This window comes from Drosophila innubila, chromosome X (genome assembly GCF_004354385.1).
Source record: "Drosophila innubila isolate TH190305 chromosome X, UK_Dinn_1.0, whole genome shotgun sequence".
Lineage (NCBI taxonomy): Eukaryota > Metazoa > Arthropoda > Insecta > Diptera > Drosophilidae > Drosophila > Drosophila innubila.
In genome coordinates this window covers 28,139,968-28,277,917 of record NC_047626.1, presented here as the reverse complement: position 1 = coordinate 28,277,917, position 137,950 = coordinate 28,139,968, and the positions used below count along the sequence as shown (strand labels likewise).

Below are 137,950 nucleotides of genomic sequence, written 5' to 3'. Positions count from 1 at the left end.
TGTTAAATAACCATCCTTTTGGGATTAACTCACAGTTATGTCGGATTTTTTGAGTTTTTGACCGATTCCCCAAATAGATCGTCGATGCGCGACCTCAGGATGATCTACAAAAAATTAATTTTTTACAGATATTGCCTATAAATCGTATCGTAAAATAAAAAAATTCCAAATTCACTCCACCCTAATGTACATACAAACATACATGAATTTGTACACAGCGTGTATTTAATTCGGATTCCAACTGTGGTTCATAATTCATTTTCAATTGACTGCTGATAAAAGCCTTTAAGCCAACGGGATAATTATGTATTTAAGCAAACACTTGAATTGATTACCAGCCGCAAATATTTGATAAGTTTATGTCGCACTGTTGACACACTGTGCAGACGAAATGGAGGCGAAGTTTTTGGTAGCAACAGCTGCTGGTAAAACTCAAATAGAAAAACGCAACGCAACACAACTAACAAACAACAACAAACACCAAAAACGAAAACAAAAACAAAAGCACAACAACAACAACAGCAATATCAACACAAAAAAAGCTAACAATTTATCTTCGTTTGTAACGGAAGTTGCAGTGCAATAAACAACACGGCAACGGGAGGCGTAGACCAAGAGGCGTGGCACGGCATGTGCTAGGGAACATAGGGTGCATTACACAAAGAATTTTGGGTAGAAATAATACAGAAAATTACAGCTAACTGCGTCTCGAGACGAAAGACGAAAGCCAAAAGTAACGGGATTGTAAAGGGTAAGAGGATATGAATGGGGAAGGGGATGGGACAGGGGAATGGAAACGGGATAAACTGAAATGAAGCGCATGAAAGGATTCTAAAAAATGATGGCAATTAATTGATGCTGCTGTTCTCTGCTCTTGATGTTGCTGTGGGCGTGGAAATACACAAAGCTCTAGAAGTGGGTGGGGCAGTGGGAGGGGCGAACGGATCGGGTGTAGATGCTTTAGACGCTAGTTGCCAGCAATTAGTGCACTTGCATTTCACAGAAAGCGCAAATTTGCATTTATCACAGCTGAGCCACAGCCCGATGTTTAAGTGGTGTCGGTGGTGCATGTGGTACCGACCAAGTGGATTGCTGGCTACCAAAAACAAAGATACTTTAGCCAACTGCCTGCAACATCTATATTAAAAGACATGTTCTACCAATCTAAAATAACCCAAAAGTAACGTTAAATCAATTGTCAATGTGTCTGAATCCAGCTTTGGTTACTTTCCAAATTTAACAGATGTTGTAAGGATATCTCACACACATTTCAACTGAAATTGTAATATTTGAGTCTACTTGCTTTAATTGTATATCATTTACATATTTCTATAATATCTCTTATTTGATATGATTTAAAATTTATTTAATTAAACCAGGGACAGTAAATATTGATTATTTTGTTTTGTTTCACTTCTAGTAAGTGTAAACAAACGTGAAATATTAAAAAAAAATTCTTTATGGGTAATCTATGCAATTTCACCATGAGATTAAAACTTTTTATATTTATTATTTTACTCATGAAAATCATTATTTTTGAGTTAAACTAGTGGGCTGGTGCTACAGTCGAGCATACTAGACTGTCGGAGACCCCGTACTTACTATGGCAAAAACTAAGAATGGAAAAAATCAAAAAATATTTAGATAATTGCATATTCTATAAGATTGCTTACGATATCTCATTAAACAAAAAAGGTTTTTCATACTAAAACTTAATTTCACCCGATCAGTCCTATGACAGCTATATAATATACCGCTCCGATTACAACCAACTTCGGTAAGGATGTAAAGCACTAACTTAAAAGCATATTCTATAAATTTGGTTACAATATCTTATAAAACTAAAAAGTTTTTCATACTAAGACTTGATTTTCGCCTGATCGGTCCTATGAAAGCTGTATGATATAGGGGTCCGATTAGAACCAGCTTTTGACAGTCTATATAAGACTAAGTCATATGATAATTGTTCCTATGGGCGCTGTATGATAAAGTGGTCCGATTCAAAAAAGAAACAAACTTGACCTTCTCTGCAATATAGAGGAATCTACATACCAAATTTGGTGTCACTAGCTTTTAAATTGTTCCTATAATTTATATATGAAATGTTTTTTTTCGATTTGTGGGCGATAAAGGGGGCGTAGCCGAATTTTGAAACAAATTTGATCTGCTTGCAAAATAGAGGAACCTACATACCAAGTTTGGTGTCTCTATCTCTTATAGTCTCTGAGATCTAGGCGCTCATGCAGACGGACAGACAGGCGGACATTGCTAGATAAATTATAAAATTTGTATTTGATTTTTAAATTAATTGAAAGTCATCACACCTCGATTCTAACCTAAAACATTTGTCGGATTTGCTCGACAACTAATTTTCGAAAGTATTTGTGAAAATAAATGGGTAATTTAGTAGGGCTGCCCTTGTATGTGCAGAATCGAATAAATTTTTCAGTACATATTTTGAACAACAATTTGATTGCTTTCAGAATAGCGTAATACAAAATGAAGCAATTCTACATTTTTTTTAAAGACTAATTGGGACAAAATTGGGTTTAGTTAAATGGAAACAAAACATATCAGTTTTGTAATCAAACATTGTAACGAAGCTGACAACTCTGTAAAAAAAATTCTCAACCCTAAAATTATTGTTTGCCATTCGAGGCTTAAAAATCAATGCTAACTCTTCAAAAACAGTTTTAAATTTTTCTTATACTGGAAAAAACGGTTTTAAAATTCTATCTGTACAATCGGCTCATTTTCCTTGAAATTTTTTCAGCAATGTTTTGCCGAAAAGTATGCAGCACTAAATCGAAGAAGGGAAATACAATAGGAAATTCGTAGAAAATTTCAGGGAAATTTATGGGATTTCGGATCAAATTATCGGATTGAAATTCGTTAAATATAAGTGAAAACCGGAACAGGCCTGATAGAAATTATTGTCATATTTGAAAAAATCTCTTTGATAAAATTCAAGGAGAAATTGAAAAACCATCCCGAAATTAATTTAACGATTTATAAAATGGCATTTAAAAAATGTATTTATTTTATAAATTATTCGATTTATTAATAGTATCATTAAAATTTGCAATAAACCTATGACATCCGATTACTGTTATTTCGATAACATGCCTGAAAATAAGAGTCTGACATTTTATAAATACCGACAAAATTTCAAGGAATTACAAAAAATTTATACATGCCAGTTCCGGTTGTCACTTTCGGCAAGATTTAGCGGATATGAAAATCTTGAAACTGTTCTAATTTCATTTCAGAAACATTTTGCAAATTGACCTAATTGTGAGTTGGTGAGTTTAAGTCTTTTAAAGTGAAATAATATACTTTTTAAATACATAGCCTAAATGCACAGTGGAAAAACACATTTTATAAAATTTTAAAACAAAATCTTTAAATGTGCCTTCGAAATCTCAATCACTTTGTTTTGTTAATCCACTTTGCTGATCAAGAAAATACCAACTTTTAGTGGAGAAAGGTTTATAAAAAACAGCAAAAACAAATTATACTATATTTAGGACAAATAGTGATATTAGAGTTTTTAAAACACATCTCCTGTGACAAATGCTGACATGCTGACTGAAGTTAATAAATTTCCAACTTAACGTAAACTTATCCTTTTATGTTCTGTTCTCTAACTTAATATAAATTATGTTATATTTTATTTTTATACATTTTCTAGTTTGAAGTTCAATTAAAGTCTCGAATAAAGAACGTATTTTGCAACACTGTTGCTGCTGTGGCGCCCAACGTGTGTGCAGTGGTACAGTTGTGCCACGTACTTGGCTTTGGGTAATGTCATAATTTTAATGCTCAACTTGCAACTTAATTGGCATGAAGCATGAAGTTTGCCATTTCCCTTGGCCATTCCCTTTTGCCAAATGCCCAACCATTTCGGAAGTACGGCCAACTAATTGCAGCTGCCAATAAATTGCAACTGTTTAGCCAACGTCGGCATCGGCGTCGGCGTCGGCGTCGTCGTCGATGACGAGGTCGACGTCGACGTCGACGTCAACGTCGCCATTTGCCAATTGCTTTTTCAACGTTTCCGTTTCCGTTTTTGCAGTGTGCGTGTGATGCTATTTAGACAATGTTGATGATGATTACAAGTTAGATGATGATCATTTTGCAAATGAGCTTGTTGTATTGTTACGCACACAACAGCTGCCAGTTTGCAATTGAGTGTGTGTTGTGTGCGTGTGTGTGTGTGTGTGTGTGTGTGTGTGTGCGTGTGTGTTTGGTAACTGTAACCGTATTAGTAAGTATCTGTGTGCACTTCAATGCAAATATTTCATTTTCATAATCAGACGCTGCATGAGCGGCAAATTGAAGCGTGTGCCTGAATCCTATTATATTAATATGCGTGTGTCTGTATGTGTGAGCTTGTGGGTGTGTGCTTATGATTTACAATGCCCACACATACTAGCACATACCTCACATGCATAGAGAGAGGTCCTTTAAACATGATTCGTAAGTTCTCTGGTTTAATAACAAAAGCACAAACTGTGCGCAATTAATTAACTACAAATATGTATAAACTAAGCTCTCTTACACACACAGTCACACACGCAACTTAACCTGCCATTGTTGTATTTAATTAATGGAGACTTCACTCTATTTTTTCATGGCTTTGACAATTAAATTTAATTGTAATAGGTATATACAGAAATTGACGATCATTGACATGATAATTAGAGAGGTGTGCTCCAGACTGTAACTGATTGTTGCTCCTGTGGGAGCTGGAAGCTGAGAGCGGCTTTGATGATACCTCTTATCGCTGTTCAAATGGCAGCTGAAACAGTTGAAATCCATTAAGAAACGCATGGCAATTAAATTGAATGCAGACCGCAAACACAAATTCCAAATAGCAAATGGCAAATGGCAAATGCGGCAAATGGATTGAAAATTTGTTTGGCTATCCGCAACCAATTGTCGCATATAAATTCAGACAGTTGGGGAGAGGGAAAGGGAGCGGAAGAAGAGCTGAGCCTGTGGCTGGGGCTAGAATTGCATTTGCAGTTGTTGTTGTTGCGTTGCTGTTGTTGTTGTTGCTTTTGTTGCCTCGAGCATTTGCAGCAAAACAAAAACAATGTGGAAAGAAGTGCAATAACTAAAACCGAAACCGCAACTAACTTTTTGTCACAAAACTAAACATTTTTTAAGATAACTGAGACAACTAACAGTTACCCTGCATTCACATAAATATGGATGCTTTAAGTTCGAATTAGATACTAATCTTTTCATTGTAGTAAACTAAAACTGGGGAGTTGAGTGTGACAATTCAAGCAGTGAAGACGCATCACAAAAATCAAGCGCTTATCAATCATTTCATTCCGAAGTTTCTCTCATAATTTAAAATGTGTGTGTGCTTAATATAATCACTACCGGAACCTTGGGATAGCCGTCGTTCATTATGAGTGGGCATAACGCTCACGACGATATGGACGTCAATAAAAGCAATCTAGACCCAGAAACAACTTTAAATAACGCTAGAAAAAGAAAAACCATGGACTCTCCCACAAAGTGTGATAAAAAAGCTCCACGCAAAAACAATAATTACTATGAGATTCTTGATAATGACATAGATCAATGTGACAAAGAAGTGCTTGAAAGGCTTACACAGCACGTGCAATCGCAAGAAGTAATTAATAAACAAAGAAGTGTGCAAAGCAAGACCTCCGACAACACAACAACAAAAACATCAACAAGCAAAGCTGCTGCGTTATCAGCACCTTCATCAGCATCAGCAACGGCACAATCGGCCTCAACTGTATCAGCAGATACTGATCTCAACACAGAAAATGTACAAAAGACAAACAAAAACAACAACAAGCATATACCCCCAAAAAATGTGTTTAACATCGAAGCAAAGCAAATAATAAAACTAATAAAGACGGTATTAAAAATAAATCAGTTCAATATCAGAGAACTGAACCAAAACAAAATTGTTTTTGGACATTCTTAACGATTACAAAAAAGTACGCGGTCACCTAGGAAAAGGCAAGGCTAAATTTTTTTTCCCATACACCCAGGAGCCTTAAAACCAAAAAATGTTTAATGAAATTGAGGAAATTTTGACTGATCTCAAAGACTTCGAAACTGAAAATTTGAAATTTCTACAAGTAAGACCCCTCAATACAAAATCCTCTCTGGAGTGCAACATATCTTTGCCTATGTTTATGGTCCAAATAAGCGCGGAAGGCACTGTTAATGATTTAAATTTTAAAAGCAATTAAAGGAACTGCCAAGCCTTTTCTCACAGATCAGCTATCTGTCACCTTGATCCAAGGTGTGTCAAATGCAGTGAAAATCACCGCAGCGAATCCTGCTCTATTCCGAAGGACTCAGAATGTAATAAGGAAAAGCTATTTTATGTACTTTGCAAGAAGACTGGCCACCCGGCCTCTTATAAGGGATCTTCAGAAAAAAATTAGAGCTCAAAAACGAAATGTACCAAAAACCCAAATTTACTGCCCAAACTTAATTAACCCTCATGTAAGATAAGCCGATGTATGTAAAGATCCTGCTATAGGTAATCCAATTGTAGAAACCCAAAATGACTCCACTCTCATCAATATTCAAAAGTCTATATTAGCTTTGAGTAAACAAATCGAGAATCTCCAAAAGCAATTCGAATTTCATACTGCCCGTGTGGATACAATTTTTAACATTATAGACTCAATATGAATTCTAGTCGAGCACCGTCCACAACTTTAAAAGGCACATTAAAAATCATATAAATTAACGTAAATTCGCAAGTCAGCACATCCAAAAAAAATCGAGCTTAATCAGTTTATTCTGGACAACAGGCCCGACATTGTAATGTTAAACGAAACCAAGCTTAATCGCAAGCACAAAATTGATATAAATGGCTACGTTATAATTAGAAAGGATAGAATCACCGGTCTCAGAGGGGAAGGCGTGGCAATATTTATGAAAGAAAGTATAAAGTTCCAAAAATATTATAACCGCATTTTAAACTCGTTTTCTCACATTGAAACATGTGCCTACGATCGAATAAATTCATATTTCTGGTAGCAGTGTATTGCTGATCGGGAAATGACAATGGTTTATTCCAAACCGAACTTAAGGTTTTATTCGAAACACTAAATCTCGACCATACTCATCATCATTATATTTCAGCTGGTGATATGAACTGTAAGCATACAAGCTGGGGTAATAGCTATAACAATCCAAAAGGTAACGCACTAAAAAACTTTTTAATCAACAATGAAATCAAATACCAATGTAATCTGTATGCTTCGGAATCACCGTCATTCGAAAGCTCAAACTCCTTTCTTTCCTTTCTTTTTGCATAGCTGATCACAACCTACGTATACACTGAGCCTATAAACTGTCTAAAATGCTTTGATTTGCAATTGTAATAGATGTGTCTTGCCATGATAGAGTCGATTATTTTCTAATCCCAGAAGCCCCACAACATCTAAAAGGCGATTACAAAAAAACTAACTGGGTTTTATTTAAGAATAAATGTTCTTCTTTGTTTCAAAGAGAAATGCCAACTCCCAATAATCGTAACCAATATTGAAATAGACTACCATTTACTTAAATTAGAAAAAATCCTTTTAACCGCAATCAATGAAAGCGTGCCCGAACACAAATACACACGCTCAATAGATGCTCTCACAAAGAATATCAAAAAACTTCAGAAAGAAAAGAGCAAAGTGTTAACACTAACAAAAAAACACAATAGACTTAAACAGATTGTTCCTCTTTTGCTCTACGATTAGCAAAAACAAATTTAAAACTCATTAAAAAACATATACAAGAAAATATAAAACTCCCCTCCTATCCATTCAAATTTACAACAATTCAAAAATGTTTCCTTAAAAGTAGTTACAACACTCTAATAATTTCTTTTAAAAGGCTGATTTACACACAAATGATTTGGATAAAGAACCAATCACAAACAACTTTATATTAGAAGACGAACAATCTATCCTCAACTTAGTTGGACACTTTTTTGAATTAGTTCACTCTGAGAAACGGAGCGCAATATTTAATACTGTTCATAATCATGTAGATCTCTACTCCAATCAATTTTTGGAGATTAAAAATAGAATGCCAATAGACATTATTTTACTTTTTAAATTGCAATAACGCCCGCGACAAGTGTGAATTAAGACCCATGGGCTTTATTACACTTTTGGATGTGCAATAACGCCCATTAGTTGGAATTTTTTTTCAAAATCGACCCAATCTTCGACGCAATCTTAGATCAGAACAGTGTCTCATCAACAAAAAATATAATTTCTTGAAATGGAACACTTAACTTGAAGCTTTCGATTCGGACTCCGATTGTGGTCAAGATGATGATGAGACTGATGATCCTCAGTTCCAATTTAGTCAAATGGTGGACGTTCTTTCATGCATTATATGCTCCGATTTGCCACGCGATGTGATATTAATGTCCTGTAGCCACTTTAAGATTTGCGAAAATTGTTTTGAAAAGTTGGCTGAGAAAGCTAAGAATAATAATTCTCTATTACTCTGCCCGTATTGCCGACAAATAGTTAAAAGTCATAATAAAATAAACCAATAAAAAAAATGAAAAAATATTTAATTTGTGCTAAAAAGTTAGCAGCAGGCAAAAATTTAAATCTCCATTGCCAGAAGCGGTTTGGTTTCAAATATGGCCACCCAACCCTTCATGCTTTGAATCTGTTAAAATCTGAAATTACTTGAACTGGAACAAAAAGCACGTTGTTGGCGCTTGCTTTATTGACCTAGAATAAGCATTTGACACGGTCTGGATTAAAGGCCTAATTGCAAAGCTAATCAGCTATTAATTTCCTCTACACCTGTTGATCTCAATCTTCAATATGATCTCATCTCGCAAGTTCGTGGTTCATATAATCGGCTCGACAAGTACCTCTGAGTTTCTTGAAATCAATGGTCTCCAGCAAGGCACTGTAAATTCACCAGCTTTATTTAACCTTTTTATCCACGACCTACTTTCAAAAACTGAGAATATTATAGCTTATGCTGATGATATCGTGATTTATAATTCAGACAGCAAGAAAACCGGTATTAACAGAAACCTACAAAAAAGTTTTAATACTTTGGAAGAATTTGTTTCACAATCACAATGTCATGAATAACTGGAGAGGATTCAAAATATTTTCCAACATTTCCAACGTTTCCATACCCCTTACTGAGGAGGTCAAATACTTGGGAGTACATTTCGATAAACTCCTGCACTTCAATGACCACATAAATTTAAAAATTTCCAAGAAGATTTACAAAAAAGCATTCAGCTCTAAAATCTTAAATAACAAAGTCAAAGTCCTATTATACCAATCGGTCATTAGACCAATAATTATATATGGCTGCCCAATCTGGTCATACATGGAAAGAAGGATTCTAAGAGCCTGCACTTCCTTAATTTTAGTAATTTTGTAAAAGTCTATTCCAACAGCAAACTTTACAATACAGCAAATATAATAAGGATAGATAACCACATCATAAATCTAATCAGAAGGCATATTTGCCGATGCCTAGATAATCAAAATAATCTAATTAGGGCCACATTTTATGCAAGCGATCTTTACTTCGAAGGAGCAATTAGTAACGGATTTGTGCCCCACGAATCATTTCTCCATTTAGATAAAAGAGGTTTCATTTAAGACCCCAATGGCACTCCAATTTTATACCACATTTTGAGGAGAGCCAATAAAAAGTTGAAACAGTCAAATACATTGACTGTAGAAAACAAAAGATTTGATACCTCGGTCTCAAACAGAGATCAAAAAGCTTAAATAGCAACAAGAAAGAATTTCTGGTGGCTTAATAAAATTGATAATTGGTCTCAGACTGATTAACCCTGTTGTCCTGTTCCTCTTACCTTTCCCAACCCTTTTTTCCATCCCCGTCTTTTTTTCTCTCTTTTTCTAATTTTTATTATATATATATAATTATAATTTAAATTTACTACGGAAGCAAATTTTTGCTAACTTTTTTCTTGCGAATTAACTTCTCGCCACTATACTTAGTTATTAGTACATAATTAAACTTTTTTTTGAAAAGAAAGATAACACAAAAGATTAATTATTGCCCAAGAGCTCGATCAGATACTAGCATAAGATTAAAACTGAATTGTACTTGTATATATTGAGTCCACCATCCGAAATATAAAAAAAAAAAAAAAATAAAAAAAAAGCTGAAACTAAAATATGCAACTAAAGTCTGAAAAATTTAAACTTGATTATTTTTGTACTCAATGTTTTTTTATGGTCCATGCTTCCATTATTTTCCATTCATATTTCGGTATCTTAAAATCATATTCTGAATTGTTCTGATATTAGGGATTTAGCTTAATAACTACTCTTATTCTGCCAGCTGTAAGTGTTGGGAGCGAAGTCAATGCTGCTACCCGTCTGGCCTACCCGATCTTTACCGATATATTGAGTATTTTGGGTACATAAAAAAAGAAATGCAAATTCACAATACGAACTCGAGTGCTGACAGTACCGAGCATGATTGAGAGTCGTGGCTGTGTATAGTATAGGTCAACTGGTCGAGGCATTGTGCCAACGATATGTTAGTGTGCGTGACACGAATAGGGATCAAAATCAGAATCAATAAATTGACGAACATTGTGTCATTCAGCAGCCCCCAAACAACATTGAAAAACAATTGCATTTCACTGTCACATGGGCAGCAACAACTTGAAAGTGCTTGCAACACTAGTGTTTCATGACCTCGCGCCTGCTCCTGCTCCTTGCTCCTTGCTCCCTGCTCCTTGCTCCTTTCTCCTTGCTCCCTGCCTGTGTGTACATACATGTCCTTGTTCCTGTCCATGTCCTTGGCGAAGTTTTCGTGTTCGTGTAGATGTGAATGCAGCTTGCAACAATGGCAACAATGGCAGCGCGCGTGTCAAACGCCATACAACTTGATATCTGTCAAATTGCATGGATTTTTCGCTGATGCAGTTTCCCAGCACCCACAAAACGAAAACAACAACAATAGCAAATGCTGTGAAAATGGCAAAAACAATAACAGTGCTGCTGCAGTCAATGGCAATCATTATAGCAACGCCTTCGTCACTTTGATGTCCATGGACAACATTTGTGTCGCCGCCGGCGGATCATCATCGATGTGGCAAGCACATTGATTCAGTTGCTTACACAATGTTTACAATTTGGTGACCCGTCGAGAGGTGTCAAGCACAAACACATTGGCCCAATCGATGATTATAATGCTGACTCTCATGTTGTTTCTCTGCTTGCAGGTTGCTGTTGCTGTTGTAGTTGCTGTCGATGCTCACAGCGCACAGTGGGGCCATTTATTATTTCACGTTACAAAAATCATTTGTTTTGAACCAGTAAAGATATTATATCAAAGATATTATATCAAAGATGAAAAATATTTTCTGTGCATATTTTACATGTAAAATTAAAAAAAAAAAAAACAATCGTCTTTTTTTTCCGAAATATACATTTTAATCTTTTTTCTTCTTTTAAACAACATTGTTTAATAAATATATTAAAAAAATTTCTATAACGGTAAATACAAACGAAAACATTTTGTATGTAATTGCACTGCGATCTTCCTCTTCTATCACCATTTTATTACCAAATTACATCAGATTTTGTACTACAGATTCCGTAGAAGCTGCTGGACGAAAGAAAAATCCGGGTAATTTATTTAAAAAATTGATTACCAAAGAGTCCTTGGGTATTGGAATAGTTACCAAATGTGGCATTTGTTAGTTATCTTGCATCGATGTTAAAAAATACCATAATTTCAGTGCTTTTTTTAAACATTGCTAGTAAACAGTAAACATTTTAATCATTAAAAGTAAAAAAGTAAAAATAACATATTTGTCCAGTATTTCATTATAAATGAGCCAACTTTTCATATGAAATCATAAACATAAAGATCGGTTGCATAACTTTTCTACAATTCAGTTTCAAGGATTGCATTTTTTGTAAAATTTGCACGCACTGAAAAATGGATCAACTTTGAGAGGCTGTCACGCCCACAATTTTAACCCGATTTCAATAACATTTTGGATTCGTAATCTTTGAAAATTTTTCTATCGAATCCAAATATTACTTTTTACGAACACTTTTATCAAAAAGATGATTTTTGCCACGATTTTCGGCCTGCGTCCTTTCGTCCAGTGTGCAGCGTTGCAATTTTGTGTGGCAACACAAACATTTAGCTCAACCTGCACTTCCTGTTTTGTTCCATCAACATTTACGGCATTGATTTGTGCATCGACCCGTCATAAGTACATCAGTCTAGGGCCTAGACTCTAGGCGAACATTTTGGCTTTGTGTAGCCCGAAAGTATGCAACGTCAATCACACAGGCACTTTTTGGCTGTGATGTGCCAAATATCCCTGATTGGAGAGTGGAGATCAGTTTTTGAACAACAGTTTTATGAGCTATCAGTTTCTGAGATAATGATAACTAAAGAGCATATTCAAACTTTGTCAAAGAGATTAAGACTGTGGAATTTGTATTTTAATTATAGTTTTAACAAATCCTGAAAATATCAACAGTGATTTGTGGAGTGGTGCATGAAGATTAAGATTAAGATTCAGACATCGATGAAGATGTAGAAGAACTGTTAACCTACTACCAATTGTAAGGAAAGTCAATAGTTACAGAAACTTCTGCAATGAGCACCGTTTGTTTCTGAGCTGTCGAAATCTGTAGAGTTTGGTCAAAAGTTTATACATGATAATATAGAAGTCGGTGCCTTTGCAAAATGTTAATTCGGAACAATAAAAAATTGTTTTGGCTTCTGCCAACATGCCAAAATATTAATGAATGTCAACCTGAATGCCTTTTCTGCTCTGGCGTTAACTATATTGTAATTTATTATTATTCATTTCGAAGATACAAATATAAAATTTAAATAATAAATGTGAACATTATATGCTGCACTTGTAGTGGCAATTACTGACTCGAATAACTTGTGTATATCTCTTGACCAATAGTCTAAAAATATTTTGAACTCTAGGTATAAACTTACTGAGTGAAATCTCCAATTGCCATCTTGCAACATTAACAAATGCATTATAAGCTCGTCATGAGCAATATTATTTAGCCTTTGTGTTTTGAGGGTCATAAATCAAGTTTTAAAACGCTTTGTTTGAAATAGTATTAAAAGTTAACATTAAACATTTTGAACCCATTTCAATGCCAATCGTTTGAATGGCCGCACAGATAAAGTCAAATTATATGTGCGTTTTAAAGTCATAGCCCTAAAAATCAGTCAGATGTGAATTAAAACGTTCACAGAACCTGAAACACATGCAGAAACAGAAACAGATAGAGAGTGAGAATGAGAAAGAAAAACAAGTCACCTTTTTATGGCTCACAGGGATCGCAAGGGTTCAAGTCCTGACAGTCGATGGTTTCGATATGATACGTTTGTAAAGGTACGATTTTATTCATATGTATGTATATGTGTGAATCTGTGTGGAAGTGTGTATGAATAAGCATGTATATGTGAATATGTGGAATATATATATATGTACTCTGACATCAAAGAAGGCCCGCAGAGTGGGCAAATGAATTCGCATGTTTTGCATTGGACTCACTGTAGCTCATGTCAATATTCACATCAATTTTCCCATTCAAATAAGAGGCCAACTAATGAGAAAATTGACATTGCGAATGGAAATGGGATACGATTTGACAAATTAATGACAGTTTGAATTTTTTGAAAGTATTAAAAGTATAGTAATGCAATAAATATAATTTTGCAATTTTGATGCAGAATAAAATTATGAAAAAATTTACATTCCGCATGTCAATCGGATAAAATTTGACGACATAATGAAAATTTAAGTTTTTGAAAAAAGAGTCTAGGGTAAAGTATAGAAAAAATGTACAGTGATTGCAAAAAAAATTAATCTTTCAATTTTGTTGCAGAATCAAATTAGAGTTGAGTGGTCGATTTTTCATGATTGAATTAACTCGAATATTTGTCAAAAAATGATTCGAGTTTAAGTAGTTCAAAATCGCTTCTGAGAAAATCAAATTGTCGATTTATTAATGTATTTTTACATCAGTAATTTTAAAATAGTGCATTGAATAATTGAAATTGAAAAGCAAATATATAATATCTGTGAATTTGCCTACAAAATAAAATTTAGAATAAAGTAATTAGACCTAAAATAAAAGCAATAAAGCAAAGATTTTAAAAAAGAACGCGTAATCTTCATCATCGTCCTCATTTTCTTTTTGTTTATTCCCTTGAGTTTTTCATGTTGATTGGGCTTGAATATCCGGTCGTGGGCCCTCGACGACCATGAGAAATGTATGCAGCTCACTGACTTGCTATTCATCGGCCATTCTTTTCTGCTCTGCTTTTATTTTTACTTCGGAACTCAATGAATTTGAGGAATACACAAATCTGAAGAGTGATGCCATCTGCGTCTTTGACACAGTCAAGCCAGCAAGCAGAGTGGTGGCTAGGGGAATGTCGAAGAAAGAAAGCATGATATCGTATGGTATGGTATGGTATGGTAGAGCTTGGTGTATGAGCAACCCAAAGTCGTGCAAACATGTTTGCATTTCAAATTCAAGCGCGCCAGTTCTTTTCATTTTATCCAAGCCCGGTATACAAAATTGCATGGGCGCATACACAGATATATGGTACATGTGTATATGTGTATGTATGTGCATATAGAGTGAAAAGGACCAAAAGAAAGGCAGTCAGATACCCGTCGAGTAACTGACTCACTGACTCGGTGAGTGTCTGGCACAGCCTGCCATCATGTTTGCTCCTGTAAATTGAGCACCCCTCTCAGTGGGCGGGCGACGTGAGTTTATTAACGTTTGGTTTGGTATCCAGCCAACATTTTCGACTCAATGACAGCAAACATTTACATTCCGCATGTTGTCAGCGCTCGGTATCCCCACCCCCCCCCTCACGCTTACTACCCGCTTTACTACCCCCTCTCTTTGCCCTTTCGCTTTCGAATGGGTTACGCGGCTTTGTAGTTCTGGATTTTGATTTGCTTGCCATCAATTCCTTTGTTGCTTTTGCACCTTTTTCCCCCTTTTTTTCGTTGTTGCCTGTCAATTGATAAGATTTTCTTGTTAAGCGGCTCTTGGCCATAATCTAGGCAATTTTTATTTAAGAACCAGTCAAGCGGGAAGCTGAGCAAATCTCATTCACATCAGCAACTAATTCAAAAAACGCTTTCAAGCTAACTCTTAATTTCAGTTAGTTAGTCAAAGATGAAATGTGTCTAAAAAGAGCCCAGCTTAAGAGAGTTTTCGGAGTACACTCATAAATTTGAGTGTTTTCGGAGCGCATTGAGTGCTTTCTAAGCATGGGCTCATAAGACGCACTTTAATCTGAGCATTTTCGGAGCTGAAGTAGGCAGATAATCGAAAATAACGGTGCTGCTAATAACGGAAGATCTGGAATAAAGCGATATGCAAGACGACGGAGAATTCACACATTCATTTAGTTGTGCAAGAAAAAGTGAAAGGCAAACACGTGTTTGGTGACTAGTATATATACGCACAAATACAAATAAAAGAAATCACACGCACACATGTAACGACAAGTTTTTTTGTTTCAATGTGTACACTGAAAAAATTAGGATTATGTTTCTTCATTTAAAAAATTTATTAGATTTCAAATTAAAAAATGCGAATAAAATACATCGTTTTTCAGTGTACACGACGGTAAGGCAACAACAAATTACATTCGGATTGTTGTTGCTGAGCTCATCGGCATGACAGAAAATGATTACAAAGAGAGCGAATGCGTAAAATTGTTTTTGTTTTGAACAACAAAAACAAATGTGCGTCGTGTGCATAGGCACGGAGCACCCCTGTTTTGGACTTTTATTTAGTGCTTTTTTTTGTAATGAAAACTGCACTTCAATATGTTTCAGAAAAGAACCTTTAACGAGTCAATTCAAGTGCCTGGAGAAGTAACTTTTATGAATCTTTTGGAAGGTTTTTATATGCTTTATTGCAGGCATGCTCAGCCCTATGCCCACATGGTATGTTTTGTTTTTGTATTTGCCCACAATATAGGAAAACGACAATCGTATACATGAACGGCACCAAGCATCCCAGTAAACCAAGATCGGAGGGCTCCAAATTATGTGTCTAATAAGAGCTCAGACTAAGAGCGTATTTGGAGTACACACATTAATTTGTGCTTTCTAAGCACAGGCTCATAAAAATCACTTTTATCTGCTTCATTGGAAGTGTAAATGCATTTATATCTGTGTCAGGAAAGAATCAGATTAGACTCAGAAATATTCCACATTTAGTGCGACCGTTTTCATAGAAAAAACGATCATTGCGGAATCGTTTTTGAGCACATTGTGACGGTGAATGCTGATAAAAAAGTGTCAGAAAAGTGTCAGAAAACGCACGTGTTGCTTGCTGGGTATGTATATCTTAACGATATCACAAAAAATATCCATAGCATACTTTTTAGTGCTGAAAAGTTTATTATTATTATTATATATAGCAAGGTTACAGTTACAACTTATAACCTAACTTAGATTAAGCATGGCATACAAGCCTTCAGCTAGCCGAAGCAAGTGCTTAAAAGTATTATAAACCAGTGCTTTGAAAACTGTAACAGGGAGCCATGACACAAACCTCTGATCAAAGCATGGTATTGATTTCAGAGATCTTCGAGTTTGTTACATTTGAGCACAGAGCATCTAAAACTGTATCTGGTGACGCACAACTCCGCATTGTGAGTTATTATTAAATAATTGTTAATATCTTTTTTAATTATCTTAAATTGCTTACACAATAATTGTGACACGTTCGTTGCCTCAACTCAATCATACAATCTGTTGTTTAATTACTTTTGTTAATAAAGTATTCAAAACCTAACTATATTCAACCAGCTGTCACATCATCAACATATGATGACGCAAACTGATGTAGGTTAGTTGTTAAAACTGAACTAATAAATGCCCTGCGGGTGCTAAGAATCGTGCGCACGCTATTAATTGATGATCTCACATAAAAAATATCTATATATTTTTATTACTCTATTTACAATTATCAAAGTCTAAGGTGCACTGAAACCCAATACTGAATCATTATGGAGCTTATTAGAATTTGTAACAAAATGTGTATGCAATTCATTAAACCCGATTTACTTGAAATTTAACAAAATAAACACGAGTAAAATAACAAAAGTAATTATAACAATTAAGCAGCTGTTTAATCAGTTTTCAATCTACTCGGTTATTGTGATCGCGTCCTTACTTTTAGCACTGACTGATAGGAATACAGGTGCCAGCAGCGTTGCGAGCGAATCCTTCATCGCAGTAACAATCATCGGGGCAGCGAAAGTGGCGGATTAAACAAGGTTTACCCAACGTGGCGCATTCGGTCTGACAGCTGGGTCCGCAGGTCAGATACGTCTCATGACTTGAGCAATTGCGAGGTGCTGTGAAAGAATGAGATATATATTTATATTCAAATACATATGATATTTTTTAATACGCACTTAAATAGGGCTGTGCGGCAGCCAATGCCAAGAGACAGCCGAGCAGCAAGCACACATTCAGCAGCTTATTAGAAGACATCTTCAGTTGTTGTGTCAGTTGTAGAGCCTGTCGAGAACTAAATAATTTAACATGAATCAAACGTGTTTTTATATTCAATCTGAGCGAACAGTCGAGGGCAAAGTTATCACCATCTCGGGGGAAGCACCAACACACCGAACGATCACTTTAAGTTCACAAACAGCCGCAAAGTATACAACAGAATATTAGAAGAAGCATCACATGCAGTTTTACATTCCTTCTTTGTTATTAGAAAATTATATGTATTAAAAATAAAAATAAGCTACATAAAGCTTACACGTTTTCAATTGTTAAAAATAATATTGCAAATATATATGTTTTACATATTTTAATATATTTTTTTGAAATATGTTTATTATAGGTGAAAGTTAACTGAGTCATTTGAGTTGGCCACCACTGTCATCAGGTTTAAAGTATTAGAAGGAAACTATTACAAATTAAAAAATGTACATTACAAATAAATTTTGAAACACTATTATTTACAAAAAATCAATTCTGCTTATTGAACTTTTAAAAGCAATGTCGTTATCGTTATCGATTTTCGTAGATTTTGGTCAGCCAGCAGTCTGGCCACACTGCACATTGCCAGATCAGTTGAATATTTCGCGCATCTGGCAGCACAAATAGAGCAGTTCAAACAGGTAAACGGGTTGCAATACTTGTTATAGTTGTGTACCTGTTTTTTTCTTTTTTTTTTGGTTTTCGGTATGCTGCGCTCTGCGCTCAACGCGTTTCAATCGCGCTCTCACTCACTTTGCAGGTCTCCATCTCCTTCTGCTTCTTCATGTTTGTCTTAGTTGAGTTTTGCATGCGGCGCGTTCAACAACGAAGCAAAAAACGCAACGCGACTCGGTCGAAAGTTTTATTCTTTTTCATTCATTTTTTTTTTTTGTGTGATTTTCTTTTGTTTTGTTATTTTACAAATTCTGCAATAACAGCAACAACTACGACGGGTGACTGTGTTTATTTTTTTGCAAGTGAGTGATTGGCGCTTTGTTCTAGCCAAGTTGTGGCATTGTGAAGTGGCAAATTGTGTAAACGAAATGATCAACTGGCCACGGCCTTTGAACTCTGCTAGTTTTTGACATCTGTTCGAATTTAGTCGACCACCTCTCTTCATCTCGCTCTGCCTTTGCTCTGCTCATTCACACGCTCCCTCAACAACATCTCACTCCCTCTCTCAATCGCTCTTTCTCTCTCTCTCTCTATCTCTCGCTTCCCCTCTCGAATGCTAACCAGGCCATGCATTTTTCTGTTTTCGCAACAAGACGTCAATGGCCAAAGGCGCTGCCAACATCGTCGTCGTCATTTTTCGAAACGTTCTCGCTTTGTTGCATTCCAAAGTAAATGCTACTAATAACAAAAAGCCAGCAACAACAACAATATAGTGGTAGTAGTTGTAGTAAAGAGAAAAAGGAAGGCAATCCAAAGCGGCGGCCGCTTCCAATAAAATGAGGAAAAAAATAAAAAGTTGCCTGACTTGTTTCAGCCACACTTTTGAATGTGTGTGTATAGGAAAGAGAGAAAGAATATATATGCATGTGTGTGTGTGTGTCTGTGTGTGAGTGTGTGCATTGCTTTAAGGCGGCTGGCTCTGGGCATGCCCAAATGACTTCTTGGCCAACTCAAAGACTGCTGCAGTGGACAGAGAATTCTGCATAAAAAAATTGCCAACTGAAATGAGAACTGTAAACCATTTTTAATTTATGCATTAAGCATTATTAATAACAAACAACATATAGCTTGGCGAATTTATGCATTGAAAACTGCTAAAAGAAACAGTGATTTGACATTTCTCAAACAAATGTCTGAAATGGGTCTAAATTATTTTTGTGGCTATTAAGAGCGTCTCTGTATGACGGAATGTCGGTGTGTGATGTATACAACAAGTTCGTTGTCTAAGTTATTTGTATGATAAAAAGCCAAGTGGCAGGCAACGATTGCAGTTAATCAAAGCTCATTCCAAACTGATTTTTCTGTATAATACAAAAGAGAAGCAGATATAGAAGCTGTAAATTGAGTGGACGATTAAGAGGTCATCAGTAAGGCAACTATATAAGAAATATAAAGCACTTCCCCATCCCCCCTCTTGAGCGCTTCTTATCTCCGACTTGTGTTATTTACTTATAAATAGTTTTACAATTTCAATATAAAGTCAATAAACAAACGTAAATCTCACGTGCAGATCGAGACCATAAAAAAAAATAACATAAACCTGAACAAAATTGAATACATAGAAATGCGCTAGCAAACATACATACACATATGTATAGTATATGCACAACTGGAAGGCACAACAGCACCAACAGTAACAACAACTTACGACGACTTCGAGGCGTCGGCGACTCCAATTCGGACGCTGTCGCCACATTCCATGGTAAGTGGAGGCCATAAATTTTCAGTGAAAATTCAGCCCGAAAATGCTTAAACATGAACTTTATTAGACAAAGCTGCTATACAGCTCGCAAAGAAATTAAAAATTTAAATAAATATGTATGTGTATGTGTGCGGCACACATAAATGTACACGGTATTGGAGAGCGTACAAAATAACTGAGAAAAACCTTGAACCTTGAAAAACCTTTTGAGTTTGCGTCAAATGGTAGACACTGAAATACTCTGCACAAAATTCTTATATATTCCATATACTATCTGTAAAGCTCTTAAATAATAATATCTAAATAAAAGAACAATTATAAAGTAGACCAATAGATAGTTTATCGATATAACGATAATAAACTTCAGTGTCTAATATGCGATCATTCTATAGATATCAGAATATTTATAAAAATAATATTTTTCAATACATTGGTTAAAGATTTAGGGCAAAAATTTCTGAATATTTTAAAAAAAATTCCATCTAAATAAAGGATTCATTAACTTTGATATTACAATTTATAAAATTATAAGGTCATAGCAATTACTTATTTGTATTTATTATACCCAATTTGGGCACATGAGCTGGCTACAGGGTATAATACAAAAGAAAACCAATTCACAGCACCAATAATAAAATATTCATAATGTATTTTTCTTTTGTTCTCTAACAATTTGCATAGATTAAAAAGGGTTTCTGTCAGTAGCATGTTTGGTTTATTTGTTGGTATTGGAATACTAAATTGGGGCTTACAGGAAACTGAGAGATGATTGCTCCTTCCACTGGATGACGACTGCTCGATGTGGTGGGTCATTGCCATGGTTGGGGTATACGTATGGGTATGGGGAACGGGAACAGTTAATGTTGATAACGGGTCTCTAGCAGGCCACTTTCTAGCGCTCCTTTTGGTCGACTTGGTCGCTGCTCGCGCTTTAGTCTAATGATGTCAATTACATCGTGCCACTCGCATTGTGGGCAACAAATGCATGCCAGCTTATAAGGCAGCAACAATGTGGCTAACAGCATCAGCGGCAACAGCAGCAGCAACTGCAACAAGTGTCTTGGACTCGACTACAACTTCGACTTTGGCTTCATTAAAATTGCTTTTCATTTGGGTCCATGTCTTTCATATACGTTTTGGCTTTTCGTGCACGGTTTGTTGGCTTTTCCTCTGCAACAACAACAACAGCAACAATAGCAACAGCAGCAAAAACGACATCAACAATGGCCCAACAAAATTTTAATGAGTTTTTATGAAATTGTACCAGTATTTCATAGCCAAGTTTCGAAGTAAAAACTACAAAAACCAATCAAAAAACAAACAAAAACAACAACCGCAACACATTTCATTAAGACTTACTCACTTGTTATACCCTGCAATTTTGGTAAATGAGTTTAACTGCTAAAAGGCGGCTTCTTTGACCCAATTATGTTTTTTTTTTCAGATCAGCCCAGCTGACTGTCCCAGATTCTGAGATTAAAGGAGTTAACGATTCGATACAGTTATCTGTATCTGTATCTCTTCAAGCTAAAAAAAATATAATTTATAAATAATTTTATCTTAATAATAATAATTTTAGCGTAATAATAATGAACATGAGTTTTTAAGTAGCAAAATGCAAAAGCAAGAGTGCATCGATGTGTATGTGCCAAAAAATTGACAAATGGTAATCCAAGGTCGTAATCTACGGTCAATTCTAAGATATTTTCCCCAAGAAACCATTGTTTTAAAGTCAATTTCTTGTCCCCGCTTTTTGAGTTGAAAAACGTGTTTTTTTTAATATTTTTAGCATGAACTATTGGCATATTTTTAGTATTTTAAGTTCGGTCCTGACAAGATTGGTATCAAAACTCGTGTTAGATCCAGGAAAATTTAAACATAATTTTCGTCCTTGCAAGGTGTAAAAACGCAAAATTTTTCAACTCAAAAAGCGGGGACTAGGAATCGATTTGAGAATTATGGCTTCTTGGTTAAAAGCATCTTACAACTAACCGTAAATTACAAATATGAGTTACCATTTTTTTTTCGAAAAAATCGATGCACCCTAATGTTTTGATATTTCCATTTTGAAATATATCCTTAAAATGTAATAGGTAGCAGCGCTAAGGTACACACTTCTGCCACTACAGGGTATCTTATTGTGAAGCACTCCCGTTTAACCACACACCAACCATTTATGTCAGCATGTACATTTAAACCTACTCCAGGGTGTCTTGTAGTCTCACACACCCGACTCACACAAACAATAGACTTAGGCAACGAACTTGAACAAACCAATTGCCATTAAATGACGATTAAGAGCAAAACAAACGCTGTTCGAAAGCCATTTAAAATTAACCATACTCGTACAATTCTCAGTTGCCTCTGGGGTTGATCTACAAATTGATTGTAGTTTTTGTCTTGCAGATTCTTCAAGTCAAGTGCACGATAAATAAAGCTTTTGATATTACTTAGGATAAATATGCTGATAAAAAAAATAATTTTGGTTGCCTGCGCTTTTTTCGCCAACTTGCGTTGCATGTTAATAAACTTCAAATTTATGGCTCAATTTTTGATACATTTTTTTTTTTGCTCCAAAAGAGAGAAAAAAAAGTAAAAGATCGTTTGTCGCATGCAGAAAAAAAAATCGTAATAAAACCGCGGTTCGTCACGCCCACGTTGCCGTCTCAATGAGGCAGAATTGATGGGGCAAGGGTGGCTCCAAACTTAGGAGGGAGGCAGGGACACCCTTTTCACATCGGCTGTTTACGCCCAATTTGTCACACATTTCAACAGGTTGCAAGGAGTCATCATCAAAAAGCGAACGATGCGACGCAACGACGAGATGACGATCAACAAGCCTCCTCTACTGCCCCTTCCTGTCCTCTGAACCAGAGTCTAAGCCTCACCTCGATCTTGGACCTGGGTTTGAATCTGATGGCTCTCTGTTCTCTCTGATGGTTGTACTCTGGGTCGGGGTAGGCGTTGTCGTTGCGGAATTTTCGGGCATGCCTTGAGGGTGTTGTGAAGCGTGAGGAATTTCTTTAATTTTCTCTGCTTCTTTTTCATTGTTGTTGTGCGAGCCACGGCAATGTTGTTGTCCTTTCTAAGTGAAAAATTATGCAAAAGTGTTTTATTTTAATAGCGGAAATCATTTATAGATGTTGTAATAAAGACTCAGCTCTTGTGCCATGTTTTGGGCTCTCGTTGTTGCCTTCTTGTTGTTGTTGTTGCTGTTGTTGCTGTTGTCGCTGTCATTGCCCAGAGCTGTGTTTTGTACTCGTTAAACGACCCCCAACGAAGCTGCCAATGCACAACACTGTTGCCACAATCGAAGCTTAAGCTCAGGTAAAGGATAGCAGTTAAACGGCATCTCAAACTCAAAACCCAAACCCAAACCCAAAATCATCATTGACACTAATGAGCTTCAAGCAATTTTTGGAAGATCTTTGACGTTCCTTTGGGTGCCATTGAAATTATTGGTAGGACAATAAAGTCGAATAATTAGTTGGGTATCGTGAGTTATTGGGAACGTGTTTTTTGTCAGAAGAAAGTAACTTTTGGATCAGTTTTACAATTATATTGATCACTTGCTATATGCAATAATTCCTTAACACCAGTCAGTGATCACTGTTATAATCAAGGCTGCCAACCGGTTCTGAACCAAACCTCGTAGAACCGGTTCGGTTCGGGTTTTTAAGCAGCCTGAACCGGATCATGAACCGAACCCTTGAAATTATTTACTTTGCGAACCCGAACCTAAACCGAACCGCTTTCTAAAATAAGAGGTTCGATTCGAAAAAAAAAATAGTTACATACATTTTATTGTTTTTTACTACACAATTATTTAAGACTTCGGAAATAAATCTTGAAATAAATTTAAATTATCATCAAAATTTGATTTATTTTTAAAAACAAAATTTTATTAGCTCAAAATGTAGAGAAAAATGTATGACAATACAAATATTTTTTTGTATGAGATTGTACCAAGGTTCGAACCCAAGGGTTCAGGGGGTATATAAACCAATTCGTGAACCGAACCGATGTCTTGTTCTTTGGTTCGAGCCGCCGAACCAAACCTTTAACAAAATTTTGAAGGCTTTCAGCCTTGTCTATAATATTTCCCGAATCAGTGCAAAATGAAACCCCTTATATGTAATAATTTTTGATACTGCCTACATTGACAACGAAAAAGACAAGTGTGGAAAGTGAGATTTACGAGCATTACAAAGGGAACTCATTTCCTGTATGACTTCATTTCGACGCAGACAAACACCAGAAATATATAGCAAAAAACTAAATCAACAAATATCAGCATAAAACGGAAAGAGAAAAAAATACACAATCAAAGCGTTGGTCAATAATTTCAGTTCCCCTTTTCGTTCGACGCTTCACCTTTTTCACTTTTTGCACCGATAAAGTGCGACTCTTTAATATCGGATCGAGTAAGAGACCGGGCAAAGTACAATTATAAAACCATTAATGCGGCTAAATTAGCTCATTTGTAATGAAACCGGGTTTCATAATCGTTAAAAAATTATTACAAAAAAAAATAAAAAAAAAAGTAAATAAGTTAAAGAAGCGAAGCAAATGATAATCAAGCGAAGAGATACGACGAGTAAAAAGAGAGAGAATATAAAACGAAATTCGAAGTAATAAAAGCAGATGGGATTGCAATTGATAAGCATTTTACGGCATTCCCATAAAAGTCGAATTAACATAAACAAAAACAAGAAGATTACTTTATGGTATATGCATGTTTTAATGCATTGGCACTTATTCAAATCGGATTCTTTAACGGAAATGTAATCTATTAGAAAACGCTAAAGAAAAACAGACTCTTCAGGAAAATGTAACTTAATACTGACTAGGATTAGCCGGCTTTGCCCGTGACAGAAAAACTGTCTCGTTAGTGATCTAACTATTGGAATGTGCACTTATGACCTTGACCCTTTATTTCAACTGATCAGATACATTTTCAGATGTAGATGTAAAAGTTATTGCTTAACGTTTTATTTTGAGCTTTGCAAATAAGTGTCTGATCGATAAGATTGAAATTAACCTTTAGCCAAACTTGTCTCAATTAATCTTTCGACTAACTATCAATACTTTTCCAAAGTGCCATCTCAGTTTTCACTTGCATCATATTATAAATAGCTTGGGCAACACATTCAATGCCAATCAGTCAGTCCGTCAATCAATCAGTCACTCTTTCAGTCTATCAAACAGCACGCATAATTTTAAAATATTTGATTGATGGCAGCTCTAGAAATGTCCCGTCACATGTCGATCGTCAACTGATTGAGCCTCATTTTGAAACTGTGCATATCATTAAGCAGTAACCGCAGCAAGTTTGTGTTCTAAGTCTTCAGTGAGTATGCATGCATGAGGTTTGTCGCCTAAGTCTTTCGTCATTGTCCGCAACATTTCAATTAATGTCATACTTGGCATACATTGAAGAATATTGAGGTAAGTGTAACTATGGCTTCAGCGACCAAGAGCCGAAACAAATTCCATTCTCTCTACACATCTTACGAGATTGTGTTATTTTTGTGCCATTTCTCAAGGTGCAACAACAATTTTCGCTGCTTATGAAAAAGATTTAATTAATTTTGTTAATTTTACACTGCGAGCATTTGGCTTTTAATTAAATTTGTTAATACGAACTTTCTCTAAAAACGTCGACAGCTACCGCTCTTCGCATTTCAGGCAAACTCAATTAAATGATAACAAATTAAATATACAATGTGTTTTTCTTCACAAGCAGCTCAGCTGCTGTTATTGAGAACAAAATGAGGGACTGAGAATGAGTCTGGGGCTGGGTCTGAGCTGGTGCTGGGGCCGATCCCGATACCCAGGCGCCGCTGGCAACTTAGCGGCAGAATTCGCACACAGTTGAGGCCACTGTGCTGGCCGATGGCCGCTGGCCGCTGGCTGCGGACGACACGTCTGCTGACCAACAATTTATGGCCACATTCAATTGTCAAGTTTATGTGACTGCGACCGGGTCTAAATTTGCATAAGAGCCGCTGTCCGAGCTGGTCAACAGCAGGCGAACTTCTCTAGAATTCTCTCGTCCGCAGCATTTGAAAGTCTTATTGTCCAGCTCCAGACATAACTGCAGTACTAGGTATATATGTCTTTCAACTCTCAATACGCATTCACATTGGCATTCTCTCCTAAATCTTCTTCATCTTCTCCATTTTTGTCTACGAGTATTTCTCTCATTCTCTTTCACATTCGTTTTATTTTATTTTACAGAGACCGGCATGCTAAAGGCGCCTTGATGGTTTTTGCATACAAATGACGAATTATGAGAATCTTATAAATTTGCCATTAAATTTTAATGCAAATAATCATGCAAATAATAATGAGAACAATGGCAAAATTGCTGTTGCCGAGCAGCTATTGAATAAGATGTCGCAGCGGGACTTTTCCGAGGTAAGTCTGGGAATGGGAATGGAAATGGGAATAGGAATGGGCATATACATCATAGTCGTCATCGTTATGGGGCATGTGAAATGTGAAAAGGGCATGCCAATTAAGTGGGAATGAAAATTAAAATAAAATTGACTGAATCTCATGGTGGCAAAGATTTGTAGCTTTAAATGTGCAATAGAACACATATATATGGACTAATACGGATAAATTCGGATAAATAAAATGTTAGTTCGTAAATATTTGCAATTTAATTGAACACAACTAAATAAAGATTTTTTAGCATTTTATAAATTTTGACAAAAGTGGATAACAATGGATAAGGGCGGAAATATGTGTGTAGGCACAATGCAAAAAAAAAAATAATATACTCAAATAATTTGGATTTGATATTTTTATAATGTTGTTGTCTCATCAGCTTTGATTTGGCATCAACTAAATGTTTGCCTTGATCTCAAAAAATATCGCTAGTTGCTGTCCACTGTGCTCATATTTCCATGTATATCAAGCTCCCAATTTATTCAGCATGACAATTATTTATGGCCTTCACAGAAACTTAATCATCCATTGCGCTTGGAAATTAAGACGGATAACAACTACAAGAATAATAATGAAAAAAAAATGAATACAAAAAACAAGAAACTTAAAGACAAAAATAAGCAATCAAAGAAGCCAGCGCTAATAATCAAAAAGATGGCAAAATGATTTTAATGTTGATTAACTGAGCGGCGAGACTACAAAAGGGCTAAGCAACAACAACAAGAACAACAATGAAACACACGCCAAATTAAACAAAGAGCAGAGATAAAAACGCCAAACAGACACACACATACACACACTCACACACACACACACACACAGATGCAGATACACACACAGAAAAGCATTCCCAGCTCCGACTACACCCTAGGCCCTTTCATCATATTCCGCGCTGTCATGTCACGGGCAACAACGACGACGACGACAACGACAACGACAACAACGATGAGCATGGGGACGACAACGTCAACGTTGTTGGATAAGTTCTTGGCGCATGTTTAGAAGCTTCCCTGCTGTCTCTCTATCTGTCCATCTGTCCATCTGACTGGCTGACTGACTGACTGACTGATCCGTCTGGATTTAAGTTTTGGGTTTGCTTTCCTCAACTAGATGACTGCAAATTGGTTCTGTATTTTTTGTTGAAGATTGCGGACGGATAATAAGTATCTACCTGACGGATAAGAGCAAACTACCGTTAACCCATTGAGCAGCAGCTCTAGGTAAATGGATAAACAACGACAACAATAAGAACGGAAAGAAGAATGAGAACGGATACGAGGCCGTGAACGAAAGCAACAGCTAATTATTTTATTACGCGTTAAATTTCAACAAAATTCTTGACTTAAGCGCAAAACATGCCAATGTGCGCCACAAGCAATCGTGAAATTGTTGGCATTCCGATGCGGCGACTTTATCGATGGGCCGTCGGGACGAGACGGTACTCAATGCCCGGTGCCCGATGCCCGATGCCGTCTGGCTCACATATGGCTAGAGCCCCACTTGGCAGCTAACTCCACTCCACTCGACTCGACTCCACTTCACTCCACACACAAACATCAACTTCAGCTGTACTCAGGCAGCGGAGGAACTGTGGGGGATGGGGGGAATTGCCTCTTGGTTGCATCTTTGGGTGCCACTTTTTTTTCTTCTTTCAGTTTCGCGTAGATGTCCGCCCAAGTCAAGCGACCAGTTCTCAAATCGCAGGTTTTTTTTTCCTTAAACATTCCGATCTCTTCGCGCTCGCTCTCTCCCTCTTTCTGGCTCTTTTGCAGCTTCTTTCTGCAAATTTCTTGACTATTTTGTAAAATGCTTTAGTTGGAAATTGTTGGAGCGAGATGGCAGGCGTATCATTTTACATGACTGCTCTATGTGGCATTTGGGCGCCAATCCCTAAATTGATGCACAGCACGACGAAGCATGCAACGCGTCGCAAAAGGGTCGCAACTGCCACTCAAAACAGGATAACCTATCCGTTGACTGCCCAAGCATTACCTAATCTAAACTATTTAAAGGCCTGCATAAACGCTTATGTGGTTCAATAATGGTATAAAGGTTGTAGACTATTTATCCGTTGTTATCCGCAAGTTGCGATTCAAAGTCATATTAAAAAAAAAAAAAACTCAAGCTAATCGGAATCTTTGGATTAAGTTCGAACATATTTATGAAAACTTCGTAAACAGTTGACAAAAAACAAATTTGACAGGAGAGAGTTTTTTTGAATTGTCGTGTGTCGCCAATATCTCCGTAGATATATAATATTAAAATGTAATATAATATTTTTGGTGCAGATACAGTTGGTGTTTATGAACACATATAAAAAAAAATAAATTTCGAAAAAATGTTGCTTGCGGAATTTTTGCAAATGGGGCTTGATATGACATCTTTCAATAAATCGTTCTCCTCTTAGCAGTTTATTTTATTAAGACACACATACCACTTACTATTCAAGAAGACATTTTTAGTTGCCTAAATCATAAAATAAAAGTTTAGTGATTATCCAGACTTATCCGTGGCACTGCTTTAAATTACATTGAATATATTCTGATTGGAACTTGGTTAACATAAATCTACAAAGTATCGTTAAATATTTCGCTTATCCATTAGTAGCTTATCCGAGCTTATCCGTTGCTAAGCCCTTAGCGCGGATAAGAGCTAAAGCTCAGCTGCTCACAATTTCGGTACTTTGAAATGAGCCTGTGGTCTCGTAGGGTCTGCTGGTTGTTATTATTATTATTTTTGAGTCGAAATGATAATATCTGCTAATATGAAATGACGGCGCTCCCTTCCGCTCTTGGCGTGGCCTTCGAAGTGAGATCTGTCTGTGTATGTATGTCTGCCTGTCTCTGGGTTAGCCTGGGCATGTTGTTGTGCGTGTTTATTTGACTTTGACCATTCGCTGGATAACTTTTAAGCTTGGGTCTCGGTCCCCAATCAGTTCACTAAGATCAGCGCTAGCAACGCCAACGCTGTGCAAAAATTTCATTTTTTGCTAAGTTATGCGAGTAGATTTTAAAGTTGTCCGACGGTCTCTCTCTCCCAGTGTGCGTGTGTATTTGCTTTTGTTTTTATTTTTGATTGTTTTGTTATTTTTCTCTCTTTGTAACGCCCACTTCATTTGGCTTATCTCAAAGACTGAACGCTAGACGGCCGGCAAATATGAGGGCGATGAGGGTCGAGAGGTGGTTAGGGGAGGGGTCTTAGCTTTAATGGTTGCATAAAACATAAATTTCTGTTCTGCATCTGTCAGATACATTGTGGCTTATGCATGTATCTATGTGAACGCTCATGCATGCATCGACGGGCTGATTTATTCGCAAGAAAAAAGAAAAAAAAAATAAATAAAGACGAGGCTAATCTAAGCACGTTATCCGTAACCCACGCCCCAAAAAACAGCACCCCTCTGTCCAGGTATCTTACTACCCCTTACTCCTTATCCGCTACCCCTTTACCACTGACAACGGCATTTGGCACTTGGCACTTGGCACTTGCTGTGTGCACGTTTTCTAGGAACGAGCTCATCGCATTGGTCTTGCTTTCGTATTGAGTTTTGGTTTTGGATTCTTTTGCTTTGGCTTTGTGTCTTAAAGCCGGGCTAATGCATTTGCATACTCATTCCATTTAATTGCTTCAAAAATATGTAAAAAAAAAAAATGAACAAAAAAAAAAGAACTGTACGCTCTTGTCATGGCCTCGTCCTCGTCCTCGCCCTCATCGTCAATCCTCGTCTTATGTTCGTTCACGTCTGTGGCTTATGCCAAAAAAGGCTCCATCGGCAACACCTCTTTCTGTGACCACCGGTTGCTCTGTTCGTGGCTCAGTTCTTGGGCCACGAATTCGTGGAATTGCTTCCGCATTTGCCTGAACCAGGAGCAGCAATCGGTGACTGCCAGTTGCAAGTTGGCAGTTGGACGGGAAACGTGACTCAGTGGCCGCATACCTACCTGTAAGTTGGACTCTGACTGTGACTGGGATTGGGATTTCGACTGTGACTCGCACTGCAGTCGGCGGCAATTTAACATAATTACAGCGCATCAGCGCTGACTACACAGTGGGAAAAGCGCTTCAAAAAGCCAGCACAAAATAGTCTTTTGAAACGTATTCCTCCATTTTTTTTTAATTTCAATAATCATGTCCAAATTGAGGATTTCACTTTCGAATTCACCTCAAAAGCGCTCTAAAGATACAAATTGCACTGAAAATAAAACGACAGTAGAATCGGGAACAGGGTCTGGATAATCTTACTAAGTATTTGATGACTAAAAGCTTTTCTCATTTTTTAATCCTCGTGTGCACTTTTCAGTCATGCGAAATCGCTTTCTCATTTCTATAGTAAAAAGAGACACCAAACTCGGTATGTAGGTTCCCCTGTATTGCAAGCAGATCAAGTTATGTAGGTTCCTTTATATAGCAAGCAGATCAAGTTTATTTCAGAATTCGGCCACACCCCTTTTACCGCCCAAAAACCGACACATAAAATTCCATATCCAAATTATAAAAACAATTTAAAAGCTAGAGACTCCAAACTTGGTATGTAGGTTCCTCTATGTTGCAGGCAGATCAAGTTTGTTTCGTTATTGGATCGGACAACTATATCATATAGCTCCCATAGGACCGATCTGTCGAAAATCAAGCTTTAGTATGAAAATTTTGTTTGTTCTTTGAGATATCTTAACAAAACTGATGGAATATGCATATAAATTAGTGTTATATAATTTAGTGTTTAGTTGGTCAGGAAATATAAAACCAAGCTAAATGCATATTGTATTAGTTTGGTTGATATATCTCATAAAACCAAAAAGTTTTGTATGCTAAAACTTGATTTTCGACCGATTGTTCCTGTGGGCGCTATATGATACAGTGGTCCTATCCAAGAAAAGAAGCAAACTTGATCTGCCTGCAATGTAAAGTAACCTACATACTACGTTTAGTTTCTCTAGCTTTTATGGTCTGTGAGATCTAGGTGTTCATACAGACGGACGGACAGACAGACAGACAGACGGACATATAGTGATATAGTGAGCCGATTTGAAGCAACTTCGGTAAGGATGCATAAGACCAACTTATTTGCATATTCTATCAGTTTAGTTGAGATATCTCAAAAAACCAAAAAGTTTTTCTTACTAAAACTGGATTTTAGACCGATCAGTCCTATGGCAACTATATGATATTGTGGACAGATTTGAACCAAAATTGGTGAAGATGTAAAAAACCACATAGAATACACAGTTTGTGATTTTGATTGAAATATCTTAATAAATAAAAAAGACTTTTATACTAAAGTTGGTTTTTCGACTGATCGTTCCTATGGCAGCTATATTGAAAAGTCAACCGATTTGAACCAAATTCGGTAGGGATACATAACACATTACTAGATACTCAACCTGCGAGATCTCTCCTATGGCAGCTATATGATATAGTAGACCGATTTGAACCAAATATGGTCATAATGTGTAAAATAGCAACAAATTGATATTGTGTGAGATTGGTTAAGATATCTTAAAAATCACAAAAAATTTTCATACTAAAGGTCATGCCGCTCCACAAGGAAGTCATTAAAGTCGACAAAAACGTGCATAGACACAAAATAATATTATATCGCCGTCTTTCCATGAATTTTAATGAGTCATATCTTTAACGACATGTAATTAATGCAGCTGTTCAAATGAAATAGAAAATGTAACACATTTTTTTCGACTTTTCTTGATTTTTAAAGCAAAAAAAAGGTAAAAAAAAAAAAGTTTAAAAAACTCATAATTTTCTTAGTTCAAAATGTGATGTCTCTTAAACTACCTGTTTAAACCTTAAACTTTGTATAAATGAATTATAGATATATTCATTAGCTTTCAGAAAAAATAAAACTTTTGAAAATCGGTTTTGGCATTATCAAAAAAAGGGGGTTTGGTTTTTGTAATAGCCAAAAAGTTCAAATTTTTTGCCTAGTGTTGTTGGTGAGCTCACCAATTACCATTCACCACCAATGGTTACCGGACCAATTACCGCCCATACAAATCAATAGGGAATTTAACATGGGGATGTCCTTGGCGGTAACCACTCGACACCTATTGCATTACCGATCACTATTGAATTCACCAACATCCACAACATACCAGTAACCAGTGAATTCAACACTATTCACAACATACCAATCACCAACTAATTCACCAAACCAAATCACCATTAAAAACTCTTTTTTTTTTTAAATTTATTTAATATACTTAAAATAGTTAAGGGTTAGGAGCAGATTGTTATCTCCGAATTGTTTTTGTAGGTGCATGACATTTCTTAGATTACTGGAACTACTTCTGAAAGAATTAGAATTTGCGAATTAGTTATGTTACAAATTTACTTACCTATTTGTATCAATGCCATACAAGTTGTCTCCTGTCTCAATCCACCACGTTCTTGCACAGCTACAATCGGACTTCCCGCACGCCTAAATTTTCCTTATAACCATTTTACGTATTCTTTATATTGCAAGCGCGTTTTATAACGCTTCCTATTCATTTATCAAATTGTTATGCTTCTAACACCAATTTTAATTAACAATTATCACTCGATTACCACGCATCTGTCAGATGCTTTGCTTTGTGGAATGCAATGAAAAGACGAAGCACCAAAAGAAGAGGAGAAGAGAACATAGAAAATAAATTTTGCACGAATGCTTTGTTTTTTATTCTACTATACGAATCGTCGCTGCATTACTTTCGTTATAAATTTGCATTACCTAGCGTTGGTGAATTCACTGCTTGGTTTTCAATGGTGAACTCACCAACAAAATTTAGCGACCGCTACCAGCAGTATTAGAGGAAACAGACAGGACGCGTGCAAAAAAAAAAATAAAAAATAAATATGCATGCATTAGTGACAACCGCAGCGTAATACGCTATACAAGTGAAGCAACGCTGAGGCAGAGAAAATTTAATTAACCCCAATGTCACATTCTCATAAACATGATCATTATTTTCTCCATCTCTTGTTTAACTTCATATTCACTGTTATATAAACTAATCCTGATTAATCATTTTGAATATTTTCTTAATTTTCTTTTTTCGAATATTTAACTTAGAAATCATATGGCTTTAGATTTAACAATCAGAAAAAACATATTTCGCGGTAACAAGCGAATTTCAATCTAAGTGAGGCAGAGAAAATTTGTTTAGCCCCAAGTCACATTCTCATAAACGTGATTATTATTTTCTCCATCTCTTGTTTAACTTAATATTCACTGTTATATAAACTAATCCTGATAAATCATTTTGAATTTTTACTTAATTTTATTTTTTTGAATATTTAACTTAGAAATCATATGGCTTTAGATTTAACAATCAGAAAAAACATATTTGGCGGTAACAAGCGAATTTCAATCAAAGTGATAAGGCTACTTTGTTGCATGCCACACCAGATGCAACTTATCTTTAATTAATTTGTCCTCTTCTCTGTTTACAGAACGAGCCGGAATGCACACCGGAATTGCCCGCCGCGAATCGCGCTCTCTTTCTGGAAAAGGTGCGTCAATCGAATGCCGCATGCCAGAGTGGCGACTTTGCCACCGCGGTGCTGCTCTACACCGACGCACTGCAGCTCGATCCGGGCAATCACATCCTGTACAGCAATCGCTCAGCTGCCCGCCTCAAGCAGGGACAATTCGCGTCGGCTCTCCAGGATGCGACCCAGGCACGCGAGCTGTGTCCACAGTGGCCCAAGGCGTACTTCCGCCAAGGCGTTGCCTTGCAGTGTCTGGGCAGATACGGCGAAGCATTGGCCTCGTTTGCAGCTGGATTGGCACAGGAACCAAGTCACAAGCAGCTGCTGGCGGGACTTGTGGAGGCATCGCTGAAAAGTCCGCTGCGTGCGGCCCTGGAGCCGACGTTGCAGCAGCTGCGTGCGATGCAGTTGCATGAGTCGCCGTTTGTGGTCAGCTCTGTGGTGGGTCAGGAGCTGCTCCAAGCATCACAGTATCAGGCCGCAGTCGCCGTCCTTGAGGCTGCGTTGCGCATCGGCAGCTGCTCGCTGAAGCTGCGTGGTTCCGTCTTCAGTGCCTTAAGCTCGGCGCACTGGGCTCTAAATCAGTTGGATCAGGCGATTGGTTACATGCAACAGGATCTGGCTGTGGCCAAATCTCTGGGTGACACGGCTGGCGAGTGTCGAGCACATGGTAATCTCGGCTCCGCCTATTTTAGTCAAGGTGCCTACAAGGAGGCGCTTACAGCCCATCGCTATCAACTCGTCCTGGCCATGAAGTGTAAGGACACGCAGGCAGCTGCCTCGGCCTTGACATCCCTGGGGCATGTATACACCGCTAGCGGTGACTATCCCAATGCACTCGCCTCCCACAAACAGTGTGTACAACTCTTCAAGCAGCTCGGCGATCGCCTGCAAGAGGCGAGGGAGATCGGGAATGTGGGCGCTGTTTACCTGGCACTGGGAGAGTGCGAGGCAGCCTTGGATTGCCACACACAACATCTGCGATTGGCCCGCAAGTTGCACGATCAGGTGGAGGAGGCAAGAGCCTACTCCAATTTGGGCTCGGCTCATCATCAGCGTCGACAGTTCCCCCAGGCAGCCGCCTGTCATGAACAAGTGCTGCGCATTGCCCAGTCTCTAGGGGATCGCAGCATTGAGGCGCGCGCCTATGCGGGATTGGGGCATGCAGCACGCTGTGCCGGCGATGCAGCTGCCTCCAAACGTTGGCACGAACGACAACTGGCCATGGCGCTGGCAGCACGAGATAAATTGGGAGAAGGACGCGCTTGCTCTAATCTGGGCATTGTCTATCAGCTGCTTGGAGCCCACGATGCCGCCTTGAAGCTCCACCAAGCGCATCTGGGCATTGCTCGCGCCTTGGGTGACCGGGCGGGCATGGGACGCGCCTATGGCAACATGGGTAATGCCCATGCCGCCGCTGGAGCCTACGAGGCGGCTGTGAAGTACCACAAACAAGAGTTGGCCATCAGTCAGGCGGTCAACGATCGCAGTGCCGAGGCAGCCACCCATGGAAATCTGGCGGTAGCCTACCAGGCTCTAGGTGCCCACGATGCCGCCCTGGCGCACTATCGTGCTCATCTGGCAACGGCAAGATCACTCAAAGATGCAGCGGGAGAAGCTTGCGCTCTGCTGAATCTGGGCAATTGCCTCAGCGCCAGACAGCTCTATGGGGAGGCTGTTCCTCACTACGAAAGTTATCTGATGCTCGCTCAGGAACTGGGCGATGTCGCCGCCGAGGGCAAGGCCTGTCATCTCCTGGGTTATGCCCATTATTGCCTTGGCAACTATCGTGCTGCGGTTCGATACTACGATCAGGATCTGGCCTTGGCCAAGGATGCTCAGCATCGTCCGCATATGGGACGCGCCTATTGCAATCTGGGATTGGCTCATCTTGCATTGGGACACACTGCCGCCGCCTTGGAGTGTCAACAACTCTTTCTGGCTGTTGCCCATGCGACGGGTCAGTTGCCGGCCAAGTTTCGTGCCTTGGGAAATATTGGGGACATCCTGATCCGCACGGGTGCCCATGAAGAAGCCATCAAGCTGTATCAGCGTCAGCTGGCGCTGGCCAGATCCGCCGGCGAGCGTGCCATGGAAGCAGCTGCCTGTGGCGCTCTGGGATTGGCCCATCGTCTGCTTCGTCGCTGGGATAAGGCCTTGGGACATCACACACAGGAGTTGACCCTTCGACAGGAGCTGGGCGATCTAGCAGGCGAGTGTCGGGCTCATGGACATCTGGGTGCCGTTCACATGGCTCTTTGCAGTTGGACGCATGCGGTCAAGTGCTATCAGGAGCAACTGGAGCGGGCGCAGGAGCAGAGGGATGCGGCAGTTGAGGCTCAGGCACATGGTAATCTTGGCATTGCCCGTCTCAATATGTCACACTACGAGGCAGCCATTGGCTGTCTGGAAGCGCAACTGGGCACCTTGGAGCGTGTCTCCCTGCCCTCCACCCAAGCGGATCGAGCGAGAGCTCTTGGACATCTGGGTGATTGTTATGCCGCCCTGGGGGACTATGAAGAGGCCTTAAAGTGCCACGATCGGCAGTTGCAGCTTGCTTTAGGTCTGGCCAGTCATCGGGATCAAGAACGTGCCTATCGAGGATTGGGTCAGGCCCGTCGTGCTCTGGGACAGCTGGCCACGGCTTTGGTATGCCTGGAGAAGCGTTTGGTGGTGGCCCATGAGCTGCACAGCGCCGAGGTCAAAGCCTTGGCTTACGGAGATCTGGGACATGTCCATGCTGCGTTGGGTAATCATGCCCAGGCCCTGAACTGCTTGGAGCATCAGCGAGAGTTGGCACGTGGTCTGCAGGATCGTGCCTTAGAATCGGATGCCATGTGTGCGTTGGGGCAGGTGCAACAGCGCATGGGACAACTTGTGGAGGCCCTGCAACTTCACGAACAGGATCTCCAGCTCTGCACGGAGCTGGCGGCGCCATCACTTCAGGCACGTGCCTTGGGCAATCTTGGTGCCGTCCACGAGGCATTGGGACAGCAGGATGAAGCCTTAAAATGCTACGAAAGACAGCTCGGACTCAGCTCGGATAGACTCGGCAAAGCTCTGGCCTGTGGTGCATTGGGACGTGTGCATCATCAACTGGAGCAGCATGGGCAGGCGGTGGAATACTTGCGTCAAGGTTTGGCCAGCGCCCAGTCCATTGGCAAGTCAGAGGAGGAAGCTAAAATAAGACATCAATTGGGTAAGTCTAATAAACCTTTCATCGTTTCTCCCATTATTTACCCGATAGCCGAAGGATACTCGAGTTGAATTACTAATTGGCAATGTAGACTGACAGAAGGAGATGGCTTCTTCTCTGTAAAGTATTTTTACTATTGATCGGTGCGCACAGCCGATCCGATTAGCCATATTCACCCGCCTGTATAGACGCTCCAGATCAAAGACTTGGTTTCTCCAAGCGCAGATAAAATATATATCTCCTACAATGACGAACAACAGGAACAATATTGGGTCTATGGTCTTGAAATGATCTTTTCAGTTCTATCTAACAAGCCACGTACTCTTTTCAGGTCTTGCTTTACGCTCCTCTGGCGACCCTGAGGGCGCTCGCATTCAACTGGAAACAGCTGCGCAGCTGCTGGAGTCTGTGCGTCAGGAACAGCGCAGTCCGGAGGCACGACTGGCTCTGTACGAGCTGCAAACAAGTTGCTACCATTTGTTGCAACAACTTCTGGTGGCCTTGCAACGGAATGAGGATGCACTTGTTGCCGCCGAGCGCTGCAAGGCGAGAAATGGCGCCGATGCCAAGATGCCTCTTTCAACAACAACCACGACGACAACAACAACATCGACAACAGTTCTAGCCGACATTGAGGCCATTTTGGAGGCCGTGAATCGTGGCAGGATGCCCGTGTTGTACTACAGTCTGGCGGGAGAGCAGCTCTATGCTTGGTTGTTGCAACCTCAGACAGGTATTGTGCGCTTCCATGCGGCACGTATCGATCCGCAGACGTTGCAGTTGCCCCTCTCACTTAACGAGTGCCACGAAGAGGATGAGGACGAGCAGCAGCCGCATCGGGAGGGTGAACCCTCCGAGACCGATGGTCAATTACTGTTGGAACGTTATATAAACATGGTGCGTGATAATCTCGGTGTAAACTCACAGAGTCTCCTCCATGAAGGAGATGGCAGCGGCTGGCGTGCAAGCAGCGAGCAGTTGCTCGAGGATTTACCCGGTGCTGGAGCTGGCGGCGGGGGATTCCTTCGCATGGTCAGTCGCAATCACATGTTGAACTCATCCAACTACTCGTTGAGTTCGCTCTTCTCGTTGGGCTCCGTTGCGAGCTTGCAGGGATCAACCCGCTCGGTCGGAAGTCGCAGCTCTCGGAGAGCTCCTGCTCCCCCCGCCTGGCGTGGGCCCGCCTGCCTGCACACTCTGTACAATCTACTTCTGGCTCCATTTGATGATCTTCTGCCAAGTGGCGCCAGCGTGTCCCGACAGGGAAGACGTGAACTCATTCTTGTGTTGGACAGCGCACTCTACCTGGTGCCATTTGCCATCCTACGCGCCGCTGGCGATGATGGCGAATATCTTTCGGAACGTTGTGCCTTGTTGACGGCGCCGTCACTGCAATCCCTTCGTGGTCGCTCTCGAAGTCGTCGGGATCGTGGTCGTCCTCCCACAGCTCTGGTTGTTGGTGGACCACGAGTTCCAGCTGCTCTGGCCGAACGTTGGGGCTGGGCAGCTGCCGAATCTCCGGCAGCACTTCAAGAAGCCGCTATGGTAGCCGACATGCTGCAGGCCAATGCCCTTGCCGGCTGTAATGCCACCAAGGAGTCTGTGCTCGCCGAGCTCCCAAGCGCCGAGTGCGTCCACTTTGCCGCCAATCTCAGCTGGAAATTGGGCGCCGTTGTGCTCAGTCCCGGAGATGTGGTTACCGCGGAGCAGCAACAACAGAAGGAACCCCACGAGCCGCAGCTTTCAGACTTTACACTCGCCGCCGCGGAGCTGCGTCAACTACGTCTAGGAGCTCGTCTCGTGGTGCTGAGCTCCTATCACTCGGTAGAACCCATTACTGGCTCGGGAGTCGCCCAACTGGCTGGGGGTTGGCTCTTAGCAGGCGCAGGTGCCGTGCTCATCTCATTGTGGCCAGTGCCGGAGACGGCTGCGAAGATTCTTCTGCGCGCATTCTACTCTGCTTTGTTGCAAGGCGCAAGAGCCGCTCGGTAAGTGAAGATCGGTCAAAAGACTAAGCTACTTTACATTTTATTCTACTGCATTTGCGCGTAACCCAAGCATCTTGTGGATCTCGGCATCTCCTCACTTCTTTTTCTTAGACTTGCTCATTAATTTCCCCGTCTAGTCCAAACATGTGAATCTCAGGTCAAAGGGCGTAGGCAGGGGGCAAGTGCCCCACTCCGCCTACACTCTAGCTAACAAAATTGTAAAATTGAAACTCTGGATTTTTCATTGATTAAAAGTTGTCAAGTATATATTCCAAAAGTGGTACTGTACTCTTCATAAAATTATATAAAAGATACAGAAGTGTCGAGCTCTAATTTACACCCACTTGCGGGTACTCAAAATGAGCTATCTTCACTATTTGTATATTTGGTACAACATAATTAATTTAAAATATATTTATTGTCCTTTTGTTAAATTTAAAAAACAATTTAATTTAATTTTATAATTTTTACATTTAACAGCAACCATTGCTCATTTCGACAACGCCTTTTTTATGCTTTTGGGTTGAAAATAGAGTGGAACAAGTTGTATGGAGTAAAAAAAAATAGATTTTATTTCAAAAGCTCTATTTTGATTTTAGACCGATGATTTATTGCGCAAACCTTCTTAGAATTTGTCGTAGATTACGATTTTAAAAACCCTTTTGGTACAAAAAAAAATGACTCACTCTACTGTATAATCTTTTTTTTATGGATCTCCGAAATAATTTTAACTTATATTAAATTGAAAATGACTACAAAGACTTATTTAACTACGAAGCTATATTGCTCATAGGAATGTGTGTTCTAAAAATCTCTAAAAGCAACCAAAAAAGGTGGTGTTTCTGAAACTATGCAAGCAATGCTTTCAAATAACAAAAATATTTTGGAGAGATTAAATACAATTTGAAATTATCTTATTAATTATATAAAACATACCTAAAATAACATGTATATAACTCGGAAATTTTCAAACGGTTGTTTCAAAATTAATTCTTGTGAAAATCTCTAGTGGTTTGTGGTGATATTATAAAAAAAAAAATTTCTGGTTCTCCCCCTTCGCTCAAAGCTGCCTACGCCCTTGCTCGGGTCAATCTTCTAGCTTCTTTCTTTATCCTCACTTAACGTCATCTCATCCTCATAACTAATCGCCTTATCGCCTTTTAGCGCCTTAGCGGAGGCCATGCAGACAGTGCAGCACACGAAGCACTTTGCACATCCGGCGAACTGGGCAGGTTTCCTGCTTGTGGGCGGAAATGTGCGTCTGTCCAACAAGGTGGCCCTCCTGGGGCATGCACTGTGCGAGCTGCTTAGAACGCCGGAACGTTGTCGGGATGCGCTGCGCGTTTGCCTGCATCTAGTGGAGAAGAGTTTGCAGCGCATTCACCGAGGACAAAAGAATGCAATGTACACAACCCAGCAGAGCATTGAAAATAAAGCGGGTCCTGTGGCCGGCTGGAAGGATCTTCTTATGGCTGTGGGCTTTCGCTTTGAGCCTGCAGCAAATGGGATTCCCTCGAGCGTATTTTTCCCCCAAACGGATCCCGAGGAGCGTCTCTCCCAGTGCTCGGCCAGCCTGCAGGCTCTCCTAGCGCTGACTCCTGCCACGCTCCAAGCTCTGGCCAAGCTGGTGAACAGCGCTGAACATGCAGATGATATCATTGCTGTTGTCAGGAATATCTTGGCGCAATTCCCTTCCAAGCCAGAGGCTGAAGCCTGCATCGAGATGCCTTTAAGTGTGCGCCTTTGGCGTGTCGCTGGCTGTCACGAGCTCCTAGCATCAGTGGGCTTCGATCTCACCGAGGTGGGTGCGGATCAGGTGATTCTCCGTACGGGAAAACTGGCAAATCGTCGTCATTGCCAGTTTGTGTTGCAGGCTCTCCTAGCGCTCTTTGGTAAGTTTCGACGACAGCTTAATCCTGCTATTATCTTATTACTTTTTGCATATCCTGCAGATACCCACGAGGCACCCAAGAGCTTAAGCCTTGACTCCTCGGCTCACAGCAGCAGTAGCTGCGAATCGCTTGCTGAACCTGAGCTGGATGTACCCGCCGTGCCACCCACTACCAACAATGGAAGCAGCGGTGTCTCAAACACAACTCTTCCCAACTCGACACAGTCGCCATTGCCATTGCATCCGCGTAGCGCCTTCATCTCGTATGTCCGTCGTCGTGGCGAGCCCGATGGAGGCGGTGGCTTGGACTCCAGTCTGGCCAATACCACGGACAGCGAGCACTCCCTCTCGGATGGTTATGCGACGCAGGCGGGCAGTGGTCAGGCTGCTCCACGTCTAGGCTATGCCAGTCTGCGAGGCCCGGTGCGTGTTTCCCGTCCAGGAGGCGGCGGAGAGAGTGATGCTGCCTTTACCCCTAGTCCTCCCGTAACTGATCCCAGCTTGTCGCTGGCGTTGGCTCATCAGACGCGCATCCGCTGCCTCTACGCTCAGCCGGGCACTGCGACAGGTGGCTCTTCGGCGGCTCCACCGACGAGTAACAACCGAAGGCCGGATAGTTCCAGTTCGGCAAGTAGCACGACGACGGACTGGGAGGGTTCTGGACATGCTACAGTGCTGCGACGTGGTGCCGCTGCAGGCGCCCAACAGCAGCTGCAGCAGCAACAGGCTCAGCAGCAGCCTCCGCTGCCACCCCCACGTCCTCCAGTTTATCACAATCTGGGAGCAGGCGGACGCAGCAAGCCGAAGATTAAACTGGGCAGCGCTCAGAGCTCACTCGCGGCACGGGTGAACAAGGAGCATGCACTCTTCATGGACAGGCTGAGTGTGCGCACAGAGCTAACCGCTCCAACGACGTTGAGTAATCCTGCTTCTGGTGCTGGAGTCGCGACGAGTGGAGGTCAGCGGAAGCCTCTGTCAATGACAGAGGAGGAAGCCGCTAATGTGGCCTTCAATCCTGCCAGCCTTTACTTCTCGCCAGCGGAAAGCGAGCTTCTGGGCGAGCCAAAGCAGCCGCTGGAGGAGACTCCAGTCAAGCCGAGTGCCAAGTGTATCCAGGATAGCATCATGCGTCACATGAATCGTGAGTTGACGCCCAGCATCTCGGAACTGTATCATGAGCGTAGTCTGGGGTTGGGTTTGGCACCGCCTTTGTCTAAACTGCTGCTTAATCCCAATTACGAGGAGCAGGAAATGACTACCATGGTGGAGAGCAGCTCTCAATCCGCTGGTAATGCAGCGGCCATTAAAACCCTTGTGGATGCAGTCAACGAACTGGAATTAGGTGGCAGCTCCTCTGGGGCAACAATCCCCACTGTTGTTGGCGGAGGAGTCGGCGGCGTCGAGGCAGAGGGCACAGCAGCTCCGGGTACAATCGATGTGGAATCCACCTGCTCTATTTGCGGCGAGCGCGCCGATGTCGTCTGTCGTTGCAAAGCGGCCACCATGCAGAAGAAGGCGACGTTAAAGCCCTGGCTGAGTAATGTGCCCGCCACGAACCTCGTCCAAGCCAGCGAACTGACCACTGCTGACATCCTTGAGCGTCGCCTCGAGACCGTCGTGCCCAGCGCCCCTTTTGCCGCCGAGCTCTGTCGTCGTGATGAAGGCGATGGTCGCTCCGTAGCCGACTCCCAATGCAGCAGCAACTATAAACGCGTATTGGCCACAGCCGGCGCAGTCAGCGGTCTCGTCGTTGGCATTGGTCCGAGCGATGCGGAGGCACAGAACGCCAACTCCGGCGCCACCTGCTCCTCCGCCCGCCTCGTCTAAGATCTTTGAGATTGATATTCTGTTTTTGATATTACCAATTACATTTAGTTTAAAATAGAATTATGCTTTAGGTTCTACTTCCGACTTGTACTGATCATCTTAGCCCTAGAGTATTGCATTCTATTTATTTATTTATATAGTATATACACATATTACATACATATATCTACACTGATTATTTTAGTTCACACACATACACATACAACTACACTTGCCTATTTGTAATATTTAAACAAAAGCCACTGATTAAATTTTATACATTTTCATGAATGCTCTGATTTTTCTATTATATTGTATTGAGTACTATGAAAAGTGCTCTAAAACTTTTATACTGTTCAAATATCATCAACAAAGGTCTTTTCAAACGTAAAGAATTCAAAAACTTAAATTATTCGACTAAAATTAAAAAAATTTTGAATGGTGTACTACTGTTATATAAATGCAATGCGATCGTATTAAATTTGTTATTGTCTGTGATGCGAGTGTTATACTGTAACACTACAACGGGTTCTCTTTCCCGTTCAAATATTTGGTTGCTTCACAATATAACATTTATTTTGTCCTACCCTACCTGTAAACAGAAATATGCCTTGGTTGCTGTAATATATTTGGCTCACAAGTGTCATGCGATTGTTATACTTTTCCTACACAACTGTTATATGCTTAAAAAGTTTACAGCTGTCATACACTTAGAGGAAAATATTACAACTTCGATACAATTTTTTTATACAATGGTAAAACACTAATTATACAACTTTTATACAACTGCTCTACGACTGTCATGCACAGCTGCTTTTCGACTATCATATGATTCATTCCAAATTGTTATATAACTGTTATACAACGGAAATTAAATTTATTTTAAGCTCACACAATTAAATAGCAATAATATTACTTATCTAACAAATGGTCGCATTGAACTACCAAGCCAGACGGTGACCCAGGCTGTCAGAGTTGTCAAATGAATTATTGCAAACATGTGCAAAAATCTATCAACAAAATCCAAAAAAAAAAATATAAATACATAAATATGTACAATATAAATGTACGAAAACAAGCAGACTCGAAGAGTTCGGACAACGTTTTATATGCTACACCAAAATGCGAGCGAGCACACGAGTAAATGATTTATTGATAATTATCAACTTGAACCTTGTCACAAGAACAGTGAGGCGAGCTTATAGCAAACCAAAGACAAGTCATTTTGGGGTTAACTTTTGATATTAGCAATAATTAGTTGAGCATTTTTTTTTAGGTGCTTAAGGAGTAGGAAACCCTTTAAAATTGAAAGTTGATTTCGTTTTAGCGATAGACTGCTGTGCCTGTCTGCCAAATATTTAAAGTACGACTTTCCTTTTCCATCTGCTGGCAGCCGATTGAGACGACGCTGTATCATCATTATGACTGTGGTTCGTTTGTCTGTTTACGCATCAGCGGCCTTCCTCTGCGTGGAGTGGATTGTCATCCTGGCCTTTGAGCCTCTCCTTTTTATCAGCGCATTATATTAATGATCATTTAATTAGCATGTCGGAATCCATTAAAATGATTGATATGGCTATGGAATCGAAAGGGCAAAGGAGTAATACAAAAAAAGAAAAAAGCATAAATAAATAACACTGATCAAGTGGTATACGAGTACATCCGATTACGTTTCTATTTCCCATTTATTGCAGTCATGAAAGTGCATTTCAATAATAGTAATAGTAATACAATAAAAACCAATTACAAATAAACTATATATATTATTACATAATATTTTACGTAGTCCGCCAATTCTGTTTATTGCCCTTACACATGCATGTCTCTTCTATTTTGTTTTGCTATTTTCAGTCGCATTCATTTTCATTACAGAGACAACAACTTCGAATGCAAATGTTATAAAACATTTCCATTGACTTTAACATCCCGAAATCAAAATTCTCATGAACACTTTAAGCGCGCCTAAGGCGGTTTTAACACTGTGCAACAAGTTCTAAGTCCATGAAATAAAAGTTAGCCTCAAAGTGTTAGAGTTAATTTTTTTCAAATGCCTCTGAACCTAAGTTTTTGACTCAAATCAGTGTGCTTCATTAATAAATAGCTATGTACACGTGTGTATATCACTGCGGACGACAGTTCGCGAAGGGTTGCGAAAGGCGACAAGCAATATACATATACATAGAGAAAATAATCCGTACTAAAATTAAATTGGAATGAACTCGAATTAAGTATTTTCAATACTTAAAGTTTATACTTTATATGAGTAAGAAATAATGAAAATAAGTTTACAAATTCTTTAACCAAAGAAGAACAAAGAATCTTGAATCAAGTAAAACTCTTAAATTACTAGAAATGAGTGTGAAAATTCTTAATATAAGATCGGGGCTCCGGCTCGACACATAGATCAAGTTCGTCAAATCTTGAATTGAGTTTATTAATTCTAACATAATTTTTGTGTTCGCTTACTTAGAATTCTCAACTGGTTCTAGCTTGCCAGCAATGAAGAGTAGTTATTCGGACACCCAGAACTTAAGCTATGACAGAATATTTTCTGTTATTAGTCTTCACTTGCTTTCACACTAACTGAAAGCTTATAACACCCACGGTTATGATTTAGATAACTTAATCAGGTAGCGTGAGGTAATACCTTTTTCAAGAAAATTTCATACATACATATCAATCAAGTGTACACGATTTTGACTCAAGTTTGCAGTATACTTAAATAAAGAATTATATTCAAATTTGAACATATTTTGTTACTCAGTTTCAGATATAAAAGGACTTGAATCAAGATTGAACTGTATTCAAATCAAGTACGACTTAAAGTTATTTTAAGAATTAAAATACTAAAATACTTAAATTTCGTTCTTAATTGAAATTGAAATCCTTGACTTCAGTATTTTCATTCTTAGTGAGAAATAAATCACGTACGAAATACTTGATTTTTTCCCTCTGGTTTACAGGTAATTTGGAAAATTGTAATGCAAATTTCAATAAAGTTTTCAATTTTCGATTGATAACCAGTGCTGCCAGAACTTTGGCAGTTAAAATAAGCAAGAAATGAAAATAAATTAAAATATAGAAGACGAATAGTAGGTAAAAAATAGAACACGACTACAACTGACTACTGACAAAGAATTTTAAATACGTATTTATTTTGGCAATGAAAATTTAGCTTTGCTTTGTTGGGTGGTGTAAACAGCGTCTAAGCCCCATCTCTATTAATTGATAAGATTTATTGACACCTCGCACCCGATCGTTACAAATTGACCTTTGGTGATGACTATGACGACGTCGCTGCCTGTACCGCAACTGCGTCGCAGAGAAACGAGCCCCTCGGGCCACCTACTACATTAACCAGCCCTCACTAACATGCCGCTGCCCACAATACGCAGCCTGTTGCGAGTTCGATCAGCCCGCCCATTCGTGGGCATAGCGAAATCTCGCAATTTATTTACAAACTCATGCTCACGATTCCAGTCCCAGTCCGTTTTAATGGGGGGAGAGAGACAGAGAGGGAGACCGACGTCATGTATGTGGATGCTGCCGAATCGACTGATAACTTTTCTCTAGGCAATCCCCCCCTTGATGGCACATTATTTCTACGCTTGATGACGATGTACCTAGATTAGACGACGTTATTGCGATTTTGGTGGTTCGGCTTTCGGCTAAATCTGGAACACTTGCCCTTGCCAGAGATGTGTTCAAGGTGACGCCAACAGCTATCGTACTGCTGTAGTCTTAGTAGAATTGTCGCACACAATAACAACAAACATCCTACAATTGTAAATGGTCATATACAGGGGTGCCACAGAAAGCAAAATCAACCGAAAATCTCCGAAAACTCCATACATTTTAAAGAGATTTTCGGTTGGTTTCGTTTTCTGTGGCACCCCTGATATTAAAGTTGTTCTTCTTCCAATTTCATGACCCACATATGTATGTAAAGGAACAGTTTCTGAAGTCATCTGATTCATAGGGTTCCGGGTTCTCGTCTTCAAGACAATAAAGGATGTAGCTGTCTTTTATCATTTTATTTGTTTTTTTAATTATCGAATATCGATTTAAGACATGTCAACCACTTAATTTTAAGTCTTCTAGGTGATACATTTATTATCTACACTTCCACTTTTATAAAGTATAACCGATCAAGAGAGGTCTTGCAAATAAAGCCTAAGGCGTCTTTGAAAACAAAGCCCAAAGAAAATCTACTATCTTTAGCTTAAATATTTTCTACTTATCAAATCTTTTAGATAATAAAAGTGTGTACAGATTTAGTAATCCGATTCTATACATTCTACATTCTATATATAAAATATAAAAATTAACAAATTTAAGAAATGATAAATTAATAAAATTTCTGGATTAGATTTATAGATAGTAAATACATTCTTAATTCTTTGTATTTTGAATAACTTCAAAGTTTATTGTCCGATCGTGATGAAACAATCAGATTATATGAGGACTATATGCTATATATCAATTTCATATATGTAGCTTTGGTCTTGTAATTTGTGTTGCTTTGAAGGTTCGAAAGGAACGTGATCAAATTCTAAAGCACTCCTGATCTATGGGCACACTAAATATGAGAGTTTTGTGAGCTTAAATGTAATGCAAAGAATGTCATTGCCACAAACTTATGACTCCATGTACCCATTGTCGACCGGGTCTGAAAGCAAAATTATATAAAATTAAAAATTCTTTATTGTTATTGAAAAGTGGAGATAGTCATTGAGTTTAAGGTATTTGCATCAATAAACATTTAAGACCTAATCTTAAACATTTTTAAAAGTTAAAAAAAAAACCCTAAAAGTACCATATAAAATGTTAAGAAGTTTAATTATCATACTACTCATAGCTAGTGTCATTCGTTATTCTCTCGGGGGGAATATGATGCAATCAGTTACCCCATGCAATTGCTCCAGTTGTAAGTATTATGCTTGAGCCTTATCGGTCAAGTGCAGCCTTTACTTACAACGAAGTGGGAAAACGTCCATATGTGTGCGTATGTGTAAAGATAAGACCAGCACGTGATTCTAGGCAGCGCGGATGTGGCACAGACCCTTTGATAAAACCACAGAAAACCCAAGTAAATATACTATATGTACTCGTACATTGGAGGGTCTTAAATCAAACGCATTTCCTTCAATTCCATTGCCAATGACTGCAAGTGGGGATCCTACATTGATAGCTGATTAGGTGACCGGACAGGGGCGTTGAAAGTGACGATAGCTGTGTTTTAAAAAACAACAAAAATGCTATAAATCAAATAGCAAATAAGAATAACATATAGTATATATATATATATATACATATATATATACCCTAGATGTGAATATTATGTAGCAAACAATTTGATTGTGATTTCTCCCGTTTCGTTCGGCGGATCTATAAATGTGTGTCGTCTGAAACAGCAACGATTCAATAACATCTCGTACTGCCAACCGAGCGGTACTTTCAAGTCAACCCAATATAGAATTATATATATTTTTTATATTTTTTTCTGGTTTATTTATTAAACCCTAAGATGAGAATCCTTCAGGAGGTGAATAATATAATTTTAAAAATATTAAAACTGTGATTTAAAAAGCTGTGTTTGTGTTTAGCATCAAATCCATTTGCTGGATCCTTCGGAGCTGATGCGTCCAGAGCCCACGTTTGCCGACAAGAATCCCTCCAAGTTCCGTGACTATAGCGTGGACATAGAGGATCCTCTCAAGGAACGTGTTCGTCGAACATATCGTCAGATGCACTTGAATCAAACCGTCGACTTTGTCAATGGTAAGTGCCGAGATCCTCTGTCAGAAAATGCCACAACTTTGTTCTACCTGTGATTTCTTTTTAAGGACGCCGTGCTCGCTGGCTAAAGTTCAATACGATTAAGATGACCGTGCGCCAGGCACTGGAGAAGCTTAACGATTTGGTGGATGAATCGGATCCTGATCTGGACTTGCCCAACATAATACATGCTTTTCAGGCTGCGGAGCGTGCACGCTTGGACTTTCCCCAACACGATTGGCTGCACTTGACCGCATTGATTCACGATCTCGGCAAGATCATGGCCTTTTATGACGAGCCGCAATGGGCAGTCGTGGGCGACACCTTCGCTGTGGGTTGCCGCTGGGGCGACAGCATTGTCTATCGGGAGGAAAGCTTTGAGGGTAATCCCGATGGTGAGAATCCCAAGTACAACACCGAATACGGCATGTATGAGCCCAACTGTGGTGTGGACAACTTACTCATGTCCTGGGGACACGATGAGTACATGTATTCGGTGCTCAAGCACAACAAGACCAAGCTGCCTGATGTGGCATGCAACATTATACGCTTTCATTCCTTCTATCCGTGGCACAATGGCGGCGACTACAAGCACCTCGAGGCGCCCAAGGATGAGGAGACCAAGAAATGGGTGCTCATCTTCAAGTATGTGAATTAACATTGAAAAATCATTCAAATAACGATAACTATGACACTTACTACTCATTTGATTACAGCCGCTACGATCTGTATACTAAGAGCGAGGTTGTTCCCGATATTGATGCACTGTGGCCCTATTACCAGACATTGATTGACAAATATCTGCCTGGTGTTCTGGAGTTTTAGACAATTGTATATTATACCTATAAACATATTTACCTACTTACATATATTGCCAGCATAATTCTTACATTTACAATAACTTTATAGTGCACTTGATGTACCTTGAAAGCTGTTCACTACTGGTCCTTAAGAATATCATGATACATCTTTATAAATACATACATATTTTATGCTATTTCACAAAACTCTGAGTATTCAATTTGCTATCAATAATACAATACTTTCTTGCTCATAACAACCCTGGAAATTATTAAGACTCAAGAAAAGTTTCGATTTTAGTGTGAGATAATTTTTATGAAGTTACGATGGTCATAGTTTTCAGATCTTTAAATATCATCAAAGTTGCTGCTACGATATCGATCTCTTTCTGCGAAATTATGTTATGAAGATCCTTTTTCTTCAGCAACTAACTTTCACTATAGTCTCTAAGATAATACAGAATTATTTTAAATGTAAATGCCAATGTTTTGCTATTTCAAGTGTGCGATTTTATTGTACGTGTCATACAATGTTTCAATACTCTCCAGTATATGAAAAGGTGGATTAAATTTTCATTGAAATGTATATTATCATCATTGAGTATGTCGCAAATAAAGCTGAGGTAAAGTTCCCAAAATTTTCAACTTAAGCTCTCATGAGTTTATTTAGTTTAGTTTTAGTTTTTGGCACATATTTTAATTTAGTACTTTATATCAACAACCTCTACAACATTTACCTTTAGTTTTTCAGGAAACTCAAAATGCAAAATTTCTTATTATTATATTTTATTATTAACTGGCAAAAAAATGGTTGGACGCATTCAAAAAGATTGCTCAACGTTTTAAAAGAAGACGGAGAAGTGCGCGCAGGCAAATGGGAAATTTACACGTTTTCTCTGAACTTAACAGCTAAAATTCTTAAGACAATGCTGGGTCATTATTGGGAAACGGAACCGCCGCTGCTGCGTCGTCGGCGCTTGTGACGCTTGTGACTCCTTTTGCTGGCATGTCGCTGATGATTTCTGCGACGCGAGGATGACTCTTCTTCGTTCCGATGATGGCCACGATGACGACGTGAGCTTGAATGGCTGCTGCTACGACTGCGACTGCGACTACGAGTGCGTTGCTTATGCCGAGAGCTACGTGATGAGCTGCGGCTGCGACTGCGTCGGCGACGTCGGTGCTTTGATATGGCGGTGGATTTGCGCTTGTGCCGTTGACGCTGTCGGTGCCGATGCGAACTGCGACTACGGCTGCGACTGCGTCGACCGCTTGCATTGCTGCTGGTTGAGGTCACTGAAGCATCTTGTGTAATAGAGCAACTGCTACTGCGACTTGGACTACGACTTCGACGGACAGCAGTGCGATGGCGTCCGGTCGATGATGATGATGATGTCAATGGGGCTGCTGTGGAAACCAGCTGCACATCGTCATCATCGGATAGCAGGACGGGCGCTGTTGGCGCTTTGCTAGTGTACGTATTGGTGCTGTCGTCGTTAAGTAAATTATATTTCTCAAGATCGCCATCATCCTCCTCATCGTCGTCATTCTGCGCTTTGGGAGCCTGCTGCACACCCGCTGTCTGACTCAAATCCTCATCATCTTCATCATCATCAGGTCCAAAGTAAGTGATTGGTATGGACCGCACTGAATCATTGGAGTCACCATTGCTATTTGCGGCTAACGCTTCCGATTCCGCTCTTCTCGCATCCTGTGTAGCGACTGTCGCCTCTGGCAAAGCCGTTGCACCAATGCCTGAGTTTTCACCTGGATAAACAGAAGTAAACAGTTGAAGTGGGCTTGGGTTATACCACGTGGCTAAGATGATATACCTTTAATTTGATTAAGAAATGCCATTGCTTTCCGCTTGCGTTCCAGTTGCAGTTGCTTCTCCCGCGATATCATTCCGTTCAGCTTGTCGCGTGCTATCAGTGCCAGCTTGTCCTTGACACGCTCCTCAGCTAAAAGTATTAAAGACAATAAATTTAATGCTTTCTTTCCCTCTCACACACAACGTCTCTTTCTCTCTGTCTTTCCAGTGTCGCACTGCTAAGTAAGCTCCCTCTACACAATACATTACTAAGAGATTTAAATTAAGAAATAACTTTTTGCCGAAGTTGTAGCTCGATTATTTCAATGCGCCACTGGGTTCCAATATATGTCAGTCTCTTTCATGTTTGCCCTTATCTATTTCAGTTGTGCTCACCCTGACGCTGTTCTTTTAATGGCATTGTTGCTCCCGCCGTTGCGGCCGTTGTGGCTGCTGCACCTGCCGCCTTCTGGCTGCCACTTCTGGCCAACAGTTGCGTTTCCACCTGCTTGATGGCACGTTGTACGCTGTCGGGCATGCCAGAACGCACCTGTTCCGCATTTGTTTTGGCCTTGGCATCATCGGCATCATCATCACTGCCATCCTGTGGCAATGCTGGTTGCAGTGGCGCATTCTCATCGCGTGCACGTATGGAGAAGCACACGGGAGCTGCAAAAGATATACAAATTAGAACAGAACCAGAAAAGAATAGACTTTTGGGTTTACGTACACTTTTCACTCGAGCTGGACGTGGAGGTGGAAGCAGCAGCAGTTAAGGTAGAAGCAGAAGCAGCTGCAGCTGCTGCCGCACCGCCGCCTAAGCTAAGACCCTTTTTGCTGATCAATGCAGCTGCAACAGCTGCTGCTTTACGAGTCTTCTCCTCTTTGGATGCGGCATCCACATCACCGGTTATTTTGTACATGTAATAGGCATAGAACTTGTGCTCGGGAAGCAGAAAATTGAATCGCTCGACGCTTTTCGTACGCAGCGTTTCCTCGAATTGGCGACCATTCTTGATTACATACGTCGCCGTCTTGTCGATGATATGACGCAGCGTCTCCTCGGGCAGGGGAAAGTTCAATAGAGGCGGTGGTGCTAAAACCGCAGCGGGCTTAGAGCTAATGCCCCCGGAGGACGCCGATTGTTGTGGCTGCTGTTTCAGTTGCCCCTGACCGTTGCTATCATCTTCCGCATCCTGCTCGTCATCACTATCAGAGCTGTAATTTTGCGCCAATGCCAAAGCGCTAGTGTTCTTCAGCAGCTCCACCTTGGGCGGTGCATCATTAGCGTTCTCCTCCTCGTGGGCAAACGTGCTGCCATTGTACTGCAACAATACAGGTGTAAACTCGCCATTGGTCGCGGCAGGAACGCTACTTTGACTCTGTCCCTCCGACTTGCAGCTGAGTGTAGGCGAGGCGGTTCCCCCGGAATTTTGCGAAGCTACCTCGTCGTCCAATACCGCCTGCAGCGGCACACCTTTAATTTTGCTGATGAGCTGCGTGTAGGCGCAATTGGCCGACGGCTTATACTTGATTATCGGCACGGTAATGATCTGTTGATTCCGCTTAGGACTGCCCGGCAACAGGTTTCCATCCGCTGGCGTGTTCGCCTTATCCGTCGCTGCTTCCATTGACGGCGCATACTTGCCCTGCTTGATGGCCGACAAGAGATGACGATAATATGGCTGCAGTTGACCGCCTTGCGATAGAAAATCAAACTGTGCATTGTTCGCCTGCTTGGCCTTGATAAGGATTTCCATCTGGGCACCCTGGGTGGCAATGAAACGGGCAGTCTTTTCAATGATAGCATGCTGCTTCATCGTGTCCGGCTGCAAGGTAAGATTAACCATAATTACCTTTTGATTTCTTATTTGGATTACATTAAAAAAGAAGTGGAAAAGGCTATAGTCGAGATCCCGACCATAGGATACCCGTTACTTATTTCAGTATATATAAAAGTACTTTAAAGAAATTACTACCTAATAAAAACTACTGCATACTTTTAGGCGATTGTATTGAAATAATAACTTTATTGATAACTTTGGTTAGCTTAATACTTGTACGGTCTTGATGCGGTTAAGTGATATTATAGATTATATTAATAGATAACGTTAATTACCATAAAAACTAACTCTATTATCTTAAAAACTGTGGGTGTCGTGGTTTTTAGCGATTTGCGGGGGCGAAAGGGGGCGTGTCCAAAATTTAAAACACTCTTGACCTGCGTGGGGTCTACAGAAATCTGTGTGCCAAATTTGGTATCTCCATCTCTTATAGTCTCTGAGATCAAGGCGCGGACCGACTGACGGACAGACACACATGGCTATATCGACTCGGCTGTCGATACTGATCAAGAATATAAATACTTTATGGAGTCGGAGATGCCTCCTTCTCCCTGTTACATACATTCCAACGAACACAATATACCCTTTTACTTATTTTTTAAGTAACGGGTATAAAAACCCTAAAGACCCTTAAGATACACATACAGGGATGCCACAGAAAGCGAAACCAACCGAAAATCTCCTTAATCTCCATACATTTTTGGGAGATTGTTTGGTTGGTTTTGATTTCTGTGGCACCCCTGATTATTTGGTTTTCATTACCAATTTGAATTTTAAATACATATCCAATAAACTATTACTATCAGAGGTGTTTTACATATATCTTACAGTGCCAAAGCAACTCAAAAGCTATTGTTGGTGTTTTATTTATTTTTATTTAGTTGAAATATCTTGAAATTAAATAAAAATAAAAAAAATATAATTGAAAATATTTAATCACCAACACTCGAACGGTTGTTTTCAAAAACATTAATCTTCAAAATCTTTAGAGATTTCTGGAACACACCTGTACTATTAAATTGAATAAAAATGCATAAAGTACATATTTTAAGATTTTGTTAATTATATAAAATATTCCTTAGCATAATAATGTTGTTGAAACTAGAAGTAAGTAAGAGGCAGCCGATTTTTTTGTTTTCAAAAATATGTTCGAAAAAACTAAATCTTTGACATTTAAGGAACACCGACAATACGAACGGTTGATTTCAAAATCAATTCTCTTCAAAAGCTCTGTGGATTTCTGGAACACATCTGTATTACTTTTTTAATCAGGGGTTACACATTTGAAACAGTATATATTTAAACTAGTAGTGGGCTAAGGGAATATATGCTAACATATTCTAGGGAATTATTTAGTTATTTAAAAAAATAAAATAAAATTAATAAAAAAAAATTTATTTTTTATTTATTATTTAAGCTCATTGCTCTTATTTACGATCCCAAATTCAACGGATAAAAAACTTACCAGCTGTATGCCGGGCATGGGCGCCACAAGAAGATTGTTGGGCATTGTGTAGGGCAGCTCGGATTCGTCGGTCGGTGTTGTTGACACCGGTATCGGTGACGTTGCATCCGAGGCTGATGTCGACGCGGACTGGCCATCATAATGAAAGTCCACTTGACTGTAATTGCCGCCGGAGGTTTCCTGTTGCAGACGCTTTAGATCCTCCTCTGTTTGTGTACATATTCGAATGGTTGTGATTGTGTGCGTATTTGTAAGTGTTTTGGCAAAAATAAGAAAATACAAGACAAACAATTGACTTTAGTACAACAACAGCAAGAATTGAGATAGAATTTTGCAAACAGAATAGAGAAATTCATAGAATAAGCTTTGACTTTTTGGGTATTTCTTTCTTCTTGTTCTTGTTTTTTTTTTTTAATTGTATATTGGTTTTGTTGGCTCAGAGAAATGCTGACGCCCAATTTGGTTGCATGCCGCAAAAACGTGGAATGCATCTGCAAGAAATTGTTTAATTTGTTAAATGTCAAATGGTTTCTATTTACCTGAACCCCGGTGTCACAGCAATAGCACCAGAAGCAACAGATGAAACTTACGGTTGTTCATGATGTTGTTGTTGTTTGTTGTTGTAGTTGTTGTTGTTGTTGTTTTCTTGATTGGTTGATTTTTTTGGTTATATGATTTTACTCGATTTTCTATGCTTGCTTTTCTTATTTGTGTATTTTGTATTTATTTTAGAGCTTGATTTACTCATTCATTGGTTTTATCTTGACACTTAAAATTTAAATGGTTGTACATATACAATTCGCATTTGAGGAGGCAAGTTGGACTGGACATGCCGACAACGTCACTTACCTTGCTGCATCCGTAGCTCTTCTTCGTTGTTATAGAGGAACAGATAACGCTCCTCTTCGCACAGTTGCTCCGCCCTTTGCTCCTCGGCGCTGAGGTATTCCAAACGATTCCCATAGCCACCTGGTGGTGCTTCGTATGTTGACAGTTCACACAACGCTCCACGTACGTCATATCTATGTGTGTATGTGTGTGTGTATGTTTATGTGTATATATTGTGCCAAAGATAAGAATCAGAGAAATATAAACAAGAAAGAGAACGTTATTAGTTAAGGGTTCTAAATTGATGGGCCGCTCGAAGTCGAAGCCAAAAAACCACACACACAAACACACAAAATAATAAAATCAAAAGTACTCGTATTTTATAATTGAAACCAAAAGAAAATGCATCTTAAGAAATATACTTCACACAGTTAAAAAAATTGTATTTATCATTTGATATTAATATTTATAATATATGTATTTATATAAAGAATGTATTGGTATATGTTTATAATTAATTATGTCTTAATCGTTCATACATACCGCTCCGGTTGCTATAAAAAAAGTTATTTGTTTTACAATTCCAGTTTAAAATTACAGTGTATGTAAAAAATTACAGTATTACAATTTGAGAAGCACTGAAAAGAGCTGTTATTACAATGAGAAAACAGTTTCGGAGTCAACGTCAGTTTCCCCTGCCCCTCCCAGCATTATTTATCAAAAATTGCAATCATTCGGATGCACAAATGTAATCGAATTATTCGAGTTATTGATGGCACCCAATTAATTAGAATTAGTACATATTCTAATTCGATTTCGACTAGATATTGTATTACTTTCTGAAAATAAAGGTCTGGGTCGGGTTAAGTTCGGCGAGATTAGAGAAGGCCACGGTTCTGCATATCTTCCAAAAACCGAACCAAGTCTAGCTATGGGTTTGGGTATGGGTAAGGGAGTAATGAAGTAAGGGAATAAGTGTCAGGGGGTAATCGATTCCAGCTGATTTGGCTTACAAATATGGAAGATATGTGCTAGCAATTGTTGCGAGTTGGTTCATCTTGTACATAAGCATATGCAATCCAAAGTATTAGGTACATATGCTATTATATTAGGTATTTGATATATCGTAATATAATAGGTAGTATATAATTAAGTTAAGCCGCTAATTGCAGGCAACAATTATTAACCTGTCTATTTTGAGATTTACATCGCCCATCCAGGGTATCAGCTGTTTCCCATGATCCATCTCTCGTGCCTTCTCATCATCCCGAAATATCTTGCACGCATATCCAAAGACGAGCAGCTCCAAGGCGGGTTGCCGTCCATCCGCCGCCCCATTTGGGCCCACGCCTGATGCTGATGCTGCTGCTGCGACTGCAGCGGTTCCTGTTTTGCGCAAAATGCCATTGATGCTCCCGCCAGCGTACTCACGTGTCATGGCGTTGCTGCCACCGACACGCATGTTATAGGGCATCATTTGTTAGCCCAGCACTCACATATACACACACCCACACTTTTAATAATCAAGCACTTTTATAATTTGCAAGCAGTTTGCATTTTCAGACAACAAATGCGTTTTTCTTGTTGATATTGCATGGGTCAAGTAGAGTTGTATCGAGTTCTACCCATAACGTTGCCACCTGGTCAAAATTTTGCCACTCGACCGGAAGGTTGCCAAAGGTTTCCCTGTTAAATTCACTGATCTGGCAATATGCACCACACTAGGTCAAATGACAAAATTGGCAACTTAAAAATTTTCGAAATTTTTTTTGCCAATTTCTTAATATTGAAGGTCGAATTTTTAGAATTTTTGCAAAATTTGTGTAAGAATTTTCTCGATTTTATGATATTCTTTAGAATTAAATTTCCTAACTTCTCTTCCCGAGGGCTGACGAACTTCCAACCTTCCAATTTTAAATTTTATATTTTCATCAAATTTATTAATTTTTTATTGAGTTTGAGTTTTATCAGTAAAGGTGACCATATACGACAAACATGCTCGCTGAGCATGCTCGGCTCGCGACAATTTTCATCGTGTGTGGAGAAGTTGGCTAGCGGTTCGTTGGTATTTGAAAAATTTCAATTTTCAGCGAGTGGCTCGCGCGCATATTTATCGTCTGTGGCGTTGTGTGCAAACATCAAGTCAAACACACACTAAACGTCACTTTGATTTTAATATTGAGTGAAATCGTAACAAGTAGGCTTATTATTAACGAGCCGCTCGCCGTCGTGTGTGGGCACCTTTACGTTAAAACCATCGATTCAGCCACAATGTTGTGCAGCAATACAATTCACCATGACGATATATTACGATGTGGCGGTTTTATTGAATTATCCCGCAACGATGACTATCGATGTATGTGTTTTAACTTTGGCGCGAAAATAAAATATTTAAACAAGAAATGGCGCTATATACGTTACGCCTGTCTGCCACGCCTCTCAATATGAGTTACACAATTTATTGGATAGTATATAATATTACTGCATGCGAAATACATTGAATGACTAATCCTTTGGATTGGGGAACTTGAGAGTGCGTAGCTTTGAGTAAATTATATCCCAGTCTACATACGCTCCCACAAGATGTCGCTGATTCTTCGGCGAGTCCTCGTACGCAGTTCGTCCGTGCAGCATGCGAAGATTGTTGAAAACAAAGACATCGCCTTGCCGTGTCTTGAACTGCACAGCTTCGTCGTAGACTAGCTGGAGAAACTTATCGTAGGCCTCGTACCAAGCCCCCACTTTGTCCAGTGGCACTGTGAAGCGACTGTCGCGCTTCATGGTGTTGTGATTAATGCGAGCAAATTGGCCGTCCACGTCCAAGCAGATGACTGGAGCCCGCCAGAGGTTATGGAACGGTTTGCCGGCATCTCCATCGTGTCCAATGTCAAACCAGTTGACAGGAACGCTACTTAACAATTCGTAGTACTCCGGATGCTCGCGACGTAGCTTGTCGGCAACAAAAAATCCATCGGTCATTGTGTTGGCACCGCCCGGCGAATCCGATTGCACCAGCGTGTGGAGAATGTTAATGCCCGCCTTGTACTCATAGTAGGGCATGTCTGTGTGCATTGGCAGCGGCTTCATAAGGTACGCATAGTTTCCAGCATTGGGCTTCGACTTGACCTCGAAAACATCACTGTTAAAGAACGAAGACACATTAAGGAATCAAAGTTACAAATTGGACTGCTGTTATTTACCCGTAAGTGGTGAGCTTGATGTACCCAATGCGTTCCGCCAGATGACGAGCGACCTGGACATCGTCTGGCGCCCCACGCAGCAGCGCAAATCCCTGCACGGCCAATGCCTCAAGCCATGCGCCCAAGACTGCATCCTTCTCGATCACATCCTTGTAAGCAAATTCACGAGTAACGTCGCCAAACTGCGACTTGCTCCACAGCTGCGCGGGTGGCTTGTAAACCTCATCCAGATAGCGCTGCCTAGCCTCCACACTGAAGTCTCGCTGCTTCAACCACTCCAAGTCGTAGACAGAGTTGTGGTCATCCTGCCAGTTGACCACCAGCTGTTGTCGCTTCTCATCGTAGTTGACGCGATTCGCTTCGGCGTCCAATGGACTACGTTCCCAATAACTTTGGCGTGCTCGGGTCGCTCCATGAAAGCACTCAGGGCACTGACAATTGTCTCGTAGCCAAATACTAGGATACTTGAGTTGAAGTCCATCTGTCTGGGTTAACTCCACATAGCGATGCTCCAAGATCTTAGCTGTAATGCTGCTGGCGTGGCGCTGATATTGACGGTTCAGCAGTTGGCCAATCATATGTCTGCAGCTCAGCATGTTGACAAATACTGATACTGATAGAATAGAAAGGCGAACAGCCGATGGCTGATAATCCACTCCGGTTATCAGTGAGCGCGATCGCACGTGCCCTGTGATAAGCCATCCAAATGTTCGGGTCTCTTCTTATCTCAACTCGCCTCGTTCTTCCTCGCCTGCTTCTTGGTCCAAACTTACAGTCTGCACGATCGCATCGGAACGCTCCAGCCAGCATTCGTTTTTTGTGTCGAGGCGGAAGCGACGCTTCGCCCGGCACAAGCTGCACTCCAGATATAACTGGCCATTGTCGTCCAAGATTGCGCTGGACACCGCATTTAGATCTTTTTGGCGCTTACCACGCAAACGGCGGCTGCGTCGCTTGTTGGGTCTATCGCTGGTCTTCTCTAGAGTCTCTGCTTGCATGGGTTCTTCATGCTGCTCCTGCTGCTGCTGCTCTTTCTGCTGCTGTTCGTCTAGTTGCAGCATCGTGTTGACGCCTGGAAGCAGCGGCAGAGAACAGCGTTTGCACAGTGTGCGCTTCAAGGCCGGCGACCTACACCAATAAGCGATAAGCATTAGTGTCAGATAACTTGTAACTAACTCCCTGAATCGCTACTTACATGTGCATCAGCGCTTTGGTGCCCACGTTCCGGCAAAGCTTGCCGTAGTAGGCGGCCAGCGTATTGTTGTTGTTGTGCGCCATTAGATTGGCCGCCTGGTATAGGAAGTTCATTCTGGAGCATACGTGACGCTGCGTCAGCACCTTGCGCTTGCCCTTATTGTTGTAGGCCATGACAAACGATATTTTGCAATTATATTATTTTAGAAACAAATGTAAACAATTAAAAAAAACAATTGAAATTGTGCCGCATGCCGTTTGCTGGAACTAGAGTTGTATCGAATCGTTCGGACAAGATCTATTGAACTAAAGTGAACGAACGAACTAAATCCATGATTGTAGGTCATTTAGTTCAGACGGTCGTTCAGTGAACGAAAAGTGCCGTTATTTTTCCGAAAACAAGTATTCTGAATTTTTTTTACCTTATTTCAATTTTTTTTTTATCTAAACTTTTTAAATTTTTGTAAAATTTTTGTTAGAATTTTCGATTTTATGATATTTTTTTTAGAATTAAATTTTCTTATTTCTCTTTCCAAGGGCAGACGAACTTTAAACCTTTATTGAAATGTTAACCTTAATTTTGTCTAATTTTGAATTTAAAATTTTCATCAAATTTATTAATTTTTCACTGAGTTTTTTGCGTTTAAAAATTTTAAATTTTTATCAGTGATGGGCGACAATATCGACAAAATAAGTTGATATCGATATCAAAAATCGGCTCACAAGCGAATCGAACTGTCAAAACAATCGATGAGCCACTATCACTATCGATAGTGTTGAATGCTTTCCCATTGTGATATCCCTAATTGAGTTTTAGCGCCAAAATCTAAAAATAAACTAGTAGATCCTACGATACTCTTAAAATTAAATAATTTATTAAACCAGTTGTAATCGATCGATGGAATTTTAGATATTGATATGAAGCAACACTGCGCAATCGCCATTCATAGTGAAAGTCGACACCACGCCGAACAGCTGTCAATTTCCCGCCTTAATTCGATCCCGCAGCTGTGAAAAACATGCAGCGCGTAAAGAGCTAAGAGCTCTCTGTTAGAAGAAAGTGCAATCAAAAGCAAATCCGACAAAATGCAACGCGCAATAAGGGCCAATTAAGTGCCACAACAACAACAATCCAATTGCAAATTATAGCGGCGCTTGGTTGCCGCCAATTGAGAATTAGGCAATAATTTATTATTATTTTTTTTTTACAACAATTTTTGTTTGTGTGTCTTTGTGCCCATTGGTTACTCTTCAATTGGCGCCATAAAATGTTCATACAGGATCTGAAGAATGACTTTTACAGACAACTGATTGGCAAACGCATCCTGATCATAGTCAACTATGATGTGGACGCCATCTGCGCCAGCAAAATCCTGCAGTCGCTCTTCAAATACGATCACATGCTGTACACCGTGGTGCCCATAATGGGCATAACGGGATTGAGACGTGCCTACTCCGAGCACCAGGGCGACGTCAAGTATGTGCTGCTAGTGAACTGTGGCGGCTGCGTGGATATTGTGGAGCTGCTGCAGCCGACGGAGGATGTCACATTCTACATATGTGATTCACATCGTCCGCTGGACGTTTGCAATGTTTACAGTGATCGACAGGTGTGCATTTTGGGTGATCCCGCGCTGGAGGAGAACATACCGGCCTTTGAGAGTATATTCTATGACTCGGATGGAGAGGATGACGATGAGGATGATGCTGACAGCGGTGCCTGCGATTCGGATGCTGATGGAGACGGCGACGGCGATAGTGTGGAGCGGGAAGGTGCTCCCAAACTGAGTCGAATGCAGCGACATGAGCAGCGTGTGATGCGACAACGAGCGCGACGACAGTGGGAATTGGAGCGGGATCGAATCATGTTTGACTATACACAATTTAGCTACTATGGACGATCGACGGCGCTGCTCATCTTTGAACTGGCCTGGAAGCTGTCCAAGGACAACATGGATCTGCTGTGGTGGGCAATCGTTGGAATCAGCGAGCAGCTGCTGCTGGGCAAGATCGAGAGTGGCGCCTACACGCTGGAGCTGGAACACATACAGTCACATGTGTCGCGTCTGACCAACAAGACAAATGATCAAAACACAATGAGCGCCTCCAAGATCAGCTTTGAAAACGATCTGCATCTGGTGCTCTACAGACACTGGACCGTAACCGAGTCCATGCGGTAAGTAAAGCCAAAGCAACGGAGTACAATTATGATAGTTGATTGATCCTCTCCTCTCCTGTCTCCGTCCGACAGGTATTCCCGCTATTCTGCCTGTCAGCTGAAACTGTGGACGTTGCGGGGGGAGAAGCGTCTGCACGAGCTGCTCGTCGAGATGGGACTGCCGCTGGTGCATGCACGACAGACGTACAGCGCCATGGATTTGGTGCTGCGCAAGGAATTCTACACCATGGTGGAGCAACTGGCCGAGAAGTACTCCATTCCGGACATTGTCTATGGCACATTCACACTCAGCTACGGCTATCGAAGTCGCTATGCTGCTGCCGACTATGTCTACGCCCTGCTGGCCATACTCCAGTCAATTAAGAAGCACAAGACTCCCGAGGATTGCTTTATGGAGGCATCGGATGCATTGACGCGACAACACAAAGATCTACTCAATGGCGGCATTGACAATGCCAAATTGCTGCATGCGGCAATCTTTCGGCAGGTTCAAAGTTGCCTGGAGGCGCATCAGGTCCACTCGACTGGCTCCTTTTTCTACTATGTGCTGCAGGAGGAGCACGCCTTCTTCTCGTATCCATATGCGCTGGCGCTGCTGGCCAAATTCGTGTTGCACGGCCATGTGGCGACGACGAGAGCAAGACAGGCGCCCGATCTTCCACTGATTGCCACCTGCCCACTGGATGCGGCACAGGGCATGTGTCTGCTAGTGGGCATTGCACCGGTGCGTGAAGATTCACCCAAGAACTTCTTTGGCAAGGCATTTGACCAGGCGGCCCAAAAGAGCAAGACCAGCCTGCTGCAGGACTTCTTTGAGCCGTCCATTGTCCAGTTGCGCCAGAGTGACCTAACTCGATTTCTAGATGCGTTGACCGTGCTATTGACTTAAGTTCCACTCTCCAGCTCCTGCTCAGCTGCTATCTTGAGATGTAGCCCATAGAATAGACTCTAAGAACATTTAATTAACCAACGACTAAACAATCTAATTTAATATTAATCTAATTTATAAACGACAAATTGTTTTTATTATGACAGCTCCTTTTTTTTTTGGCCGTCGCCGCGTTTAGGACTATTATAAATAAGATACGAAAAGATATGCATATGTAACTTAAGATAATGCGATTGATATTTAAGATTTCAAAATTTGTAAAACGGACCTTTTAATTTAAATACCTACAAATATAATTAGTTTGTGCTTAAGGAATGAAAATATTTAGAAGTAATTCAAGTCGTGCGATCGATGCGTTCGTTTTGAAATTGTTTAGAGCAGACTTTAAATATAGTACAACTTGTGTTTATTATAGCAACAATCGTTTCAATTTATACAACTTTTAATGAAACTTTTTAAAATTAAAAGTGAGTATTTGGCAGTTTAAACAGGATGAGCTAAAGAATCTTCATGTTAACTACAATTTTATCTTTACTAGCAGAATGTTAAAACAGAAAAATACGAGTATTATAATGTATAGAATAAATATATTCGCTTTAAATTTGCTGCTGACGAATTATAAAAATAAAACAAGCGGATCAATGGAGTGCACTCGACAGTAGGATACCCTGAGCTTTTTGGCCCGCCAAAGATTTGATTCGCCTGCATAGCATTGTATTAAATTTTCGACCGATTTTTCCACTGACAGCTACATATATAGTATGATGCACATAAAATTTTGAGATATTTTCGGTTGCTTTCGGTTTCTGTGGCACCCATGATAGTATAAAAAAACTTTTTGTTTTCTGAGTTTTTGTTGGTCCTATATATACTGACCAAAGGTGGTTCAAATCGACTTACTATATAATATACATTTTTTTTTTCGATTTTCGGTTGCTTTCGGTTACTGGGACACTCCTGATACAGGGGTTGATAGCTTGATTTTCGACCGAAAGAGTTTTTCCTGAAACTGATTCCAGATTTGCTTAAACCAAATCAAAACCAAATCTGAATCTGTTTTGGTAATATCCTAACCATTTGGCCACAATTTGTGTTTATTTACATTCTGCTGTCAACTAGCTAAAGCAAGTGGGCGGCTAAAGTCGGGCACGCTTGACAGTAGGATACCCAGCGCCCAGGTACTCTGTACTAAAAGTTGATTTTTGACCGATTGTTCCAATGACAGCTATATGATATAGTCAACCGAATTGAACCAAATTTGTACAAAACCAACTTAAATGCATATTCTATCAGTTTGGTTAAGATATATACAAATTACAACTTTGCTCAGACTGCAAATTGAGTGGCAATAGTGTTTACTGAGCAAATTACAAGAAATTCTGCTTCCGTAACTCAAACTTCCTTAAGTCGAACTTCTCCATAACTCGAACAAAAATAATGGCACGTGCTTCTGTAAGTCGAATTTATCGGAGAAATCACCAATAAATTGCGTTTTATTAGCTCCGATTTAGTGGAAAATATCTTAAGCGAAGCGGAAAGCGGTGCCAAGGCTCGGTAGAGGATAATATTTGCTAGCCCACCATGAGCAATGTTGAAAACGCCTTAAAAACATTGACTGTTTATTTGCAAACCAGTAACTTTACAAGTGATGATCACTATATGGCCTTAAACAAACTTTAAGCCCTTTTTTTTTTTTAGAAAATAACATTAAAAATACATTTATGAGACCTAACTTCCGATTTTTTAAGTTCTGTTTAGCTTGAAGAATAAGAGAAAATTTGAAAGTTAAAGTATAGTAAAGTAAGAGTAAAAGCAATTTGAAGTGTATGAATTTTAGTAACAAATTTCTTATTTTTTTTTCTTTTGTTTTGTTTAACTTAAACGATATAAAACATTTTACAGCTCGCAACTTGAATATATTAGTTTTTTGTCACTAGTTTCAGACTTTTTATTTTTTAAGTAAGCTTGTAAGCCCAACAAGATAAAAAAAAATAAATTAAAAAGATCACAATTTAACATGAATGAATTGTAGTTTCTTTTAATAAACTAAGAAATAAAAAAGATTCCATAACTCGAAGTCTTCAAAGGTCGACCGACTTTTCTCAATGGCAGCTTGATGATATAGCCGATTTGAACCAAATTCGGTAATGTAAAACACCAACTTAAATGCAAATTCTTTCAGATTTGTTGAGATATCTCAAAAAACAAAAAAGTTCTTTATACTAAAAGTTGGTTTTCGACCGATCGTTCTTATGTCAGCTATATGATATATTGGTCCACTCCGAAAATAAAATCAACCTTGATCAGCGTCTGGTATTCAGGAACCTAGCCATCATGTTTGAAGTCTCTAGCTTTTAAAGTCTCTGAGATCGTCGCGCTTAAACAAATCGACTCGGCTGTTGATGGGTCTGCCACGCATCCGTCTGGCTGTTATATATACTCTGTCAAACACATTATACCCTTTTTTGCCCTTTTAATTGGGCACAGAGTATAAAAAGGGCTCCGCCCCTGCTTGCTTCGCCCGCGTTGAGGTGCGGCTGCAGTCGAGCACTAAAAGTTGATTTTCGACCGATTTTTCTCAATGGCAGTTTGGTGTATAGTGAGTGAACCGATTTGAACCAAATTCGGTCAGGATGTAAAACACCAACTTAAACGCATATTTTGTCAGATTTGTTGAGAAATGTCCTGAAACCTACATATCATGTTTGAAGTCTCCAGCTTTTAGTCTCTGAGATCTTCGCGTTAAACAGACGAACGAAAACACCGACTTAATCGACTTGGCTGTTGATGCTGATCAAGAATATTTATACTTTGGGGGGTTTACCATGCCTCCTTCAGCCTGTTGCATACATTCTGTCAAACACATTATACACTTTTGCTTCTTTTGTAATGGTCACAGGCTAAAAAAAAAATAGAAGTATTTCCACCAAGATTGGTTGATTTAGCTTTTATAGTCTTTAATATATACATCAGGGTGCATCGATCTTTTTAACAAAAAATTTTAACCCAAATTCGTAATTTACGGTCAATTTTAAGAAGACGGCATAGTTCTTAATTCAATTTCTAGTCCCGGTTTTTTAAGTTGATAAATTTGGTGGTCCTTTGATTCTATGAATTTTTGATCTTTAACCCCTTTCTTTGAGTTGAAAATATATTTTTTAAAATCAGAAATTGATTTCAGAACATTGTTTTCTTTTGGAAAACATGTTAAAATCGACCGTAGATTAAGAATTTGGATTACCATTTTTAAATTTTTTTTGGAACCATACAAAACGATACACCCTAATATATATAGATGGACAGACATGGCCAGAAACATCTTTATATCATCTGGGTACTGGCCAAAAAACCAAGAAACGGCTTTCTTTAAATTAAAACATCTTTTTTTTTGTCAAAACAATTATTTGACTACTTTATGTACATTTATTCTTAAATTATAATTACCTAAAAAAGCTAAAACAAAAAAGTAACAAATCATTGCAATATTCTTAAATGCTATTGTTGCATGGCAATGGGCGTTTCTATTTGCTGTAGAGGTTCTCCGTGCAGAATGCGCGCAGCACCCAGGCAGGCATCATCGTCATAGAAGACAGCATACTGTCCCGGAGTGATGGCACGCAGCGGAGCATCAAGTTGCACCTGGTAGGAACGCAGCTGGCAGGAGACGAGAGGTTTTGTGTGCTGGAAGCGAAAGCGGCAGCGCAGGCTGCCATTCTTAGCCAGCTGTTGGCGAGATTTAGTACATAACCAGTTGATGTCGCCAATGTGGATGCGGGAACTGTGCAGGGCGGGATGTTCGTGGCCAGCGGCCACATAGATAGTATTACTGGAGGCATCTTTGCGTGCCACAAAGTATGGCTTCAAAAAGGAGCTTAGACGGCAGCGCTGTCCCACGGTCCACTGGTGAATGCCCTCGTGGGTGCCCACCACAGCACCGCTGTCCACATCCACAAAGTCTCCGGGCTTCGATGTTATATACTGTTAATATAAAGACTATTAAGTGTGAGTTATTTGGGAAGATCAGGGTGAATGTGTTGGCTCACCTCGCGTATGAAGGACTTGAAATCGCGCTTGCCAACAAAACAAATCCCAGTGCTCTCGCGTTTCTCGGCCAGCCGTTGCAGGCCAATACTTTTGGCCAATTGCTTGACCTGCGTTTTCAATAGATCGCCCAGTGGAAACATCGTGCGTTGCAGTGACTCTTGGGCTATGCCGGCTAGGAAGAATGTCTGATCCTTAAACGTGTCAGCGGGTATAAGCAAGCGCACATCCCGAATATACCCATCCCTATGTTCCAGAAAATTGCCCAGACTGTTGCGGGCGTAGTGTCCGGTGGCGACAGCATCATAGTTTAGTGTTTCCAGCGCGTGCTTGTGGAACAGATCGAATTTGATATGCTTGTTGCACAATATGTCCGGATTGGGAGTCAGGCCCTGTTGATAATCATCCAAGAACTGGCTGAACACCGCCGTCCAGTACTGCTTCACATAGTTGACTTGGCGCAGCTCAATTTGCAGCTTCTGGCACGCCCAGGTCGCATCCTTGAGATCCTGCTCGCCGCTGCAGCGACCGGCTTCATCGTGCTCATCCCAGTTGCGCATGAAGACGCCGAGAACATTGTAGCCACGCTCCTTTAACAAATGCGCACTGACTGCGCTATCCACGCCACCTGATATTCCAACCACAACATTGCGTATCATGGAGAGTTGTTTCGAATCGTTCGGACTTTTTTCGGCAAAACGCTTTTCTACCCACAACGTTGCCACCTGGCCCAAATGCTGCCACCCGTCCGAAAGGCTGCCACCCTGTTAAATTCACCGATCTGGCAATACGTAAAAGCCGCCTTTGACTGTGTTTAGTATATTTTAGTGCTAAGACGTGGTAAAGATTATTATAACTTTGTTAATACATAAGCATAATGATCAGAAAGTGTTAATGTGCAATAGACGTTTTTTAATTTGAAACACTTTTAATTATACAGCAACAGTCTTCAAAGTAGATTTTACCGTGCGTGATATGTTATTTTTCAAATAATATAACCGTGGAACGTCCGCAGTTTGTTTTACAAAAAGTAAACACTGACATTTTCTCATTTGTGCAGTATGGTCACACTGACGACGCCATCGGCTGTGCTCACTGTTGCCAGCTTAGCTATATTATAGCTAGCTCTGGCTATTTTCAAAGTTCAATTGCCAAAAAATTTAAAAGTTGCTATTAGCCGGAAATATGGCTATTTAAAATATATATTCAGCTAGGTTTTGCTATAAGTACTTTTTCTAAAATCATGCAAAAGTGCACGAAAAATTTAAAGTTAGATGTTTTCCAGCCAGACACAGCTATTTTATCCTCTAAAGTTGCCAACACTGCTACTACATTCGTATATCAGCTGTGCCGTTTCGGTCTAGGCTATTTTGCATCGCAATTTCAGCTATTTTTCGGACGCTTTCCAGCCAGAAACAGCTAAGTTGTTCTCTAAAAAGTTGGCAGCAGTGAAGCTAACCGAATTCAAAGTTAGTTTGCTCGTCATCCTTGTCGCGTTCATTAGAAGTTTGCCGTGAGTAATCTAAATTTGGTTGAATTTTGTGAGTTTAACGAATTTCAGATATTTCAAAGTGCTTACACACGTACGAAAGGCGCCTGAGATAAACAAAAACTTTGGCAATTTTTTTTTTCAAGTGTTTGCGTATGTGAGTGGGAGAAGTAAACGTGACTAAAAAGATTCCAGTAGATTTCAGTATCCGCAATGTTGAGCGGCATTTTTGACTTAGTCAACAGACAGCTGATTTATGTACAAGTATAATTGTTATTGTTATTTATAATTACTTTTAGTGCTCCACATAAAGCTGATGGGATTGAAAACTTTGTCGAATTAGTGGCACTGTGCATCAATTTAAAGGTTAGTCCCATGAATTATTATTATTAACACTGGGAAACAAATAAATAAATATGAAAATAATCATAGTAAAATTAATTATAAATAATTTTAAAGAATTCATACCTACATATATCTACTGTACATGACAAGTCGGGATTATGATCAAGTCTTCAGTTTTGAGGTTATCATATATATAACTTTCTCTGCTGAGCGCGCCTGTCATGCATAAATTTAAAAATTTCAAATTTAATCAAGGCAACGTAGAAAAGTTTTTGGTTTTTTAAAACGTCACGTCGCTGCATCATGTCTACGGTGGAAACATCACCGATAACGAAAGTTAATAAAAAATTGTATATCTATTGACAGAAGATAATATAATAAGGTTGTAGGTACTTGTGTATCGAGAAAGGTACATACAACACGTTCGTAAAAATGTATAAATATTTAAGCTCCCCTGGGGCACAATATGAAATAAATATGTATGTACGTACATACATATGTTGGATTGGTAGAAAAACGTTTGGGACTCGTGTTTTGGGGGGCAGCTTTATGGGGCACATTTCGGTTTCGACTCCATGCCAAAAGTTAATTATTTGCAGACTTATTAAATTGAAAAGTTTTATTTTCGGAAGCTGTCAAAACCACAAATCTTCCGAGAGAACCCAAAAAAAAAATTAATGAATGGAAGGAGAAAAAATGAGAAATTGGTAATTAGCTGGGCGTAACAGAAAAAGAATACTAACAAACTGTGCCACAAGTCCCCTTATTAAATTTTAAGCCCATGCACAGTACAGGCAGTACAGAAATAAATATATATATTTTAGGATTAGGGGAACCAAACAGCTATCGTGTTAATTGTCAACAATAACGACTCTAATGTGGAGAAATTCCCAGAGCACTCGCAATTATGAGCTAACAAAGAGCCTGTATTTAAGATAAATATCTCAACAAATTTTTTCGTAGCATGCTTATGGGAGTCGACGCTGAAAATGCCCAAAAATTACACATACGAGTGTTAGTTGAACTTCTCTTCTGTTTATTTAGTTATTTTTTTTTCTTTCATTTTCTTCTTTTCTGCTTTTTCATTTATTTTCACAGTGCAGTTCAGTTGTGCTTGAACTTTGCTTAGCCCCAAAAGGGACGCGACATATTTGTCAAGGTTCTACACTCAGTTCTTTTTGCAGTTGTGTGAGTAAATAAAGAACACACACTGTCCTTGAAAAAAAATAATAATAATAATGGTCCTATGAACTCTTGTTGTTGCATTGATGCAGCAGCAAAGTCCTCGAAAACTCGAGCAATAAACAAACAAGGAGGCGGGGAGACAGGTAGAAGACGCAAACGGAAGCAATTACGAAATAGAAATGGCGGCCGGATATGCAGAAATTTTCATTAGAGGAGAGAGTGTATTTTAGGTGTGTGTAAAGTGAGTGTAAGGTATGTGTAAGGTCAGTGTAGTTAAGAGTTGTTTGGTCAAAGCAATTACTTGACACTCAAATGTCTGTCACATTAATCATGAGGAGCAAAAGAATAGATGGGGGAAAGAGATAAGAAGACCAGGGAGTAAGAGAAATTGAGAGGTAACTAGAGGCATAAGCAGACCGTTGCCAATGACAAATAGGTAGTAACTGGCATTAACTGATCGCCAGTCGTCGGTCGACCGTTGTGTCTGTCTGTCTGTCCGTCTGTCCGTCTGTTTGTCGGTTAAATGAAAGCGGAAAAGGTATCGGAAGTGGCAACGGAAGCATTGGGTAGCCCCAAGGAGATGCCAATCAGTTGTGGGGCAATCGGCTTTAGGCCACTTTTGTTGATTCATTTTGCAATTTGCAAGACATAAGAACATGAAAATGTTTTTTTTTTTTAGCTTCAATATCAACTAGAGAATAAAATGGAGAACAGCTCTTCAGTTTCACCCTGACAACCTTTTTCAATTGTTATTTTTGCTTTCGTTTCTTCTCCTTTCGCTGGCCGCTAAGACTTTGCAGCTTTTGGTATCCTTCGCTTTTCGCGTTGACTTTATGAAACAAAACAAAAACAATTTCCGCTAAATTTACGAATGTATTTTGATTATGAAATGACGCACGTGGCTGGAATGTGGGCGGTGGTTGAATTTTTGGCACCACTCAAAACACTGGGCGTGGTCGCACTTGAAACTTTGCCCGCTTTCTCTGTATTTGTTGTGTTTTTTGTTGTAGTTGTTGTCGTTTTTGCTGCTACGCTTATTAAATTTGTTTGCTCAGTTTCTTTGGGATGCTTGTGGATTGCCGCTCGCATGGCAGGAGAGGATGGGCAAAGTCTCAGGCCTTTTGGGAGTGGGAACTTTTAGCTTGTATCTTGATGTTAAGTATTTGGAGGGGGGAACAGATGCTTTCAACCTTAAACAGTCACTCTGATTTTTGACTCTCTCTTAGTCTTGGGAATTCAATTTGATTTAAACACAGCAGCCGAAGCTGTGATTAAACCTAATTGCATACCAATCGGTTAGCGTCGGCTGTATCCATTACGTTGGGTGTTCGATGAAGACAGAGACAAAACTGGGCCATGTCTCGTTTCTAGGAAATTCAGTTGAGGAACACTGAGTTAAGAAATTAAAAAAATTATTAATTGAAATAATAGTTTTTTTTTTGTACAGTTTGATTGATTGGCTGACTGACAATCTGTTGTATGCATTTTTTCAGAGCTCTAGGCGAAAATAAATCGCCACGAAAACTTTTAACACCCTCAGATAATTGTTAATTGTTAATTATTGGGAAAAGTGGGAAGTTCTTAGAAGAGCACAGGGTATTTCATCGTCGATGCTAATTTTTTGACTCCAAGCGGAAAGAAAAGAAAAAACTTCAAAATGATTTCGTGTTGAAGATATGAAAATGGCACTTAATCTGAATTAAAATCATATTTTATTGTGTTGTGCTGTAAGACCGAATTCTGCAGCAGCGATGCGTCGCTTATAAATGCTGACACACACACACACACATTGGAGACAACTTGCTTGACATTGGGCTGCTTGACAAGCGGGCGAAAATGCAATTTAAATCATAAATATAATTTTCATTTAATGAATTGGATCATGTAGCAAGTTCCTTCAGAGATGCCGCTGTGTGTGTGTACTTGACTGCATAATTTACACTTGCACACATACACACTCATACACACACACAGAGACTCGCTCACATTCTGATGGCGTCTCTGACGTGCAACAAATATTTCACATGAATGACTCAAAGGCAGCAAAGTAGAAAAATCTTCTATAGCACTAGAAACAACAGCAACAACTACAACTAGAACAAATGACTGCAAAACTTTTCACATGAAATACTTTTGCTCTTTTCCTCTATCATTCGCCCGCTCCCTCTCCCTCTCCTCAAAAATCACTTGCTCGCGTCCTTTTGGCATCATCAACTTGATTAAGTGCATAACTTTACATTGATGTTTAGGGCGCGACCTTAGGAAGTTGATATGATTGAATTGAGTATATCTGCTGAATCGTCCTGCGTTTTCGGTTATGTAATACACAAATCGTCAACTGTTGTCCAGCAATCGTCGAGGATATCCCATATCCCCAAACCTATATCCCATCTGTCGTATCCCACATACCTTCCATCTCCCAGACTGTCCAGGTGAGCAGCTGCTCGTGCCAAATGCGACAGCCAGTTACGTATACAAAAGCGCTAAAAACTGCAACACAGTGAGAATCCTATGGGGCGGTGAAGTGTCAAGCGGGGTGGGTGGAAGATTGCAACTGAACATGGCCTTGTGGCACAGCCCTTTCTAGCCACCCTACCTCCTTCCCCTTCCCCCCCCTCCCCACACATGCGCCACAATGTTGCCTGCCATTGTTTGCTCGTCGTTTGGTAAAAGCAACAACAATATAAACAACAATAAAGAACTGCCTTTAGCGAAAAATGCAGCAAAAAACTTGATATGAAAGGCTCAGTCTCGACTGTGAGAGACCCGGTACTTATGCTTCTTATTATAAAACGGTAATTGAAGATCAAATTCCAAATACTTAATAGAAATAATATTTAAAAAAACTACAAATACGAAAACTTTAGAGCCGGGTTTCGAACTCAGGACCGCGAGATCAAGACCCAATTCAAAACTGTTCTGCCATACATAGTATCTTTAGTGTTTATTCTGTCCATCCTATCTGAATGGAACCGTGTGTATGCCGTATCTTAAATCTGTTTCTTCAATTTTACAGCTAATTCATAACGGACGTGATAAAATTATGAAAATAACTCAATTTGCGCTCACACTACAATCGTATTGTCGTCAAATTTTTTGCCTCTAGCTCTTAAAGTTTTTGAGATCTAGGTGTTCAGGCAGACGGACGGACAGGCATACATATATTTTTTATTGGATATGTCTCCTCATACAGCACATTTATTTTTTAGTAAACTTAATAGACCTATTGGACTTGATAGGTACAGGGTTGATAAGCGAAACATACGACAAAAATTTGGCCAAGTGTAATCCAAGTGGCTAACGGAGACCTGACCCTGTACTATTCAGCAACCACGTTTGAAGGCCAGTAGCGAGGATTATATGGAGGAGTTGTGGTTTAGGGAGGGAGGGGTTTAAGAGGAAGTAAAAAAACGGAAGTGGAAGCGGTAGCTAGATTGTCCTGGCCTCTGTTGTTGCAGTGGGTGTGACCAGTTAACAGTTAACAATATTGATTAGTGCTGCGCATGTAATCGATTTAAAGTCCTTGTTTATTTATTGACATCCCACCGTTAGTACGAGTAACTTGATATTCATCAGTGCACTGTGGGCGATATTTCGATTTAGGCGGCATAAACTCTAAATATGAAGCTAGAGACTTGAAATTTTTTGTGTACATTAGCTACACAAAAATATAATTAGTCATTTTTTTTTTGGAAATTGGACCACCTCTCCCCACTCAGCTCTGGGCATAAATTCTGAACCCAAGGTTTGGGTTCGAGCCATGGTTAAATTTCTTCCAAAAAATATTTGTATTGTTAAACATTTTTCTCTACATTTTGAACTAATTAAAATTTTTTTTTTTCAATGAAATAAAATTTTGATGATAATTTAAATTTATTTGAAGACTTAAGTATGACTTATTTTAATCCGAAGTCTCAAATAATTACGTAATATTAGAAAACAATAAAATTTATGTAATTATTTTGTTTTTTCGAACCGAACATTTTATTTTATAAAGCGGTTAGGCTTAGGTTCGGGCTCGAAAAGTAAATAATTTGAAGGGTTCGGTTCATGGTCTGGTTCAGGCTGATTAAGAACCCGAAACGAACCGGCTCTACAAGGTTCGGCTCAAAACCGTTTTGCAGCCTTGATAATTACATTAAAGACTATAGACCATATAAATTTACTTATGACAGCGGATATCCATATCAAACTTATTTAACTTTTAACAGTTTTGCTTATTTATTACAAGCACCTTTTATGAAAATCAGCTGACTTTGCAGAGCTGCCACAAAAAAAGGGTTTCCATTCAACCGAAAAAACAATATTTTTTAATCTAACTGAAGTTTGCTACCATGAAATCTTACACATAGTGCCCATAGTGGTTCAAACCTTTACCGCAAGAGAAAACGTTAATCGGTATTATCCGATTAAAATGGTTAACCGTAACTGAAACTTTGCAAGGGACACGAGAAAGACACACAAATGTAAATACATACATGTAAAAATGTGGATAAAATGTATATTAAATTTCTGGAAAAGCAAGTTGGACAGTCAAATATAAAATTTAATCTTCTTAAGATGTAATATCAATCGCATTAAAAATATCTTTTCAGATTAAAATTTGTTGTTAAATATTTATTGTTTTGTTTTTGCGAAACAGTCAAACGAAACACTATGGCATATTTCAGGAAAGTACGTGGCAAAAAACCAATTTTGAGTTGTTCCGTTTAATAAAAAAACGGATGAGAATTGGTTCTAGTAATTTAAACAGAAAGTATTATATTTTTAGTACAGTTTTTGTGGCTAGTGGAGAATTTCAAAGTAGGGGTAATTTTTGAAAAATTTCTGAACGAGAGAAAATGTGCGTTATAAGTGCAACTATTGATCAGTATATCTTTAAATCGAGGTGAGGTTTGGTATCAAACTTTTTTTTTCTTTAAGCTGACTTGTATTTAAAAGTACGTTTTTTTTTCTATGAACCTATATTTTTGGGGACTTTTTTAACTGTAGGTTGATTTTCAAAACCGAGTCCAGTCGAGTCCACCAAATTTTACTTTTGTTTTTGGTTCTGTGAATATTCAAGAAGAGATTAAAAAAAACCATTTCTATATTTTGTGCCCGATTGCAGATTTTTTACTTTCAGTAACACAACCCACGGTATTTTTCCATTTTACGCCATAGAGATAGTCTATGCTCAGGAGCAAATAATTTGAAACTTTTAAAGGCTTTACTATGGCAGGTTTAACTGAAGTTGATGGGAAAAAACACTAGCTACTGAACTGGGTGAGATATCGGTCTGAAATTTAAAATATAGATTAAGAACACTTCAGTGAAAATTCCAGTCACAAAATAAAAGTAGGAGTGTCATGAGAAAGGGCGCAAATTAACGGTAAAAGGGATTTATTGAAATTGGAAAAAAACGACTTTATAATTTCCTAAAAAAAAACAAAACATAAAATTTTTTTTTTTAATTTGTTATCGCAATTTAAATGTTGAAAAACATAAAATTTTGCGTTTGAAAGTTAATTAACGCCCTTTTGCTTTTTTTTTGGTTCAAATTTTTCTTAAAGTGTTAAGGATATATATTTAAAATCTTAGACCGATATCTCACCGGGTTCAATAGCTACAGATTTTTGCCACCTTATTTCCTGAAATACGCCATAGTGCGAGGGCTTAACAGCACTACACTGCTGCACAAATAAGACTTCCCTAACATGAAATATGTAATTTTTGTTGTAATATGCAAATAAAACGTTTTTGACATTTTAATAATTGCTTACAACGAATCCTGTATTCCTTTGGTTTAATTTCCATATATATTTCCATATGTTTCATTATGATTTTGTCTGAATCATCAAAAATTGTTTACTACGTACCCATAAAATCATTCGACCCCGACGCACAGGACTAACAAGTTTCCAAACAAACCCCATAAATGTTTACTTATAAAAAATCTCATCATCTCTGTAATGTAAAAGACAAACACAGGCAACTGCGATATATTATCTGGTCTTTTTCGAATTCCACTTACGAAATGTGAAACGTCATTCCTCACCCCAAATGTGCTATGCATATTGTTGTGGAGTTTTATTATATACCCATCAATTCGGTACAAAGAAGGGCATTGTAATTCGAAACTTTGAATATTATAAATTTGTGTCTCTGCCCTATAAAGTATATACGAGTATGTTCTTGTATAAATGTACATGCAATACTTTTCACTAACTCGACATGGGCCCAAAGTATCTCGTAGTCGAGCACTCTTAACTACTGCATTTTTGCTTGTTCAGAATGGAATCCAGAGAAGTTCTGTATGATTTTGATCCCACAGAATCGACTAGGCCAAGAAGCCATCAGCGTGAGAGATTGTGTGCTTAAGAATTTGACTGTAAGTTCAACGGTCGATTGTTGTTGAACAACACCACTCACTCATTCGTCGGGGTAATATCTGTCAATGTAACAGGTAATAATACTGCTCCTTCTGACTTTTACACCCCATGGAGGTATTCATCAGTGAGCTAGAAAAGCAAGGGCAAATTAAGTTGTCACCCGTCAGCGAACGATTGGGAAATGCAAATTTCCTGTCTATTCTATACCTGTATCGACTTAACAATACTCTGTATTTTATGTATTTTGAAATTTTAATAACCACAAGTCCTGTTTTTGGTATCGATATCATTCATTCATTCATTCTAACGATGAATATAGATTTACTGTATTACGCATTTTTAAAAAACGTCGTTGGCTGATTTATAACAGGTTATGTCATTCAGCAGGTAAAGATTTCTGATTCTTCACAAGACAAAGCGATTATTTGATTGAAAAAGTTGCCAAATGCGGATACACTAATGCTTATACATACTTTGTTGTAACTTGTGTGGGTTTTTGGTAAGGGTATAAGCTCAATTGGAACTTGGAGGGGCGTGTTTAAACGAATGCACTTTGGGCTTTTGAGATTTGCATGCATAAGAAATGATTGACATTGGCGGGGATTTGAAAAAGGGAAGCGAAAATATGGTTAACTTCAACAACTGAGTGCTCTGAAAGTAATTTCAGCTTTTGTTGCCACCCTCTAAGCCCGTATTCCCAGTTAGTCAGTCAGTCAGTTAATTGAATTTGTTTTTTATCATAATGTTCGGAAAGTTAAAACTGTTACTTTTTGTAGTCTAGTTCGCAAGCGGCTCATTGCTTTTAAAAATTTGAATTCCCACAAGTTTGTAGTGTGTGGCGTGGAGAATTCAGTCCAAATTACACAACAAACAAACATATTTTAGGCTAAAAGAAAACAAAGCAAATTTCACAGGACTTCCTACAGGGCAACAGAGAGGCAAAGACAGTGACTGAAAGAGAATGAGAGAGGGATAGAGAGGGACATAGATAAAAATAGAAACAGAAAGGAAATGTGATGGCACATAATGTGGCTTACAGTGTTAAACATGGCGATACGATTAATCAAATGCGTCAACAGATTGCATTGGCCAATGCTCAGCATATGCTCGGAAAAATAACAACGAACTGCTTTAAGAAATGCATCGAAAAGCCGGGAGTATCGCTAACCAGATCCGAGGAGCGTTGCCTGGTTCAGTGCATGGAGCGATTCGTGGACTCACTCAAGGTGGTCTCTCTCACATACAGCAAACGCCTTATAAGGGAGGGTGCAAAGTCTTAACCTCTCTACAAATTCATTATTAGGTATATCCAAAAACTTCAATGGATGTTTGTATACCAATTAGTTCATTCACTAGTTTTTTATTCTTATTGACATACCTATAAAAGGGGATTATTTCCGTATTAAACTCTTATAAAAAGAAAATGTTGCTCAATTCATTAGACATTAAAATAGGGACCCTGGAATACTTGAAGAGCAAAAGATAATAATCTTGAAATCAAACCTAAAGAAATATCGGTTCCGGGATCGGTTAAAGTTTGTTTGTTGGTCAAACCTTTGAATCCAACAACTTTACAAGTCAAAACTTGTATCCAATATGGAGTCTTTGCAATAAAATAGAATGCAAAATCCAGAGGGCAAAATTTCAGTATTAAGATTCCAAACCATGATCAAAATGAGGTTAAAGTTTGAAGTTGGTGGAACCCTTGACCTGGCAGCTTAACAATTCAAAATTTGTGTACAATTTGGCATGACTTTTTACAAAAAAATTAAACGTCTCAGAATCAAATTTAAAATTTTGTTTAATACTAATTACGATATAAGGAGTCGCTTAAAAGTGATAACTTTTGATTTCAAATTTTTAAAATTCCCAAATTCGAAGATCTAGACGGAAAACTTTTTTTTTTACCGAAATAAATTAATTTTGAATGCAGAATGAATTTAGAGCCAAACCAACTTTACAATTTAAAATTGTGGTCCAATTTTAATGATTTGTAAATTTTCACGTTATGAAAATAAAAAAATAATTTTTAAAAAATGTTTCGGGATTCAGTTTTTGAAAAGTATTTTTCTCGTTCACGGTTTTGGTACTTAAAAAATAAAACGGATAATTTCGGTTAACGGTTCCAGTACCGGTTCCGGTATATTCCCTGAGTTTAACTTAAAAGTGTTTTTAAAATCCATTCTATATTGGCTCTAATGAATTTTGAGGACTGGTTCATTATAACTACGTATTTGCTCATTTAAAGATTGGAACCAATTGTAAAATTGTTCCCGATAAAATTCAGAATAAAATTTATTGCAGTTGTTCTAGATAAAAGTTCTTCGTTCAGTCTTTTCGTAGCTGGTTCGAAAGGTTGATACAAGGCTCGTTAACAATAAATTCAAAACTATTCATTCTCTAGATAGATATTTTCTTTTGCAGTTAAACAACGTCAAGTGGCAGTAAGTTAAGAAGTAAGCTAACAAGTAGCACTTCTCCTGTTTGATCTCAATGCGATTGTCTTGGGTCTCGTCCAACAAGTGCACATAAATGTCAACATCAAAATAAGCCACTCATGAGCATTTGCAAAACTTCATGTGCGAATATTCATTCTGTTTCTGCTGGTTTTTGCGATGGGACGCGACAAATCCACTTGCCAAAAGCCTGTCAGCTTGTAAGTGTAATAAAAAAAAAACCAACGAAAACGGAGACTTGAGCAGGAAAAGGAAGGAAGAAGACTAAAAAGGACGTATTCCTTGTCCTGCCTTTAAATGTGTGCGCAACAAATAACGAGCCGAGAATAAAACGCATACAAATAAGGCGATGAATACGTAAAATAGATGAGGCGCGGAAAATGCAAATCCAGAGATGTCTCTTTCTGTTTCTGTATGTGTGGGTATGTGTGTTTGACTGAGTGTCTGTGCATATGTGTGAATGTGCTTAAAGGGAAAAGAAGAGACAGCAAGCCGCTGTCGGTTACACTGTGACGTCAACAAAAAAAAAAAGGCTTAAAGGCAGCACACTTCTACCATAAAGGGACAGCAAGCACAAATTGTAACATTTACACACACACTTATGCATACAAAGCCATATGTATATAGAATATATAGTATTTGTGTGTAAGTTCTAACATATGTAAAGTCAGCTCCGAAAGAGAGACAAAGTTTTGATGGGTTCCCTTTACTGTAGACCGCATAGCATAATGCGGCATAGGGAATACCCTGTGTACCCTCAAATTAGCTTCTGTTTAGTCTTTATCAAGATCGCTCGTTAATTTAATTTTAATCTATTCTATAAAACTTGTAGAGTTAAGTAATTTACAGTAGTACCCTTCATATATACAAGTACACGCTGTAAATAATAAATTGATAGATAAATTTTATTTAAAACAAACTCATATCAGTTTAATTCAATAGCGAGAACACTTCTTGATTTAAGATTTTAAAAAAAGGAGACCTTTTTTATTTAACTGTGGAATACATTATAATTTTCTGAATTTTAAATAAAATCGGCATTTTAAAACTTATTTAAAGATTTGCCTGTCTTCAGCTGTTTAAGGGTATTTAGATGTCAAGCATATCTCTCGCAGGGCTGAAAAAGTTTTTTTTTTAGTTTTTTTTTTTTTTAGTTTTCATTTGCAGCCTGTCGTTGTTGTTGTGTGTGTGTTCCGTGTGTGTTCAGCGTGCGTATTAATGTTCTGGCTCGTTTCTGACTACACTGTAAGCCCCCATCGAGAGCTCTTTCACATAATTTGCCATTTGTTGGCACCATTTAGTTAACTTTAAGTGTAATTTATTATAAATTAATGCCAGCCGCTTAGCTGCTAAAAAGAGAAAGGAGAATTCTCCGACTGTACATTAACTTTTTGTAGTAAGTGTAAACTGCTGTAATTGCTGAGTGCTGAAATTGAGTGGGTTGAATACTTGGGGAATAAAGAAAGTATAAAGTATTAAAAATGTATTTAAAATGATCATAATTTTATTTTTAGCATTTCCACTGCCCTTCCCTTAATTTTTAATTAATCTCAACGTTCTCCTAATGTCTTTGTTTCTGTTTTTATTCCCTTTGCGGGTATATTAAGTTTGTGCAAATTATGTAACAGGCAGAAGTAGGCGTGGCAAACCCCATAAAGTATATATATTCTTGATCAGCATCATCCGCCGAGTCAATATAGCCATGTCCGACTGTCCGTTTGAACGAAAAGATCTCAGAGATGATAAGAGCTAGAATTAACGAATTTGGAATGTAGACTTCTTGTAATGTCAGGCAGATTAAGTTTATTTTCAAATTTTACCACGCCCTTTCTGGGCGGCGTTATTCGAATGAACCTATCACTATAAGAGATAAAAACTTTAAATTTGGTATGTAGGCGCTGGATAGCACACGTAGATCAAGTATGTTATAATTTTTGGTTCGGACCACTAAAGCATATAGCTGCCACAGGAACGATTAGTCTCAAGTTATAGTACTAAAACTTTCTTGTTTTTTTTTTTTTAGATATCTCAACAAGTCTGGCAAAATATGCATGTATGTTGGTCCTATACATCCTTACAAAATTTGTTTAAAATTGATCACTATATCATATAGCTTTCATGGGAAAAATCAGTCGAAAATGTAATACAGAGTTCTGCAAGGGCATAAAATCTGCCTAAGTACAGGGTATCTTACGTTCGAGTGCGCTCCACTGATCCGCTTGTTTTATTTAGTTTTCTGGCTGCTCTGTTAAAGTTTAAAACGAATTGTGAGAGTGATGGTCAGTTTAAAGAAGGACTGTAGGCACTTATTTGAATGGGTTGATAGACACAGCTGTCCGTCATAAGAAAAACCTTCCACCATGCAACGAGGGGGAATTAAAATTAGACCAACTTGATCCAGTTTTTACAACAGAAAAGCCCAGAAGTAAATGTATTACGTGGGAGTCAAACAAGGGACATTCCATGGCAATGTAAGGGAACAGCCAATTAAGCCACTGTCAAATAGTCAAGATGAAGAACTGACAAATTAAGGAGCTGATGTCTTTCTGCCTTTCTATCCACTGACCATGGTCAAGGGGGTGCCACCACAGCATCTTTTGAAGCTTGTCTCGTCTTTCTTAGCGATAACATTCAAGATGTCAACCTGTTTCTTTATTGCAATTGGTTGTGAGTTTCACTGATACTTTTAATTGCTTAAATTATTTCCCAATTGCCCTAACGACTTTTTTCCTTTTAAGCGCATTGTCGGTTTGGAACTACTGTAATTTCATTTAAAATTCCTTTCCACACCCACAAAACTTTTACGACTCACAAAAGAACAAACAGACATTTATAATTGTTACATATTTATAATTGATGGCATTAAATGAAGTGGAAATAAATATGCCACTTCCATTTCAAACTAATAAATTTTATTCAATTGTCCTTTATTAGATTATTTACAATTGCTCTCAAAATTGTGAAAATGGAAAAATATCTGTAAAACGCTATTAAATCAAAAAAAAAAAATGCCTCTCACTTTATTTAATCTGTACATTTTTATTGATTTATTCTCTTTGTTAGGCTATTTTCATTTTAAAACAAATCAAAGTTTCTATTGAGTACAGATATGCAGACTCGCTTCATAGTTTCCAAAAACTAGTATTTATTTTTTTAGTTCGTTTTTTAATAAAATAAAACTGTAATATAAGACTGTCCATTAATAGTTTCAATTTATATGGCTTTCTTTTGTCGAAGATTATTTTTAACAATGTTCCGATTTACAAAATCAAACTTAAAGTGTTGTTTTATACATATTGCAGTAAAGGGAAATTACTTAAATTTGAATGCAGAATTTAAAAACTAATCTATGATCAAAATGACATTTTTCTTTAAATTCGGTCCAGTTTTGACAAAGTTATGAAATTTTGAACTTGATCAAACAAATGATCTAGCAACTTAAAAAGTAAACATTTTTTTTATTTTCCATATAGAGATAAATTATACAAGCCTGTTCCGGTTCCCTTCCTATTTTATAGGATTTCAAAAAAAGGCCTTTTATCACGTTACATTTTGGCTAAGTGTTTAAAAATTAGTATTTTTTCACTTAATCAGACTAAAATTCAACAACTTCAAGAGAATTCAATACGCAAAATGTTATAAATAATTTCGAAAATAAAAATCGGAAAAGGCCCGATGTACATACAGAAAAAAACAATTTTTTTTGGATAGTGTACCAAAACCGTATCGGTAAAAGCGTTTCGGTATTCCGTTCTTAGAATTTACTTTGGTTATGGTACTGGTAAAAAAAAATGAAACGGTTATTTTTAACCAACGGTTCCGGTACCGGTTTCGGTATTATTCCCTGACGCTAAAAATTTTGACGACCTTTGAAATCTTCTGAGAGATCAGCGCAGGCGTCGAATCGTTTGTTGACGTCGTTTTAGTCTATTGTATTATATTTTTTTCAGTTATTCTCGCATTGCGTTAAATTGTGCTCTTTGTAGTGAAGTTGTAATATTATTTTTTTGTTTGTTATACTTTGAGTTTTTGTCGAATGTATTACCAAAATTAATGTGTTTTCTTGTAGATATTTCTGTTTAATATTTCGATTATTAGTTTAAAATTTGCTGTAGTACTATCAAAATTTCAAGTGTAATTATGTCCAAAGTAAATGGCGAGACAAGTGCAATTCCACGTTCCAGCAATGTGCGTAAGCTGATTCAGATGTTTGAACAGCTGACAATATGTGGTGAAGAGACAGTCGTGCCTTCTACAGTTGAAGCTGAGAAAGTGGTTACCAAATTGACCGAGCAGGTGGAAAAACCAGTTAAGAAGGTTGCCAAGGCTCTCACATTGTTAATCAACGGACGTCGTGTGGCTCAAACTATCACATATAAATGACAGACTTCTAAGCAGGCGATGGAAGTCGAATAAGCCTGGAATTCACAATAGAAGCCAGAAATGTTAGAAATGCATATCAGAAAATCTGTAGCTGTTCCACCATCAATAAATGGGAAAGGCCTTGTTCTTGCCATAACATTCTCTTTAAATTGACTCTGCCAATTTGTGCATCCCTTTGATACTGAGAATAACTTGCAACTTGGCTGCCACGTCAAGGGTCCTTCCCAAACAGTTGACGAAAGAATTGCGTTGCAATTGCAACAGAATGCTACTGCTGATTGCAACTTCAACTCGTTCGCAAAGTACTGCTCTCACATTCTTGGTCAGAAGTTGTCAAACTTTTCCTACTGGCTAATTGGAAATTCCGTTGGGCTTAAAGCTTGTCCCGATATGTGCACTAACCGCCCATCACATATCTTCTCTCTTGCCATTTCTTTGAAATGTCTTTTGAATAAGCTATTCCTTCAGATAATATTGCAAATTCAGATGCAAACCACAAATTTGTTTATATGATGACAATCATAGTTGTCCTTAAATTCGCACATGCACACTGAAATTTGCCACTAAAGTATTAGCACATTAAATATCAATTGAAATTTCAATAATTGACCAATTACTCCCGTTCCGCTGCCGTTTTCACCCATCGTTGTATAAGTCTGTCATCGAGTAGGCCTATGTATGTCACAAACAGACAAACGCAGTGCAGTTGCATTTACTGTAAATTAACTGCATGAAAGACATTGAAACGAATATCATATCCTTGAACACACACACACACACGACTTCACACGTATGCGCATTCGCACTCGTATTCGATTACAATTACACTAGGCAACAGCCCAAATCTGAACTGAGCCAAACCGACTTTTTTGGATAGATATGGGGCCCCAAACGACGAAAAACATTTTTTTTCCATGCCAGAGTTTTTTTTTTTTTTAGAATTTTTTAAAATTTGGCTTCTATTTTCTTGCCATCTTTTAGAGGCGCGCCCACTTTTGTCATTATTACTTGAGAATGCCGAAACCAAATTTTAAAGTAAAAAAAAACTAAAAAAAACAAAATAAAATTAATTATTCTCGAGCATTCTCGACTGTCGGAGACCCCGTACTTACTATGGATAAAGCTAAGACTGCTATAATTTCAAAAATATTCTGCTCACTTGACGCCCTTCCAGAGCGCTGTATTACATTTTCGACCCCTTGTTTCAATGGCAGCTATATGAAATAGTAAACCGATTTGAACTGGTAAGGATGTATAAAACCAACTTAAATGCATATTCTATAAATTTGGTTATGATATCTCATAAAACAAAAAAGTCTTGATTTTCGCCCGATCGGTTCTATGATAGCTATATGATATAGGGGTCCGATTCGAATCAACTTTGGTCAGGATATAAAAAGCCAAGTTATATGCATATTTTATCAGTTTGGTTAAGATATCTCAAAAAACAGAAAAGTTTTTCATACTAAAACTTGATTTCCGATCCAAAAAATAAACAAACTTGATCTGGCTGCACCATAGAGGAATCTACGTACCACGTTTGGTGTCACTAGCTTTAAAATTGCTCTTATAATTTGGATAAGAAAAAATTCTATGTCGATTTTTAGGCGGTAAAGGGGGCGTGGTGAAATTCTGAAACAAATTTGATCTGCTTGCAATATAGAGAAACCTACATACCAAGTTTGGTGTCTCTAGCTCCTATAGTCTCTGGGATCTAGGTGTTTTTACAGACGGACGAACAGACAGACAGACAGACAGACAGACCGACGGACATTGTTATATCGACTCGGCTATTAATGCTGATCAAGAATATACATACTTTATAGGATCTGCCACGCCTCCTTCTGCCTGGTAAGCACATATTCCTTAAAACAAACTTAATATACCCCTTTACTATTTTTAAGTACGGGGTCTAAAAATGTTTTCTGTAGTATGGATCGCCATATCTATCCAAAAAAGTGGGTTTGGTTCAGTTCAGAAGAAAACAGTCCAAATTTGTTGCCTAGTGTTATCATATATACTTTTTCTATTACGTGGGCAACGATGATATGATATTGTATACTCTTTAAATTAGACTAAAAGAGTATATTAAGATTTTAGAAATATGTGCCACAAAGGATAGCTCTCAAATCTCTAAAATACTTATAATTAAAAAAGATAATACTTATAATACTTATAATTTAACCAAAGCTACGATATATGTGTAAATATAATACATCTACCAAAAACTATAAAACTTGTGTGTTAAATATATGTTAATATATTGTATTGTAAATAGCGATTCGATTCTAATGAACAAACCCAGTTATTTTTCAAAGTGAGGTTCTATATGTGAAAAGTACTCTACCTAGAGAGTCAATGATCTGATGAATACCTTAAAAAATCAAGCAATCTTAAAAATATCTTTAATACAGATTTAATTTGAAAGTGAAAGTACCCTAGATTAGCTCGCCGAATATATCATAGTTGTGCATTTTTATTGCATTAGATAAATTAATATCGTAGTTTATTAAAATGTTCTTAAGTTTTTCTTGAGTCCTTGACTATGCTGCTGCAATCCACCCATTAAACTTTTCGCTGTTCCCAGAAAAGGAGTGAGCGAGAGGGAGGAGAAAAGAGAAAGAAAGAGGGTGAGACACATACTAACACACACATAAGCATGGACACTGTTTTATTTGCTTGGCTTTGTTTTGTGTTTCGCTAGAGTTGTTAAAATTTTATGCTCCAAAATTTACGTGTTGCTCACTGAAAATGGGCGTATGGGAGTGTGCCCCCAAAAAGTTGTGGCACACACATTTTGTATTTGTATTTGTATTTGTATTTTGTATTCGTATTTGTGTTTTGTTTTGTTTCGGTTTGTTTTTGTGTGATTTATGCGTTGGAAATGCGTAAAGTTTTCTGCGTTCATATTTACATTTTGGTTTTATGCGATTCTTCTTCTTTCCTCTCTACCATCTGTGTCTCTGCCGTTCTCTATGCTTCCTCCATCTTTTCGCTGTGGCTGCAGCTCGCATATTACGCATACGCCAAGTTTGACAGCCATAAGCATGCTATATCGCAAATGGGACCTACAAATGTTGCAACTGCAAAAATTGCTAACTGATTTACTACTTTATGGTTACGCCCAACGCTCAGCGCGCATTGGCCCTGGTCCCGCACCCTTTTCCGCCACCGCCTCTGCTCCGCAGCCCCAACAATTCAAATTAAACAATAAAATTGGAGCCAAAAACAGTTGCGGCTTTTTACTGCTGGGTTTTACGCGGGCTCAAGCGATATTCATGCGGCTCTTTGCCGCATTCAGTGGTCAACCGCATTCGACATGACGGATAAAACAAGGGGCATGTGGCAACAACGTTCATTGTTGCAGGCAACACCCGCTAATTGCACTGCGATTTTTATTTTTGTGGCAACAAAATTAAAGTGATTGCGATAATTTATTGGCAATTGAATCTCATGATGCAAACTTCAATTTTCGAAGATTTCAAGTGATGTGGTCGCATCTGCTGTTTGTGCTGGAGCTGTGGCAAGATCTGGAGCTGAAGCTGAAGCTAAAGCTGCTTGCAACCAGTTCATATCCATGCAAAACTTTGCACATCAACTTCATTTCATTTATCAAACGTTCATCAGTTAAAGTTTACGAGTAGCTTTAGCAGATGTTCCTGCAGTTGCAAACTGGCTTTAACTATCAACTTGCCACTTGCCACTTTGGCACGTGCTACTTGCAGCTTGCAACTTGCAACTTTCAGCTTCAGGCTGCTGCTAATAAACAAATCAACTGCCGCCTGACAAAGTTATGCAAAGCGCATTAAGCGAGGAGCGACTGACAGTGATAAAGGGGGTGGAGGGGGGAGTGGCATGTCAGCGATGTCTTCATCTATTTCATGTCAGTTGGATGACAACTTTTGAGGGGACTGGTGGGGTGGGGAAGGGAAAATGTGCTGCGACAACAGAGTTGAAATTTTTGTTGTTTTTGGCAACGTTGTCATAAAATGTGCTAAAGGTGTGTGGGTGTGAGTGAGTGTGTGAGTGTGTGTGTGTGTGTGTGTGTGTGTGCAAATTGGAACTGCAGGCTAAGTTAAAAGTTATTGCACAGCGTTCACGATGATGATAGTGATGATGATGATGCCGATGTTAATGATAATGATTTAATGGCTGGGAAACATCGCAGTAAATGCAAAGAAGTCCAGAAAGTGTGTTGAGGTTTGATGTCATGGTTTTAACGATTTAATGGTCAAGTAAACGGCCAGAATGATAATTATTTATGTCTGCTGTTTGATAAATCCATCATCATCATTCACATCATCCTGTTTCCTATTTCCTGCATTCTGTATCCGCATTTACATCGACTGAATGCAAGAGAGACAATATTTCTGGGTATGCATGAAATTGCTTGGCAAACGATTTGAGCACGGCAATGCCGCCTGAATATCCATCTGACCTCGCCCTTGATCTCTCCCTCTCTCTCTCTCTCTCTGCCTCTCTTTTGCTCTCACTTTCGCCTTGGCACTTCCTTTTGGCCATTTATTTTGCGGTTTTCCCAGCAATCAACTGGGCCAGCATCAGCATGTGGGCCATGTTCATGTCACATCCTTCCGTTTTTGGGAAGCACGCAGGCATTTTATTGTGCGACCAGCCCTGAGGCTGAAGTCGACCTGCATCTGCATCAGCATCAGCAGATGCTCCGCCACTCGATGATGATGATAATGATGATGATGATGATGATGTCCTGTGGCATCCTTTAGCGAGGTGGCAACAAATGTTTGCAAAATGAAATATGCTGCAAATTGTGCGCACAGCCAATTGAAATGCAATTTAACATTCGTCCCCTCTCCCCCCTCCCAAAAAAAATAAAATTCCAGACGGCCCAAAAGATTGCAAAATCTTTTAAATTCCCCACTCACGCTCTCTCCCTCTTCCTCTTTCATTCTCTATATTCCTATGCTACTTTTCCTTTTGGTTATTTTTTATCTCCCTGGATTGTGATGCAATTCATGCAATGCTTGTTCGATTCATTTTCGTCTATCCATTTGGTATACCTTGTGCATACCTAATTCAATGGGGTATTTGGCTATGAAAGACATCTGCTACTAATAAAGTCAGTATTTACTCTAAGTATGTGCAAAAATTAGTAAATTTTAGCTTATAAAATCAGAGATCAAAAGTCTTTAAGGATGTGTATCAAACAATACTTTTGAATAAAAAGCGCGAAATGTCACTTTCAACTCTGTGAACAACAACCATGTTGAAATTATAGTTTTTATTATTCTAATTACAATAATGTTAAATCAAAAATAATTTCTAGAATTACAATTATTATAATTTATATAATCATCAAGTCTGTTCCGTCTTTTGCCATCGGCATGTTTTATCGAAAGTAAATTTCTTTAGCCTGTTCTAATTTCATTACGACAATGTTTTTGAATTGAAATTATTTTGAGTTGGTAAATATAAGTACTATTAAGTAAGGAGCGATTAAATACTACGCCTAAATGCAATACCAAGAAGTGCATTTTAGTAAATGCTATTTAATTAAGAGTATTTTCCGGACCAAATATAATTATTTACCGTTTTTACAGGTTCAACCAATAAATACTTAGTAATTTTCAATTTTAACTTACGTCTATCACTTATTTTGATTTGATATTTACAAGCTCATAAGATATATCGCTTTATCGATCTCTGTAAATTCTAATGACATTAAAAAATTTGTTTTTCACTGTAGGAGAAGTTTTTGAATTAGGACATGTGCCAGTCGACTAACGGCTTTCAACATTCCATTTATACTCTACTCCTTTTGCTGCTAACATTCCTTATATTTACCTCGTACTGACCTCAACTTTTTTGTCATTTTATTTCGCTACGTTTTCACATTTTTTTGAAAGTATTTTCTCTTTTATTGCTATTTTTTCTTCAACCCCAATTAAGACTATAGATATTTTCAACTAAGTACTTGAATTTTTGTAGATGTACATTGCAATCAGTTGATTAGTTTAGCGGGGAATTTCAGCTGGTTCGTTCCTTGGGGAAATCCATAAAATTGGTTCATCTGAACGATAGACTGTCGATCTACCAAGTGCAACTATTGCTCGACCGCACGAACTGCACATCTTTGTTAACTGCCAAGAGAGAGAAGGAAGTAGTGAGTGATAAGAGCAAGATATAGTGAGAGATTATTTTAATAAATACTCAAACTAAACCCATTGAAGCTAGGTGCGGATTTCATATTTTTTGAACTTAATGAAAGCTCGTCATCGCTTGAGGCTTCTGTTGGTTTGATTTTATGTTCTTGCTCTGATAGCACCTCCATACTCTCGACATAATTGCCAATCTGCAAGACTTCTTCATCATCTAGATTATCACTATAATCAGTCTCGATCTGCTGACGAACATGTCGAAGCATTTTCTCCTTGAGCACGGCCACCCAGCGATCTGTGGCCTGATCCCTTCCAATCGCACCATTGCCAATACGATAGGGAAATATGTTATGCTCAAACTTGGCTATGGTCTGAGCAACCCGACCGGTGATGCCCTTTAAATGCCAATCTTGGGGTGCTCCCGAAATATGAACCTTTCGCATGCTCATGCGCTCGAACTTCTCGACCAGCAATTTAACACTTCGACTTTTGTCCATCTCGTTGAATGATGCCTTTTCCTCAACCATAATCACAAATTAATAAAAGATACAGTATACAAAGTAAAACAACAGAATTGAGAAAAAACACGGAAGCAAAAAAAATATAAATGTGAAAAATATGTAAAAAAAAAAAGGAATCGTTTTGAATTCTTAACAAGTTGCTGACAAATGACAAACAAACAATCAAAGCACTCGAAAGCATTCAGTCTCAGCCTGCTACGCTCTTAGTTTCATTCTCATTCCCAGTATCTTTCTCATTCTCTGACTTATCCTGCCTGCCAACACATCAATCACAATCAGCATGCCAACATTTATGGCTGCTTGTTTGGCTGTCAGTCTTGGCATATTACACATACGCCCTGTTCAACCGTTGACAATCAGAGGAGACTGAGTGTGCGTGTGTGTGTGCGTGTGTGTTTGTTTCGTGTCACGTAGATTAAACACATTAAGAAAGTGTGCCAAGTCATTGTCTAAGCAGCCAAGACTTACAATGTTGCTAAAGATTATCGCCAAAAAACAACTTGTTGGATGACTTGAGAATGCATAGAATGACAAGAGAGATCATCATCATTCCTCTGTTGATTCTTTCCATTTCCATTCACTCCCCCAACAACGAGTCAGCAAGAAATCCACATTCCACTCCAACTATTAGGGCTTGCACTTGAAAGCAACTAACCATGGAGAACGTATAGTCTTAAATCATAATTATAAATACAACTGTATACCTTAATATTAGTTATTTTAATTACCTACAGGAGTATTTAAATAAATTAACAGATACAGTTCGTTTCTTAATTACTTAGCTTTTTTTTATAGAAACAATCATTTAAATTATCCACTGATAAAGTGACTGTGGAGAATAAAATCCAAGCATTTTCAATAAATTCGTCAAGCAAACACTCATTCTGTGATGCTTACAATATTGTTATTTTTTTTAGACCCCGTAGTTAAAAAAAAGTACAGGGGTCAATTAAGTTTGTTTATTTTAATGAATATGTGCGTAACAGGCAGAAGGAGGCGTGGCAGACCCTACAAAGTATATATATTCTTGAGCAGCATCAATAGCCGAGTCGATATAGCAATATCCGTCTGTCCGTCTGTCTGTATGAACACCTAAATCTCAGAGACTGTACACTAATAAGAAAAATGTTCTCAAATCAAGATTTTGGTCTCAGAACTAAGATTTTTGGTCTTAAAAATGCGTCGAAATCATAAAATTCTTAAATTAAGAGAACACATCTTGATTTTAAAAAACATTTTAAATGTGACCAAGTTCTTATTTTAAGAATACATGTTCTTAACATTAAAATCAAAAAATAAAATAAATAAAAATTATTTTTTATACATATAATTTTTTTTTTATTTTTAAATTTAAATTTATTTATATTTTATTCTGTTTTAGTAATTTTATAAATGTTTTTAAAACTTGTTGCGAGTGGGATTCGAACCGCCGCATACTGCTTCACAACTGAAGCGGCCTCTCTAGCCAGACCTCCACGGTGCCACCATTTGTTTAATACGAAATAGTACCTATTTTTACTATTCTAACAATTATTATATTATAATTATATTATATTTTTATTCTTATATTAAGATTTAAACATTTTTAAATTAGTAATCTTAGTTTAAGTAATTTGGTCTTAAAATAATCTAATTTTAAGAACAAAATATTTAAGATGAATGTTCTTGATTTTAGAAGTTGGTATTTTTTGTCAGTGTAAGAGCTAGAGATACCAAACTTGGTATGTAGGTTCCTCTATATTGCAAGCAGATAAAATCGAAAATCAAGTTTTAGTATGAAAAACTTTCTTGTTTTTTGAGATATCGCAAGCAAACTAATCCAATATGTATTAACTTAGTTTTATATATCCTTACCGAAGTTGGTTGAAATCGGTTCACTATATCATATAGCTGTCATAGGACCGATCGAACGAAAATCAAGTCTTAGTATCAAAAACTTTTTTGTTTTATAAGATATCATAACCAAAATTATAGAATATGCATTTAAGTTAGTCTTATACATCCTTACCGAAGTTGGTGCAAATCAGACCAGCATATCATGTAGCTGCCATATTACCCATCGAGCGAAAATCAAGTCTTAGTATGAAAATCTTTTATGTTTTATGAGACATCGTAACCAAACTGATAGACTATGCATTTAAGTTAACTAAATATTTTTTAATTTTTTCCATTCTTAGTTTTTGCCATAAGTACAGGGTCTCTAACAGTCGAGTATGCTCGACTGAAGCACCGGCCCCCTGATTTGTGTAACATTAACTGATAATGATTAAGTAATAAAGTGACCATGGAGGACGTGCACTCAAGAAAAGTATTATAAATAGAAACTTTTGTGAATTTTCAGCAAGTTTTAATTTTAAAGCATTAAAGAAAAATCGAAATAGTTCCATAATAAAAGTTTTTGTTTTTTGATTGTCTGCAATTATTCGTTTGGTAATGAGTTTTAAAAGTGAGCATGGATGTATGAATGGACCCAGGCGAGATGCATTGAACTGTAATATTAGCGGGCCAAAAACTGCAGTTGACAGGCAAGCAGATAACCAATTCATGGCCATATCCTCATTGCATTCATGCCATTCAAAAACTGCCTCCCGAAACGTGTTTCGCATTTATGTGGACGGTCCCAGAATTTGCATGATGACTGGCTGATTAGCTGTCAGATAAATGTATGAGTGTGTGGCTTCTCTCTCTGTGTGTATGTATGTATGTAAGACCGGAATAATCAACCAGATGAGGGCACGTAGGTGAATTTAGCCAGGTACCGAAATTAGAAACGTGCCAATTTGAATGCAAAGTGCGAGATCGATTTAATTCGTGTACATTTGTTGCATCAATTGAACGATGCCAATTGAATTGCATTCAACGAGCGAACAAATTGTTTAATTATCTAAATTCCACCCACTCTCTCTCTCTCTCTCTCTCTCTTCCTTCTCCCTCTCATTACAGTGTACGTATTGTGTGTATGCAAATGCGTCTAATTAGGATATTTGAATGTGCGGCGCAACGTTTGAGCTTGGTTTAAGTCGAGCAATTGTCTAAAGCTGCAGGACCTTCCACAGCGTAGGACGTACGGATAGGGAAGGATTAAAGTTGAATAGCAGTTGCAAGCAAGGCCGCCACATTGGAAGGAAAACGGCTTTTCACGGCAGTTAATAAGTTTTTAACTGGTTCAACCATTGCCCGCGAGCTGAGGCAGCTAATGGTAAGCAGGGATTGAGGGCATGGCAATGGAGAATGTAGAATTACTTTCTGCTCTCTCTCTATTTCCGTTGACAGACTAGAAACACAACGCTGAGCGGTGATGAACCTGACGAGGAGCAGATGACGACGGCGGGCACAGACGATGAGCAGCAGCAGCAGCAGCAGCAGCAACAGCAGTCGGCGGAGGGGGTAGGGTCTGGATCAGGGTCAGGGTTGGGTCAACCACAGCACACAAATGAGCCACAAGCACAGCAACAACAAGCACAACAACGACGTCAAAGACAACGCAAGAAAGTGACAACACAACAACGAAGTCATGCCGCTTCCGATGCGGACACGGACTCCAGCTCCTGTGAAGCGGCAGGCGGTGGTAGAAGCGGGGGCGTGGGCGTGGGCGTGGGCGGATCAACTCGCGTCAGCTACGCTCAGCGTCATCTCAGTGAACAGGTGGTCTATGAGCAGTACAACGATGATGAGGCAGACGATTACGATGAGGACGAGGACGAGGAAGAGGAGGACGACGAGGAGGAGGAGGAGTACGATGAGTACCAACAGTCCATGTTGGTGCGACGTGCACCCGTAAAGGCAGCGCTAAGCGTGCGTAGCTCAGCCGGAGTTACGGCAGCTGCTGCCGGAGTGGGAGTGGGAGCAGGAGCAGAAGCAGGAACAGGAGCTGGAGACAGTGCCAATGACATATTACGCAATAAACGAAAAACGAAAACACGCCAATTCTCGCAACGGGCCAGCTCCTATGCCGTGGACGCTGGCCATGGTGAGACGGATGCGGATTCAATGGACAAGCGTCGTTGCATCTCCAAGGGTCAAATGCGTGGTGAGTTCAACATGAGAATTTGGACTGGACACATTCACATTCACGTTCACATTCCATGACTTGCAGAGTTTCGTGAGGCATTTCGTCTGTTCGACAAGGATGGCGACGGTTGCATAACCAAGGAGGAGCTGGGCACCGTTATGCGCTCCCTCGGGCAATTTGCGCGTGTCGAGGAGCTGCAGGAGATGCTGCAGGAGATCGATGTGGATGGTGCGTGCCACAAAATGCGATTAACTAAAACTCCAACTCCAACACCAATTCCATTCATCCTTCTACATTTCTTTTTCTTCTGTTTCCTTTTTGTTTACTTCACTTTTTGTTGACTTTCCGCAGGCGATGGCAACGTTAGCTTTGAAGAGTTTGTCGACATACTCTCCAATATGACGTACGAGGACAAATCGGGTCTCTCTTCGGCGGATCAGGAGGAGCGCGAATTGCGGGATGCCTTTCGTGTCTTTGACAAGCACAATCGTGGCTATATAACCGCATCCGATTTGCGTGCGGTGCTCCAGTGTCTGGGCGAGGATCTCGACGAAGAGGACAGTAAGTGATCTGTTATCTGTTATATGTAATCGATGTCAGCAATCGATTGATCGTTTTCTTAGTTGAGGACATGATCAAGGAGGTGGATGTGGATGGTGATGGACGCATTGATTTCTATGAGTTTGTCCATGCCCTTGGCGAGCCGGAGGACTCGCAGGAGAACGATGATGAGGAGGAGAATACCACATCGCCGCTGCCGACGCCGACACCGAGGTCCGCAGTCTCCATGAGCTATGAGTGAAGGGGAAGGAGTGATAGAGAGATGTGACAGTTCGATAAATCGATTTATGCAAATATTAATGGCACTTGCAATTTCTTACGATAACCATAACGATAACGATAACGGTAACGATTCCACGTTTATCATACGAACGCACAGCTACACGGATTGCGATTAATAATTAATGATTAATTAACGAAAATTTAACAAATAATTACAATTACTTTATGTGCAACGCGCCACAGCAGATACATACATATTAATAATGAAAATACTATTAATTAATTATAATTCACTTTATATTTATGAATAACACTTAACAGCAATTTCAAACAAAAATCTCTCTTCTTTTTTCTCTCTTGAAATTGATATCAAATGTACTTCTAAATCTACGAATATACATATATAATCTCTTGATAAACATATATAATATAATGTCTTATAAATATATTAAATAACATATTATTACTAATTGCAAATAATAAGAAATAACACGTTGTTTAGCTCATACAAATTCGATTTCTCAAAAACACAAACATATCAAAGACGCCTCGGTAAAAGTAAAATTTCTTACGCTCCACCTTAACTACAACCACTGAACAGACACCACAAAATAACACCAACAACAACAACAACAAAAAGCATTCACCCACCAAATACAAAGAATAAAAAATCACAAAATGTTTGCCCATTTTACAGAAACATACTAAACAACAGAAAATACGAAAAATAGTCAAAAATTTAGCGTTATATATTTCACTTTTGGGCTAAGACTTAATAAATTACTTAAGCAATTCTCTACTTCCAAAATTCGAATACAATATTTATTTATTTAGCTAATACAAGTATTTTGCTCAAAATGGCATAACTTTAATAACAAATTTAATGTAAAATTTTTAACCAAAAATCGAAAACGAAATTAAATCAAATGAAATCAAACCAAATCGAATCGAATCGAATAAAGTAAATACAAAATATAATAAAATCTACAAATTGTTTATGCGTTTTTTTAATTAGCCACAGGTTTAGCTGAAGCTGCTAATTGGTGTAATATCGGGGATTAATTCCAGGCTTTGTTGTTAGCAACAACAACAACAACAACATGAATTGACCATGGAAAGCCTCTCTGAAACTGAACAATTTGTCGTAATTTAAAAATAAATTACTATACATTTGTTTGTGTTATGCACATACACACACACACACAGAGTAACTCATACAGTTGTGTATTATTAGCATGTTGGGTGGACAGATGCCGAGAAGTAGACAACAGTTTTGTTGCCCCAATCAATGAAAGTAACAAACAGCAACGCAAAAGCTTCTATTCAATGGGTCACTCTCTTTGTATGTATGAGTCTTTCTCTTTCTATGTGTGTGTGCGTGTGTTCTCTGGACAGCAGTGGCTGGAGCTGTAGCTGTTGGTTCCCAAGGCGCACATTCAGCAGCCATCAGAGGCCGCAAGGACATGAGGCAACTCGGCGTTGGCAGCTGCGTTGGCAAAAGTCACATTAATGGTCATGTAAACGACGCAAGTCAAGTGCTCTGCCAGCAAATTATTAGGGGTTCCCAGAGCTCACACACACACACACGCACACAGACAGACAGACAAAGAAACTCACACACACACACACACACACACAAATATAGAACCACTCTTAACGAGCTGTGCGTTGAGTTGCTTTGTGGTACATTGGGGCGTATGCGTAATGTTGTTGTCAGTTTGTTCACTGGTCATGATTTGTCCAGGTCATAGTCCCTCCTGATATACATACAAACGCACTAAATGGTAAGCATTCAAATACAATGTCACAAGTATTATTTTTACTTTAGCATAAGAGTTTTCTGAAATATACCATTATGATAATAGATTAGAGGCGGAAAGAGAAGTAGTGGGAGACAGACGCTTAAAAGGGGCAAAACTGCGCTCACTGACAATTGATGGCGACTAAATCGATAGATTGCTGTACTCTTTTGTCGCCTGGTTGCCATGCCTGTCAATTTGTCGCACAATCAACTTGCTGAGTGGCTTCAATCGGGGACATCAAACTGGGACTAGGACTGGGACTGGGACTGGGACTGGGACTCTCACTCTTCCCCAGTGGCACTTGTGGTTCTTTATATTTTATCCAGCCTTTTCTTCTTCTTTGCTTTTAATTATAAACCGTTAAATTGTTGTTGGCTTTTGGCTGATTAACAACTTTTACACAACTTTGGTGCAGAGTTTGCGACTGACGAGGGACCAAATCGCTGGGGATCCTTTGTCAACTAATTTTTGGCCAATTTACATAGCCATTTAGATGGCATAGAAAAATTCCTGTGTGAAATACATATTTATAATTATTGCTAATGTTGATAATTTCGACAGGATTTGCGGTAATTATTTCTAATTAATTTTAATGAGCGCTTCAATTAAGCGAGTCCCTCCAACCAGACCATAAATGCTCCCATCCTTTTGGCCATTACTCACACATTCACACACAGCATTTTGTGCAAGTCTTTGTGTTGCAACTGATTGATTGATATATTGTTAATACTTCCATATTGATATATTGACACTGCAAGCGTGTGTGCGCTCGTTTTGTCAGTCTCCCAATGGATCCACACACATGCTCGTAAATCACAAGCTGGCCCACTAAACATATACATATACCCTAACTTTTGAATGAGTATGACAAATTTTTGCTGTATTTCCATATTTTTATATTCAATAAAGAATTGGTTTTATAGATTTTTTACATCACTAGTAGGCTAGCAACCAATACTTCTACAGGATTGTTTTGCAATCTGATTTTATGTACTCTTTAAATACATTTTATTTATTTCCTTAATACTTTCTGATTGTAGACTTTAATTACACTTTTTTTTTAATGCATCAGCCACAATTACTTATTCATAATTGTTAAACAATAATCATAAATAACTATACGTTATAAATATAATTTAAATATAAAAAGGTAAGAGAAATAAAATTGAAATTATTATTATTATTTAGTTATCTCGGAATATTAATTGAAAATTACCTAATCAGATCGTGTATACGATATGTACCTCCTAGGAATTTTACACATGATTCTGAACATAACTAAGTTGATTAAAATTTACTAATTGGTTTTCAAAACAAAGCTACAAAAAGCTACTTAATTTGTTAATTATATGACTTTAAGCACGTTGAAAAATGAAGCCTGTTTATAGGGTATCTTTTGTTCAATCATGCTTTTTTAGCTATTAATATCCCTTTCTTAGCTTATTTAATGTATCGTGCTTTTTATTATCATAAAAGCACTTTAACAGTGTATACTCGTTAAAGCTTTCTTCTTCTTCTTCATTGATGCTGCAGGCATTGTCATAATAAATACATAATTACAATAATATTGTTGCGCATTGTTGCTGGCCCAAATGGGCATAAATCAACTAAGCTGTTGTGAGAATTTATGGGCCGATTAAAAGAGGGCTGTGGATATGCTGTGGATTTCTCTCACTGTGCTTAATTTCTCTCAACAAGTGTGGGATGTTTATCAGATGTGTTTAACGCTCCATTCTTTAAGTTCTTACCACTTTGATTATTATTGAGTATTTTTTTTTAAGTATTTTTCAAATATTACTGTCAATATTACCGTTACTTTTAACTGGTTCTAACCGATTTAAATTTGTAGCCGTAACTGAAACCCTTATTGAATAAAAACTTTCCTATTGTACCGAAACCGAAAAGCAGAAATTATTCAAATAATAAATTTAGATATTCTGTTACGGTTCAATCATCGTTTTTCAAACTTATTTTGATTTTAAATTTTAATACCGATCTTTTTAGATAGATATTCTTTGAAATTAACATTAAATTAACACATTCTCACAACTAATTTATTATTTTGGTTTTTACGGGTATTTCGAAACCGAAATATACAAAAAATTGACAAACGTTACTAATCCGATAAATAAAGAACTTGGGTAACCGATAACCGAAAACCAAAATACAGATATTACCGAAACCCTAACTATAACCGATATTCGTTTCTGTTTGATATCCTGCTGTCAAGTGTGTGATATCGCAGCGAATGTGGAATTGGGAACAGCCCCGAATATTTAATTTAAACGGATATTTAAGAAAATAAAAATGCTCAGTATATATACGATTGATCCCTAACTTTTCATCTCGAAAATGTATCATCTGAAAATTTATTAACTGCAATTTGTGGCGTATGATCATCGGAAATAATAATACATATTCAAATCCATGACAACGACTGCAACACTGGTCAACTCTTAGTTTTTTACTACCATCTTAGTCAATCTGTATTGTTGTTGTTGTTGTTGTTGTTCTAACTGCTGGGGATATGTGCAGCTAATCCTTGACAATTAATTTGGCCCGCAGCAGTTTTTCCAACTTCATGCAGAACTCGGATTTGGCAATGCCCGTATCCAAAAGTACTTCGCCATCTTTTCGCTTTCGGACTGGCAACGTTGGCTCAACGCAGATCGCAGATACCTGATGACCGGATCTTTGTTGCTCCACTGATCCGGCCAATGATGGCCTTCTAGCCGGCGTTTCCGTTTCCGGCCTGTCAATGGTATTTCCAGTGTTGCCGCTGCCGCTGCTGGCATTGGCAATAGCTCCACGTAAATAATTATAGCCGGGGAGCCAACGGCGTAGCAGACGATCCAGTCGCGCCAGGGGGCGTGACCTGGTTGTACGTAAACTACTGTGATCGGTTAGGTGATCGACACTGATAACACTGCCATTGCCACTCTCCCTGACGCTCCTGCTGCCGCTCGCACTGTTCGTCTCCCCCATTTGGCCCGATCGTGGTGGCATCTGTTTACTGACCATGTTGCCGCTGCTGTTGCCGCTGCTACATGGCTTCAGATTCGACATGACGGCTATTGTTTTTGTGTTTTTTTTTTAAATGGTTTTTTTTAAATGGTTTTTTTTTTTTTTTGTTTTGTATTGTATTTTATGAAACTATTCTTAATGTGCCGACCCGGTATTCAAAATGAGAAAACACATCAGAATTTCCGGTCAGCACTGAAAGTTCAGGCATTGACACAGCCCGACCGAGAAATTCGAATATTTTTTCGTTCATGTACATACATATAGTAAATACATACTGAAATGACAGATCCCTCAGAGCTCACATCTCGGGAAAGGCGTTTGCGTGTACGTGCCACTGTAGCCAATGCTGTACTGCATCCTCAATCCTCAATCCTGCATCCTGTTGCTTGATTTGTTGCAAAGCACTACGAGCTTAGATTGGAACGTACAATGTATGTGTGTGTGTGTGTGTACTGCTCTTTGTGCTCGTACGTGTGTACATACAATGTGTGTGTGTGTGTGTGTGTGTGTGTGTGTGTAATGTGACCCCTGAATGACAAGCCACTTTAAAGCTCTGCAACGACAGTTGCAATCCCATCCCTTTTGATCCTGCTTCACTCACCACAGTTAAATGAAATGATTCCCAACCATCACTTCTGACTTTAACATTAAACAAAGAGAAATGTCTAAGCCATTTTTTTTAATTTCTAAGTTAAATATGGCATTTTAGCAAATTAAGAATAAATTCACAGCACAGCAGCAAGATTTTGTTACCAATCTCGATTGCCACATATTAAACATATATTAAATATAGATGTTAATATTGATTTTTTTTTTATACAAAAAAAATGAAATATTAATGTACATTAAAGTAATGAAAGTACTACTGTTACCAGATTATAACGAAAAATGTTCCGTTTTCTAAAAAAATTGCCAATTTAAAATTTTTACTAAATAACATTATTTTGTTTTTATCTAGTATAATAATACTTTGCTTTAACTATCATAAATTTATGAAAAAAAATAAACAGAAAACATTTATTTCATATTTAAAGATAAAAAATGCAATATTATAAAATACTAGAAACAGATGGTAATCTTTTAAGAATGACAAAAACCGGATTTTGTTGGGTTTCTATTCTATTCTACATTCTATTCTATTCTACATCTCAAAAAAACATAAAAAACATTTATATTTTTTTTATGTTTTTTTGAGATGTAGAATATTTTTTAATTTTAGCCCAACAAAATTCGGGTTTTTTTCATTCTTAAAAGATTACCATCTGTTTCTAATATTTTAAATATTGCATTTTTTTTTAGTTTCTTTTTGATATGCAGAGCATCTGTTAGTCGTACACTTGTGGTGCGCATATCTTTTAGAACTCATCTAGTCTAATAAATATCTCAGCTGATGATAAGGGGTACGCAAGTATATGTATGTTACTCACGAACCGGGGCCAATTAAATAAAGCATAAAAACTTATTTGCCACTGCTTGTGGCACATACACACACACACACACACACACAAATGCACATGCACATGCTTGCGTGTGCTTGTGTGTGTGTGTGTGTGGCTTGAAGAGAGTAAACAACAATATTCAATTAAACAGATGATATTATACATAATAAACTGCGTCAAGTTGTGACCGTTCTTTCATTATTTTCTTTATTTTTTTTTTTTTCGACAAGACTTTTACGCTTGTTTGTTTATGAGTATAACTGTGTGTGTGTGTGTGTGTGTGTGTGTGTGAGTGGTTGGTAGAGGAGGAAGGGCAGATACTCAAGGAAAATGCTGTTGTTGTTGCTGTTGTTGTTGCTGTTGTTGTTGCTTTGCTTATCTCAAAGCGTTTATAATTGAAAAAGTTTGCCGCTTGTGTGTCGCCGTCGCTGCCGCCTTCCACTTGACTTGCCGTTCACACTTAATATTTCACTTAGACCAGCCTCAAACTCATTCCCCTCATTCTGCTCAATCTCCTCATTCCTGCTCTCCTTCTTCTCTTTCCTGCGCTTTTGCGCTCCTTTTGGCACCGCAGAAATGCGTTAAGATTTTTGCCTGCTAGCCTTGACTGTGGCACAAGGATGCTGGCTAAGAAGCAAATGGCACAGTCCCCACTGACTATGACAGACAACTCGATCTGATCTTAGCCAGCATGCATTTTACCCCACTTTCCTTCTGTTACCCTGAAAGCTTGGCTTGTTTATGGACTTGCCGTGCTGCAATTTGATAAGCTTCGCTCGGTAAAGTTTCAGGACCTCTCCCACAGTCCCTGTCCCTTGTTCTGCCCCTATATGATTTATCCTGTTCATCATGTTTATCTTGTTATTCATTATTAACACGCAGCACGAGTTCCTGCAGTCGCAGACTTTTGTACCAATTTGCATATTTCAAATTAAATTGCTACAAGATGTTATGGACATTGTGCAGAGCGCAGGAGAAAGAGAAGGAAAAAAAAGGAGGGGCAAACAGAAGTCCAAACAGAACTGCAAATGAAATTCGCTCACAAAAAAAAAAAATTAACAAATAAAAAACAATTTCTTTATTTCAACTCAAATTGTTATGTCAAAAACTGTACACCAATTTAATGTGAATTGTTTTTTGTTCCGTTTTTGTTTAGTTTGTAATTGGTATTAGATTCTTCAACATAAATATATTTCCCTCTTCATTTTACATATGTTGAAATGGAATATACTTTTTAAAATAATTTTAGATATTAAATTTGTAATTGCTTTCTTCTTAATATTTTCTTTAAATATGTTTTCATCTAAATATAAATGTATAAAAGTCTTTGATTTGAATGACAGTTTTTTAATCATTCAAGCTAAAACAAAACTGTATATAAGTACATAACCATTGCTGACCACAAGTTTCAATTACAAACAATTTATTTCACATTTGTTTCATTTTTCAATATATGGCCAATTTCTCCAATATTTAAGCTGAATGAAAGAACGCAACAGGATTTAATAAATATGTAAATATATTTTCAAATATGCATGTACAAATAAAACGGTAAATTGCATTAACGATTATTTGATTTGCATACACTTTAATCGATTATTGATAGCTGTTAATACATCGAGTAGCACAGAAACAAAAATGAGAATGAAAATGATAATGACAATAATTTCGGTCGTAGTCGTTGCTAATGCCAATACAAATGATTAACCCACACACACACACACACACGAAGTGGACGTATGTGTGTCAGGGTATAAGCGTGTGTGTGTGTCGTTTCCGTTTCCGGGCAGAGAAGCACAAAAAAAAGTGGATGGGAAACAAAAGATACAGCAAACCACGACCGCCCGCCGTTGCAGTTGTCAGTTGGCAAACGGAAAATATTATGCTACATAGCTCTGCCTAAGCGGCTCAGGCAAGGACGAGCCAGACAGGACATCGCTATGCTGGCAACGGAAGTTCAGCTTACACACACACACCCAAACTGAGTGAGAGAGACAGAGAGAGAGAGAGAGAGAGAGAGAATTTGAAGGTTGATGTTTGTCTGGCTGCTTATTTGACACACTTGCTGCTTAAATTAGCCAAAGTGTTGTCTTCTTTGAGGCGCCCCAAATGCAGTCTACGAAACTTCAGGTGAAATATCGTAAAGGGGCTAAAAAGAAAAACAGTATGTTTGCAACATAAAACCGTTAACACAATTATTTGTATAATATTTGTATTAATTGGAATTTCTTCTTAACGCTAAAGTACATGAATTTACTTAAGGTTAAAGCACTAGTCTCTTTTGATGACATTCAATCAGAGTAATCAATCAACAATAAAGCATTAAATTTTTCTAAAAATCAGCAAAAAGTTATAATATTAAAAAAACCAAATATAAAATAAATTCAGAAATTCATTAAACTAATTGAAAATTTAACAATAAATTAAAAACCTGGGAATTAGAGTTAGTGCAACATTCGTTGCTGGGATCGAAAAACTCAGTTAGACAAAAGTAATATACATGTATGATATATATTACTTGATTAAATACTGTAGTAAATTAAATACAAAAAATTGTTAAAATGAGAATACCTTCAAATAACGATAGCACTGAGAGAAAAATCAAGAATTTTTGTACTTGAATCAAGAATTTCCGTTGTCAAAAGTCAGCCAAGCCCGAATATTCTTGATTCAAGAACGAAATTCTTAATTTAAGAATTTCTAAAGATTCTTGATACCAAGAGCATTCGGATAAGTCAAGTACTTCTAAGGTTTGATTTAAGAATATTATAGTCTCGATATAATCCAAAAATATTATACTCTACTTTAAGCTCTTTTCAGACTTATAACTTCAAAACTTAAATATATTTCATACTTAATTCAAGTCATATAAATTCTATAGCTGAGTGCAAAAACATCTTAAAATAAAAATACGCAGAGGTATTATCAGCATTTTGCAATAAAATAAAATGATAAAATTATCAAAATCATAATTCATCATCAAAAGTAAGTGAGGCCTGACTACAGAAATTATTTTGTTATTTAGAGTCCTCAACAGTGGTGTCATTAATAAAAATCTAGAATTCCTACTGCCCGCTGCTTTCAAATTTTACCTGCAATCACACTTCAAAAAAAGCCAAATCTGACGGGAAAAAAGCTGAAATGCCACCACTGGTCCTCAACTACAGTCTTAATTTTTCAGCTCCTTATAGCAGACATGCCAAAACCACTTGAGAATTCTAAGCCATTAAACGCAAAAATATATAAAAACTAAAGATCTTGATTCAAGTCATATTGTACTTAATATAATATTTGTCAATCTCAATTTTTCTGAATGTACATACATACAAACAGTATACAAACATTTACGTTCCAAAAAAATTTCTAGACCGAAATAGGATTTATTTAAAAAAAATTTTTTGTAGAACGAATCGAACTGCTTTTTTCTGTCCCATGTTATAATGATTATACACGTATTATGCTTATGGATTAATATCCATAAGCTTATGGATTAATATCCCGTACGCTTTAGCGGTTTCTCAGCTCTGTGGATTGGTAATTTAAATTTGACTTTTAGAATAGTAAATTAATATAATTTCTCTGTTTAAATTTGTAGTTAAGATTCATATGTACTTGTAGTAATATATAGCAAAATAGAGCTTTGAATTTTGCGTTAAGTGTAAAATTCTAACTACTTGTAACGACCGGAACATTCTATGCATAAATGCAGGTTTTTTATCAGTCGATCACTCTCAAGATTCGAGCATAAGTTCAAAGTTGTTTAAATGTTTGTTGAACAAACACAACTGAAATCTGGCGAATCAATGAATCACAGTCCATGTAGAGACAACTTTAAGCACCTTGTTGAACATAACCTAAAACATGTGGCATCGATCCCCCACCCCCACCACCCAATCTTTTCTAAGATGTTGTTGCATCTGGAATATGGTCACAAATATGTTCTCGATTTATATTGAATGAAATGGCAAAGGGAGTACGTTTGTATAATTTTGACGTCTAAAATCAATTAGTTAAACATTTACCGCAAGTTCGTGTGGCATGCATTACCTAAGTGGGTGTGTGTGTATGTGTATGTGTGTGTCTCAATGAGCTGCTAATGAAGCTCTCATAATTGCCAGCACTGTGCATTGTCGACTTAAAAAAATCAAATGTTTATGCACACATATATTGAGAGGTCCTTCAACCCTTTTCTCTCTGTTTGCTGTCATAGCTTTGTGTTCTTTGTGAGCATTAATCGAATTTTACTAACGGTGATTTAATTAATTAAAGCATAATTAATGGCGAGGGATCAGCTTATAGGTTGCTATCAGCTACCCCATAAGTTGTCTTATTTATTTATTTATTTGTAGAAAAGAAATTTATTCTAAAGTACAAATGATTTTTAAGCTAAAGCGACTGACGCCATCTAGCTATGTGAGTATTGGCTGGTATATTTATGTATATATTTACAAGAGAATCTCTGGAAGTTGTCTTACATTTATCACCATAGTAAAATAATTTTTCTAGGTGACAAACTTAACTATTTAGAGGTTCGTTTATCTACTTATATCGTAAAACTGTTTTAGTTTAGCTGGGGTTTTCACCATTTCCCTTGGGATATTCGCAATATTAACCATAAATCCTAAACGGATAAGCTTAAATCGTAAGGATATTTCAAGACCAAAGGGAAATATGCAAAAAGTACCATACGATAAGCCTGGCATATCGTAAAGCTGTGTGTGGATAGCTTTGCAGCAAAAGCGCTGCCAAAGGTGAATTGAGAGCTTTAGGCTGTTTGTCGTTTTGGCACATGAAAAAAATCACCACAACTCAGCAAACGTCCCAAACTCAAAGAGAGTGGAGCTGAGAGAGAGAGAGAATGAAATAGTTGAGTTGAGTGCACAAATGTCACTCAAGACAAAAATAGAAACTCACTCATTGACACCCGACGATGGCGAGCAATCAAAACGCGCCTCGCGGCATTTTACGAAAATGGCTCAAGAGTTTGAATGGAAGGACAGATGAATGAATGGCTGGATGGATGGTTGGTCGACTGGTCGAGTGGTTGAGTGGTTGAGTGGATGGCGGGTTTGAGAGCTGGGTACTTGGCAATGTCTGGAGCTGTGAATCGGAGCGATCAAAGCAAGTGTTAAGCTGCCAGGGAGTGAGTGGGAGTGGGACAGGGAAAAGGACAGGGACAGGGACAGGGAAAGCAAACAAGCACGTTGTCAGTCATGGTCAGTATCAAGTTTTTGGACAGGACTTAAGCACTTCCGTATATTGAGGCTAAACTTGGCCGCCTTCAGTTTGCCATTTTGTTTGTTGGCCCAATGCATTCGCATCGTATGCGTGGCTGCATTTCAAGATACCACATAAACAGGACGAAACCGAGAGAGAGGAAAAGAGTGGGAGTGAGAGAGTGCGAGTATCGAGGAAATGAGTTGTCAAGCAAACGGAGGCGACCCAGAGCCGGAAAAGCCAATTAATTTGACAGCGGCCATAAACGAGCAGCAGGCGCAGAAATCGCTGCACACCAAAAACGCAGCCATGCGGAATGCCGAGAGTTCCCTTCCCTTAGAGACAAAGATGCCTTCAGACGGGAGCTTGAGCTTGAAGTCAGCCGGATGCCGACAACCAGGAGCCGAGAGTCGGGCATCGGACAACGGCCAACGGACATTGGGAGTCAGGAAAAACTGGCAACTATTCTCACGTATCGGACTTTGACACTGGCAAACTGATGCCAGTGAAGCTGCAACGGGAGCCAGTCCATTGAACTCAAGCTGAGGGTCGTCACGCACACACACACACACACACACTGTTAGATATGTGTGCTCTCACAACGCCCATGGGCAGTAATGTGCAAATGAGAAAAGGTCCCCAAAGAACTTGCCGGAGTACTTCACTCCGGTTGTCCCACAACACTTTTAGGCAGAGACATCGTTAACTTTGTGGCCGTGCCTCATTTGATTTTGAGAGCTGCCTCGCCTCTCCAAGATGACTAAATTAATGAGATTCATAGACCAACTTGACTGACTAACTGTCAGTCTGTCTGTTTGTCTGTCTGTCTGTCCGTCTGTCTGTCTGTCGGTCTGTCTGTTTGTCACCAAGGGCGGATTTGTTTTCTTGGGGCCAACGCCTTAGCCACATACTTACTCCTACAGTAGCTCCTCTGCTGACTTTCAACTGCTGAAGGGGCTTTAATCATACCTCTTAATGGTAGAGAGTACAAAGAAAGTATATTATATTCGTTGCAATGTATGCTTAAGTATATATATTCCTGATCAGCATCAACTTAAGCCCGCGGAACTTAGAGACCATAAGAGCTAGATTAACCAAGTTTGGTGCACACTTCTGTAAATCCCACGGACAACACGGTGTTTGCAAATATTCGACCCACAACTGACTCACAGATTTCCAAAAAAAACGCCTTTTGGTAATGGCAAACATAACCTTTTATTATTTTGTATGATTCCACTTGAAATCCCATTAAAATCGAATAAATATTAAGTTATCTATGCCTGTTTTAAGTTCTAAGGCAACACGAGCGCCTAAAAGTGTGCAATATTTTGTATGCCATTACACTATGGGGCATTTTACCAGTTTTCATGGCATTAATTAATAACTTGTAAACTACGCATGATATTATGATCCGATTTTTTTTATAGTGTCATTGATAACCCCAGAAGCATTTTGGAAAAGTGGGCGTGGCACCAGCCCCGCCCTAATATTTTTATATTTTCTTTATATTTTTTTTTGGTGTAAATAAGCGCGAATCTTAAACTATTGTTATTGTAAATAACAATTTCTTATATTGAAAATTATTTGCATTAAAAATAATTATGATTTTCTGATACAGAAAGATGTGAGACCTCTCAGATAACTGTTAGCTTAACTTTAGTGACACGCCCACTTTCTAAAATACTTCTGGGGCTATCAATGACACTAGAAAAAAGAACTGCATCAAAATATCATGCGTAGTTTACGGGTTATTAAATAATTTAATTTAAACTGTTCAAATTCCCTATAGGGCAATGCGAGCGAATCTTCATTTGAAAATGTGAGGTTGTGTCCTAAAAAACTAATTTTCTTAAAAAGCGCAAAAAAAAGCGCACATTGAGACCAACTGTGTTGAATGGAGAATTAATGACTCTACAACATGGATATACTCACTTGCTTAACAAGTGTTAACAATTAATTGTAGCTCTTTGCAAAGTTAAACATTTGTTTCAAAAATCATCTATGGACATCACTTGCTAAATACACAAATTATTAATAAGACACGCACAAAAACAACAAAATATTTGTTGCAACATAAAGAACAAGTCCAAACTGATAATATCCATTGCCAATTTGGATTTTTTAAAGTGATTTTTTTTACAAATGAAATATTTTAAAATGCAAGCGCATACTTTACCACAGCCAAAGACTTTAACAGCTGTTATTTTAACATTGGACTGTTATTTTAACATTTTTGGTATGGAACATAACAGTTTGATGTATTTATGATGTATTGGCATCAAGAATTCAAAGATTTGAATACTTGTGAAAAATGAGTTTATGCCAAAAAAAAAACAGGTCAAAGGCCCCAAAGTGCATTAGAGTTTTAAATTCGTAGATACTCGTACAATTAACATATATGTAAATTGATTAACGGGTATCTTTTAGTCGGAGACTCAAATTAGTTGTCTTGCTTGTTTGCTTTCTTTATTTTATTTTTTCTCTGTTTTGTCTTTGTCTTGGCTTAGTTCACAGCTGCTTTCTTTGTCCTCCTTTTTTCTTTGGATTAGATTATGATATATGTACTTATTACTATGTTAATGCCCAAATCAAATTGCAACACTTCAAGCGACTTCACTAATAATTCATGACTTTTTTATCTACAAGAAAACTCTTTGAGTTTTAACTTTTGACGCTGTGTTATATTTTTTTATTTATCCTCAGCTTCAAAGCATTTGGTTGCTGTTTTTATACGAATATTATTACATACATCATTTTCCTTTTATTCTCCTACATTTAAGTGCTTTCTAGAAGCTTATATTCTTATGGCCTAAAAGACAATTAGACTTGATCTGATAGCCGATTTAAAATATAATTTTTTTTGATGTATTTAAATATATATTCCAGAATTTTCAAGTCATCTTTGAAGTGTTGTTTTTAAACTCATTTATTTATTTTCTTGGATTATATGTGCACGTAAATTTGTGTATTATGGATCAATAAGTATTACCGTCACTCTCTCTCATTCGCATTTTACAAAAGGCAATTCCTATAAACTCTTTATTTTTTTCTGTACACTGTTTCCCCTTTATTGAAAAGCCTACTTTGAAGCTCACTTCGAGATTAGTTTTTCATTCCTACTCTTTCATCTATGTTAGCAACATTTGCTTTTCTTGTTTATTGAATCCTTTGCTTTTATCCCTCTTAGATTCATTTTAGTATACTTTTTTTGTGAATTCTACCATTTTTCTTTGTATCAACTGCTTTTGGATTCTTTTTGTTTCTTATGATCTGTTTGATTGGTTTTTTTTTATGAATTCTGAACTCTTTGATTACTTTCAGCTATTTTTACTAGTATTTTAACTCTGTTTTCATGACAACAACTGGTTTTTGGGCTATTAAGACAGATTTCTAAACTCTTTTCTATAATATTTTGTGAGTCACTTCAACGCTCTTAACTTTGCTTTAAGTCATGTCTTTCTATTTTTGCCATTTTAAGAAGTCTAAATATATTGTTGTTTTGATACCAAGTTGGGCTCTAATTGATTTTTGTAAGTTGTCCCAAACTGTCGAGTAAGGAGGAGAATTGAATAGAATACCCAAGACGAAGTCAGTGTCTTGAGGAAATCGGATAACTTGAGCATGCATCCTGTTTTGCTGCTGTAAGCCAAGTTCGTTTACTTGGCCCTGAGCTGGGCAACAACAGGGCAACAAGATTGCTGCACTTTGACCCGATTTTGTCAGTCGGGTAAGACGATCCCTCTCGGATGGCAGACTGATTTTCATATAGTCGCACTCGCACTCGCACTCGTATTGGGCGGAGACTGGCAGGAGACTTGAAGACATTGCAGTTTATCACTTACCAGGCGCTAAACTGCAAGTTTTGGTTGAAAACTTTTATGGATGCTATCATAAATCAACGGCTGCTTTCGTCTTTCCACTTTCCACTTTCCACGTTCGCCTTTTGGCTGTGGCATTTGCTTTCGTTCGCTTCATTTCGACTTATCACTGCTGTTGCAAGTTATGTACTAAAAACGGGGAGTCCCCTAAGTCTCCCCTTCGCATTCCTTGCCACCCCACCTCACACATTTTATGGCTGCTCATTTTTAAGTTTACGCAATATTTGAGGTCATGACTATCAAAAATATGGACTTATTGTCGTTATGGTCTTTGCTAGTTGTTCTTGTTTTTGCTTAACTTAACTTAAGTAGTAGAAATTGATAGAGTCGAACAAATTCGGTTGAGAGAGACCCTGTACTTATTCTTTAAAATAAGCAAACAGCACATGAAAATAAACACATAAAAATTACACTACCATCGAAATGTAAAGTCGAAAAAACAAATAAAACAAAAGGAGAAGAAAAAAATTGTCGATATGTCGGATAATAATACATCCACTTGCAAATATCAAGTTTCCTTGAAAAAAAAATTCTTTTTTTTTTTAAACGCAATTGTAAAGGCAAAATATAGTACATGAATTATTATATTACAAATCTTATTTTTCTTGTATCGTTATGCCTGCTTTAATCTTTCGTATTTTTGTAGGTCATATATTATGGTCGTTCATCATAAATGAAACGACTGAACTTATGGCTGCAAATAAACAACGCTAAATAAACTCCAGTGAATTATCGTTTTTTATGAAATTCGATTTAATCAACTCGATTAATCGTCAAAAGAGTTATCGATTAAAGTACTTCAAAATCGCTACGCGCAAATCTAGTTTTCGATATTTCAATGTATTTTTACATCACTAATAAAAACCTGTAAAGTGGGAATGGATCTGATTAGGATATGCAGGAGACTGTTTATAAAGCTTGGTCTCTCAGGGATTTAGGTGTTCATGCAGAAAGAATATACAATTACTCAAGTAACTGTTATGACAAATTTTAACAATTCACATATTTTTTGAAGTGTTTTTTACTAAGGATGCTTTAAGTTCTGAAACAAACAAGAACCATTAAGATTTCTATTCATAAAATTTATAAAACTTATATGTTTATGTCTGCCCTGTCTTCTTCACAGACCCTTTTTACTTTGTAGGTGCTGGGTCTAACAACACGATGAAAATTGCAAACAGCTTACAGTTTTACAGTTACAGTTTACAGTTACCGTTGGAGTTACAGTTACAGCTAAAGTTACAGCGTTCAGGTACAGTTTGTACTCGTTGTTGCAGTTCTGACTGCCAGATAAGTCACATTTGTGCGTTGATTCAGCCGCAGGTGTTGCCAACGCCACAAAGTAGGCAACAAAATTCTCTGAATTACTAGGAATCCCGTTAGGACTCAGAGCTCTTTGTTATTGTAGCTGCTTTTGCCGCTGTTATTGTTTGGTTAGTTATTTGTGTAATTAACAAAAAACGCAGTTGCCAACAACTATGTGTGGGAGACGGACATACGCAACAACAATAAAAAAGAAATGTTGGCATTATTAATAAAGTAACACAAGCACAAAAAATAAACTGAAAAAGCGAGACAGAAAGAGTGAAATAGAGAGAGAGAGAGGAGAAAAATGCTTGCTGGCACATTGTAATTTTCATAATTTTCTGCGGTTGCATTCAGAAAATACCAAAAATGAGCAGTCAGTCGGTCGGTCGGTCGGTCAGTCGGTCTGTCCGTTGGCGAGTGGGTGGGAAGCGGGCGTCAATGCGGGAGTCCGACGAGGTCTCGCTTTTGGCCATTGTAATTCAAATGCCAAAAGCGTCCGACGCGAGCGCATCGCTGCCAAAATGAAAAAAAAAAATGAGAGGGAAAAAAATATGAACAAAATGTACAAACAAATAAAAAATAATATAAAATAAAATAATAATAATGGTAGCCCAAACGTGCAAAGCGGGCAAAAGGGAAAATGCTACAACAACCAACGATTTCAATTATTTATTGGAATTTTTACCTACTGACAGCAAACAGTAAAAACAGAAGCTAGCAACCAACAAGAACAACAATAAATGTCTTTGACAACCGAATATTGCATACACTAAGGACCCAACAGTTATCTCTGGGATGGGTTCAATAAGAACTCGATAGCAGCAGATCGATAGAAATTTTTTGAAAGTTATGTGATTGTGATGAAAGTCCAGCATAAGCAGAAAACAAGTACATATGTTGACAACTCTCTGATTGTGATTGGTAAAAAAAAATTTATACAAAAGTGCGCTAGATTTGAATCGAAGAAGTCAATAAGCAAAGCATATTTTTTTATTTATAGCAAATTGGTTGAAGTGGGAAAAATACAAACAGAGGTCTAAGGGCTACATCGCATTTCTTTTGAAGAAACAAAAATAAAATTTCTTACAATGGACATTACCTAGAAACGTTCCACCAATTTGGATAGAATATATTCTTAACGATTCGTTAAGCAGCTTAATATTCTAATAGAAAAAATGCAAACTTGTAATTAAAACTGCGCTTTATCGAAAAGTTACATATTTGCTGACAATACTGTAATATCCTGTAGAAAAGAGCATAAAACGAACGAACGTTGAACGGCAAATGGCAAATGGCAAACCAAAAACCAAAAAACGAGAAACGAAAACGAAAACGCGCACACACACAAAGATTGTTAAATATATGTAAGTAAGCAACAATAAAAATAATAACAACAGCAACAACAATAGCAATAACATGCAGACAAACGACAAATACAGCACAGCCAGCAATGGAACAGGAGCACAAACAGGACGAGGACGGGGACGTGGACGTGGAGGATGAGAAGCATAAACAGAAGAACTGACACAGTAGCACGAGCGAGACGAGACGAGACAAGAGGCAGGTGGGAATGGGTATGGGTATGGGTATGGGAACGGTGATGGGGGTTAAAGGACCTCAATGTGGATGATGTCGACAAGAAGCGACAGGTAAAGCCAATGCACAAAATATCAGTAGGGTAGAATGCAACTGAAAAATATTTTGGCTCCACAATGCACAATGGGTGTTATGTCGACTATTAACCGACTCAAATATCAATGAGTGGCATTCAAGAGCTTTCGTTTTGCTTCTTTACACTTTTAAGCACTTTACAACTCAACATTGTCAATTAGCTAACGAGATTGCAGTTCCAGCTTTAATCCATCACATGCATTTAATAAAAAGCGCTTTTTACCCAGTCTTACAACACTGTTTACAGGCCTTCAGCATTGGCTTGTACATTTTTTAACGAGCTTTTAGCTCAAAAGTTTTTTTGCCAGCTATTTCTATCCGAAAAGAGAAACTCCTTCTTGTTAGTGTTGTCAAATGTTTCAAAATATACTTCATACAGTCAAACAATATCTCATTTATTTAATTGCAAGCTATTTTCAAATAACTAAAATTGTAACAAAAATTTTGACAGCACTGTTGTTATTCTCTTAAATTTAAACTTTCCCCAAAAATATATATGAATACCATATTCTTAATAGACTTGAAACTATTGAAGCTTCTCTCTCTCTCTCTTTCCCTCTTTAGTTCTATTGATTTCAAATCACTATTGCGGATCTCCATTGGAATACATATGTAACAAATACATGCACATTCAATACACAATAGACAAATCTCTGTACATTTGTCATAATCCTTCATCAACAGAAATGATAGGAGGCATCTGATAACCTGACAATTGGATGATTATTTGTGTTTATAGTGCTTATCCTCTTCTTCTTTTTTTTTTGAAGCCTATTGAGCTGAACTTTTTGGCAAATCCATGGATGAATATTTATTATACGAGTATTATGCTAAAATGACCCAAATTTCTGTCTACTGTACAATTCCATAAGCTGGCCTGATGTTGCCTCTGTTGCTGTTCTTGCTTTTTGTGTCCATTGTGACTCGATGATGTTGCGGCGCCAGCGTCATTGCCTTCACATTGCCAAGAGCCACAAAATTGGGTTCTGGTTATGTACCGACTACTGTATTGGCTGCAATTCTCTTTTATTATTATTATACCCTGTAGACGGAAAAATGCATATAGTCTGCTTTTTCAATATATTCTTAAACTTTATCAATTTCCAATTTGACATTGATTTCTACATATTTTACGTCTAAATATTTCTGATATAGCTATTCTAACCCCTTAACTAGACATTTAAAAATTGTTTTAAAAATCTAGTTATTTATGTACTTTTCTCGTAATAACAGATAAAATTGATATTTTAGCATGTCATTTTTTTATTCCAAAATTTTTAGCAGTATTGCTTAAGAAATAAAAAAGTAATACTTTTATAATGCGTCGAGTACAAACATATGAAAATTAAAGTCATTATTAAATTTAAGATTTTAAAATATTAAATTTTTTTAAGTATGTATTCAGGATATTATTGTTAAATTAAGGCGGAATATGCGGATAAAATGACACTGACTTAACATTCAAAAGTTCCAACAGGGCTAAAATATTGGTTGAGAGCCAAATGAGAAACTGCTAACTACAATAAAATACCACAATTAAATAAAATACTACAAAATAATAAGTAAGAGTAGAATTAGTAGTAGGAGACTTAGGTAATACAATTGTAATATGAAGAAGTTTTTATTGTTGTGACTAGTGTCTAAAATATAAGTTAAGCTAGGATGATAATTATAATATTAATAATAATAATAATAATAAGAACTCACATAAATTATTTTTAATTGCATTTGATTGGATTTATCCCGGAATCCCGCATTGTTCCTGTGTAGTTTTAGCTGTGTGCGTGGAAATACCTGTGCAAATGTGAATGTACAGGGTATATGTTAGTCCCGCACATTGGGACTATTTTCAAATGTATTTATTTTTTATTTCTTTTCATTTTTGGGATATTAGTTGTTGTTACTGTTATACATTTCGACTTATTTTATATGCGCGCACAAACACACTCAAAGAGGCACAAAGAGCGAGAGAGAGGTGGGGTTAGAGGTGTAGAGGGTAGAGGATAGAGGGTAGAGAGAAGAGACCATTTATTATGTTACCTGGACAAATATACATAGGAGAATTGGCCTCTTTAATTGTCTTCTATGGCCCGAATTGTAATAAATCTGCTTCGATTGACAACTTCTGCTTCTGCCATATGCCCGACCGGTCGCAAGCGAGTCATGTCCTGCTGTGTCCTGTCGTGTCCAGCTGAGTCCCTTTTTTTAGACTGCGCATTGCGTCCAAAAGTGTGCAAAAATATGCAAATTTTTGCTTTGATTTTAAGTATTTTTAGTGTTTCAAATTTGTTTTTGTTTTTCTTTCATTTTATTTTTTTTCGGAATAAACGAAAGTTGCTTTTAAGGGCTTGGGCTCTGGCTGCTTGCTCCTCAACTTAAGAGTATCCGGTTACAGTTCCAGGATTGCCAAACTTTAAGTTAAATTTTGGTTTTTGGTTGCCTCGTACAATATTTCAGAAGCTCGTTATGGCCAGCCAGGCAAATCAGTTATACCCACACACATACTAACACACTAACACACAAGCACACATACACAGCGCCACACCACACAAATAATCAAAATTTATTGTTCAAATTAGTGCAAATATTTCACAGCAGATTTGGAGAGTTGAAGCTGGTTAGAGGCGGCAGGAGATTTGGTGGATAGACTGGCGGATAGGGGATTGTGGGGAGGGGGGAGGAGGTGGTAAACAATTTGTATGCAGCGTTGCAATTAGAAATTTCTGACATTAATAAGCAGCAATTTGTGCACATGACACCAAGCAAAGCAGCAGCAACAAGGCAACAGCCTAAAGGAGCATCAGAAGGAGAATAGGGTGGAGAAGCAGAAGCGGAACACACAGGAGCACAAGGAGACGTAGACGAAATATTTTCAAACAAGTTGAGACAAAAATGTGGCAATTAGTTAGTCTCGTTGTTGTTGCTGTTCCTGCTGTTCCTGCCGTTGTTGTTGTTGTTGTTGTTGACTTTGGCTTAGTGGCAGGTTCTGGTTCTGGCTGTATCTCCGATTCTCGGGACACAGGATCAGACTGAAGTCGGTTGAGGAAGCGAAAACGAACTACAAACTCATCTTTATCATTCAATTTGCATTTTAATTGTCAGTGCGATAATAAAAGTCACCATAGCAGCCCACCCAGATGAGAATCTATCAATAATGAGCTGCACTCCATTCCCAAACACTTGCACTGTCCCAGACATCCTGGCGACCTGGCATTTACCTGCCTCTGCTCCTGCCTCTGTCTTCCTGCTTTCCATCGGCTTGTTGGTATTAAAATTGTCTTATTTTTGTTGCTTTAAACTGTTGTTGCTTCCCAGCTTGCTTTAAGCACTTAAATATTTGTGTCCAGTAGAGTGTCTAAAAGGATTCGACTCCAAATTAGACACTTGGGAAGAGTCTTTTATGCTAGTAATCATACATATTATAATCACAATAGAACATGTTCTAAATTTAAACAACAGCCGTCGCCAGCCAAGCAGATCTGTAAGATAACACTGGGCAACAAATTTTGAACAGAGTTTTTTTTAGAATTTTTTTAAATTTGTCCTCTTTTTTCCTGCCGATATTTAGAGGTGCGCCCACTTTTGTCTTCATTACAACGGAAACAACGGAAAATTATGAAATTTAAAACTTAAGCTTATTCAACCTATATCTACTTATTAAATAAATATCAACTTGATTGAATGTCTATTTCGATTTTGCCTGTTAGAGGGCTAAAACTGATTGTGGTTATAAATATTACATACAATTTACTTAAACATTCATAAGTTTCTTTACATGTTACTATCATATGCTTAGCAGATATTGTGTTGCTAATAGATTAAATGATTTTTTTTAACATAGTGACCTTAAAATATAATTTCACATTTGAAAGGCCTACAAAGATTTGTATGGATTGAAATTCCAAAATATATCAATTGTGAATTCCATTGTTATTCGAAAATGTATTTATAAATAAGCAGACTGATTTATAATTTATTGTTTCAACTAAGAATCGTTTGTGAAATTCATGTGAAATGGATGTGGGAAGAGTGGGTACCGGGTGGAAGGTGGTAAGAATGAAAGTGCCTTTGGGTAACATTTCACATCCACAAATGGCCACCTCCAGAGATTGGCTTTTAAGAATGCTTCTCAATTTGCCACAGAGTCTCTCACAATTTACGTTGCTTATACAATATATAAGTACACGTATTCGCTTATATATGCACATACATACATATATAAATAAATACATATGTAAGGACAACTCAAATGAAACGAGACGCGACTCCTAATCACGCGGCGGCGACGCCAATTTTATGGCCCCCCGGCTATAGGCGCCGTCCTGCCCTGTGTCATAAACAAAACAGTAGCCGAGACGAAGGACCAAGGACCAAGGACCAAGTCAGTACCAAGTCAAAGCCCTGGCAATTTCTTCTATACCGCAACAGCTGCTGTCTCGAAAGGAAAAAAAAATTAAGTAAGTATTCGTTGACAAAGAATGTTCGATTCGCAGGATATCCTGTATCATATATATCATACAAACTTTCACTTTCAATAGATGGTGTATTTGTTGATGGATTATATTGAATTTTAAAGAACAATTTACTTATAATGTAGTCTAAAACTTTGTTTAACATACAGCGTATGTCGATAATTATCAGATCTATAGATCTGTACCAATTTTAAATCGAAAGCATCCATAGAGATTGTTTGATTACCAAGTACTAAAAATAGTTAAAATAAAAAAATACATTCCTACTATATAGACTTAAGATAGCTAAGCGTTTATTCTCAAATTTTCAAGGTATTGTGTATTAGAGTGTTAATGTAAAACTAAACTTAATAGATCTTGGAAAAAATAGTACCATAATATATAAATAAATAGTAAAATATCACAACTTTCTTAAACAAATACAAATGTAGGTATAGTGTATGTTCATATAATATTAGGTTGTTCACAATTTTAACAAGCCGTCTTTAGTCAAGTTATGGTTACAGGGTAGAAGAACAGAAAGGCAAACAGGACCCAAAATTTTGAAACCCAGACTCCTTGACTTAGGCGGGTCCCAAAAATAAAAAGCAAAGTTAACAAGTTGTTGCCTTTTGTGTTAGATATAAAGTATATAGACCTTGTGTGTGTATGTGTGTGTGTGTGTGTGTGTGTGAGCGCTGGTGGGTGTACTTACTATATACATTTCAATGTGGCTTTAGAGTTATCGGGCGATGTGCAGATTTTGGTTATCTCTTTGTTGCCGCCACCGGTAAATGGCCAACAAGCAAATTTTGAACTGCTCATCATCTTTTTGGTCTTCTGTCCCTCACTGTCCTCTCTCTACACTATCTTTGGCTACCTTCTCACTGGCTTTCTTCCTGTCCTTTCTTTTCGTGTTCGTATATTTTGTCTTTCTTTTATTTGGGGCTTTCTATTTATTTATTTTTTTCTTTTGGTGGCGGCCTTAATATAAATTCGTTAACGTTAACCTTTTGGCAGCTGGCTTGTGTTATCCTAAATCAACAATGCCTGCAACAAGGACCTAAGTAAGGAGTTGTGCCTTCAATTGTGCCAATTGCCTGCCGCTTGTCAGTTAATCAAAGTAAAAGCTCCCCTAGCTTCAATGTTAAAAAAAATACAGCAAAATAATAATAACAAAGCCGACAGATGATATTTAGAGGACTCGAGCAGGACTCTGATTTCGGCGCAGGCACAGGATGTAGAATGTTGTTACTGCTGATGTTGTTATTGTTGCTGTAGTTATTGTTGTTGCTGTTCTTGCTGTTGTTGTTGTTGTTGCTGTTGTTCTTACTGTTTTTTGCTGGCGAGCCGCCAAAAACCACTTGGCATCGAAAACAATGCGCGTTCGTGCTATTGTTGTTGTTGCTTTGAGTTTTGCCAGCGATTTGGTTTTTGCGTCCATCTTGGCTTGCTACAGACAAACTACGGTCTATAGTAATGGCAGCTACGGCGTACGGTCTTCGCTCTACGGACCATATTTTAGCGCATCGACGGCGAAATATTTTTCAATTTTTCAACACATTTGGCTGGCAGCAGCAAAACGCTGCTCATATTTTTAGAAGCTGTCAACATATATCTTGCTGCCTAGAGGGTGGTCTTGTAGGGGTGAGCATGGCCGCCAGGGGGTAGTGTGGGAAGGGGGAGGTAGTGTAGGCGACTGCTGCTGCTGCTGCTGCTGCGTGTGCATTTCTGGCAATGATGTTGCAGTTGAGGCAGCTGTTGTTGGCAACAACAAACAGCAAACAAGACTTTATGCAAGTGCGTTTATGCCATGGCCACGCCCACAGACAGTTCGCTGATTGACAAAAGCAAAGCGAGACCAGGCGAGAGGCGAGAGGTGAGAGGTGAGAGGTGAGTAGTGAGAAGTAAGTGTAGCCCAGCAGCTAAGGGACTAGGGTATGTAATGTTTGGGGGGAGGGGAGCGGTGTCATATGCTCGGCAGTCAACATCAAACAACATTGCATTACAAGTCGCAAAGGCTAAAACCGAGAGCACGCGACAGTATTATACCCTGTGACTGACTGACTGTGCCAAAAATAAGGAAGTGAGCTAACTTACCCACTGCTACTCATAACTATTAAATTTTATTATTATTAATTTGCTTTTTTCAAATAGTCTCATATTTTTACACTTAAAAATCACTTGTGTTATTCCAAAAAAGTCAGGTATCAATAAAAATAGTAATGTGGCAAAATTTAATGTTTTGCTGCTAAATCGTTTTGTTGAAGAAAAAAACAACTAACTAGTTTTTGCCAAATTATATATTGTATTTGGCAGAGTGTATCTAACACAATGCGCTTTTGATCTAGTCTTGTACAATCTGATCCAGTTTGGATTTAATCGGAATTCTGTATCATATAGCTGCCATATGAACGCTCGATCGAAAATATAGTTTTAGTAAGAAAAACGATTTTGTTTTCTAAGATATCGAAACCAATCTCGCAAAACATGCATTCAAGTCTTATACATCCTGACCAAATTTGGATCAAATCGGTCCACTATATCATATAGCTGCCATAGGAACGATCGGTCGAAAATTAACTTTTATACAGAGTGCATGCGCACGGTATATCCTACTGTCGACCGTGCTCGAAGCGAGCAGGGGGCAGAGAAAAAAAGAGAACCTGAAAGTGGAGATGATAAGATCAAACATTTTTGGTTGATAAAACAGAGCTGAACTTATCACTTCAATGTGCGCATTTGTATGATTGCAGTGTGTTTGTTTTTTCCTCTTAGCTTTCAGCTCCGTTTTTAGCTATAGTTGGCGCGAAGCTTACGAGCGCACACTAAAAAGGCTGAAAGTGGAGCTAGCAGATAAACTATCATCTCTACCAGCATTAGCTGAATAGAGTGCGCACACTAAGCTATAAGTTGATCTAAATGCTTATTACTCTTTTTCACCATGACTACTCTCTCATATTTTACTTTCCATCATCAGCAGTGCTAATCTGAATAAGCTGTAAGCTTTCATACGGAAGGATATTCTGCACAAAGTTATTATATTCCTGACACAGGGTATAAAAATCAGCGCCGACGCTTACTCAGTTCGCTGGCTCGTAAATGGGCAAAACACTTTTACAAAGTGCAGCTCTCTCTCACACACACACATGCACAAAGAGAATACGTTGTGTTGGCGGTGGGGGAGGGGGGAAAGGTGGCTGAGCATTTGCTAACGCAATGGCGCCGTACTTAACACTCACACACACACACAGACACATATACACACACATACATTTTGCGATTGAGGTGATGGTGATTGTGAGAGTAGCGCTTCGCGCGCGTTTTCCGCGCGATTTGATGGCGCTTTTGGCAGCGCATTTTGATTGTTGCCCTGGCCTCAGCAATTAAAGTCGCCTCGTAAAGCTCAATGTTCAAGTCGTGACACGCAAAGCTCAACCTTAAATTCTGCATTTGTGTGCGTGTATGTTTGATTTCAATTTAGTTGGCTTATTGCTTTGGTCGACCGGCCGCAAAAAATAATAAGTCAAATGGGCATAAGGTACAACGGTCTGCCTCCACTTCATCGGCTTTCACCTAGGGATGGGTATCGAAGAAAATATATCTATATTGACAACGAGATAGCTATTATATGGAAAACTATCATATTCACTGAGCCCAAGATTTATTCGTACTCTTAATTTAAAAACTGATAATGCTTTCCGATATATGTTTCACATTGAATATCCAGGACTGTTCTGGTTCTTACTTTCGGCAAGATTTTTCGGAAATTAATATTTTTAACATGTTCTAAATTCATTTCGGAAAAATGTTGAGGCTTGAGTTTATTTAAAGTTCGAATTGAAATCAGATAAAGTAAAAAACAATAACTTTTAAATAAAATTACTCAAACGATAAAAATAAACGTGAAATTCAATTGGCATGATCATTTCGTTTTTTAATTCAATATCGTTTCCCTGTACTAAAACAATATCGATATTAACATATCGAAACCCATCCCTGCTACCACCCTCTTTGCATTGCTCTCACCGTCTCTCTCTCTCACTCACAACTGTCACGAAAAAGCCCAGCGCCCACCGCCCACCGCCCACAACTTACAACCTACAACCGACAAGCCGAGGAGAACCAAAACCGAAGCGACAAAGCATTTTGCTTGCCTAGTCTCGGTCTCGGTCACACATTGCATGCCAATTGTTGTTGTTGGTGTGGGTCGTGGTGGCGGGGGTGGAAAGGGTAAGTGAGGTTGAGGTTGAGGGGAGGTGCACTGGCATGTGAAAATGCGTTCAATTGAAACTGGGTTACAGCTTAGGGGTTACGGGTTATGGGCTATATGAGCTTATGGCTTATATGGCTAATGGCGCAGATTGGGTTTTTCTTTTTTCATTTATATTCCTCTTATTTCTTTTACATTTTTTGGCCACATTTTGGCAATGGCAATGGCAAAAATTGTTCAACGGTTTTGTGTGGCAAAGCAGCTCAGACATCGAGGTCAGCTGATTGAAAATACATTGATGATGATAATGATGATGATGCAATTGATAATTATAGCCATATCCTGAACAGAGTCCTTTGCCCATGTTTGGACTAATTGATTGCCTGACAAGGATTGTCAGCCCTGACATTGCTGCACTTGGAATTGGGTGACAACTCACAACAACAACTTTACAACTCATTTATATACAGATTTTATTTTCAAACAGTAGGTTTAGAGAAATTAATTTTTGAATTAAGAAAATAATGATTTTTTTTAGCTATTTTGCTTTAAAATTCTAGGAAAACTCGAAAAAAAGAACGATATTTGCATAACTAATTAAGCGATTATTCAGATATTGTTCAATAAAATCAATGGAGAAAAGGCGATATTATAACATTTTAAATCTAGAGATGTTTTTGTCGATTTTGATGACTTCCTTGTGGAGCGGTATAGGCCTTTGGTTTAAAAACTATTACAAAACATTGTCAAAATTAATTAACTTTAATCTTAAAACATACTCAATTATGTGTACTAAAATTAGGCAAAATACCAAATTTACCAAATACAGGTTTAACCTTTTTTTCGACTTTTCCTGGAATTTTAAAGTAAAAAAATTGGTAAAAAAAAAAAAGATTAAAATAGAATAATTCAAAAATGTTTGGCTCTAAAACTACTGGTTTAAATCTGGTTTAAATTGCAGATACGTTTTTATTAGTTTGGGGAAAAAGTAATCAATTTTTTTTGTGTGTCAACGTTGGTATGCTTTAGTTTGAATACTATTGGTCACATAAATTTGGGCTTGGGCTGTTTGGAAAGGTGGGGGTCTCGTTTGTTTTGTTAGGTCGAATTTATCGACTGATATATTTTGTTAAACATTAAGACCACCAAAGAAAAAATTTTCAAAATTTCACTATTTATTTTTTATAAAGACGAAAGTTCAAGCAAGGGGACTGATATTGGAAATGATGTTTATAGTCCCGATACCGTCTCGGCCAATAGGAAAGGTATAGCGTTCCATCAGGACAACGTTAAGTCACACACATCTATAATGACAAGCACCAAACTTAGGGAGCTTAAGGAGGAAGATTTAATGCATCCACTATATAGTCCGGAGCTAGCACCAAGCGATTACCATCATTTTTTGTCCTTACAAAATTTTTTTAATAGCAAAATATATTAATCCATTGTGGACTGTGAAACTATATTAGTCAATTTTTTTAACAGCAAGGATCAGAGCTTCTCTAAGAGTGGAATTTAAAAACTATCCTTAAAATGGCAACAAGTCACTGAACACAACGAGACATATTTAACGAAAATCAGACAACCCAAGCCGTTAACTTTAAATTAACTTTGAAAATAAGGTATCAAAAATGGATTACTTTTTCCCCAACCTAATATTCATTAGTTTTCAGAAAAAGTAAAACTTTTGGAAATCGGTTCAAGCTTTTTTGAGTATTGATGACAAATATGGGCGCAACTTTAAAAAAAATATTTGGGCTGTTGCCGAGTGTTATCAATTGATGTTCATAGATATATTCAATCACATCGCAACATTTAACTGCTTTTAATCATTTCACACTTTAGACATTTCAATAAATAAACGCTTTTTTTAATGGAAAAGTAGTAAATAAAAATCAATTTTCTTTATTGAATTTTAAATGTCTGTTTCAAATGTAGATATAGTTTATTTAAATAAAAGTTAATGCCAACACACTTGACAATGGCAAAAATTAAAATGAAATGTCCTTAAAGACAAGGCATTATGTGCCTTTCATAAATATTTAATGAAATTAATTGTAGGTTTTCCATTCGTTTCAGAATACTTATTTTCCAAAAGTATTTTAAGAAATGTGGAAATGTTTAACGCTACGAAGTAGCTTCCACTATATTAGATGGTTGACTGCTTTAGTTTATTGAACATAGTTTCAGTATCCTGTGGCGAAATCTTACTCATGTACTTGGGTTTAGCAACCTTTTAAAACAAAGACATTAAATAGAATCACATTTAGAATAAAAATTATTTTGATAATACACACGTTTCTTTTTTTTGGTGGCTCCCAATCTGACTGTTGGTCGGTATCATCTGTATCAGTGTTAAAGTCCGAAAAGTTCATCTGGATAACGGGTCGCTTAACCAATTGGCGGCGTCTGATAATCCCAGGAACAGCTACTTCTACTGATGTTACAGATTTGGAGTTTGAAGGTGCTACTGCTGCTGCTATTTTTGTTATACTGTTGCCGCAGCCTTCAGTTGCAACAACTGAAGCCACTCGCTGTGTTCGGGGCGCAGGTTCATTGCCAGTTGTCTGACTTTTATGTTGATCTCTAATCACAGGATCAGCGCTGCCGACAGACTGTGAAAAGGCGTGCCCAATATGAGTTAACTTGTACTTAAGCTGCGCAATTTCAGACTGTATAGAAGATGTGATAGATGTAATTTATATCCAAATAAAAGTGTCATTGGTAGCTTACATTCTTTTGGCGCTCCAGATCGGCAAAATCCTTATTACAGGATACTAAATCGGCTTCCTTCTGCTGCAACATATTTTGGAGTTCAGTCAGATCCTTCTGCAAATGAGACTTGGTTTATAATTATTCAGATATAGACAACAAACATTGATAATGATAACCTGCTGAACTTCCTTGTAAGTTTCGAACTGTTGTGCCAGCTCGGCCTTTTCAAGTGATAACTTCTGCTCCATTTTATTATACTGCTGTTTCTGTTCGGCCATTTGACTTTCGTGTTTTTTCTGCTCTTCCTGAGCCTTAGCATCTTGATCAGCGGTACCTGCTAACCTTTTTTTTTCGTTCCGATCGAGGACTGAACTTAACATCTCGTCTAGCTCATTTATTTCTGCTTGTTTCTCCTCCATTTCACTTTCAAGTTGTTGCACTGTGCATTCTGCTTCATCCGACAATTTATTAAAATGCTTTTGTAGGTCCTCACAACGCTTCTCACTTTCCCCCAGCTTTATTAGAGTTGACTGCAGTTCAGTCTCCCGGCGTATGTCCTCCTCGATCCGCTGAGCATTTGTAAAAGTATGTTGCTGCAACTCCGCTTTTAAGTGTGAAATTTCCTTCTGAAAGTCACAGGAATGTTAATATAAGAATCATTAACATGTACTTTGAAATATACGCACCTCTTTCAACTGTACAAGACCCTCAAATTTCTGCTGAAGCTGCCGCTTTTCCTGCTCAAAATCCGCTCCCATCTGACTGCTATGCTCTTGAAGCTGTGTGTGCTCCATTTGCAGATCGACCATTTGCATCTCTTTTTCCGACAGCTGGGCCTCCAATTTAGATATGATTTGCTGTGCTTGCTCCTCCCGATGGGAATTCTCCTCGATGTGATGAGCACAAGCAACAATCTGTTGCTGCAACTCGCTTTGGACCTTTAATAGCTCCGTCTGAAAGGTGCAAGAAGGTTAGTATTATAACTAGTAGAAATGTACTTCAGAATGTATGCACCTCTTTTAGTTGTGCTAGACCGTCAAACTTATATTCAAGTTGTAGCTTTTCCTGCTCAAAAGCCGCTTCCATTTGACTATTGTGCTCCTGAATCTGTTTATGCTCCACTTGCAGTTGCTTCAACTGGCTTTCTTTCTCCCGCACAATGGATTGCAATTGAGCAATATTTTGCTGATAGTGCTCCTCCCCTCTCTTCAACTATCAACGATAAAAAAATTATCATGATTTGGTTTATTTACACATTATGAACTAAAGATTTGTACCTTTCGCTGTAAGTGCTCTTGTTCATTATTAAGTTTGCTTAATTCGACATTTAGATTAGCCAATTTCTCGTCGTACACAATCTCTAGCGAGGTATAATTAGCATTTGCAGTGGCATACTTCTCCTTCAAAATATCATTATCGCGATGAATGTCTTTATTCTGGTCCTTTAATTCCTGCGCTTGCTTATTCATCTCGGAAAGTCTGAGCCCGCCATGTGAATATTACAATCAGGAATTGCAAATAATTTGAATATTGAGAGATAACTTTTATTTTCAATTTTCGTAAAAAAAAATTGAATGTAATGCTCTGTTACCAATGGCCTATCTCAAACTAAAAAAAATACCAAATAGAGGGCGACTTTTGTTTAGTGCCTCAACTAGTTTATTTAAAATTAAATTTCAAAGAAAACATTTGTACAAAATTATATTTGTTATTTTTGGTTAGTGCAAGTTGTCACTATTATGGACCTTTTACCAACACTGATTTGGACACTTGTGACCGGGTGTCCAAATCAGTGTTAGCAAACGGCCCATAATAGTAACATGTGGCTTCGCAAACAAATGTATGGGGTATGTAATTGGCGAGTCGTAGAAAAAAACTAAAAAAAAAAAGAATCACTCGACTCTTCAAGAAAGGCCTTTGCTTACAGAACTTTACCCATGCAGCTTACCGGTTCCTTATTTGCGCATTTTCTAAGTTACTCTCAACGACGGCCATGTTGGTTTTTTGCATTCTCCCTGAAATCTCCATCGATGCTTTCTTAGTTGACTCAATGAATGAATTGAAGCATTCTACAAAACTGTTTATCACGTTGTCTGCTCTTAACGGATTGTAATTTTGATTTTGGTTGGTATCTTTTATTCCCTCACTTGCATTCTTGAAAGTTCGCAACGTCGCAAAGAAACCATCGCTCTGCGGAAAAGGCTTAACCTGCTTACAATAAGAATTCCCTTCGCATTTTTGCATTTTTGCTTTAGGCATGAGTATAGATCGCTGCTGGAATTGCGAAGGAAATACAGCACAAACAACAACGTTACGTACACACACGCGCATATATGTATATACTTACTGAAATTACGAAATATTTTTTTTTTTAACTTATTTAAAATATGATTGCAACGGAGACAAAAAACAACGGTTAATGCTATCATCGTCGGGGCAGGGCTGCTGGAAATCGTTAAATCGATATCTCGATAAATTATCGCTATTAGTAATTAATTTTGATAAAATATTTTTGTATGTAGTTCAAGGCTATATAGAAAATATTTAAATTCTGGTTTTATTTAACTGTATTTAAGGTTTGTGCATCATTAAATGAAAACGTATTTAATTGCAACATTATGTACAAAAAATGGCGCCACTGCAGTCATCGTTGTGTAATTTAAGAACGGTAGATGGCGTTAAGCAAATTAGAAAACGACGTAAAGCACATATTTAATTGAATAAAGACGATAAATAAAACATAATTGAATATTAATATATGGCTGCGTTCAATCAACAATCATCTATCACCTATCAAAAAAATTGTGATGGTCTTCTGGTGAACGTTTTGATGGAACTTTTAGACAAAATCAAAGTTGTAATTTTATTTAATGTCACAGCTGTAAAAATATTTAAAAAAAAAAAAACCAAGAACAATTTTGCGCATAATGCTTAATGAAATGAAAGCCAGAAGAGCAAGAGGCCAGATTTGAAATAATAGATGATATGACGTTATAACAAATAATTAATCCCATATTGCACGCCCATTTAATATTTTATATGAAATGATTTAAAGCATTTTTGAAGCCATTTTCCCTACAAATAGGCTGTATATCCTCTAGAGACCAATAAAGTGGTTTATGTGTGCATTTCGTTTCTTTTTATTTTAAATCTTGTGTTATTTTCCTCAAGCCGGGAAAAACTCCAACAGAAGTGAACTCCTACAGGCCTATTAACCTTCAATTATCGCTTGGAAAAATCATGGAGGCTGATTTTAAACAGGTTGCTGACTATAGACGCAGTTAAGCTGGGGATCCCAAAATTCCAATTTTGATTCCGTGGACAGCATGGCACCCCAGAACTACTCCACATGGTAGTAAACTTCGCACTAGAGGCCTTAGAACATAAAGAACATGCGGTCGCAGCGTTCCTGGACATTCAGCAAGCCTTTGACAGGGTGTGGCATCCGGGACTTCTCTACAAAGCTAAGAATCTTTTAACTTCCCAGCTCTTCTTTTTGGTGAAAAGCTTCTGGAAGGGCGTACTTTCTGCGTAACATCTGATGAGTACAAGTCGTCAACAAGAGTTATAGAAGCTGGAGTGCCCTAAGGCATGGTTTTGGGCCCAACTTTGTATTCAATCTTCTCTGCCGATATGCTTAACCACTCCGCGATTACCGTCGTCGAGACACACTCATCGCTACCTATGCAGATGACACAGCAGTGCTCACAAAAAGTAACTGCGACCTTTTGGCTGCGAGTGCCTTACAAGAATACTTGGATTTATTTCAGAAATGGGCGGCCAAATGGAGTCAAAAACTGCCCAGCTTTAAGACTCAATGGTAGCGTTCCAGCGCACTCTCCACAACACAAGTACCTAGGTGTCATCCTTGACAGGAGTCTTACATTTGGCAGACACATTTCGGCTGTGCAGCATGCATTTAAAAACAAAATGTCCAAGATGACGTGGCCACTTTCGTCCAAAAACAAACTGTCACTCGAGCACAAGACGAAAATATACAAGGCCATACTAGCTTTAAGTATGTTTTACGCTATACAAGTGTTTGGAATAGCAGCCAAAACACATCTAAAAAAGCTCCGTGTATTGCAAGCTAAAACACTAAGGAAAATCTCAGGGGCTCCTTGGTACATGAGAACCAGGGATTTTGAGCGAGACCTAAATGTTCCTTTGAGTGGAGACAGAATTCAAAGTATAACTGAAAGTTAAGTGGATAGGCATCCCATCCAAATCGTCTTGCTAGACGACTGCGAAACTTCAGGTTAAGAGTCAACAGAAGACTTTAACGCCATCACCCTCAAGAACTTCCCCACCGGCTCTTGACCTAATATTTGTATATACATATATATATATATATAAATATATAAATATAAATATAAATATATATATATAAATATATATATATATATCGGCATGTTTATGTTTAATGTTAAATCTACTCATAATTTATACTAACTCTATGATGATTTGAAATGAAAACGTCATTTAAATCCTGTTTGGATGATACAAAATTTTCCTTAACCCATTAAATACCCATTGAAAATTTTGAATTTATGTAAAAATCTAAATTTTTGACTTTTTTCCTACGGCTTAAACAAAAAATGGTTCTTACAGTGACTGCCAAAAGAATTCTTCAAAAATGTCATTGCTTATATTTTTTATGATTTTTTGAATGGGATGATCTCAGAAAAATTTTGTATGAAAAGGAGGAAAAAGTGGATAAAATAGTCATATATAGCAATTTTCAAAGTATCATTAAAAATATAAGCAAAGAATTGTTTGAAGAAACTTTTTGCATCAAAACATTTTTTGATTAAGCCCGAGAAAAAAAGTTTTGAAATTTGACTCAACTCTACGTCGACATAAATTCAAAATTTTCAATGGGTACTTAATGGGTTAAGGAAAATTTTGTATCATTCTAACAGGATTTAAATGACCTTTTTATTGATGCTAAAATCGTCATAAAGTTAGTTCAAATTATGAGTAGATTTAACTTTACATTTAGTCAAATTTAAATATGCCGACCACTGTATATATATATATTTTTTTTTTCTATCCTATTTCTCTTATACTAATAACACATTAACTCCTAATTATTACCTTAAAATCCTTTTGCATAATGTAAATAGCTGTATATAATATCTTAGTTCATCTAGACAAAGTTTCATTCTTATATTAATCTCTCATTAGCTTAAGTTGACATATTAGGTAATAGTACTCTACTCAAACTTATATTTCAATTACTAAAATAAAAAATGTGTTATTTTGCCTACGATTTGTTTTATCGATAACAAAGCATAACAATCAGAGAATTCTAACGTACTATTTTGGTAATGAATTTTCACTCATCACATCCCAAAATGTTGGCATCATGATTGTACATCACAGACATTCAGCAGAACAATCGAGCAAATTTCATCGATTTTCTGTTGTCGATGAGTTCTGGTGAACGCACTCTATGTTTCACACACTCACACGTTGTTAATGCTAAAATTTCCTCGTACCGCAAACAGAAAAATAATATATTATCATGCAGAATCCAAACATTCAAGTTGATAAAAAGAGGTTGATGGAGAAGATGTTCAATCTGGACGTTGAGCTAATTATACTCGAAAAAGATTTGCAAGACAATCGTAATCGATTTAGAGAGTTTAAGTGGCAGGTAAATATAATCCAACAAATGTTAACTGAATAGATAGACATTTGTCTAATTGTTTTAAAACCAATTATATTTGTAAATGTGGAATTGGTCACCGTGAAGCGGGAGAGAAACACCCATATGGCCAAACTGCAAAAGAAATATAAACAGCTTCAAGAGCATAGCAGTCAGATGGAAGCGGATTTTGAGCTGGAAAAGCTCCAACTTCAACAGAAATTTGAAAGACTCTTTCAGCAAAAAGAGGTGCGTACATTTAAAAGTATATTCCTACTATTTAAATTATTAACGTAATTTCCTTCTTTCGCCTTTCAGACGGAATTATTAAGGGTTCAAAACGAGTTGCAGCAACAGATTGCCGCCTGTGCTCATCATATTCCTTCCCATTCGGAGGAGCAAGCACAGCATATCATTTCTAAATTGGAGGCCCAGCTGTGGGAGAAAGAGAAGCAAATGGTCGATCTGCAAATAAAGCATACACAGCTTCAGGAGTATAGCAGTCAGATTGCATCGGATTTTGAGCAGGAAAAGCGGCAGCTTCAGCAGAAATTTGAAGGATACGTTCAGCAAAATGAGGTGCGTACAATTTAAAGCACATTTCTACTAGTTATAATATTAACGTTCTTTTCTTTTCTCCTTTCAGGCGGAACTATTAAAGGTTCAAAACGAGTTGCAGCAACAGATTGCTGCCCGTGCTTCACAGCTATCACACCAAATCATTTCTCAATTGGAGGCCCAGCTGCGGGAGAAAGAGAAGCAAATGCTTGATCTGCAAATGGAGCACACACAGCTTCAAGAGCATAGCAGTCAGATGGGAGCGGATTTTGAGCAGAAAAAGCGGCAGCTTCAGCAGAAATTTGAGGGTATTGTACAGTTGAAAGAGGTGCGTATATTTCAAAGTACATGTTAATGATTCTTATATTAACATTCCTGTGACTTTCAGAAGGAAATATCACACTTAAAAGCAGAGTTGCAGCAACATACTTTTACAAATGCTCAGCGGATCGAGGAGGACATACGCCGGGAGACTGAACTGCAGTCAACTCTAATAAAGCTGGGGGAAAGTGAGAAGCGTTGTGAGGAGCTACAACATCGCAATAATCAATTGTCGAATGAAGCAGTAATCACAGTGCAACGATTTGAAAGTGAACTGAAGGAGAAACAGTCAAAAATAGATGAGCTGAATATCCACATTAAATCAATTGAAACTGCTAAGAATAATTTCCAAATCCAGTCAGCTGAAAAGGCCGAGTTGGCACAACAGTTCGCAGCAATCAAGGAACTGCAGAAGGTTATTATTATTATCATTTGTATATGTATTTGAATTTATATTCACTGGTGCCACAGAAAACGAAACCAACCGAAAATCTCTCAAATCTCCAATGACTTACAGAAGGATCTCGCTCGACTTCAGGACATGCAAGGCGTCTTTACAGCCTCTTGCGCATCCATGCACGCCATTACGAAGCAGCTTCAGTCCACGATGACTCATACTGACAAAGTATTCATGCAGCTTGTCGGCAGTGACTCGGTCCCAAGCAGAGAGCAGGGTGAATATCTGGAAAAATCTGGATTTGAGCTTGTGTACCGACCTTATTCCGAAACACCGAGTGACTGTAGCTCTAAAATTGTGGCAGACATGACACCAAGATCAGCAGCACTTGCTCCTGCGGTTTTCAGACGCCGCAAACTGACCAAGCGGCGTAGTCGCCAAATGTCCAATTGTCAGCTTAGCACGGATAGCGACGATAACATCTTATGGACAAATGACAACAACTTCGATGGCAATTGGTAGTACACTTAATACACTACAAAATTGTAACGCTTTTTCATTTTTATTTTTTTAAAAGTTAAAAGCTGACTCGATTTTGATTATATAATTATTAAAATGGTTAATTAAAGATGGCATGAAATTTAATAAAAAAAATATATAATTAAAGTTAATGTGATGCTTTTTTGTAGCTCAAACCCTTAAGAATAAGCACTTCATAAGAGTGTCGTTTATTCGTTCATTTTTATTATTATTATTATTATTATTTAAAAAACTAAGAGGTTCAACTTGGAACAAAAAAAAAGATTACAAAAATTGTGACTCTAAAATAAGACAGACAACAATCTTAAAAAAGTAAAATAATGTTACCGGATATACACGTGCGAATTTAAATAAATTTCAGCTTAATAGCATTATCACTAAACTTGGTTTCCTCATTTTTATTTTTAAACTACACGCTGTAGGTGTAGTTTACATATTCTAATTATCGTTTCCAAATTTCAATATTCTGAGTATTATTTGCCAAAATGCCTTTAAAGTATCTTGAGAGTGTGTGTGTATATTTGATAAGGATAATCTAGTGTCAAGCAATTTATAACCATTTGTTGTTGATTTGAGTGTTGATTTCGAAAAAGTGTTGGGTGATTGAAGGTAGAAGTGATGAATCTGACTGCTACTGCTGTTGACTGATGTGTGTCAATTGGCTGTGGGCCCATTGATGTGAATTCTTCATAAGATGGTACTTCTGTATCATTAATCCGATTTCAAATTTGATTAGCATTTTGCAGGCACATTTACATTTACATAGTAGTAGTATGCTAGTATTGACCAACCCAAATGATTGATTGAATTCTTCTTGTCTGCCTCACGTTCCACTCCCGATCCCGATCCCGCTCCACCGCTTCCAGTTATCCACTTATCCATCCATCACCATCAGAGGCAGGCTGACTGGCTGCCGCATTCTCAGTCAGAATTCAATAAAGTTAAAGCCACAACAGCACTCCCAGCTCATGGCCACATCAACATCTCGTTCCCCCCTCCCAGTTTCCCTGTCTTTGCCACGCACCACAACAACCATTGCTAATTGTATTATGGAGGAACAATCGCCACAATCCTTTCAGGCGCCTCCAACCACAGGCGGCAGCAGCAGCAGCGGTGGCAGAGGCAGTGGTGGCATCAAGAGTAACTGTAATTGTAACAGTAACTATAACAATACACTGGCAACAACGAACATCACATTGATACATTTTGGCGACATAAACCGCCCTGCCACGCCCACTCCGCCCACACACCGCAACAACAACAACTAAACAGGCTCCTGATGCTCGGTTTAATCACAAACAAATGCGTCCGGCCACTGAAAGAGTGAAAAGAGTCCAACAATATATAATTATCCTCTGCCTCGCGCCATCTTTATCCCCCCTCCATTTGAGCTTCATATCATTCCGGACAATGACAAAATGCTACACATTTTACCAGCTATTAATTTTCGAAAAATATTCAAAAACCAAACAGCGAAAGTTTTGGTTTTGTCTATTTTGCCAACAACCAACAACAACAACAGCAGCAACAGCAGCGACATCAGCAGCGACAACAACAATATTTTGGCTGTACAAATATTATTCGAATTGGTTTGGGCATGCTTGTGGTGGGTGTCTGTATGTGTGCGTGTCCGTGTTTTGTACGTTCCGTTTCAACATTGAAAGCACACAAAAATAATTATCAGCGCTGTGATTTGCTAGCAGCAACAAAAGCAACAACGTTAAATCACTTACTTACGCTACGTTTATCCCTTTCCCACGCCCATGCCTGCGCCCACGCTCAAGCAAATCCTTCTCCCTCTCTCTCTCTCTGTCTCTTTTCATCTGCCACAGGCACTTGCTGATTTGTACGCCCGCCCGATTGCAGTCAACGACAGAGGCAGCAATTCTGATGATTTTTGTTGTTCTGCTGCCGTTGTCGTTGTTACCAGTATTTGTTGCAAAGCGCATAAAAAGCATAAGCGCGTAAATAAAGTCAACCTCATTTATTTTGAATATAAACTACATTTTTTACGACTGCCAGCAGCTAGCAACAACAATCAGAAGCAACCGGCAGGCAGCAGCAACCATAGCCAAAGTCAAAGCACTTTGCAATAGTCGTCGTCGTCTTCGTTGCCAGCAGCCGTTGTCGTCGCCTGATTTTGTTACTGGTGCCCCATCATCAGTCTGGTTGGAGACTATGCCAGCTATGTAATACACTAGGCTCATCAAAACTAACGAAATTTTCGTTATTCAAATGGGAAACTCACTCGTAACTTCATTTCCCCATGATTTTCTATTCAACTAAACTAATAATTTGCAGCCAGGATTCCTGGCCCAGAAACAGTCGAGTTCGATAAATTATTTTGTAGGCGTTGCCATACGATGTATTTTTTAAAGTAGACAGCTTTTGTCCGTCGACTAGTGAAGCACACTGATATGTAAATAATGATGCTGCACACTGTCACTTTTGCCAACTTAGCTATTTTATAGCTAGCTCTGGCTGTTTTCAACGATCGGTTGCTAAAAATTTTGAAATTTGCTATTAGCCGCAAATCTGGCTATTTTACAAAATCTGTGTTTTTTTAACGATAAAGATTTGCAGCAGTGATTTCAATTGGTGTCAAAACAAAATGGTCGAGGTTGCATATTTGTTAATTGACTTTTTCGGCCGTTCTCTTTATAATTTTGTTTGACTTTTCAGTTTAAATCGATATCACAGAGTAAATAATTAAACAAATAATCTAGTAATGCACTCAATTTGTTTAATTAAAAATGGTTTTTAGAGTACTCAGATTTCGACTTGCTGTCAAATGGTTTAAGTTATTGTTTCCATACCCTGTAATTAATGAAGAAGCTTCCTTTTGAATTTCAGGTATGTCTACAAATTGTACTTTTATTAAATTATTCAATTTACATTACTGAATTGGAGCACTTTAGATTTTAAATACACAAAACTGTCCTACAAAGCGACGTTGATATGAATTGCAGAATGTTTAAGTTCGCGTTTAAAGTCACAAATGCATTAAAAGGGAAACAGATAAAATTTATGAAGTATGAATTACAATTAAAAAAAAAATATACATATATATAGCAGCTATTTCGATTTGAATAATTTCGGTTTTTGTTTCGGGATCAGTTGTAGTTTCACTTACCAATTTCAATCGGTTAATATCAGGTAAAGGTAATGGTTTCGATTACAGTTTTAATTCCTGGCTGAAATGTTATATTTTCGCAGGTGATTACTTTTGAAAGTTTATGATTATGTTTTTGCTTATATTTTAAGTCAAGTGCATAAATTACAGGGTAGTTACGGGTAGCATTTACCCAATTTTCGCCTGCTGTTTCTGCTTTTTCAGCCTCCTTATTGTTTTTATTACACATTGTTGTCGTTGTTGTTGTTGTAGTTGGGCGTTGTTATCGTCTCGCGCCTCACCAAAGGTAAGAAATTTTTGTTGAGGTCTCGACATTAAACGCAAAAATGATATACAGCTTACATAGTATACATATATACATATGTAAGTGTGTGTGTGTGTGTGTGTGTGTATGTACTGAGCTAAGAAGGAACAGGGAAAATAGAAATTGGGTGGGTTGCTTTAGTGTGGAGAGGGGGGTAGTGGGGGCAACAGTTCATTGCCGCCAGTCGCCTGTTTGCTCCAAAATCCGCACACAAACACATGCACAAAAGCCAGAAAAATAAAGAGAAATGAATGCATTTGTCATGACCTCGAAACGGAAACAATTGAAAAAAGCTTTTCCTATCGCGCTGCGGCTTCTGTTGCTGCTGCTGGTGTCGCAGCAGCTGGTGGGGGTGGGGGTGGGGTGAGGTAGGCAATGGCAGGAGCTGGGACTCATCCCCCCACCCAATGGGTCGCCCTTCGTTTAACACACTCACACACACATACACACACACACAGGGGCAAAATGAAACTGAGGCGTAACACAAAAATGCAACTGACATAGAAAAACGGCTTTTTATATAGTTAAACTCACACACACACAACCAATATATATAGACTTACACACTCGCACACACTGTGCTCAAGTTGGTTTTGGCTCAATATAGAGACCCTGGCTCCGTTGTGCTTAGCTTTTTTTTTTTTTTGCACACAATGCAACAACAACAATGACAAGACAAAAAGAGAAGAAAAACAAGTTAGAACGTTTAAGTAAATTTCCCGACTGTAAGATACCCGGCACTCAGTTTAAGCCTTTATATGGTCGTGATGCATTTCTGCAACATATCAATTTTACTCATACATCTCGAAATTGAGAATAAAAATGTGCAATGTATTCATTTAATGTGTATCCAAAATATGCAAAAAAAAAATTATTTAATTATTGTCTCTTAGTTTTATATTAACAACATATAATCTCTTTTTCTAAAAATGTTGTGATTTTTTGAAGCTTGGCAGCCCTGATACTTTTCTTATATGTTGTAAACTTCATTATTAGTTTCTTTTATTTACTTATTTAAGAAAAATAATTTACTTCATTAATAAATTTTAAAGCCTTATATTTTAAATTTTTCATATATAGTCAATATGATGCAAATTTTATAACATTAACACGAAAACTATATTGGATAAAAAAAAAACAAAATAGTTTTTCATACAAAAAAAATTAAACAAGAAATTTAAAAAACTAAAAAGAATGTATTTTTAATCGGAGAACATGCATTGAACAACTCTAAATTTTTTTTCATTAAATATTTGAACTTAGTTTAATGTTCCCAGCGAAAAATAATTATCTTATAAATTTAGTTGAGTATTAAAGTCTACAGTAAATTACTTTGAAAATGCTTCAATTCTGTCTCAACTACTTTTTGTATTAATTGTACTTTTAGTTGAAATTTTTCAGTTGGCATTTAAAATGCTTGAAAATTCAAGCTTACAGTAAGTTATTACTGGCACTGGTTTATGTTCCAGCACCAGCAAATATTTATTTCCCTACCAGTACAATTTTACTTGATATTTTTTCAAAGCATTAAAAATTTACTTGGGATTTTTCTTACCTGCACATTTTTTATTGGGATATTTATATCCACTATTTAATATTTTGGGATATTATACTTCAGCATATTTTTACTTGAGATACTCCAGCTAATATTTAATTCGGATTTTGTATCTCCAGCATATTTTCACTTGACATTTTTAATTTCCAGCATATTTTTACTTGAGATTTTGTACTCCAGCAAATATCATACTGGTTTTGGTGACGAGTTCTTAAATATCAAAATTGTGTTTGAGTAATGACAGTCGTTTGGTAATATTATAGCATATTATACATTGCAGCATATATACCTCTTGTATTTTATGAGTACCGGGTATAGAAAAGGCAAGGAAAATGCGAAGAAAATTCTTTTTGCCATTTAAGCAAAGTAAAGTAAGTCAGTTGACTGGCCAAAGGCACATCAAGTCAGTGAATGGGGGACCAGGACAGTTGGCCAGTGCATTTACCGTTGCCATTTGCCGGCAATTGCTGTTGGCCAGACCAAGTGCCTTCTACCTGGGAACAGCTGCTGGCTGAGATTGAGCGGGTTGTGACTGTGACTGTGACTGGCAGCAGCAGCAGCAGCGGCAGAAGCAGCAGGTCGGCGCAAGCGTTGACGTTGATGATGATGCTGATGCTGAGCCTGGAAATGGGGGGAATGGGAAATTGAAGGAGGGAACTGGAAGTGGGCAAGGCGGGAAATGGGGTGTTAGCCTCTATGGGTGCATGAGCTGGTGCGTCAACTTCAAATTAATTGCGCTTCAACTTCATTATTTTGCATGCCTGAGCATGTTGGCTTAGGCTTTTGCCATTGCCTTTTGCTTTTGCTATTTGCCATACTTTTGGGCGACGGCCTGACACCATTTTGCGCTTGGTCAATATTTCAAACAGATTAGAGAGAGAGAGAGAGAGAGAGCTCTAAAGTGAGTGAGTGAGAGAGAGAGAGAGAGAGAAATGTGCCTTAATTGAATGCCACACGCCGTCCAAGCCAAGCCAAGCCAAGACCCAAGACCCAAAAACCCAGTCCAGAGCAGTCAACAGCTGCTCAGCACAAGACATACATATTTAATGAGCCTCGACACGTCTCGCGACAGGCAGCCACAGCTGGAGACGAAGACGAAGATGAAGATGGAGATGGGGACGAGGATGGTGATGGAAATGGAGCCAGTGTCAGTGTTGGAAAGCCTCAAGGCAACTGGTTCTGTTTCAGCTTCTGCACGACATCCTCCACATCTCCGTCTCCGTCTCCATTTCCATTTCCATTCCCATTCTCATCTTCATTCGCATCAGGCTGCGTGGCATCGTTAGCGTCGTTGGC

General features: G+C 38.2%; 13 protein-coding genes across 14 annotated transcripts; 5 read left to right on the top strand and 8 right to left on the bottom strand.

The window, feature by feature from the left end:
• Window positions 1-17,116: 17,116 nt before the first annotated feature.
• On the bottom strand, window positions 17,117-17,615 carry LOC117782903 (inducible metalloproteinase inhibitor protein). Its single transcript, XM_034620006.1, has 2 exons — window positions 17,494-17,615; window positions 17,117-17,433 (listed from the first exon to the last, which is right to left on the bottom strand). Exons 1-2 carry the CDS (start codon window positions 17,570-17,572, stop codon window positions 17,252-17,254), a joined length of 261 nt encoding a protein of 86 aa, XP_034475897.1. The 5' UTR covers window positions 17,573-17,615; the 3' UTR covers window positions 17,117-17,251.
• Window positions 17,616-19,867: 2,252 nt separating this feature from the next.
• LOC117793560 (tetratricopeptide repeat protein 28) lies at window positions 19,868-42,980 on the top strand. The gene is made up of 6 exons (XM_034633910.1): window positions 19,868-19,949; window positions 26,190-26,369; window positions 33,852-37,089; window positions 37,418-39,074; window positions 40,239-40,966; window positions 41,027-42,980. Exons 2-6 carry the CDS (start codon window positions 26,232-26,234, stop codon window positions 42,790-42,792), a joined length of 7,527 nt encoding a protein of 2,508 aa, XP_034489801.1. The 5' UTR covers window positions 19,868-19,949; window positions 26,190-26,231; the 3' UTR covers window positions 42,793-42,980.
• A 5,220-nt stretch (window positions 42,981-48,200) lies between these two features.
• On the top strand, window positions 48,201-49,556 carry LOC117779823 (inositol oxygenase). The gene is made up of 4 exons (XM_034616147.1): window positions 48,201-48,316; window positions 48,378-48,552; window positions 48,618-49,194; window positions 49,266-49,556. The coding sequence occupies exons 1-4, from the start codon at window positions 48,299-48,301 to the stop codon at window positions 49,372-49,374; spliced, it is 879 nt and encodes a 292-aa protein (XP_034472038.1). The 5' UTR covers window positions 48,201-48,298; the 3' UTR covers window positions 49,375-49,556.
• Window positions 49,557-50,053: 497 nt separating this feature from the next.
• Window positions 50,054-56,900, bottom strand: LOC117779806 (protein suppressor of white apricot). 2 transcript variants are annotated; one of them, XM_034616129.1, is made up of 7 exons: window positions 56,484-56,900; window positions 55,318-55,490; window positions 54,469-54,674; window positions 51,890-52,988; window positions 51,556-51,828; window positions 51,182-51,310; window positions 50,054-51,116 (listed from the first exon to the last, which is right to left on the bottom strand). In XM_034616129.1, exons 1-7 carry the CDS (start codon window positions 56,771-56,773, stop codon window positions 50,287-50,289), a joined length of 3,000 nt encoding a protein of 999 aa, XP_034472020.1. In that variant the 5' UTR covers window positions 56,774-56,900; the 3' UTR covers window positions 50,054-50,286. The 2 variants fall into 2 exon arrangements, with proteins under 2 accessions (XP_034472020.1, XP_034472027.1); XM_034616136.1 differs by lacking the exons at window positions 55,318-55,490; window positions 56,484-56,900 and adding an exon at window positions 55,008-55,311 and having other exon boundaries at window positions 54,469-54,959.
• Window positions 56,901-57,735: 835 nt separating this feature from the next.
• On the bottom strand, window positions 57,736-59,133 carry LOC117793630 (gamma-butyrobetaine dioxygenase). Its single transcript, XM_034633997.1, has 2 exons — window positions 58,497-59,133; window positions 57,736-58,435 (listed from the first exon to the last, which is right to left on the bottom strand). Exons 1-2 carry the CDS (start codon window positions 59,090-59,092, stop codon window positions 57,802-57,804), a joined length of 1,230 nt encoding a protein of 409 aa, XP_034489888.1. The 5' UTR covers window positions 59,093-59,133; the 3' UTR covers window positions 57,736-57,801.
• Window positions 59,113-59,955, bottom strand: LOC117793631. The gene is made up of 2 exons (XM_034633998.1): window positions 59,692-59,955; window positions 59,113-59,624 (listed from the first exon to the last, which is right to left on the bottom strand). The coding sequence occupies exons 1-2, from the start codon at window positions 59,862-59,864 to the stop codon at window positions 59,219-59,221; spliced, it is 579 nt and encodes a 192-aa protein (XP_034489889.1). The 5' UTR covers window positions 59,865-59,955; the 3' UTR covers window positions 59,113-59,218.
• A 709-nt stretch (window positions 59,956-60,664) lies between these two features.
• LOC117793898 (cell division control protein 45 homolog) lies at window positions 60,665-63,176 on the top strand. The gene is made up of 2 exons (XM_034634338.1): window positions 60,665-61,866; window positions 61,942-63,176. The coding sequence occupies exons 1-2, from the start codon at window positions 60,959-60,961 to the stop codon at window positions 62,756-62,758; spliced, it is 1,725 nt and encodes a 574-aa protein (XP_034490229.1). The 5' UTR covers window positions 60,665-60,958; the 3' UTR covers window positions 62,759-63,176.
• Window positions 63,177-66,161: 2,985 nt separating this feature from the next.
• Window positions 66,162-67,549, bottom strand: LOC117785544 (mitochondrial tRNA-specific 2-thiouridylase 1). Its single transcript, XM_034623627.1, has 2 exons — window positions 66,802-67,549; window positions 66,162-66,736 (listed from the first exon to the last, which is right to left on the bottom strand). The coding sequence occupies exons 1-2, from the start codon at window positions 67,456-67,458 to the stop codon at window positions 66,254-66,256; spliced, it is 1,140 nt and encodes a 379-aa protein (XP_034479518.1). The 5' UTR covers window positions 67,459-67,549; the 3' UTR covers window positions 66,162-66,253.
• A 1,051-nt stretch (window positions 67,550-68,600) lies between these two features.
• On the top strand, window positions 68,601-94,819 carry LOC117793502 (homeobox protein cut). The gene is made up of 6 exons (XM_034633821.1): window positions 68,601-68,654; window positions 92,627-92,882; window positions 92,957-93,713; window positions 93,780-93,923; window positions 94,047-94,256; window positions 94,319-94,819. Exons 2-6 carry the CDS (start codon window positions 92,880-92,882, stop codon window positions 94,495-94,497), a joined length of 1,293 nt encoding a protein of 430 aa, XP_034489712.1. The 5' UTR covers window positions 68,601-68,654; window positions 92,627-92,879; the 3' UTR covers window positions 94,498-94,819.
• LOC117793503 lies at window positions 88,899-89,754 on the bottom strand. Its single transcript, XM_034633823.1, has 2 exons — window positions 89,215-89,754; window positions 88,899-89,144 (listed from the first exon to the last, which is right to left on the bottom strand). The coding sequence occupies exons 1-2, from the start codon at window positions 89,687-89,689 to the stop codon at window positions 89,095-89,097; spliced, it is 525 nt and encodes a 174-aa protein (XP_034489714.1). The 5' UTR covers window positions 89,690-89,754; the 3' UTR covers window positions 88,899-89,094.
• Window positions 94,820-98,601: 3,782 nt separating the features above from the next.
• On the bottom strand, window positions 98,602-99,536 carry LOC117790285. Its single transcript, XM_034629685.1, has one exon. It carries the CDS (start codon window positions 99,344-99,346, stop codon window positions 98,816-98,818), a length of 531 nt encoding a protein of 176 aa, XP_034485576.1. The 5' UTR covers window positions 99,347-99,536; the 3' UTR covers window positions 98,602-98,815.
• Window positions 99,537-123,465: 23,929 nt separating this feature from the next.
• LOC117793974 (zinc finger protein 853-like) lies at window positions 123,466-126,184 on the bottom strand. Its single transcript, XM_034634440.1, has 8 exons — window positions 126,145-126,184; window positions 125,474-125,675; window positions 125,211-125,408; window positions 124,883-125,149; window positions 124,373-124,822; window positions 124,215-124,310; window positions 123,779-124,153; window positions 123,466-123,714 (listed from the first exon to the last, which is right to left on the bottom strand). Exons 2-8 carry the CDS (start codon window positions 125,663-125,665, stop codon window positions 123,631-123,633), a joined length of 1,662 nt encoding a protein of 553 aa, XP_034490331.1. The 5' UTR covers window positions 125,666-125,675; window positions 126,145-126,184; the 3' UTR covers window positions 123,466-123,630.
• Window positions 126,185-129,723: 3,539 nt separating this feature from the next.
• Window positions 129,724-131,703, top strand: LOC117793973 (interaptin-like). The gene is made up of 6 exons (XM_034634439.1): window positions 129,724-129,855; window positions 129,955-130,095; window positions 130,165-130,425; window positions 130,493-130,732; window positions 130,793-131,140; window positions 131,243-131,703. Exons 1-6 carry the CDS (start codon window positions 129,724-129,726, stop codon window positions 131,642-131,644), a joined length of 1,524 nt encoding a protein of 507 aa, XP_034490330.1. The 3' UTR covers window positions 131,645-131,703.
• Window positions 131,704-137,950: the final 6,247 nt, after the last annotated feature.

Excerpts from the sequence above, each read along its gene's own strand:
- LOC117782903 (XM_034620006.1), bottom strand. The coding sequence starts at position 17,572 with ATGTCTTCTAATAAGCTGCTGAATGTGTGCTTGCTGCTCGGCTGTCTC. Across the intron at positions 17,434-17,493 it reads TGCCGCACAGCCCTATTTAA|CACCTCGCAATTGCTCAAGT; the intron begins GTGCGTATTAAA and ends ATTCTTTCACAG.
- LOC117793630 (XM_034633997.1), bottom strand. The coding sequence starts at position 59,092 with ATGCTGAGCTGCAGACATATGATTGGCCAACTGCTGAACCGTCAATAT. Across the intron at positions 58,436-58,496 it reads ATCAAGCTCACCACTTACGG|TGATGTTTTCGAGGTCAAGT; the intron begins GTAAATAACAGC and ends GTTCTTTAACAG.
- LOC117779823 (XM_034616147.1), top strand. Across the intron at positions 48,553-48,617 it reads AACCGTCGACTTTGTCAATG|GACGCCGTGCTCGCTGGCTA; the intron begins GTAAGTGCCGAG and ends TTTCTTTTTAAG. Across the intron at positions 49,195-49,265 it reads AAATGGGTGCTCATCTTCAA|CCGCTACGATCTGTATACTA; the intron begins GTATGTGAATTA and ends ATTTGATTACAG.
- LOC117793631 (XM_034633998.1), bottom strand. The coding sequence starts at position 59,864 with ATGGCCTACAACAATAAGGGCAAGCGCAAGGTGCTGACGCAGCGTCAC. Across the intron at positions 59,625-59,691 it reads ACCAAAGCGCTGATGCACAT|GTCGCCGGCCTTGAAGCGCA; the intron begins GTAAGTAGCGAT and ends TTATTGGTGTAG.
- LOC117779806 (XM_034616129.1), bottom strand. The coding sequence starts at position 56,773 with ATGATGCCCTATAACATGCGTGTCGGTGGCAGCAACGCCATGACACGT. Across the intron at positions 51,311-51,555 it reads ATTAAAAGAACAGCGTCAGG|CTGAGGAGCGTGTCAAGGAC; the intron begins GTGAGCACAACT and ends TAATACTTTTAG. Across the intron at positions 51,117-51,181 it reads ATTTCTTAATCAAATTAAAG|GTGAAAACTCAGGCATTGGT; the intron begins GTATATCATCTT and ends CTGTTTATCCAG.
- LOC117793560 (XM_034633910.1), top strand. The coding sequence starts at position 26,232 with ATGACGAATTATGAGAATCTTATAAATTTGCCATTAAATTTTAATGCA. Across the intron at positions 26,370-33,851 it reads CGCAGCGGGACTTTTCCGAG|AACGAGCCGGAATGCACACC; the intron begins GTAAGTCTGGGA and ends CTCTGTTTACAG. Across the intron at positions 40,967-41,026 it reads GGCTCTCCTAGCGCTCTTTG|ATACCCACGAGGCACCCAAG; the intron begins GTAAGTTTCGAC and ends CATATCCTGCAG.
- LOC117793502 (XM_034633821.1), top strand. Across the intron at positions 93,924-94,046 it reads GCAGGAGATCGATGTGGATG|GCGATGGCAACGTTAGCTTT; the intron begins GTGCGTGCCACA and ends GACTTTCCGCAG. Across the intron at positions 94,257-94,318 it reads GGATCTCGACGAAGAGGACA|TTGAGGACATGATCAAGGAG; the intron begins GTAAGTGATCTG and ends TCGTTTTCTTAG.
- LOC117785544 (XM_034623627.1), bottom strand. The coding sequence starts at position 67,458 with ATGATACGCAATGTTGTGGTTGGAATATCAGGTGGCGTGGATAGCGCA. Across the intron at positions 66,737-66,801 it reads TCAAGTCCTTCATACGCGAG|TATATAACATCGAAGCCCGG; the intron begins GTGAGCCAACAC and ends TTATATTAACAG.
- LOC117793973 (XM_034634439.1), top strand. The coding sequence starts at position 129,724 with ATGCAGAATCCAAACATTCAAGTTGATAAAAAGAGGTTGATGGAGAAG. Across the intron at positions 129,856-129,954 it reads TTAGAGAGTTTAAGTGGCAG|CGGGAGAGAAACACCCATAT; the intron begins GTAAATATAATC and ends GTCACCGTGAAG. Across the intron at positions 130,733-130,792 it reads GTATTGTACAGTTGAAAGAG|AAGGAAATATCACACTTAAA; the intron begins GTGCGTATATTT and ends TGTGACTTTCAG.
- LOC117790285 (XM_034629685.1), bottom strand. The coding sequence starts at position 99,346 with ATGTCGAATCTGAAGCCATGTAGCAGCGGCAACAGCAGCGGCAACATG.
- LOC117793974 (XM_034634440.1), bottom strand. The coding sequence starts at position 125,665 with ATGAATAAGCAAGCGCAGGAATTAAAGGACCAGAATAAAGACATTCAT. Across the intron at positions 125,409-125,473 it reads AAGAGCACTTACAGCGAAAG|TTGAAGAGAGGGGAGGAGCA; the intron begins GTACAAATCTTT and ends TATCGTTGATAG. Across the intron at positions 124,311-124,372 it reads CTTACAAGGAAGTTCAGCAG|AAGGATCTGACTGAACTCCA; the intron begins GTTATCATTATC and ends TCTCATTTGCAG.
- LOC117793503 (XM_034633823.1), bottom strand. The coding sequence starts at position 89,689 with ATGGTTGAGGAAAAGGCATCATTCAACGAGATGGACAAAAGTCGAAGT. Across the intron at positions 89,145-89,214 it reads CTTCAATGGGTTTAGTTTGA|TTAACAAAGATGTGCAGTTC; the intron begins GTATTTATTAAA and ends CTCTCTTGGCAG.
- LOC117793898 (XM_034634338.1), top strand. The coding sequence starts at position 60,959 with ATGTTCATACAGGATCTGAAGAATGACTTTTACAGACAACTGATTGGC. Across the intron at positions 61,867-61,941 it reads ACCGTAACCGAGTCCATGCG|GTATTCCCGCTATTCTGCCT; the intron begins GTAAGTAAAGCC and ends TCCGTCCGACAG.